The 144,179-nt window shown below is 34.4% G+C and overlaps 10 protein-coding genes and 2 long non-coding RNA genes across 15 annotated transcripts; 7 read left to right on the forward strand and 5 right to left on the reverse strand.

Annotated features, from left to right (window-relative positions):
• Positions 1-15,250: 15,250 nt before the first annotated feature.
• On the forward strand, positions 15,251-19,974 carry LOC141692872 (pumilio homolog 12-like). The gene is made up of 5 exons (XM_074497819.1): positions 15,251-16,206; positions 16,324-16,486; positions 17,476-17,639; positions 17,732-17,987; positions 19,539-19,974. The coding sequence occupies exons 1-5, from the start codon at positions 15,374-15,376 to the stop codon at positions 19,656-19,658; spliced, it is 1,536 nt and encodes a 511-aa protein (XP_074353920.1). The 5' UTR covers positions 15,251-15,373; the 3' UTR covers positions 19,659-19,974.
• Positions 19,975-22,572: 2,598 nt separating this feature from the next.
• Positions 22,573-25,116, forward strand: LOC141693648 (uncharacterized). Its single transcript, XM_074498801.1, has 3 exons — positions 22,573-23,183; positions 23,676-24,023; positions 24,118-25,116. Exons 1-3 carry the CDS (start codon positions 22,764-22,766, stop codon positions 24,760-24,762), a joined length of 1,413 nt encoding a protein of 470 aa, XP_074354902.1. The 5' UTR covers positions 22,573-22,763; the 3' UTR covers positions 24,763-25,116.
• A 1,761-nt stretch (positions 25,117-26,877) lies between these two features.
• Positions 26,878-30,090, forward strand: LOC141689456 (protein arginine N-methyltransferase 2). The gene is made up of 3 exons (XM_074493746.1): positions 26,878-27,203; positions 28,744-29,139; positions 29,612-30,090. Exons 1-3 carry the CDS (start codon positions 26,930-26,932, stop codon positions 29,923-29,925), a joined length of 984 nt encoding a protein of 327 aa, XP_074349847.1. The 5' UTR covers positions 26,878-26,929; the 3' UTR covers positions 29,926-30,090.
• Positions 30,091-30,260: 170 nt separating this feature from the next.
• LOC141689454 (subtilisin-like protease SBT1.7) lies at positions 30,261-32,857 on the reverse strand. Its single transcript, XM_074493742.1, has one exon. It carries the CDS (start codon positions 32,770-32,772, stop codon positions 30,481-30,483), a length of 2,292 nt encoding a protein of 763 aa, XP_074349843.1. The 5' UTR covers positions 32,773-32,857; the 3' UTR covers positions 30,261-30,480.
• A 5,340-nt stretch (positions 32,858-38,197) lies between these two features.
• Positions 38,198-43,548, reverse strand: LOC141689455 (uncharacterized). 3 transcript variants are annotated; one of them, XM_074493744.1, is made up of 6 exons: positions 41,736-43,540; positions 40,905-41,010; positions 40,721-40,790; positions 40,517-40,576; positions 39,052-39,158; positions 38,198-38,443 (listed from the first exon to the last, which is right to left on the reverse strand). In XM_074493744.1, the coding sequence occupies exons 1-3, from the start codon at positions 43,394-43,396 to the stop codon at positions 40,722-40,724; spliced, it is 1,836 nt and encodes a 611-aa protein (XP_074349845.1). In that variant the 5' UTR covers positions 43,397-43,540; the 3' UTR covers positions 38,198-38,443; positions 39,052-39,158; positions 40,517-40,576; position 40,721. The 3 variants fall into 3 exon arrangements, with proteins under 3 accessions (XP_074349845.1, XP_074349844.1, XP_074349846.1); XM_074493743.1 differs by lacking the exon at positions 39,052-39,158 and having other exon boundaries at positions 41,736-43,538; XM_074493745.1 differs by lacking the exons at positions 38,198-38,443; positions 39,052-39,158; positions 40,517-40,576 and having other exon boundaries at positions 40,746-40,790; positions 40,905-41,063; positions 41,736-43,548.
• Positions 43,549-49,301: 5,753 nt separating this feature from the next.
• Positions 49,302-50,867, reverse strand: LOC141692081 (uncharacterized). The gene has a single exon (XM_074496821.1). It carries the CDS (start codon positions 50,865-50,867, stop codon positions 49,302-49,304), a length of 1,566 nt encoding a protein of 521 aa, XP_074352922.1.
• Positions 50,868-51,578: 711 nt separating this feature from the next.
• LOC141692082 (uncharacterized) lies at positions 51,579-54,492 on the reverse strand. Its single transcript, XM_074496822.1, has 5 exons — positions 54,484-54,492; positions 53,350-54,160; positions 52,800-53,198; positions 52,482-52,692; positions 51,579-52,131 (listed from the first exon to the last, which is right to left on the reverse strand). Exons 1-5 carry the CDS (start codon positions 54,490-54,492, stop codon positions 51,579-51,581), a joined length of 1,983 nt encoding a protein of 660 aa, XP_074352923.1.
• A 2,740-nt stretch (positions 54,493-57,232) lies between these two features.
• On the reverse strand, positions 57,233-60,060 carry LOC141692524 (beta-galactosidase-like). 2 transcript variants are annotated; one of them, XM_074497394.1, is made up of 2 exons: positions 58,096-60,042; positions 57,233-58,035 (listed from the first exon to the last, which is right to left on the reverse strand). In XM_074497394.1, the coding sequence occupies exons 1-2, from the start codon at positions 60,040-60,042 to the stop codon at positions 57,550-57,552; spliced, it is 2,433 nt and encodes an 810-aa protein (XP_074353495.1). In that variant the 3' UTR covers positions 57,233-57,549. The 2 variants fall into 2 exon arrangements, with proteins under 2 accessions (XP_074353495.1, XP_074353494.1); XM_074497393.1 differs by having other exon boundaries at positions 57,233-60,060.
• Positions 60,061-61,384: 1,324 nt separating this feature from the next.
• Positions 61,385-70,327, forward strand: LOC141692525 (uncharacterized). Its single transcript, XM_074497395.1, has 4 exons — positions 61,385-61,475; positions 61,552-61,668; positions 69,764-69,825; positions 69,966-70,327. The coding sequence occupies exons 2-4, from the start codon at positions 61,554-61,556 to the stop codon at positions 70,143-70,145; spliced, it is 357 nt and encodes a 118-aa protein (XP_074353496.1). The 5' UTR covers positions 61,385-61,475; positions 61,552-61,553; the 3' UTR covers positions 70,146-70,327.
• Positions 70,328-88,119: 17,792 nt separating this feature from the next.
• Positions 88,120-90,813, forward strand: LOC141689192 (uncharacterized). The gene is made up of 3 exons (XM_074493379.1): positions 88,120-88,232; positions 90,206-90,267; positions 90,410-90,813. The coding sequence occupies exons 1-3, from the start codon at positions 88,136-88,138 to the stop codon at positions 90,587-90,589; spliced, it is 339 nt and encodes a 112-aa protein (XP_074349480.1). The 5' UTR covers positions 88,120-88,135; the 3' UTR covers positions 90,590-90,813.
• A 17,146-nt stretch (positions 90,814-107,959) lies between these two features.
• Positions 107,960-108,416, forward strand: LOC141690264 (uncharacterized). The gene is made up of 2 exons (XR_012562701.1): positions 107,960-108,068; positions 108,157-108,416. It is a non-coding gene; the product is annotated as an uncharacterized LOC141690264 (long non-coding RNA).
• Positions 108,417-142,814: 34,398 nt separating this feature from the next.
• Positions 142,815-143,275, forward strand: LOC141690085 (uncharacterized). Its single transcript, XR_012562655.1, has 2 exons — positions 142,815-142,936; positions 143,023-143,275. It is a non-coding gene; the product is annotated as an uncharacterized LOC141690085 (long non-coding RNA).
• Positions 143,276-144,179: the final 904 nt, after the last annotated feature.

Raw genomic sequence — 144,179 nt, forward strand, 5'->3', positions numbered from 1 at the left:
CGAGTAAAGCTATTTATCTTTACTTCCCCATCATATCTCCAGAGAAGCGCCAACCCACCACTTCTCCCCACAATATCCACTGTAAAAGAACCTTCAAAACCAATCTTCCGTCTAAACCTTTCAACTTTATCTTGGGTACACAAAGTTTCACGTAGAAAAATAAATTTAGGTTTCTTTTGGATAACAAAATCCATTAGGAACTGAATAACCCGTGGGTTCCCAAGCCCACGGCAGTTCCAAGACAAAACACTCATTGGTCTTGGCAAACCCCTCAATGGAGGCCTGCCACTTGCAAGTTTTTTGGAAGCCCACTTTTGTCTCCATTTGGGCTTATAATAATATCATTTTCATTGGGCCTTCTACGTTTCGGATCATTAAACACATATCCAGAGTCTTCATCCATTCTGTTAGCTATAATCATGCTATTTAAATTATCATTATCCTCCAAGATCCCCTCCTCTGTAACTTCTCTATCCTGATTTCCGGATCGCGTTCCATCCTTCGCGGGTCCACTACCCTTAGATTTAGGATCCTGATTTGCAGTTTCTAATTTTCCGTTGTCATTCTCATCCAAGTCTGTCTCCTTCCTGTAGAGGTTACCATCAGGGATCGGAGATTTGGACGATGAACCTGACCTTAGCCACTTTGAACCAGTGAGATATGGTTGTCGTCTTGGAGCAGCTTTCATCCAAGGCCCGTAGGGCTTCTCTATCTCAGTCTTAGGCATTTCAAATATCTTGGAGCAAAATTTCTCAGCATGTCCAAGCAAACCGCAGATGAAACAAAATATGGATACATGCTCATATTTAAAATTTACCCAGAACCAATCTCCAACTGCTTTCTTAATCTTCATCCTTCTCTTTAAAGGTTTATCAATCTGCAATCTAACTCTGGCACGCAAAAAATCTCGCCATACACCAATAAAATTGTTCTTGTCTGCTTCAAGAAACTCCCCAATGTAATTACCAATATCTCTGTATACTCTCTCAGACATAAAACATGCCTGAAGATTATGTAACTGCACCCAAAAATCCAATCTATTAATAGCAACAGTACGAGGATTAGCTCCCCCCCTTAGACGTTCAAAAACAAACTGCATCATATCGTATGTCCAGGGACTCCCTTCAATGACTCTAGTTATATCAACCTCATGATAGAATTGAAAAAGGAAGAGATTTGGCTCCAAACTTCTGATATAAACTCCTTTCCCTGGTTTCCATAACATCGCCATCGCATGCTGCATCTTCTCAAAATCAATGGATCTTTCTGATAAGAAACGACCCACCAAGCACCATTATGTCTCAACAGTTCCTTCTAGTTTTTCCTCTGCCTCATAAACAATTCCACCTGACTCCTCCTCCTCTAGGCTAATAGTAGCATATTGATCTGTTAACTCATCCATACTACGATCCATTGTCGCCATAGAAAACAAGAAATAAAGACTATGACTTAATAACATAGAGAACAAACCATGTCAGGACATGAACGTATACTTGTTGAATAAGTTAAAAAATAAACTTATATTAATTGTAGTGTAAATTCTACTTTGTTGAATATTACGATTGTAGGTCTTGGCCACTTTAATTATGCATTACTAATCCTTTTAAATTAAGCAGGGTAATTGTAAATTATTAATCACTTTAGTAATAAAATATCTCATTACTCCGGGTTTATTTGACCAAAGTCGAGTAATAAAAAATTTATTCGACTGTGCAATATACATATATTTTAATTTTTAGTTTCTTTTTATTAACGTATTGACAATATTTGATAAATTAACTTCAATATTTTCCTTTTACCTATAGTGACTATCCTGCTTGTATTCATTTACTAAATACAAATTACACGACACAAACAAGAAAATATGTATTACGATTAATGAGATATATTAAAAATATTATGAACGTTATTAATGTTTTACATGAAAATCATACATATTGATTGATACTCAACTTGTATTTGATATGTTTTAGACGTTATACAATATTTATCAATAAAAAAATGATGAAGAATTTTACTAATATAATTGTATGGTGTATACAAAAAATCTAGAAAATGACTCGTGTCTCGCACGGGTTATTATGCTAGTTTTTAAGATAATACATCTTTTTTGATAATTTCCCCTCTAATAAATTTGATTTAATGAAAATAGTTATAATGCATTTTCATCTACCGATAATCGCATACTATACAATTCTAAGAATCATCAAAATGCCTATATAACATCTATTATAGAATTGAGGAATAAGTTTCAAAAAAAAAGAATTCAGGAATATAAAAAATTATTTGATGATTAAAACAACAATTTTAGAAACGTGATTATCTAAATATTTCCTTACATTGAATAATATTTTAAATATATCATCTAAACAATTATTAAAAATACATGTCACTTCTCTACTATAGGATCAAAATGGATATGAATATGTTTTATAATAGACTTAATATTAATATGTATTTGGTAGTGGTCGAATCCTAAATGCTCTTGTTATATCCTTTTTTTGTGTACACTTGCTTTAGTACATCATTGATGAGTAAACTTAACTAGTTTTGTGTGTTCACTAAATACACTTAACATTATTATATCCCAAAAATTATTGAACTTCCAGTACTCCTTTATCTAGTCTCCTTTATCTAGTCTCATTCAATTTTATAATGTTTCATTTAATTCTATATATTTTAAAAGTTATCAGTAAAATTTTATAATATAAAAATTAAATATACCCACAAATATCCAATACTTCCTTTCACTACACTCATTTTGTACATTAAATGTATATTAAATATATATTGGGTTCCACCGCTTTAACCATTTTTCTTACTTTTTACGCTAAAATACAAATTTTCTTAATTTTTATGTCAAAATCATTCGTATAGATGATGGAATAGTTTTTATATAGGATTATATTGAATAAACATATTTGATCATTGTGAATTGAACCCTGTTAGATATATTTGTGATGTCATGTGTAATATGATTTGTGTTTAGTTTTTAGATCTTCTTTAACAGGACAATTCAGTACTTAACTGGAAATCAGCACTTATACCGAAGCCAGAACTTAAGATATCAGAACTTAAGTTATCAGAAGATATTTATCAGGACTTAATATGACTTTCAGATAAGGCAGGCGGCTGATTGAAAGGAAAGAAGATCGAGACTAAGATAGAAAGAAATATGCATGAAGAAGGAATTCTATGAAAAATAGAATATTTGGAAGAAAAGATAACTAGTTGATATATTTTAGGAAGCAGAATTATATTTCATATCAATTAGAACATTATCTTGTAACTGTGTAGTATATAAACAGAGACATAGGTTTTACACTATATGTGTTATCATTATCGAAGTTATTATTCATTGTAACCCTAACAGCTCTCGTGATATTTGTTCATCACTGAGAGAGGACAGTTTCATATTGTAACAGAGTTTATTTTGTTGAATAAAATCTGTGTTCTGTTACTTGAGTTCTTATATTCGATTTGATTGTAGTAAACACTGTATTCAACCCCTTTCTACAGTGTGTGTGACCTAACAAGTGGTATCAAAGCAAATCTGTTAACACATATACAGCTTAAGATCCAAAAACAATCATGTTTGAAGAAGAAACTCCAACCAAGCCAATCAAAAATGAAGAACCTCCAAAAACCATAACTCATAGTCGAGATGAGACTATAAGAGTTCCCATGTTGAGACATTCTGAGTATTCCATATGGAAAGTGAAGATGGCTATGTTTCTGGAAGCTACAGATCCAGAATATCTCGAAGGATTAATGAAGGACCACATATGCCAACCAAACTCTCTATGGAAGTTGCAGGTCAGCCAACAAAGTCTGCACCAAAGGAGAAAAGTGATTACACTGCTGAAGATATCTCGTCGATTACAAATGATGCAAAGGTAAGACACTTGCTGCATAGTGCCCTTGATAATGTCATATCAAATAGGGTAATTCAATGCAAGACTGCAAAAGAGATATGGGATGCTTTGGAAACAAGGTGTCAGGGAACTTAATCAATCAAGAAGAACATGAAGACTATACTCACTCAAGAGTATGAACACTTTGACTCAAAGCCTGATGAGTCATTAACTGATTTATATGACAGATTTGTCAACCTCTTGAATGATTTGTCACTAGTTGACAAAGAGTATGATATTGAAGATTCAAATCTTAAATTCCTGTTAGCTCTTCCTGAAAGATGGGATTTGAAGGCCACAATAATAAGAGACAACTATAATCTTGATGAAACAACTCTTGATGAAATTTATGGAATGCTCAAGACTCATGAACTTGAGATGGAACAAAGAAGCAAGAGGAATGGAAGAAAGTCAAGGACAGTTGCCTTTGTGGCTGAGGAGGAAAGTCCCAAAGTTGCTGCCTCAAAGAAAGGCAAAGGAAAGGCTCTCATCACAAAGTTTGATACTGAGTCATCAAAATCTGATAGTGATGATGACACAGAAACTGAAAGTATACCTGAGATCGACGTTGATGAAGAGATGATGAAGTTGTGTGCTCTTATGGTGAAATGGATCACAAAGATTGCATACAGGAAATTCAGGAGAGGAAAGAAATTTTTCAGGAAAGGTGCAAGTTCTGATAAGAAAGGTTTCAGAAAATATGAAGGCAAAGGAGGAAAGTCTGAAAGAGGAGATTACTCAAATGTTAAATGCTACAACTATGGTGAGAAAGGCCACATATCTCCTGATTGCAGAAAAAGGAAAAGTGACAAAGGCAAGGCTCTTGTCACAAAGAAGAAAAGTTGGTCAGATGCTTCAGATTCTGAGGATGAGGAAAACTATGCCTTGATGGTAAATGTTGATAGCAGTTCTGATACTGTTGACTTAAAGGTCCCTCAAACTACTTATGTCTTTCATACTGATGATATTACTGAGTTGAGAAGATATCTTAAAACCATGTTCATTAGTTATAAAGATCAAACTTTAACATGTGAAAGATTAACTTCTGAAAATCTTGCTTATAAAAAGAGGAATGATTATTTGGAAAAAGAGTTAGTCATGTTCCATCAAACTCAGAAAGATAGAGATGATGCCTTATATGTTAGGGATGAAGTGCTAAAAATGAATGAATCTCTAAAAACTGAGTTAGAAAAGGAAAGAGAGATTATCAGGACTTGGACTAACTCTGCTAGAGCAACTCAGGATATTCTTAGTAGTGGAAACTGGAAAGAGGGCTTAGGTTATGGAGATGATAAGAACAGTAAGGGAACTGTAGAAACCGAGCCTATAGTTGTTAAACAAAAACCAAAAGCAAATCCTGTTAAGTTTGTAACTGCAAAGACTGAAATTGAGAAGTCAGAAGTTAAGGATAAATTAACTTCTGACAAACCTAAACAGGATAAGCCAACTGAAGTTAATATAGGCTTAATGACTAAGAAGCAGCTTAAGTATAAGCTGAAAGATGTTAAAAATGTAAACAAGGTAAAGCCATCTAGGAAAAATAGGAATGGAAAGGAAGGTGTGAACAAAAGTAACAATTATAAGCTTGTTCCTAATGCTCCTAGAAAAACATGTCATTACTTTGGAAATTCTAACCATCTTGCTTCTTTTTGCAGGAAGAATAAGAACATAAACTCCTTACCTTCAAAATCAGGAGTTAGGAGTTAGTCTGTTAGATATAGGCCACAAAATCCTTGTTTTTATTGTGATAGTTTATGGCATTCCATTTATACTTGTAAGGAATATCATAGTCTATACTATGATTATTATCGAATAAAACCTTCTTTAAAGAAGTTAACATTATTTCTTCTAGTGTAAGTTCTGGTGCAAAGTCTGATATTGTAAATTCTGATAAGAAAACTGTTAACATAAACTCTGATCCCTGCAAATGTTAACAAACTTAATAAGGCCAAAGGATCCAAGCAAGTCTGGGTTCTTAAAACTAATCATTAGCGGTCTTTGTGATTGCAGGGCAACAGGAAGAACATCCTAGTTCGGGACAGTGGATGTTCAGGCCATATGACTGGAAATAAAGCCCTACTATCAGACTTTGTGGAGAAAGCTGGCCCAGGTGTTTCTTATGGAGATGACAATATGGGAAAAACTCTGGGATATGACAATATCAATCTTGGGAATGTCATCATTGAAAAAGTAGCCCTGGTCTCAGGACTTAAACACAATCTGCTGAGTGTGAGTCAAATCTGTGACAGAGGTTATCATGTGGATTTCTTTGAAGAACACTGTGAAGTTGCAAGCAAATCTACAGACAAAGTTGTTCTGAAGGGATACAAACATGGTAACATTTATGAAGCCAAGCTTTCAACAAGTACTGATGGTTCTGCAATCTGTCTGTTGAGTAGAACATCAATTGAAGAAAGCTAGGATTGCCACAAGAAACTCTCTCATTTAATTTTAACAATATAAATGAAATAGTCAAGAAAGATCTTGTGAGAGGACTGCCAAAATCAGTATTTGCTCCTGATGGCCTTTGTGATTCATGTCAGAAGGTAAAATAAAGAAAATATTCATTCAAGAGCAAGACTGAATCATCAATTCTTGAGCCTTATCACCTACTACATGTTGATCTATTTGGTCCAGTGAATGTCATGTCTATTGCAAAGAAGAAATATGCTATGGTCATAGTGGATGAGTTCACCAGATACACATGGGTGTATTTCTTGCACACAAAAAGTGAAACTGCATCTATCTTGATTGATCATGTCAAGCAACTGGATAAACTGGTCAAAGACTCTATGAAAATAATAAGGAGTGATAATGGCACTGAGTTCAAGAATTTGATTATGAAAGAGTTCTGCAAAGACCAAGGAATCAAGCAGGAATTTTCTGCTCCTGGAACTCCACAACAAAATGGAGTTGTTCAAAGAAAGGATAGAACTCTTCTTGAAGCTGCACGAACTATGCTTGATGAAGCAAAGTTACCTACCTATTTCTGGGCTGAAGCTGTGCAGACTGCTTGTTAGTCCCTTAACAATATAGCAAGAATTACAGAAGGGGGGTTGAATGGAATTCTTGAACCTTTTTCTCGAAATAAAAATGTTCAACTCGAATATAGATATAAGTGTTTTGATTAGCACAATGCGGAATATAAACTTAATTGAATCAAAACATAAGTAATTAAAAACAAGAGTCTTTAAAAACTTTCTGGTGGATTTAAACAATTCCACCAGAGATATATATTATATATCGAGGGGACTCTGTGTGCAAGAATGCTCACAGCTGCTTACAAATTGAACTACTGAGAATACAGGGAAATGCTAATAATTCTGCTTACAAAGATTTCTCTGTTTTAGTGTATCTTAGCTGTCTATTTCTATTTGCTACATTCTTGGTTTATATATCACCAAGATTACAAAGTCAAAAAGACTGAACAAATATAAAAACTATCAGTCTTAAGCTTTGCTGCTTTTCGTCCTCTATTACCCGGTTAATGGGCTTCCACAGTAGATTTGTATACATCTCGACGGCTGTGCTCAGCTTTTACTGTTCAACTACTGTTTGAATTCTTTATTAATTGAGTACATGATCATCCGTCGGGTTGTTGATCATTCGTCGGGTTGTTGATCATCTGTCGGTTGCTTTGTAGGTTATCCGTCGGGTAGCGATCAAGCATATGACTTCATTTCACTTATACAGAATTACAAGACATCATTTATGTACAATTAATCAACCTATTCTGCATATCTAGTTAAAGTCAACATGACTTATATGCTACTACAAATTCTATACAAAGGTGTATACATAACTGTGCTACAGACTTATTATTCCATAAGCTACTCACTCGATGGATAATTAGTTAACATCCGTCGGGACTATAATGAGTTATCCGTCGGGACTATAATTCTTATCCGTCGAGTGCTACATTATTTCACTAAGTAAAATCCACTTAGATGTTTTGTTTATGAAATCATCAAGTACACAACAAATGCACAAAACTGCTTGTTTTACTCAGAATGCAACACTTATCAACAAGCATGGAAAAATACCGTATGAGATGGTGAAGAAAAAGAATCCAAATCTGAAGTATTTTCATATATTTGGATGCAAGTGTTTTGTTCTTAAGACTCATCCTGAACAGCTATCCAAATTTGATCTAAAAGCTGATGAAGGAATTTTTGTTGAATATCCACTTTCCACAAAAGCCTTCAGAGTCTACAATTTAAGAACAAGGGTTGTCATGGAATCTATCAATGTCTCTTTTTATGATAAGAAGATTACTGAACTTGAAGATTTCAATGATCATGATCAGCTGAGATTCGAAAATGAAGTTTTAAATTCTGATTCTGTAAATCCTGACAGTCTAAATCCTGATACTGCAAACTCTGATGGATTAAACTCTGATGTTATTGAAACTGTGGTGACTACGCCAAAGCAATATGCACCTGTGCAGGGGGAGCATACTGAAGATTCAACCACATCTCAAGAAGCATCATAACCTACAACAGGCTCTTCAAGTTCTGATTCATCAAGTTCTGATGAGCCAAGTTCTGGAAACTCAAATTTTGAAGGATCCAACTCAGAGAGCATAATTTCAGGAGGAGCATCAAAAAATATTGATGGAGACAGCATGAATCATGGGGAAGAATCAAGTTCTAGAGATAACCTTCCATCTGTAAGGAAGTGGACTAAAGCACATACACCTAACTTAATTATTGGAAATCCTGATGCAGGTGTCAGAACTAGAATAGCTACATCAAATGAATGTCTCTATCATTCTTTTCTTTCTCAGACTGAACCAAAGAAAGTGGAAGAAGCTCTTCAAGATGCTGATTGGTTACAAGCAATGCAGGAAGAGTTAAATGAATTTGAAAGAAATAAAGTCTGGACCCTAGTGCCAAGACCAAAGAACAGATCTGTTGTTGGTGCAAAGTGGGTTTTCAGAAACAAAACTGATAGTGATGGCATAATTAGAAGGAATAAAGCAAGGCTGGTTGCAAAAGGATACTCTCAACATGAGGGAATTTATTATGATGAAACATTTGCACCAGTTGCTAGATTGGAAGTCATAAGGATATTTTTGGCTTATACTGCTCACAAGAAGTTTAAAGTCTTTCAAATGGATGCGAAAAGTGATTTTCTCAATGGAGAATTGGAAGAAGAGGTATATGTTGAACAACCTCCAGGCTTTGTAGATCCCAAATTTCCCAATCAGGTCTACAGGCTTGATAAAGCATTTTATGGCCTTAAGCAAGCTCCAAGAGCATGGTATGAGTCTTTAGTTCAGTTTCTTCTGGAAAGTGGATTTAACAGAGGGACTATTGAAAAAATATTGTTCTACTCAACCATGGAAAGGACTTACTTTTGGTACAAATATATGTTGATGATATCATTTTTGGTTCTACAAATGACAGACTTTGTAAGAAGTTTGCCAAGCTGATGCAGTCAAGATATCAAATGAGTATGATTGGAGAACTTAACTATTTTCTGGGCCTCCAGGTCAAGAAGAATGAAGAAGGAACTTTTATTTGTCAATCTAAATACACCAGAAATTTGTTGAAGAAGTTTGGAATGCAAGATTGTTCAAATGCATCCACTCCTATGGCCACTGCAATAAAGTTGGATAAGGAAAATGGTAAATCAGTAGATATTACTGATTACAGAGGTATGATTGGCTCTCTACTATATCTAACTGCAAGTAGACCTGATATCATGTATGCAACCTGTCTTTGTGCAAGATTTCAAGCAGATCCAAGAGAACCTCACTTGATAGCTGTGAAAAGAATTTTCAAGTACCTTAAGGGTACAGCTGATCTGGGATTGTGGTATTCTAGAGAATCAGACTTTAAGCTAATAGGTTACTCAGATGCAGATTTTGCAGGATGCAAAATTGACAAGTGCTGAAATTGATATTCATAACTTGATTGTGCTTGAGGTTTTGTACTTGGAAGCTCCAGCAATTCAATTCAATCCACCAACAACACCAATTTTGGATGTTGATCAGAACTTGGCTGTAGATCAGAATTTAGAGGATGATGTTGAAGACTCTATAGCCTCATATACTGCTATTCTATCAGAGGATGCTGATGCTGAAGAATCTACACGTTATGATGCTGCCAATGAGGAAACTACTGGTGAAGCTGCTACCAATCTAAATGCTGATATAGCTGGTCCATCAGGACATGCACCTCAACAAACAGTTAATAAAGCTGATCTAATCAAGAAGTTTGTTAAGGAAGCACCGGTACCTTGGAGTGTAACTCATAGAGGACAGGAGTGGACTAAAGAATGGAACTCAGTTAGTTTCATTCCTTCTGAAAAGATTCTTGTTGAGCATTTGACAAAAGCTGATGAAATGCTGTTAAATGATGATTTCAAGGCACAACTGAGAGTTACTGCATTGAGTACTAGGCACCTTCAAGGTCAATACTCAACAACTCATGCCAAGGTGAATAAAATTCAAGAAACCTTGATGCAGCAAGATATGAATCCCAAACTTGAAAAGAACAGATTTTTCGAGCCAGCCTTTGACATAATTGCCTACATTGAGAAAACTCAGGAGAAGCAACAAACTCAGATTGATGAACTTTTAAAGAATCAAGCTTCTCAACAAACTCAACTCAATGAGATCCAATCCTCAGTGGAATTGCTTGTCTCTCTTCGATTACCTGCTGATGCCAAAAAGGGGGAGAAAGTGATTAAGTCCAAATACAAATCTATACAGATACTGAAGGGAAAGGATGATGGAAATGATGACCAGGGAAACTCTGATAAGGGTAGAGGTCAAGGTCAAGGCAAAGGACTTTCATCAAGTAAATCCAGAATTACAAGTCAAGGAACAAGTTCTGATACTGGGAGAAGAATAAGTTCTGATACTGGTAAAAGGATAAGTTCTGGTGAACATCTGGAGCTTGATGAAGAAATTTCAAAGTAATTATTTCTTAAAGAAAATACAGGAATGGACTTTGAGAGTCTAAAGGAAGAGGTAGCTAGACTCAAAGCAGAAGGTGTCAAGACAAAATCTAAAGCTTCTGTTGTTGAAAAGAAATTTCCAAAGCCTAAGGGTATTGTGATAAAGGAAAGAACCAATTCTGAGGCAACCAAAGCCAAATCAGAAGTGGAAATTGATCTAAGGTCCAAGGGCAAAGAAAAAGTTGATGAACCTGTAAAGGTTTATATGCCAGTCATGGATGAAGAAATAATTGATGAAGAATATGCTAGTCTTACTCTGGTGCAAAAGAAGATTTTTCAAACCACCTCTGACATGGCTCATGTTGTTCAGAGTCAAGGCTTAGTAAACTCTGATATGACAGTGAAGCAAGCAACCTATGACATAGCTCAAGTTGGCTTGATATCAGAACATAAGGAAAAGGAAATCTCTGACATTGCTCATGTTAAACCTTCAAAGATACTCCTACCAGGATTCACCAAAGCTAAACAGACTCAACCTTTGAAGACTGCAATAAGTGGTTTTGAAGCAAGAGTTGTTACAGGAAAGGAAGCAAGAGATAAATCTGGATTGGGTAGTTCTGATGAAAGAAGAGTACACAACACTAACAATGATCCAACTTTCTTAAGTGAACCAGGTGTTGGAGCAACTCCTGAAAGATTGAATCGACTTGAATCTGTACAAATGGTTTCCCATACCTTTTTAAAAGAACATTTCTTGTTATATTTTATGACAGATGGGAGGGTATACCATATCAGGCAGAATGCTATACCACTGAAGTATTTTGAGAAACTGGAACATGTTCTATTCCTACTTCAAGTGAAAGACAGATTAACAGATAGTGCTGCTGGTTATTTAAAGTCACAAATTCAAAGACAGAAGAAGTTTTATTTTGTAAAGTCTGACAGCACATACTGTCCCAAGTACAGAGATCACAAAGGTGATATTGTCGAAATGAAGTCTAACTCTGCTAAGATTATAACTACTTTTCTGGTAGGGCTGTCAAAAATATTCGAAAAATCCGATATTCGTCCGAAAAATCCGCATTCATATCCGAAATAAAGCGGATATTATCTGTATCCGACACAAAGCGGATATTATCCGTATTCGAATCCGACGATTGCGGATACGGATACGGATATGGGCATATTCGTATCCGATAATATCCGAATCTGAATAAATATATTTTGTATTTAAATAATTTAAAAATATATTATATTAAATTTATAGTGTGTTTATACACACACATACATATATATATTAAATATTATGTTTATACAAATTTTATAGACATATAGGAAAAAAATATTTGAGTTCAACAATTTGAAGATAACGATTATATTGAAAAGAAAAATAAAATTAATTTTTGAAAAATTAAAATATAATTAAATCACTTTATCACTTATTTTATTTTTTAAAAATGATTTTTTATTTTTAACTATATTTTTTTCATTTTTTTTCATTTTTAATATAAAATAAAAAAATCTAATTGAAAATCGGATTCGGATCTGGATATTATCCGTATCCGGATAGTATCCGTCGGATTCAGATTCAGATATTATTCTTTAAATATTTCCGGATTCGGATACGGATACGGATACGGATTTTCGGATTCGGATCCGGATCCGGATATAGGCAGATCCGTATCCGAATTATCCGTTTGACAACCCTATTTTCTGGGTTATAAGGCCGTGGGATTCAATCTAGAGTCTGACAAGGCATATCTAATCATACTAGATCAGGAGATAAGAAAAGTTAAGATAAATGATCTCAGAGCAACTATTTTTCAAACTGGTGAAGATATAGCTAAATTGATAAATGCTAAAAGGAGGATGGTCAATGAACTTGAATATGCTGAGAGATGTTTGTTGAAGAACTATCTCAGAACAACTTCTGATATCAAAGAGATCAGAAACTGAAGCCAAGTCAAAGATCTACAACTGCTTAAATTCTGAAAGTGTATACAGACTGAAGCTGTTATCAGACCTTAAGATGGTAAAGCTATAAGGACTGTAAGTTGTAGTCAAATTCTCATGCATTTGTACTTAATGTTTTTGACATCATCAAATATCTGTTGAACTTGTATATTATGCTAATTCACAAGTTGGGGGAGATTGTTAGATATATTTGTGATGTCATGTGTAATATGATTTGTGTTTAGTTTTTAGATCTTACTTAAGAGGACAATTCAGTACTTAACTGGAAATCAGCACTTATACTAAAGACAGAACTTAAGTTATCAGAACTTAAGTTATCAGAAGATATTTATCAGGAGATAATACTTAAGATGACTTTCAGATAAGGCAGGCGACTGATTGAAAGGAAAAAAGATCGAGACTAAGAAAGAAAAAATTATGCATGAAGAAGGAATTCTATGAAAAATAGAATACTTGGAAGAAAAGATAACTAGTTGATATATTTTAGGAAGCAGAATTATATTCCATATCAATTAGAACATTATCTTGTAACTGTGTAGTATATAAATACAGGCATAGAGTTTACACTATATGTGTTATCATTATCGAAGTTATTATTCATTGTAACCCTAACAGCTCTCCTGATATTTGTTAATCACTGAGAGAGAACAGTTTCATATTGTAACAGAGTTTATTGTGTTGAATAAAATCTGTGTCATGTTAAGTTATTATATTCGATTTGATTATAGTAAACACTATATTTAACCCCTTTCTACAGTGTGTGACCTAACAAACCCTCATCAACTTAAGATAACAGTAGTGGTCAGATAGAAAAAGAAATATACTCGAGTCGTTGTGAAATGAAGACTAATAGTAGTCATTTTTAAATACATAAACCTATGATGAATTATCAAATGTGTTCTCTAATTTCTTTTAAAAGAAAATGAATCAAAATCCTAGCTAATTATTATGTGGGTTGTAAAATACTTAGAACCGTACACTTCTATGTATGGAAAATTTTGTCATATTGAATAAACTTTTTTATATGAGTACGTTGTGAAGTTTATCAAGTATTGCCCATCTTTGTGCAGAAGATGATTTTAATATGTAATTGATTTTATAATTCAATTTTAAGAATGAAATGTATTTTTTTTCTTTTATTTGAAAATCAATTTTCAAACAACTAAGACATTGTTTAACACAACATTTTAACAACCAATGCACTGACGAAAAAATAAAAAAAATATGTGTAAATAGTAAAATAAGTATATTAAAACAATGAAACATTCTTTTTCGAACATGATAAAAAGAAAAGTTTTATGAATATCACATTTTTATCTAAAATTTTGTAGATCACCTATGTTTTACAATCAAAACATTGTAAAATATATAATTTTGTGAATTATATTTAGGAATATCATTAATTCATCAATATTGTTAAAAGTCATTTAAGTTTAACAAGTATAATGTGTATTTTCTGCAATTTAAACAAATATTCTACAAATTAAACATGTTTTGTAAAATAAAATATTTTATAATGTTTTAAATGCAGTACATTATAATGTTCAAGATTTTGAATAAAATAATGATATTTGTAGAACATAATTCGCAAAATAATATATTTTGTAATGTTTTTATGTAGTTGCAACAGGTCGAACTTGACTCACATGCTAAAACATATTAATTAAATGGATGTCATTTGTTAAAAATATTAATTATTTGAATACGTAATTTAAAGAATTAGAAGCATACCACTATTATTTACCCTAAATATTATATCTAGAACATAATGTTAAGCATCAATATTCAACAAAAAAAAGAGAGTAAAAAAGTGTAAAATACTCATGACATATTTTACTTTTTGTCACTCTAAACAATATAAGTATCAATTTCTTCCAAATATGATCAAAACAAAATGGAATCATAGAAAAAATGTTTAGCAAAAATTAGTAATATTCCGCTAAAGTGCGAGGCCACGGAAACTTTCCTAATATTGCATGGCTCTTTGTTTGCTCAATGCTCTGTCTCCATCCCTCTTCTCTACACAATCATATCTTACTTTTTTAGCTAGCAAGCTCAAATTAAATTTCAATAAAAATCTCACATTACTCTTCACCTTCCCCTTATTATCCCTTTCTTCAGTAGTATTATTGTTAGTTTTCCATCCAATTTCCCTGCATATCTATCTCTCTACACACTCAAATATCTTTGTATTAAAGTATCTTTTTCTTTTTATTTATATTAGATTTTTGTTTAGCTCTTTTTTTCCGGAGCCTTCAGATCAAATCGACGAGAACTGTTAGATTTAATATTATTTATGAGGTATAAGATTCGAATACTTTTAACAACATAGTACAATATACAATGATAAAAATAATCGTGCATTTATACTAGTATTAATAATATCCATTTGTGAGGAAAATTAAAATGTTATAAATTTAATCAAATCTCTCACACACATTAGACTCCTAGACATTCCCCAACTCTTAAACCCCTAGCGCACACACTCTAATCTCTCTCCATTTACGTCTCTCTCTCTCTCTCTCCATCTCTCTGTCTCTCTCTCTCCATCTCTCTCCATCTCTCTCGATTTAGACCACATGGCCAACACTCGGCAAAACCAAACCAATGGCCTCCACCACTCCCCGGAGTTCCAGCCCTCCGGTCATCTTCCGGCGGCTGATCAGGCCTTAAACACCGCCTTTTCATCACTCACTCTCTCCCCACCACCGGCGCCGACTTTCTCTCCGATAAACAGTACCGGTTACCTTCCACATGGTCGTCGTCAAGGTACCACTAACATTCTTAACGACACAAGTTTACAGAATTTAAGGTTTCAGCTTGGTCAGATGGGCTCTGGTGTGGGCCCACGTAATCCAGTTGTGGGCCCGGATATTTTTCCAATGTATGCACCGCCGCCGGCCCTTTATAACAGTTATCTAAATTACCCATCTGGACTTTTGTATAATGATGCTTTGAATTCTCAGTATTCAAGAATGTTGTATGATTTTAATAATAACTTGATTCGCAAGAAACAGATGGACTTGTATCGAGTTCATAATGCTCAGATTATTCAGCCTCAAAATGGTGGTAGTGGTAGTAGTAATGTGTATCGTAGACCGAATAATCGAGTGGTTCAGCCGTATGATTTTGTGAGTTTAAGTGATATGAAAGGTGGGATTGTAGGGTATGCTATGGATCAACACTGGTGTAGAGTTTTGCAGGCTAAGTTTGCTGATCCAAGTCAAGAAGAGATCGAAATGGTGTTATTGGAAATTATTGACTGCGTTGATCAGTTGATGAAAAATCCGTTTGGTAATTATCTTGTACAAAGCCTCATTGTTGTTTGTAATGAGGAACAAAAGAACAGGATGATTTTGTCTGTCACAAAGAACACGTTCCAGTTTGTTGATATTTGTTGTAATCCCCACGGGTACGTGTTTGTTAAAATACAGATTAATTATGCCTTGGATTAGCCTGAATCGTGATTTGCAATACTGTGATCTTATCTTATTATTTTCTTATCAAGATGTTTTTACTTATGTTACAGGACTAGAGTGGTTCAGAAACTTATGGAGAACCTTAGTTCTCCTCATCAACTTTCGGTGTTGATGGCAGTGATAGGATCTGGTGCTGCAATTTTGGCCATTGACCAGAATGGCCATCATGTCATCCAGTATTGCTTGACTCATTTTACAACTGAAGACAACATGGTAATTTCTGAAAGCTCGTTTTATGTACAAATTGATTTGTTGAAAATATCTAGCCAACCATGTTTATAGAAGTGTAGAATCTTGATTGATGAGTGTTAGGTACACAAAATAAGTATTGGTGCAGCATTGCACATGCCTGGTATTTTTTCAGTTTTCCATTTGTATGTGCACTTCCTCTTTGGTTTCTTTATTAGCTTTTGAAGAAAATTTAGCTACTTAGGGCTTGTTTGTTAACCTATGGGGTGCGTTGCTCAGTTTTGCAGTTTTTAATTTTTGTTAATACAATGCATCATTGTTGTCTTTTGGTTCGATTGAATTATTTGCGACTCGTGTGTTGAATTATTTTGTGGGACTTTCGAAATGTGATTTCTGTCCACTTCTAAAGTGAAATATATAGCTTCAGCATTTCAACTGAATTGAATTATACATTTTTTAATTTGATTAGATTATCCATCTGTTTTTGAGGTTTCTGTCCAGTTTAAAGGTTTTAACATTTACCAAAACGAGTTATTGCTAGCATAGTGTAGATTAAATTCTTTAATTTTGAAGAATGAATTGGAACAGCTCAATACGGGTCCTTGGATACCTCCAAACATAATGTTGTAATTATTTACATCAACTCACAGCTAAACAATTAAAGCCTAATTTTTTCAGTCTCTACCTTTTACTGTAGCTTTATGAAACCTGGTATGGACCTATAAACACATTCAGAGGCTCATAGAAAGCTATCGCTTCCTAGTACCTGTTACAGATTTTTTTGTTACGGTTGAATTAGTCTGATTAGCGCATACCAAAACAGTTATCAGTATCTATATCTTACTAGTCACAATATTTTATTAACTAAACACTTTCACATTATTTCACTATACAGCTGTTGGTCGTGTTCTCTGTAGTAATCTGTATCGTTTCTAGGATATAGTATCAAACGTTATTATTGGTATAATATGTCTGCTTCAATGAGTTATCTAATTTTGAGGTGTCAATAACAGCTTCTCATCAATAACCTAGCGGATAACTGTTATAAAGTTGCCGTAGACAGAAGTGGCTGCTGTGTTCTGCAGATCTGTGTGGAAAAATCTAAGGGGCAACCTAGACAACGGGTAGTTTCTGAGATCTTAGCTAATGCAGTTCATCTCTCCAGGGATCCTTATGGGTTTGTTCTTTCTGCTACTTTGGTGTATTTTTCTTTTCGCTATATCTGATGTTTTAAACTAACATATTCAAACATTGTATTTGTACATCTAGCAATTATGTGCTACAGCATATGCTGGGACTGAGAGAACCAGATATCAAAGCAAATCTCATGAAACAACTGGAAGGAGAATTCATGCACATCGCGTGCAATAAATATGGGAGTAATGTTGTAGAAAAGTTTCTTGAGTCGGGTGAAGATCATTCTTCACAAATTATAATGGAGATTGTCGGAGATTCCAATGCATCGATGATCCTGTTGGACCCCTTCGGAAACTATGTGATTCAGTCTGCATTAGCTGTTTCTAAGGTTAGTTCATTGCTCAAATTCTCATATTCTCAGATGTTATCAATGCACTTCTGTTTCTCTATCAATCAATGTGAAGTTGTGAACTAGTATTAGGTGGACAAATCCCATGTCAAGATTTGCACCAAATGTTTGTTGCATTTGAATTCATTTTCTTTACTCTGTGTATTTAGAAAACACAAGAAAATTGTATGGAAAGGAAATGGCAGTGAAATGTAATAAAGTTATGACTCAGGAGACACTTGAATAGATTCTGCTACTAGTAATTTTTATGGTTTATCAATAGGTAACAGTCTAAATAATTATCTATAGCATTTTGTCTTCATGTATTTTACACTTCTGCATAAGCCATAAAGCCCTTGGTGTTTGGCAAGCCCTCTGTGTCTGGTGGTGTGGCAAATCTTTAAATTATTTACCCAATTTTTTGTAAGAAACTAAAAATGGTCTGGTATTTTTTCTGAATCTGTTTCACTTCCTTATCCAAAAAAGTGAACTGTTCCACTACCGGTCCCAACTAATTATACCCTTACTTTCTTTCTAACAACTTATTAATGCCCTCTAAGAAATTTACCCTCTTTTTATCTGTAGTTAGTTATGCACATCCTTTAGATATCTATTAGTTCTCTTCAAAAATTTCACAACTTCCTCTCTAGAAAAGATTTTGCAGTGTGCACTGCACGTCTGCACCTAAAGTTTGAATCGTACTTCTACTTTTATGAGTTTCATAAACTTTCCACTTTCTCGAAATATGCACTTCTCTAAAATTTAAGCTGTGTCTAAATGTGCATTGTGCTTTTTCCATCGAATATTTTTCAAACTTATTCTCCATGGAACTTTATAAAGTTTCCTGACATTGGCTATATGCTAAATCGACTCAATTTTCTGGAATTGGATATTTGCTTATGATGGAACAAGAAACTCTCACCAAACAAGTTTTCAAATCAAACAGAGAAAATGAAGCAAAATGTTGCTGAACAAAAAGCCAGATTTCTTGATAATTCAGAAGTATCATGTTTATCTGATCTTCTTCTCTCCCTTCCTCATTTGACTTTCTTTTCTTTGCCTTGTGCTATAATTCAAGCTCAATTTTTGGACGTCAAAGGTTAATCCTATCATTAGTTTTAAAAAGTTTAGACAAATAAGAGAAACTATAGACGGTTACTCTAGTGACCAAGACTTGGCTAGCTGTATATATGTTTTAGATTGCCTATTTTTATTAAAAGGTAAGCAATGTTTTCCTAGTGTGCATATGCAGCATTTGGTCAATGTGAATTATAAGGTAAGTAATGTGAAACAATCTAAACTTTTCGCTTGTTGACCTACTTTCAGTTAGATATCTTTTATCCCACCTGTTAATAATGTCTGTTTTGACTTCTCATTGGAGATTGATAAAACACAGTATTGTCAACAATTGATTGCATAAGAACAAAGCCTTGTTGAAATGTAAATATAACATTTTTCAGGTTTTCAACCAGACTTTAGATGCTTCTCTTTGTTCTCAAGCCTTTACTCAGGGATGCTATGTAGTGATAATATTTGTTTATTTTAATACAGGGGGCTGCGCGGAATGCACTTCTTCAGTTAATCCAAGACAATGCCTCTTCCATGCGAAGCAATCTCTATGGAAGAAAGATTATAGCGTGTCTGGAGAAGAGAAAGAATAACTTGATGTAGGAGTCTCCTGTCGAGTGATTGCTGTTGTGGTGTTCCAGATCTCTGGAAATAACTGATGTTGTTCTGTTGTTCTTGGTCAGGTAGCGAAACTTTCGTATTTGTAGGTCGTTGAAATAGTTGAATATGCATTGTATTGGTATCATGAAATGTCTGTAGTCTGTTTACAGCATTGTTACTTATACTTAAAAGACAGGGAATCAGAAGATAGGGGAATAATCAGGGAAATTGAGTCTTGAGATTGTTGTTTTTTTAATACAGGAATGCCTATGGGCTATGGACAAAGATGACAGTTATGAAATTTTTATTGTTGTCTTTTTACTTTTCACCCCCATCTTCTTTTGCTTGTTACCTGTTATAAAAGAAGTGGTGAATGGTGTGTTGAAGCTATTCTGGCAATCATATTAACGTCCTTGAAGCAATTGCAATAAATTTACTCCCTCTATTTCATTTTAACTGTCGCTTGACTTTTCTGCACGTATTTCAAGATGTTTTGACCGCATAGTAAAAATTATTATTTTTTAAATTTTCTTTATGTATATAAGAATTTTAAAATCATTATTTTAACTATACGGTCAAATCACTTCGAAATGAGTGTAAAAAAGTTAAATTACTATTAAAATGAAAAAGATGGAGTAGTTGATGAATAGAGTCACCGACCATATGTTGGGATTTTGGGCCTGGATACATGAAAGAGTAATGCGAGATTATTATCTACGAGAAGATTGAATCAAATTAGAAGTTTGAATAAATTTGACTGCATCAATTTATAATATTGGTGTTTGTTAATGGATTAAATTAATTGTTAGTTCCAAATTGCTAATTTTTAAAAAAAATGCGTAAATTTTTTTTCGAGTTAAAATATAAATAACCAATTATACTCCTATTTACCAAATAGTTTCATTCAAATAGCTACATTCAATTTATCGGTCAAAATTGTTAACTCAATTTTAAGAATGTACGCAATTCGGATCAAATCGATTTTAATATAAAAGTCGGAACCAAATTAGTTAAGTTCAACACCATATAACTGTTAATTCAAATATAGTGCGTTCATGCATGCATTTTTGAAACCTGATATACATCCGTTGCGAATGATCAAGAATGGAGACATGGGAGCATGCTAAGCGGATAAACGATTAAACAAATATGCAAAGGTGATGAATGATCAGAGGTTCCCATGCGCACACCGCCCACATGAAGCAGGGCCGTTTTGCACATACGCTAATCATTTTAAGGTTATTATTATTATTATGTGCAAGAATTCACGAGTTATAGTCGTCTGATCTCATTCTACAACCCCCCCGGCTACCTCGTCAACTCAAATGCTACCGGTCCCCACTCTTGACTATTGCCCCTGCCCGTTCGTTCTCCCTCCTTCGTCATTATTTTGGTTTTTCTCGCCTCATCTCAATCAATCCTCATCTATCGCCGCTGGAGGTGACACATGATTGTTAATGGGGCGGGTTCGGGGCGAGAATTGACATTTTAATACACGTCCCGTGTAAAAGAAATTTGTCCCGAACCTGTCCCGTTCCTTGCAAAAATTTATAATGTATCCTCATTTCTGTTTTACGGGGCAAATCTTAATCCCCGTTCCCTCCTATGACCATTTTCAATACATATTTTTTCTAAATAAAATTATTTTTTATAACATATTATTCAAAAGAAATATATAGATGATTTAAAATTTGCTATACAATATATTTATTTTATTAGGTATATATGAAATAAATAAATTATAATTTATTCTATATTATAAATATATTTTACCACAAAATATAATATATATACTATATTCGGGGCGGGGCGGATTTTACCCGTGGAGATTATAAAAATATCGTACTCGCCCCATATTTAAACGGGATAAATTTTGTTCGTTTGCCTCTTCAAAATTCAAATCACCAATCTTTTGAACATATTTATCTACAAAACATCTATTTCATTTGTAAAAAAACAGTAAAGCACCGTGACAATTTAACATTTGAGAACAAATTGTGAAAAATAAAATTTTAAATTCTAATATTTCTTGTTAAAAAATTATCTTTTGCTGTCATGTACTCTGTCCCAATTTATTTGTTTAATTTGATTTTTTTATAATTAAATTGACTCAACTTTCATTATTAATAAAAATTTATTTTTTATTATTTTTAAAAATTAAAAAACATATGTTAAAATAGATTAAATATATTTTTAATGGTATATTTTTTATAAATATTTTCAGTTATTTATTATATGAAATTTTTTGTTAAAGTTGGATCGATCTAACTTAAAAAAATTAAACGAAAGGGATAGATTGGGAAGGAAAGATAATTTCTTGCCATAAAATTGTTCTTTGCTGTCGTATACTATCCTATCTAATTTTGCAATCCACTACTATAATAGATTAATAGTCAGCTCTTTATATAGCAATCAACTAAAATAATACTCCCGGTTCCATGTTACCAAACATACCTAGTATATGTTGCTTATCGCAGAGTCTGGATAGGGTAAGATATACGCAGTATTCCCCTCATTCAAAAGAATGATGAGACTGTCTCCCAAAAGACTACCAGCTTATATGTGTGCATGTGCACAATATGTAAAAGATCCCGGGCTTATTCATGCTAAACGATTTATTATTAATTTACGTCTAATCTATAATATTATACATGAGTGATCTTGTTGAATTCGTATTTATGAGTACTTTAATAAAATGAAGTTTTAATATTTAATACTAATACGAAATTAAAGATATTAACAATCAAAAGTGTGCATTGATAAACGTGTACAACAAAAATAGGAAACGTTTTTAAGGACGGAGGGAATATCTCATCACAATAATTTCCAACCAATATTATTAGAATTAATTAGGAATGATATAAAACAACAAACCAAATCAATAAATATCAACACTATAATCACACTTAACACTCCTAATCAGAAAGTTCAAACATTACGTTACGTTTTTCCAACTCGCAACAAACACTTCATCCATCGTATCTACTTACACATTACACACACAGAACAAAAACACAAACACAAACTCTATCTCCTTTCTTAAAAAAACACACACTGACACACACACATTCTTACAACAAAAGTCCAAGAAAACAAAATCAAAAACAAATGGACAGAAAACCAGGTTTTTTCACTTCCTTAAAACAAGAAGTAACCCGAAGCTTATCTCCGGCGAGGTCACGCAGCCGGAGAAGCCGGAGCAACTCGCCGCATTCCGGCTTACTCCGGCGCCGGAAAACAAAAAACCAAACTGACCATTTTATGTTTAGATCAGGCAGTTTAAGACCAAGTGAAGCATTGTCTCCGTTAAGAGAAGGTCCTGATCCCAATGAAGTAATGGACGGTGGAGATTCAAAGAAGAAGAGTCATTGGATGAAAGGTCGTGATCATGGGAATAATAGTAGTAGTAGTAGTAATCAACGGTCGGATCTGAGTTTGATGCTTGGTGTTCTTGGTGCACCGTTAGCTCCTGTGCACGTTAGTTGTAGTCAACTTTTTGCTCATCTTAGTATCAAAGATACTCCCATTGTAATAACCTCTCACTTCCCTCTTCTTGTCTTTTTCTTAAATTATTTTTTATTTATTTTGAAGATTTAATTTAATTTTTATGGTACTTGTTTTGTTTGCTTATGAATTGATTTATTTTTATTTTTTTAAATGTTTGTGAAGTTGCCTATGTGTATGTATGTGTGCTAATTTGCTGTTTTCTGAAGTTTTGTGTTTTAGTGGGCCAGGGAAGAATAGAAAACAAAAACATGAAGTTTTGATTTTTGTTGCTTTGGTGTAATTTCTAGATTTTGTTGTGTAATTTTTATATTTATGGTGTTACTATGTTTGCTTATGTCAGTGTGGATAATTTTTTTTTTTGATAGGGATGGTTGAGTTTTTTTAGTGTTGTTTTGTTGATGTTATAATCAAATGAATGGATAAGGAATGAAGTTGTGGTTAGGGGTGTTTTGCAGTTTAAGATGTTGCAAGTATGGATAATGTGTTAGTTGACTCGGTGGATTATTGTTGCAGGAAACCTCATCTGCTCAGTACATTTTGCAACAATTTACTGCGGCGTCCGGAGGACAGAAGCTTCAGAATTCTACTCGAAATGCATATGCAATGGGGAAGGTGCGTATGCTGTCTTTTGATATTGAAACAGCTACGAAAGTGATAAAGAGCAGGAATTCGTCAAAAACAGCAGAATCGGGAGGTTTTGTGTTGTGGCAGATGCATCCAGATATGTGGTATGTTGAGCTTGCGCTTGGTGGCAGCAAGGTACATGCTGGTTGTAATGGTAGCCTTGTGTGGCGGCACACACCTTGGCATGGTGCACATGCTGCGAAAGGGCCTGTTAGACCCTTGCGACGTGCTCTTCAGGTATAGTGTTCTCTGATCATTCGTTTGGTTTTTCTTTTATGTTTTAAATTTTGGTATTAGTGTTTGAATTGATCTGACGTATTTTGGGGTTCAGGGTCTTGACCCGAGAACCACTGCAAGCATTTTTGCTGAGGCGAGATGTATTGGTGAAAAAAAGATCAGTGGAGAGGAATGTTTTATTCTCAAACTTTGCGCTGATCCACATACATTGAAAGCCAGGAGTGAGGGGCCAGCAGAGATCATAAGACACGTTTTGTTTGGGTATTTCAGCCAAAGAACAGGACTTCTGGTGCACTTGGAGGACTCTCACTTGACTCGTATCCAATCCAATGGTGGTGATGCTGTTTACTGGGAGACCACAATCAATTCATTTCTAGACGATTATAGGCCCGTCGAGGGGATTATGGTTGCTCACTCGGGCCGATCAGTAGCTACTCTTTTTAAGTTCGGAGAAACAGCGATGAGTCACACCAAGACAAGGATGGAAGAAGTATGGACAATCGAAGAAGTGGCATTCAATGTCCCAGGTCTGTCAGAAGACTGTTTCATTCCCCCAGCTGAACTAAGATGTGAATCTATTAGTGAAACACGTGAGCGCCCCAAGGAGGGTAGAGGAAAGACTGTTGTGGCTTCTGCAGCAGCAACATCATATCAAACCAAAGTTGCAACACTGGAAAGATCACACAGCGGCCGTGCCAGCAACAAATTCTACTTTGAAGATGAATACAAACAAAAGTGACATTGTTCGTTGATCAAACTGGATATAAAGGTAGCATTTAGTTTAGTAATGTAGGATCTCTGTTAACCGAGGTGTCTTGAAATTGATAGCCAAGTCTCCTACAATCTGTAAATATTATTAAAATGTAGTTGGAGTCAGGTGATTCAATCAACACTCAGTCAGGAGTTCCATGATAAATATGCATACCTTTCGGAAAGGAGGTTTGTTATCCTCACTTTGCTCATACATTAAACCATGTAAATTCTCTCATTATTGTGCAGCAGTCTTCGAGCTGTTTTGCTTGATAATAAACTTGTTAGCAAGTCATTGTTTATCATAATTCTCATAGGAATCAAAGTTTTCTGATTTTAGTTACTGGAAAATACACAAAGCAATCTTTATTCTGTGAAAGGAAGATAGTTGTATCATCTGTACAAGTCCGAAAAACTAGAAACTGAGTTCATCATTTGACTGCATTTTTGCATATGGATCATAACTTCTCATATGAACTCTATGTGACTAACGAAAACTGTCTCTCTACTTCTCGGATCAAAGGCAAGGTCGGATCAAGGATAAATCTCCCTACAACCTGATAGACGGTAAGGTTTTCGATGTCATAATTCTTGGTATGGTATGAAGTGTGAACTATATGTTTGTAATGTTAGGAATAAAAGCAAAAGGTGTGAGCATATCATGATGTTCCCAAAAGATTGTACCCACCATGATAAATCTTTGCTTCATTTGTTATCTTGTATCTAATATCAATCATCATCATAGCTTTTGTAAAGGAATGCAAGAATTCTGTGGCTGCAATGTACATCAACTTTCTTGCATTTGAGTTGCTGATTATGTTTTGTTTTTGTCAAAATATAGATGTACTTATAACCTACAAAATTATGACATGCGAATCAAAATGAGTGTTAAGATACTAAAGATAGGTTACTTGAGAAAGCATGCGTCTAAAGGCTGAAGCCCAATCTGTACGTTTTCTTAGTTTACACCTCCAGCTTCAAGCCCAACTTTATTACAGACAACTCCTAATTTTATTGTGCATACAATTTTGTCATATTGCAACTCCGAATTTTATATCTACAATTTTGTCATAGCAACTCCGAATTTATGTAGCCTAAAATTTTATTCTATTTTCCAAAATTTTGTTAAAGTACGATCAAAATAAAAAAATTTGGCCCAACTACATAAAATGTGCCCGCAAGGGTTGCTCAGTTGGTTAAAGAGAGAATAATTATTCTCTTAGCCACATGCTCGAATCCCACGGTTGAACAATTTATGATTATGCGTCATGAATCACAGACAATTGTATTGTATTGATACGTAGTTTGTAGGGTATTGCGTGAACCCGTGAGTTTTACGCAAGAAGCACCCGAAAGATAGACACTGCAGGGCTATTCATATTTTTCCAAATTTTATACAAAACAAGGATGTGCCAAATACACGTTTCTTTTATTATTATTATTATTATTTAGAAGAAACACTTTTTTTATTTAAAAGAAACACGCCTTACAAACATGCGTATATAGATGAATACATGTAAAATATGCATGAATATAATGCACATTTTTTTTTATAAATTTTAATATATTGAATACCAACTTATTTTTTGGGGATTTAAGACCAAAACTCCCGTCTACAGATAGTTTGAACATTTGAAACTCAAATGTAAGATTTTGATAAAATACCCAAATTTTATTGGATAGTTTTTGTAAAATATAAACAAAATTAGGTGGATGGACAACATTTTTATCGTTATCGTTGGAGTATGATTGCAAATTGTTTCCACAATAATCAATTAACTGATATTAAATATTCAGTTGATTAATTTTGAAATTAATAAATTTTACATATTTAATTTTGGATAAGAAATTGAAATTTCTAAACGATGAAAACATTAATTAAATATTCACATTCACAATTATACAACTACCGCTATATTAAATTTGTTAGTTAAAATTAAATAAATAATGAACAAATTAAAATAATAAAACTACCTAAATTCATAGATGACAATTGGCAATAAAAATTTAGTAAATTATAAAGTGATAATAAATAATCCGTAATAAATAAAAATAAACAAAATTTAAAAATTGAAAAATATTTCCATAAACCCTAAACCTACAAAATGTATGTATGATGTATAACTGAAACACACAGTCACACACACAGTAAAGCAATGGCGGAACAGAACGAACTATGCTCGGCAGCTAAAAACGGCGACGTATCGAAAGTGAAAGCTCTAATTGCTTCAGGAGCTGACGTCACTTACTTCGATGCTAACGGATTAACTCCATTAATGCACGCCGCTAAACAAGGTCACGCTGACGTTGTTAAGATCCTTCTAGAAGCCGGAGCTCCGTGGAACGCTCTGTCACCGTCTAACCTCTCCGCCGGTGACTTCGCCATGGATTCCGGTCACCAGGACGCCTTTGACCTCCTCCTTAACGCCGGTAATTTAATTAATTTTAATAATTAATTAATTTTATTCAAATTCAGTATTATATTGAGTATTAAATTGCTCGTGTTGTTAGTTATATGTATATGTTGATTTTGAGTTGCGGCGAATAGAGTTTGACTTCGAGAACGAAATGATGCGGTAATTGAATGTTGCGGTAATTATGATTTATGTAGTGATTGGGGTTTTGGTAGATAATTGATGTTGCGGTGATTACTTGAACATTCCATCACTACAGTAATAGAAAAGTAATAGAATGTTGATGCTGTTAAAATAAGTAATTATAATATTCAAGTAATTTTAATTGAACATTATATTGAGTGTTTATTTGCTCCTGTTTTCAGTTATATGTATATATTGATTTTGAGTTGAGGGATTGAGTTTTGAGTTCGAGAATGAAATGGTGTAGTAATTGAGTGTTGCGGTAATTATGATTAATATAGTGATTGAGTTACGGTTGCTAATTGATGTGAGAGTTTTTGTTTACTATTGTTATTAGTTCTATGTGTGTCTACGTATTATTTTTATGATTTTTACTTGTGGATGATAGAGTTTGTAAGTTTGAGATGTAATTTAGTAGTTGGATGGTAGTAATTTGATGCACAGAGGGATTGAATTACTGTACCTGATTGATTAGATGTTTCTGTTTCAATTAATGGAGGATAGAGTTTAAGATTGAGGTTGGTTTCATTTGTTTCCTGGGAAGTGTCTTTCTTGTTTTGCTGCACTTGTTTAGCTTCATGAAAATGTTTACGTGATTTTTTCGAAGATTCCTTTGAAAAATGTTGAAATTTATTCGGAAATTGACTTCCTCTTTTTTAAAGAAGTAAACAGTATCCTAATTGGAAATTTTCTAACTCTTCACAGTGGAAGCTGATGTAAAAAAAGTAAATGAAGATACAAAAGATGAGGCAAATTTAGCTCTCTGACGAGCTAGGATCCCCATTATTTTAATTTGTTTTCTTAATTTGCATTTTATTTTAAGGACTTATAATGAAGTTTAGGAATCGTAGGTTTCAAATGGACCTAGTTTTTGTCTTGGTGGAATTACTGGAATATGTGGTCTAGCAGACATGCCATAGCTTTAAACATTTTTTTATACACAATGCCATTTATGACAAGGCCTTTGATCTTAGTTAAAAGTGGTTAAAATATAGTTGATAAATTCCGCATTTCTGCACATGGGACCTGCTCTCCTTCCGTTTAGTGATCTTAGATTATTTTTGCATTCTCACTAAATAGATCATTATCTTTTCTCATTAATCTTGGATAATTTTTTGCATTCCCACAAAATAAATCTGTATTTTTTCTTATTTAAAGAATCTTCACAATTTCACAAAAAATTATTAGATCATTGAAAAATAATAAACAATTTTGTGGTGGTGTATGTCAAGCAGAATGCCCTTTCTTTACGGTTCACCTTCGAATTATTTTGACTTCGTTGTACCAAGTTTTACTGTTTAAAAAGAAAATAACGGTTTGTAATTTTCGATTTGCTTATTGTTTTCCTATTCTACAATTCTGTACTTTGATAGGGATACAGGCTGAATTGATTCTTGGAACTATTGCTAGGAGAGCTTATGGAAATGAAGATTCCAACAAGAACTACTTGGAAGACAGAGTCAGTTTTAGTGAGGATAAATTGATGGAATCTAATAGTAAAGCTATTATGATGGCTTGGGAGAAGCCACTAATGGAAGCTCATGCAAAAGCGATTTGCTCAAGGGGTGGTCACATACTAAACATTGGATTTGGTATGGGACTTGTGGATGCTGCTATACAGCAATATGGACCTGTTACACACACTATTGTCGAGGCTCACCCAGAAGTCTATAATCGTATGATAAGTTCTGGATGGGGTGAGAAAGAGAATGTCAAAATAATATTTGGTCGTTGGCAGGATGTCTTGTCTCAGCTTGAATCTTATGATGGTAAGTTGGTAACCAATCTAGTAGCGTTTTCTACATTAACTATATGCATTAAAGTATCATCATTTACACTTCAAAAATGCAGTTGTTTCTCTTTTTCTTTCTTCAATAGAACTTCATTTATAAATTACTAAAGTTCATCCAAGTGGATCTGAATATTGAGTATGGAAGAGGCTCTTAGTTATTCCTTAGGCCAACAAAAGATTAATGTCTGCTTGTCATCTTCCTAGTATATTAAGCAAGGACAACGGCATTGTTTTGTGGTAAAAAATGTAAGACTAAAGCTGATAATCCTGCTAGCTATGCTAGACGTACTTGTATAAACTCAAGCGAGTAATTGTGTTAAAAGATGATTGCTTATTTTCTTGAAATAAACATTTAGGAGTATTATGAAGATATGAGAGAGTTCCATCAGCATCTTCCTGTTTTAGAAACCTCAAATTGTTTCTGATATAATTATGGCCATCTTCTGCAGGAATATTCTTTGACACTTACGGAGAGTATTATGAAGATATGAGAGAGTTCCATCAGCATCTTCCTGTTTTATTAAAGCCTGAAGGACTCTACTCATTTTTCAATGGACTTTGTGGAGGTAATGCCTTTTTTCATGTAGTTTACTGTCAAATAGTTTCTTTAGAACTTCAAAGTTTGGGTTACTCTACACAGTTGATACCCTTGCCTGTTAAGGATTGTTTGGGTGAAGAGGTATGGGAGGGTGTGAAACACAAATATTGGCAGTTAGATACATATTACCTTCCTGTTTGTGAGGTTCTTCAGGATTCTGAATGATTTAAGCTTAGAGTACTTTTTGAGAGAACATTTTTTTTATGAAATGTGTTGGCATAAATATTCATCCGGCGGTTATCTTTTATTCAGAGTATGGATGGTGAAAAAACTGTATGAGTGCTTCTAATCTTCAAAGTATTTCTGTTTTAGTATTAATATTTCTGTAAATGTAATTGCATACCGTTTCCTCCGAATTAGATATTTGTGAAGGGAGACTTTTTTTTTTGCCTAGTAGATGCAGAATAACTGCCTATTATTAGACATTAAAAGATGCCCTGTGATTTTTTACTGCAAATTTTCTGCTTCTAGATCTACAGGTTTACAACTAAAGCTAATAGTAAATCAGAAACTTGTAGCATTTTCTTAAATAATTAATAATTTGATCCAACACAAATAATTAAAACTAGATCCAACATAAATAACTAACATTTAGATCCTGTACTCGGCGAACAAGATAGTTGGATTGAGTATTATACATCAATACTTTGAAAGGGCAATAACAATTTGGCCCTGTTCGGTCATTTACATTGTTTATTAGTGATGATATAGTTACTGCGATCATATCCAGCTGAATGCAATTGGACTACCAACAGTATATTTTCCTCCCGACCATTCTAAACGTGCAAACTTCGTTGTGTCGGATGGCATGGAAGTTGCACTGAACGTCACTGTGTAGTTCTTTTTTTCATTTGGTTTGCTGAAAAGTAGTGCTTCTGGCTCCACAACTATTTTCACATTCGATAGTTCTGAAGACACTGAAACTTTGTATGTGGAGGGCTCGCCCACATTAGTTAGAGTTCGTGTATACTTGACTATGGTTGGTTGACTATCGTCATTATCTTTTCGTAATGCTGTCTGCAGAGCAACGGCAAAGGAGGGGTAGTTAAGATCTCCCACAGTATATTTTTTATCTGCCTGACATGTGTCATTTCTTTTTGTAATTGCCTTGATTTGACTTGAAGTGTAGTTTAAGGCACAAAGGAACCCTAGGTAGTCCTCTACTGTGGCATCGTAGACAAGTCCCGGATCAAGGGCTGATATGGGATCAACATGTCCAGATCCAATATCAAACGGCGTCGAGGGCTTTCCAGTAGCAGTATCCTGTATGGTTTCACCGTTCTTGTATCTGTTGTAGGCTGTTGTCATAAGAGCTGATCTAATAGCTGCAGGGCTCCATTCAGGATGGGCAGCTTTGACTAGTGCTGCTAATCCGCTTATATGAGGACATGACATGGATGTGCCAGATACTATATTGAACTCTACATGCCGAGAATCATTTGCTAAACCACTTGGTCCAACTTTTCCTGGCCATCCAGCTATAATGTTTACACCTGGTGCTATTAAATCAGGTTTTAGTAGATCCGGTGTGATTGGATTAGGACCTCTTGAACTGAATGCTGCCACAAGTGGTGATGGTTCGATGCCCAGGTGCGTACCTCCAGATGCAATTGTGGCCATTGGGTCTGAATCCGAAGATATATACTTCTTTATTGCATCACCAGCAATCTGACCCACAGCTACTGATGGTATAAGATGAGCATCAGCAACAATTTCTTCACCAAAAGAGTTGGTGTTTGCTAATATCATACCTACACCACCAGCATCTCTTACAACCACACCCTTTTGAACTCTAGAGCTCATCCCTCGATCACACACCACAATTTTCCCTGCAACGTCTTTAGGATGTAAATTACCAGCTAGACATAGATTGCCACTTGTGTTACTGGTTTTAATTTCGTAGACCAGTGGAACTAGCACACCTGACAGAGACTTGCCACTATAAAGTGATGAACCGGAAAAATTCTTCCCACTACCAATGCTAGCATAAGCCGGAAAGTCACGGTCCAACGTCCCGGCACCAACAGTAGTAATCCATGGTGCCACATTTGATATGCTCTCAGAACTTGGGCCACCATTTCCTGCTGCGCATGAAACAAAAATTCCATTCAACATTGCAGTGAATGCCCCCACTGCAATAATGTCTCTATAGTAATCAGAAACTGAACCACCTAATGATAGAGATAGTACATTTACACCATCTGCAACTGCTTTTTCCATTCCAGCTAGTATGTCGCTGCTAAAACATCCACCAAGCCAGCATACTTTGTAAATAGCCACTCTGGCCTGTGCTGCCATCCCTCTTGCTGTTCCTGCAGCATAACCAAAGAGACTAGCTCCACTAACAGCTGAACCAGCGGCTGTAGTTGAGGTGTGTGTTCCATGCCCCTCATCATCTCTTGGCGAGTTTGATTCCATAGTTTCGTCAATTGGGCCATAAGTTGCTTCATAACCTTTTGAGAAGGACCTTGCCCCAATGAGTTTCCGGTTGCAACTAGACGAATTAAAGCCTTTGGCAATCTCACACTCACCTTTCCAGGTGCTGGGGACTGGACCTAATCCACTGTCGTCGAAACTTTGGCTTTCTGGCCAGACACCTGTGTCCAGCACTCCTACTACTACATCACTAATTGCATTCGCCTCGGGATAAACTGCTCCACCCTTGTCGAGTCCTAGAAATCCCGGAGTCCGAGTTGTGTAAAGCTCATATCTCATTTCTTCTTGGACTAGTAGGATACCTGGCTGCTGTTCGAGGGATTGAGCTTCCTCAGTAGTCAGTCTCGTGGAGAATCCATGAATTATATCAGTGTATGTATAAATCATGTTAGCAGAATGTGATACTGATTTTATGGACGAATCATACCACTGGAGGTGATCATTAAAACTCAATGGCATTGAGTGCTTGTCCATATGAACTATATAAGTCTTCTCTTTCTTGCCCTTATCTGCAGTGGTAGCATATGCATTGCAGCATAATAGTAGCATAACCACCGGAACAAGTATGAGCTTCATTTATGTTCCAACCTTTTGGTTGTAGGGATTAAACGTCTTGAAGAAGGTTTTAGGCGATGCCTAGGCAATAAGAGAAAAAAAATATAGTAGTGAGAATCTCACTTAGAGTTGCTTTTGTAGACCTATTTCTACGAAGCCATAGTGAGGGATTGGACCCACTGCCACTGCCTAAAGTAACATGAAATTGAACCATCTAACCATTTTCCAATAAAAAATCGTCAGAATTTCCATCTTTTTCTTTATTTCATCATAGCTTTTGTGAAATACACAACTGTTGGACAAAAAAAAGTCTTGTCTAGTTTATCATGTGGTGTCTGCCTATACGACAAGCAATGAGCTTCATTTTTTATTTTTGTATAAGCTGAACATTGCTTCATTTTTTATTTTTCTATAAGCTGAACAACCCTGCTTTGTTCAGTGACTTCAGTCATTAGTAAGATCAATATACGAACGTTGTACTGAGAATGCTATGCCGACAAACTATACTGGTAGAAAGGTATTTCATGTCATTGTTTGAGGTATAAGCATATAAGGTGCAGCTTACCAGATTTCGTTTTAAGTTATTGTCCACGATAGTTAGCGCTGGGGAGTTTATGTAACATGTGTCACTGGAGCAAGAACACCTTAATTATTTACCTTCGAGTATGTGAAGCACTGAAATTATAACTTCCGGTATTCAGAGTTATAAAAGTGCGTGAGAAGTAGCAACAGGGACTTGTAATGATATCTAAATTACAAACTAATCGAGTGGTAGACAAGGATCAGTAGACACGGACCTGAATACAAGAAACTTGCTTTAATTCTCCACCATCTTAACATTCTTATTTACTTTACATAATACGCCATTTTTTAGTCTAGCTAAACCTGTAAAGTCCTACCAACACTTTTTGGTCATACAACACTTTCTTCTTGGACTGTGCTTTGAGCAAGGTATCTTCGTTCATTCACCTTGTTAATGTAATGAAAAAAATATGATGATGTTTGAAAAAATTGTAAATATGTATGGGTACTATGCACTACAGGTTAAGGCTTTTTTTTTCAAAATGATTGGAAATATGATTACTTTACTTTTTTGCTTTTCTGGAAAGCTAATTAATAATTCATGGTATTAGAACCCCACTAGAAGAGTACTTAGCTTTGTATGATTTGATTCATGGTAAGGACCACCAATGTTAAGATTCAGTGTAGAAATTTACAAACAGGAGTATACAATTATGTGATGAAATTAGGTCAGCTAACCATTGAAATTTTGGACCTGAGAATAATACTCAGACACCTTTGTGTTTTCAAATCTTTCGTCCACTACAAATATTGTATTTAAAATTGATCAGAAAGACATAGAAACGTGTAAAGTGGATGGAGTTAGATCAAGGTTATCTAATCAGGTCTAGATTTTGATTAGATGAAATGAACTTTGGAGTTCATTGCTGCCTATTTTATAAAACAAACATTTTTTTTATTGTTTGAAACTACTATGCATTCTTTAATACTTCTTACGTCTCATTTTGTGATCGCATTTTCTAATTTGTTCGTCTCAGTAAAATTGTTTATATTCGGTTAATACGAGTATATGTTTTAACAAATTTTGGAGATGATCGAGAATCGTAACCAGAATCGAGACGACACGAGACGAGTATTTATCACTTGAGTTATATCATCACCACGCTCAACCATTATAGCACTTTTTACCAGTATCTATCAGTTTGTTACTGTGATTGATTATGTTCAATATTTAAATGATCCCTTGTTAAAGAAAGAGCGATGTACAGTAGTGATAGGAAGAAAGATGTTAGGAGTAGTTAGAACCTGAGTAGCGAGGCATGATAATAATTATAAAGACCGGTTTAATTAGTCAGGTGTGATGACCCCATAAGGCCATAGTTGTTGCCTAATAATTGTTACTCCCTCCGTCCCATTAAACATTTCCTCTTTTGACTTTCGGTACTGTTTACGGTAAGCGATTGACTATTAATTTACGTCTAATCTATAATATCAAATATAGTCATGAGTGATCTCGTTGGATTCGTATTTATCAGTACTTTAGTACTTTAATACAGTGAAATTTTTATATTTAATACTAATACGAATTTAAAGATATTAACAATCAAAAGTGTGCATTGGCAAACGTGTACAACACAAATAGGAAACGTTTTTAGGGACGGAGGGAGTATCGATTATGCGTGTACTCATTATTCAACCATTACTGTATATTTTTATACAGAAAGATGAACCTGGGAAAACAAGTATGCATATTTCATCACGCTTTGCTAACCGTTGTGTGTTGCGATTTGTATGCTTACAGGATACGATAAGTCAGAACATTTCAAACATACATAAATTTGAAATACGTCTTTTATATGTATTGTGCGGTTGTGTTATCAAATTAATCTAAATTTTAGAGTTTTTCTAGGTATGCCCATTTGCACACGAGCACAAGCTCTTTTATCTCATTTTTATTGGTGGAATTTGTGTGAATGCAGCGTCCATAAATCCATTAACATTAACACCAGTTTCACTATGAAAATAATAATGGCCCGTTTAGGAAATTGGATTTAAATTCTGGATTTGTTCAAATAAGCTGTTTGAGAATTTGAATCCATGACATTCAAATATTAGTATAAATATGAGAATTTGAAATGACAATTCAAATTCTGTCATTTAAAATCTCTCATTTAAAATGAAATGTAAGTTTCTAAACGCCCTCAGTGTTCATAGAAAACCGTTTAAGTAATTTTTTCCTCGAAATGTAGGGTGTGTGGATTACGTTGCTACTCCTGTAAAATATTAGTGTTCGCTGAAAGCTAAGCATTCTTTTACATTGCAAAATGAATCTTTTTTTATAACCTAGTGCAAGGAAATGTTGGGTGGTGGTTATAAATGTCACTTGGAGGTTAAAAATGACCCTAAATGTCACTTCAAAACGGTATATCGTGTATTGTTTATGCAAAACACCTAAAACGGAACTCCGTGTAACGTTTTGACATTTTGAATTTTTTTATGCGCAAAACGGTAGATAAAGTTCCGTTTTGGTACAAAATGCTATATGATGTACCGTTTTGAGCCAAAACGCTACTTCAACCACCGTTTTGCACATTATAAAAAAATTAAAAAAAAATTTAAAGTACCAAAACGGAAGCCGAAGTTCCGTTTTGCATTAAAAATACAAAACGGAAGACGAAGTACCATTATGAAATGACATTTTGGGCCATTATTTTTAAAATTGACATTTTGAACCATTTAACACTCAAAATTGACATTTTGATCTATTGTTCGGAAATGTTTGTATTCACCTAGAAATTGAAATGTCACCAGACAGATCGTTTTTTCAGTAAAAATATGAACCAAACAGCAGATGAGTTTTGTATTGCTTTTACAATCTTCGGTTCTAGATAATTTAATTTTGAGAGTCAGTGTAGCAGCCTGACAGCTCCAGGCCTCGGCCGAAGCCCAGTTTTGCAATTTAAATAAGCCTAAGTTTTATAAGGACAAGTTTAGATTTAGCCTCAGCTACAAAAAAGTAAAAAAAAAAGATTATAAAATGATTTGTCAAATAAGGTGGGATGCTTTAATTGGTATGTAATAATATAGGGGCTGATTGCGATCAAAATTTATCGTGAAAAATTTTGTACTCAATTTAGTAACTCTGACATTTTTCTTAAAAAAACTGAAGTAAATTACAAAAAAAGTTCTTACTCTGAAGTAAATGAAAAAATAAATGGCAGACATCAACAACAGCAAAATCAGCTAAAAAACAGTTTGGTAAAATTAAAAAACTGCTTTTCGGAAAAGTATTTTTGACATAAAAGTTTCTGTTAGAATTTTAGCTTTTACGGGAAGCAAGATGCTGATTTTCACATCAAACCTCATCAAAAATATTATTTTTTATATTAAAACGATAAACAAATTAAAAATATTTCCAAACAGTCATTTGATTTTATTAAAACGATAAACAAATTAAAAATATTTCCAAACAGTCATTTGATTTTTTAACAGCATTTTTTTCATCAGCATTTTTTTTAACACTTTTTCATCACTACTTTTTTCTAACAACAGATCAATTTTTAACAGCAACCCGAAACAGAGCGCAATCATCAGCTACATGAATATGCATATACTGCAGTTTTGCATTCATGCATGTACTACAGTGTTGCACGAGTTCATGTTAAAAGGATGATGCCCAAAAACTTGCTCTTAGCCTCTCACCATATAAGCACCTTCAGTTCTATCATGTTGAATGTCCTTCCTACCAACTGCCATCCATGACTAGCACGCTCTGGCGCCTCGAATAGGCTTTCTGTTGCAGGCTCCCCATTCTTTTTGTCTGTTCCACCTTCTCTACAAACTGCGATCCTTAACAATGACCTCCGCTATATATATGAGATGAAAGAATCATGAATAACATCCGAGATTTCCTGTGCGCTTCACAAGAACTGTTGCAAACTTTTAAAGAAGTGTAATGGGAAGATACAAACTATTTTCTGAAAGTTCGTTTGACGTTCTATTCTTGTGTTTAGGGTTCTACAGCTATGTTGCTGTTGGAGGTAGTGGAGAAGGAAAGGGTTGGAGTTATGGGACTCAGGGAAAGGAAAAATGGTACAGAAAACAGCTTGTAGATGGTGGAAGTACCGGATCGGGATTAGGTCCTATTTTGGGGAAAACAGGTAGTGTAACTCAGGGAGGACTGAACGAAAATGGTGATGCTGCCTTTGGTACTGTTGTTGGACCTGGAGGATCTGTTGGTCCAGGAGGACCTGCCCTACCTGGAGGAGCTGTTGGTAATAATGGCGCTGCTGGTGCTGGTAGTGGTACCGGCACTGGCATTGGTGCTGGAATTGGTCAGTGTGGGAAAGATTATAGAGGCAACAAACATTGTATTCCTAGTGTTGGTGGAGGCGGGGTAGGAGGGGAAACTGGAGGTTACGCTTCAGGTGTTGGAGGGGCTGGAGGCTTTGGGAACAGTGGTGTCTACGGTTCAGGGGGTGGAGGCACTGGTGTTTCCTATGGTTCAGGGGGTGGAAGTAGAGGAGTTTCATACGGTTCAGGGGGTGGAGGGGGACTCGGGTATGGTTTCAGTGCTAACAAGGGCGGAAACTTCGGGAACATTGGTGGGTATGGAAGTGGTATCAGATATGGGGGAGGTTATGGTAGTGGTGGTAGGGGAGGATATGGTGGAAGTCATGGCAAAGCTCGTGAAACAAACTACCTAGATCATTCTACAAAGAGTTAACTTCAGTAAGAAGTGCCATTACTTGATAGGAGTAGGACAGTGATGAGTAAAATCTATTTCTCTGTTGTGTACTAAAAGTTTACGTGTTTTCTGGTTCTATGAATCAGAAAAACGCAGACCCCCTAAATAGCTGAACAAATAAATATACTAGTTGTGGTATGAAGAGATATATTAACCAGATAGAACTGAACAACAAAATACAAAGAGAGAACATTTTAATCTTATTACTGCCTCCGAGATATACGGAGACTTCATGCATACATAGAACATACAAATTACTGGAATCAACAAACCTAGAATTTGCAACATCAGGGATCATTAAATAATGATGATGATCACGATGAGAAATAAATAATAATATATGAACAGCACAAGCACACCCCCTATACACTTGGCAACAAGAACTGGCCTTGATTTAGGTAAGCAAGTCCAGAAGAACGTCATCTGTCACATTTATAAACCAAGTGTAATAAGCATCAGCAGCAGCAGTATAATGTATCTAGTCAATACTGAATAAATTGAATCCAGTCAGAAAGAAAAGAAACAGAAGCTGACAAATTCAACGTTAGTTGGATGTGAAATATTCAGGTGATGCAATGTGAGCAAAAACGTAAAAGATAATTATATGACTACAACTTTAACTTTAGAAACTACTAAAAATTTAGATTCCTGCAAAACATTTTTTTAAACGAGTACAGCAGTAATATTACAACATTTAAATAAACAACCCGGAACATGCAATTTGTTTTGAAAAAATTCAGCTTGAAGTACTCTTTAAACAAAATAGAATGAACTACTGAAGACTAGGGGATTGTTCATGCTTATTGAAGGTGCTCGCTTCCAGTACTAGAATATTATATTTTGAGCAAGTACAGAGTTCAATGATTGTATTACTTTTATTCAACTTTCATCTAGACTTCAACCTCAATGTCGAATCTGTAAAATAGCGCCCAGAACTGCAATTTTATTGCTGGGGTTTGTTAAAATGAGGAAGGCTAAGTAATGTTACACATGCAGCATTTGCTCAAGCCTGACAAGTCCAGTACACTTACTGGCATTGCAAGAAGTACAGATTCGCCCACATGATCCTGATTCATGCACTAAATTGGGGAAAGTTGCCATATCAAGGACCTCTTTTACTTGTGTACTATTGGTGTGCCTACAGATTTTGAAGCCAAAAGAGCTTTACATATCATCTGAATGACTCTTAACAAGTAGAATCTAACTTTGTGCTGTAATTTTTCATTCTTTAACATGATGCAGGTCTTAGCAAAATAACCATTGGGTTTTTCCCAGAAATGCACTGTGGCTGGAGCTGAGGTCTGCAGAAATGACCAACAGCTATTGTAAACACTAGGCCTATGGAGACATCATTAATTAGTTCACAGTAATATGTACTGATAATCATGCCTAGGAGTATTTCCTAATAGGCCACTACAGTAACCAAAAACACCTCTGTTGGAGAGACTTGTTTATTAGACCAAGAAAGTACTAACCCAGAAGCCAGAATACTTGAGTCTATCTAAAGCTAATTGAGTCTATCTTAAGGCCGTGGACAGACACGCCATTAATAAAGCCATCCAGAAAATGACTCGTCACTTAGATACACTCAGTTAATTTTTTGAGTAATACTCATAAAACATGAAATGTTTGTGTATGCATGCTCATGTATCTTGAAGTGATAATAAGATTACTGTTGCTCCAAAGAACAACAAACTGAAAGCAAAAGAATGGGGTCTTCCATAATCTAATGTTTCTACGAAACTGTAGGATTCCGGCAAAAGTGAATTATACTGTAGTATAGACAAGCTCCAAAAAAATATAAATAATTTAATATTGTATAAAGGATTAGGTCAATAGAGATCAATTCTTATTTCTTAATTCATAAGCATGTCCATCTCATTCTCTAGAAGCAGTTTTTTCCTAAAAGTTGTAATTGAGGCTGAGTTCGTTTGGTACATACACTTGAGAAAATTAGGTTGAATGTGGAGAGTAAAACAATAAAATAAATATTGTCCACTGGTTTATCTAAATCAGAATTACAAGTAAAACAATTGTTTTGGTGAAGAATTGGAAAATAAATTAGGGAACTATAGGAGAAGCAAAGTTGTCACTTTAGCATTGCAGCTGAAATGACTCTCCACCTTCAATAAAATAGTGTTCAAGGGAACATAAGATGTGAAGATAGAGTATAAGTAACTCCTACTTACCTATTTTTTGGCATTACTACTTTCTTATTATTCAATTTAGTTAACATGTGATTTTTTTTATAAATCCTTTTCAAGACATAATCCATTCTCAAAGATCAACGCAAGAAAATCAAGCGTTCTTTAAGGTAAAAGAAGAAGATAGTCCCATAATGATCTGGCATGAAAGATATGCAGAGGACTCTTTGCACAACTTCAATAGAAGATGAAAGGTGAAGAAAATATCAACCCAATAAAAAAAATAATAATGACTGCTAAAAACCATGCCACAATAAGGAAACAGGATATTAATCAGTTATACAAGTCATACCATAGAATCTGAGCAGCCAGTCGGACTCCTTCCATAGTTATTGAACTTCAGTTAATGATTCTTGAAAGAATAGAAGTACAAATTTTATCATTTCAGACATTTGCACTAAAAAATGATTAGTGAGAATGAGGATAATTAACAAAGCATACATCTTTTTGAAATATATAAAATCTAAAGAACAAATAACTTAAACACATTACTTACATTAAATTTGTTTGTTTATTGGTTCTGGGGTTTCAGGATTCGCAAATTCAAGAAGATCTAGTTTGTCAACCTGAGCAAAAATCGATGATTGAAAGAAAAAAAAACATAATTATAGCATGACTCACATCTGTGACATAAACCAGTAAAGGATCAGCATGTATTCTTATAAAGAAAAAGTACTTACAGAAGTTTGACCCTCCTTCCAACCAGGATCCTTATCTGAAAGCAGGTTGATGTATTGCTCCATAGCCACCTCCGGACTCATGTTCCCCAGCCTTTGCCACGCATTCCTTGCACAACGTAATCAGTTTGCCCCATCACTCACACATAGCAGCTGTCAACCCTGTTATATAACTAGCAATCAAACTATACCCTGAAATTTGTTCAAGGGTAGGTCCTAATGTGCATTTCCCACTTTACGGTTATCTCACACATCCAAAATTATCTCCCCTAGTTATCTTATATAACTTTTCTTATATGTTATCTTACATGTTATATGTTATAAATATAATGTGAAGATTGTAAAGGAGAATCGCAGGACAGTGTGATGGCAGAAATATAGTAATATATTATAGTTAATATAGTGATCAACAACACGTTCTACATAGACAAACCCGAACTAGACAGAGACATGACTAAATTAACCCCAATTTAACCTGAAATAATTGTTTGATACAATTGAGTTTTATCAACATTAGGTAAGTTACAAAGCGAGATTACATTGACACCAGTTTTTTTATACTCTGGATTTATTAAATACTAGAGTCTATCTGATGTACATTTGGTGTATCATTGATATGTTCATAAATAGAGCTAACTGCTAAGAGCCTGAGTCTATCTTTTTTTCACAATAGTGTGGTCAGGTAGCTTCTTAGTTAATCAAATATTACCCAAATTCTACATTAAGCGCTTTTTACTTGCTAATGAATGGCTTGAGACTATGAATCAAGTTTAACATTATTGGTTTGGCAGGAACTCCACAAAAAAGAAGAGCATGCATAATAAAATTCAATACCATTTAGCCCGGGCATTAATTTTGAGCGCCATAGGTTGCCCCTCGTAACAAGGTCCTTCCATAGCAACCTTATGAAGGCCATACAATTGCATCTGCTCATCATTCCCCAAATTCAACAATTTATCAGCCTTCCCCCCATTATCAACATAATTTGCAGCGGCAGCAAAAACCTTCTCCAAGTCACTCCTCTCAATGCCCTCCCAATCATCATCCTCGTCACTCGCCAATCCTTTTTGTACACTATTCCCTTCATCCATTTCCTTTTCAACTCCACTTCCTTGACTCACTTTAACAACCCTATCTTCTTCATTATGATCCATAACAACATCCCCTCTGGCCAGGGTCACACTCGCATAATCTCCGACCACTTCACCTTCCGTCATTTTATTAGTAACTGCATTATCAATGGCAGTATTCATAACATTTTCTTCCTTTACTACCCCATCTACAACGCTTTCCGTAGAAACCAAGTCCTTCAAAACTCTTACCTCTCCCGTCTGATCCTCAAGAACATCATCATTTCCCAAACCTGCCTTTTTCTCATTATCAGCCTCTTCAATACAAATTCCTCCATCAAATGAAGCACTCATTGCATCCCTTTCTTTTGAATCACCCTCACTCCTCTCCTTCTGTAACTCAAATTCTCCACTCTGATCATAAACACCAGCTCCACCTACACATTCATCAACAACAACCTCCTCACAGCCACCCTTCCCAACACTCGCATCACTTGAATCTCGATCCCCCAAACTCCTCTCATTTCCATCACTCTCAACCACCATCTCCACCAATCCACTTCTCCCGCCACCAACACCACCCTCATCACTAACCAACTTCGCACTTTTTTCCAAACTTTTCTCGAAACCAAAATCAACAATTCCCCCCTCAACCTCACACCCGCCCTCAACACCCAATTCCTCCACAACCCCAACACCCTCTCCACTCCCCACATCCCTCTCAACCAACCCATCAAACACCTCACCTCCATCTCTCAACCCCTCAAAACCACTAAACTCACCAACACCATGATCACTTCTTTTATCATCAGGCCCTTCAATACTACTAAACTTTTCAACTTTATCACCACCATGATCACTACTACCCTCATTACACCTTTCACAACCACTAAAGTCTCCAACTTTACCAATTTCTTGATCACCACTACCCTCATCACATCCTTCAAAACCACTAAAGTTTCCAACTTTATCACCACCATGATCCTCAGACCCTTCAAAACCACTAAAGTTTCCAACTTTATCACCACCAAGATCACTAATACCCTCATCACACCCTTCAAAACCTCTAAAGTTTTCAACTTTATCATCACTAACACCATCATTAGACCCTTCAAAACCACTAAAGTTTTCAACTTTATCATCACTAACACCATCACCACACCCTTCAAAACCACTAAAGTTTTCAACTTTACCAAATTCTTGAACACCACCCTGATCAACAAACCTAACTCTCTTCCTCTTACTCTTAGTCCCAGAAACTTTAAGCACTTTATTCAATCTCCTACTTTCTTGATCACCCTTTTGACCTCTCTCACCACTCTCACCATTACCAGAACTCACAAACAACCTAGTCAACAAAAAAGAAACAACAAGAGTCACAAAAGCTGTCACAAACAGTTGTTGTAATAAAAGAAACAGCTCCATAACCTTAATAAAATTGTACTATGTGATCAAGAATTGAGGAATAGATATAAAGAAAAAAAGGGTAGAAGGGGAATAGACAAATAGACACGCATAGAATAAATGTATACATACAATAATTTGTGTGTATAGAAGATGAAGAAAATGGGATATTCGGTTATTCCATAGAAGTTAATTGGTTTTTTTGCTATAATTTGGCTGCTGTCTACTTTAATTTTTGGCGGTTGGACCCAACTGCTATCACTGCGTTTTTTTCATTTTATACATTTTTTGTTTCGAAATTAATTTTTGTTGAATTGAATTTTTTGTTTTTATATATCATATATATGTGTATATGCGTCAGCCATTTCAGCTCTATCCGGTGGGAGAGGATATCATTGTACAGCTCCATTTTTCTATATTGAGATAATCTTATGAGATTCGAGAATTGGAAGAGATCGGTCCGAATATTAATTTAGGATTAATTGAAAAATTTTATTTATTGGAAAAAAAATTGAATGTCTTTTATATTTAAATTATATTTAATTTTATTATTCTTATTTTAGTAGTAATTTATAAGTTAATATATATTTATTATATTATATAATTTTTATTTGTTTAAATTTAAATGAAATTCTATATTATATATAATAATTTATTTACAATATACCTATTAATAAAAATACATAAAGATTAATCGGATTTTAAAAATCGAATCGATCACATTACTTGTTGAAAATTTATTGTTAAAATCAGGAATCTTTTAAATCATGACTCTGACATGTTATTAATAGATATATTTTCACATTTAAATATCAAATTATCAAAAAGCTCTTATATTTGTGGTGAAATATAGGATAAATAAGGCACGGAAAAATGACACGATAATTAGACCAGAATTTAGTGTTGTTTTTATATTTTGATTACGTGGCACGGAAATATATTAATATAAAAATACAAGATCCGATTTAGTGTCATGTTTGAATTGAATTTTTGAATATACAACACATGAAAGTATATGATTATATTATCTTCATAGTTTTTTTTTTAAAATGAAAATAATTCAATAATGAAAAATCATACGGCATCTATACATATGATTGAAATTGAACAAACGGATATAATTAATTATATCATTGTTGAATCCTTCCTTCTTAGATAGATAACCAAACGATTTTTTGAAGTGATATCTACATGATGTAATCCTCCAATTATTATTTTGAGCAATCGACCACAAATGTAACACCATAAAAACTTTTATCACCAAAATAACACCATAAAAAATCCGTAGATATGTAATATCGGGCAGATGAACCGCAAACAAATCAAATAAAACCAAATTTCTCACAAGGTTCGTGTTTGAATTTAAAACAAGACACACAATTTGTCAAGCCCGGTAAAAAAATTATTCAAATTAGCAATCGAAACTGATCAAATTCAAAGTTTATCGAATATTTTATTTCAAACAAACAATCGATCGTTAAAAATGAGCATTCGAAAATTAGGCTTAGAATATTTAAAATCAGCAGCAGGGCTAAGTAGTGACTATTTTCGATTTGTTCAGTATTTGCAAAGAAATTTAGCGGAAAGTGTGGTGTGACTTCATAAATTTAAATTTTCAAAGCACCTCTGGCATATGCTTTCCCGGTGTATAACGTACGTTCTTATGTGCTTTACGTGTTTGAAGTTATGAAAGATTTTGATGTGCAAGTATCATAACTGTATTGATGTACAAGTTTCTTATTGTTTTATCGCTCTAAAAAACGGAATTTGATATTATTCGGTAGAGCAATATTCTCGTGATTAATCGGTTAATTGGAGATTAATCGGAACATTAATCGGACGTGTTAAATAAAATATAAAAATAATTAATTTATTAAACTAAATATATTAATTAAAAAATATAATAAATAATCGGATTATAAAATCGAATCAATATAATATATTTAAATAATTAAGCGAATCAATATAGTATATTTAGAACAGAGATTACGAGTTACAACTTGCTATGGGTGAAATTTGTAGTTTAAAGAGTTAAAAAAGATGTCCAAGTTTTAAGTTACACGTAATGACAATAAACGACAGCAAAGATCGTGTTGAAAGGCTGGCTGGTCAGCATAAATATACGAGGCAAGGAGATTTGTAAGCTGAAGTGTCACACATATCCGTTAGGTGTGGGGTAAGATATACGCCCTCCGTACCATAATATGTTTCTCATTTTGAGTTTTGTTACTGTTCACGTTAAGCGATTGATTATTAATTTACGGTTAATTTATAAGATCAAACATGGTCATGAGTGATCTTGTTGTATTCATGTTTACGAGTACTTTAATATAATGAAGTTTTTATATTTAATATTAATACGAAATTAAAGATATTAATAATAAAAAATGTGTATTGGCAAACGTGTCCGACACAAATGAGAAAAGTATTTAAGGACATAGGGAGTAATGTTTTTTCATTACCATAAATCTAGTACGATATCCAAAAAATTTGGATCCGAAAATTTGATCCGATCTAACTTATTTAAGATTTGATAAAAAGCCTGACATAATCCATCTCTGAGAGTATATACAATTATACATGAATATATAAAGAGTCCTATTCCCAATCATAATTGGTTTGAGATTTATTTCAGAGTCAATCAAGTCTTCGACAATGAATCATTGCGGATTATTTGTAAATTTCACAATCGGAGCCAATTATGTTTGGGAAACCTTTTCAATATATAAAACCTTGACATTGAAATGATGCACCAAGATTTAAATTTAAGAAAAGTACTAAACAACATCAAGACGTTAATGATTTCGAACACTAGAGGGGAAGATGCATGTACTGTTAATTAAGCATAATTAGACAAAAGTTAAGAAAGATTAACACGAAATTACACTGTATGATGATGGAAGATTCCTGTCAATTACTATGAAACTAATATTTTGCCAAACACAGAACTTACGTTAAGAGTTCTACTAATAGCATTATAGTTAAAAAAAAAGAATTAACAAGTGGCAATATAAAAATGCATAGGGGACACAAAGAAAGAATACAAATTTCTCAAAGTTAGATACGGATGTATACACAGAATATCCTACCCAATTATCAAGAGATAGAGAAGGTTTATCCAATTAGTCTAGATTATCTAATGTATTAGAGCAAGTCCAACAGCTCCCTTCTCTTAAGTTCAATTATAAGTATTTTGACAAAAAATGATACTCCAACAGTTTCTTAGTACTTTGTTAAATCACTAAGACATGAGCTTCATTCTTTATCTTTAAGGAACTTCTAGTGTTCCCTTATAACACTTTTATTAATAAAAATTTCATTTCTCTCTCTACTTTTTACTTCTCTCTCTCTTTCTTCCATTTTTGTCCATTTCTTTTCAAATTTATTATATAATAATAATAAGGAAGGAGTATAGGGATTATTGTTGGAGTTAAAATATAAAATCATATCCTAAAATTACTAAGAGCCAATATTTTATATTATTTATAAAGAAGTTACTAGAATACTGTTGGACTTGCTCTTACTCCCTCTACCCTAGAAACGTTTCCTATTTGTGTTGGACACGTTTGTCAATGCACACTTTTGATTGTTAACTAGTTTAATGCCCGTGCTACGCACACGGAGTTCATATTTCAAAAAAATAATTAAATATTTTTTATGAAAATCTTATATTTTAGAAATGAAAAATTATGATTGCAATATAATTACCACTAAAATTAACTTAAAATTTATTTATTTTAAAAATTATAGTTGTGTGGCATCTTAAAAAGTTACTATTAGTGGAAAAATTAAAAAGTGCACCCATAACCATCATTTTTCATTTTGGTAACTTCAATTTTTTCAATTTTTATAATATTATATATATGTATATTAAGATATTAAATAGTAATTTATCTGTTCAAAAGAACAAAAAATATTTTATGTTAGAAAAAATTAGATTAATATGTTCTTAAAAATTCAAAAGTTTTATCATTTTGTATAAAATTATATATAAAAAATATAATTAAATTCTAAATTATGAAAATTTATTTTAAGGATGTTGGAAGAAGTTACTATGTACTATATGTTTACGGTTGAGGTAAATCAGTTAACAATCAATCCAAAAGACAATCGGGACAACAACAAAGACACATGTTCATTTTCTAAGATATCATTATCTAACTTTGAAAAACTTTTCTTTTTCCTCCTTAATTTCTCAATTCCTACGTCCCCAAATGATTGGATTTTCTTTTGGTAGCTGTTGACTTGATGGAGGTATGAGGAAGTATTGTGATTGCAATGGTGAGAGTTCTCTTTGTTATATTTGTACTGTTATTTTTTTCTTTAAAGTAGTTTGTATTGTTAAATCTTGTATTGTTGTAATTTTTGATGCCGTTAATTATTAATTGAATGCATGATGTTTTCAAATTAAAAAGAATGGTTATGGGAAAATAACTTTTATCTTGCATATTCTTTATTTAGTGGATCAATTGCTCATTCACAATACCAAGCTGATTAGAAAATATATTAAATTACAGGTACCCGTTCTGTTTGGGAAAATAAGCATTGAACGGGTAGTAGACATGACATAACTTGAGGATCTATGACAGAGTTAATTTTTTCAGTTCTCTTTGCTAATCCCATCTTACTCTCAAGACTGTTGCTAACTTCCAGAAGCAAATATAGGCTAATTAGTGTTACTTAATAAAGGACATAAGTTTATTAAATAAATGTCTTTAGAACGGTAGCGTCTTTTATATTTCTAAAAGCTCCATTTTCACAAGTCTTCAGTGTAAGCTGTTACTCAAAATTTGGGAAACTGATTTGCAGATATGTAAATGACAGGAGACTATTCTGACAATATATAGTTAGGTTATAAACTTTTGGAAAATCATCTTGATTAAATGTTGTCTAAATTGTTGATGTCCTATTTCACTGACATAATTTTTTTTGTTATTTCCTCTTTAAATCTGCAGGCATGGCATCTCTGTGACCCGTGTGATGACAATCGGAGTCCTGAAATCGATATGCTTTGGTATAATATCTCAATGACCATCATTACAGGTTGCGTAGATAAAGGTTTACCAAAATAATAGTCATTATAACATGTTTATATTATTCATTAATTTTGATATTGTTATTGACGGGGAAGGGATAATAGCGAGAGCTTGATCTTGTTTGCATAAACTATGCCTTGGACGTGGGATTAAAGTGGGATTAAGAGCTTAGTCCTTTGGAAATCTGATTCATTCATATGGGGATCTAGGACACATTCTAGTTAGCTTAGTTAAATATGTAGCTTCAAATATTTTTATTAATTCTCTTGCTAGTAGTGAGTACAGTTATAGCTTGAGTATCTTATAAATTAGCCCTGAGATAGTAAGAAAGCAGGTTTCTCACATTTTTTAATATGTGCAGGTGTTCAGATAGCTAGTGATGTCAAACATTCAGCCATTTCTATTCAAACATTAAATGTGATGGCCGCAAAATAATTTTCCTGTCTCGATTTGTTAATCAACAGAAATTTGGCAAAGACACATTACTTAAAGGTTTGTTATCTATTCAGTTTTTAAACTTTGTTAATGAATGTTTTACTTTCTATATAACTTAAATTAGCTTACTCTCATGGACTTGTAGGATGATTTTTATACCTCTAAATTCTGAGCTGAGCTATGTTACTTAAAAAATCTACTTAATATTCTATTTTTTCTATAATATAAACTTAAAAATGTAGTATCTAAGAAAGATAAACAATATAGATACAGATTAGTAAATATTAAATATTAAATTTTTTTATAGATGTGTTTGTATTCCCATAATACTATATAAATTTAGTGACATGATTTTGTCAATTAGTTTCTTAAGTTATAGGTGATTTACAACAATAAAATTTGCAATAAAAAACTTTACACAGATTGACAAAAAAGTTAACTACAATGATAGCGAGTCAACCTATTAAAACGTTAACATATTGAAGATTATAAAGAACTTCCTCATACACAATATTCTTGGTAATATTTGTAGTACCTCCTCTTTCCGAACATATAAGAATGTGCAAGCCTTTGTTGGAAGTGACTCTAGAAACGACAACATACAATTGGCCATGCGTAAAAATTGAAGTGGGAAGATACAAACCAACTGTTTCGAGAGATTGCCCCTGACTTTTATTAATTGTCATAGCAAAGCAAATTTGTAATGGGAGTTGTCTCCTTGTAAACTGAACGGGCCATTTTTTATCCGAAGGAACCATATATATTCTTGGAATGAGATGAGTCGTTCCAACATGACCGCCACACAGAATCTGACATTCAACGGTATTCTTATTACACTTTTTAACTATCATCCTGGTACCGTTAGACAATCCATTTATTTGGCTGAGATTTCTAAGTAGCATGACAACAGACCCTTCCTTTAATACCAGATTATGTTTTGGAATGCCAGACATATTAAGAGAATTTAAATACTCAACTGGAATAGAGGCTTCCACGTCATCATCTCCGGAAGGAGGGTCGATTATGACATCTGTGCTAATATAAGTATAGGTTTTACCTGGAAGTTTGTCCAACACCCTCGTATTAATATCATCAACAACAACATTGGTTGGAGTGAGGATAGCTTTTTCCTTGAGATACTGTGAAGATCTAAAATTTTCTAACAGATTAGGATAGGTCACCTTAATAATTTCATCTATTGGATCAGTGTCAGCATGAACCAAAAACTCTTCTGGTATCTCAATATCGGCATCACATTCTGGGCTATCAGAGTTTAAGTTCGGCAACTTTCCATTACCAATATCAAGTACCCAATTGCTGAACTTTTCAATTTCCTTGTTCTCAGCTTCAGAATTTCCCGCATGAAGTCGCATGTTCTGCTTCAAAATATGAAGCTCGCAAAAAATCCATAACTTTGATCGGTTGAATGCAATATTAACAATATCTGCTCTCGTGCCTTTAGGTACAACATGCAAGATTTGGCGAAAATCGCCTCCAAAAACCATAGTTATACCACCAAATGGTTTGTAACAGTTTGATGAATCAATTGCAGACATAATATCACGAAAGCAACGATCAATGCTTTCAAAAGCATATCGATTTTGCATGGGAGCTTCATCCCAGATGATTAAACTGGTATATTGTAACAACTCAGCAATATCGGTTCCATGACAAATACCCGCAATTGTGTACTCATCAGAATCTAGAGGAATGAGAAATCTAGAATGTGTTGTTCTACCTCCAGGCAAGAGTACAGCAGCAATACCGGATGAGGCAACATGAAGGACTATTTTTTTCTCAGACCTCAAATGAAAAATTAAGGTTTTCCAGAGAAAGGTTTTGCCGCATCCACCACTTCTGTGAACAAAGAAAATTCCACCTTTTTTAGAGTTAACATTGTTGATAACTGAATCATAGACTCTTTGTTGCTCCACATTTAAGTTTGAATACAATTTATCATGTTCAACCTTCATCTCTTTTACATTATAACTCACTTCTTCAGCAATTAGACGATTTTGCATATTCCCCAAGTATGAAGCTTATGGAAATGGCATTGTGGGGAAATTGTGAAGAGTTTTACCAATCTCATTTAGTAATCTCTCGATCTCTGCATAAGTTTGGATAAATATAAATTTACTATACACACAAAAATAAATTCAACTAAGAAGAATTAAGCATATTAAAATATGACAGACATAAAAACTTTTGAATATACCTCCAAGTGCAAAATTTTTAATTTCATCATCAGACATCTGAAAGTTTGGGTCATTCAAGAGCTTTCTACGATGATACAGTATATCATCAGACAAACAACGCCAATTCTCGGACCATAATTTCAGCGGATCAGAGACCTGGCAGTTTGTAATAATGTATACAAATAGTTGTCTTAATTGAAAAGGCATAGCAGACATGGCGTTCTCTCTAATTGCATCTTTCCATTCATTATCATTAGTTAAAAGGCCCAAGGCTGAACCTGTTTCCATGTAACTCCCATATTTAATTCCATCTACTATTTTTAGATCATCCCATGATCGGCAATCTTTGAGCTTAGTAAAAAGTTTTCGAAGATAAAAAGTTTCGCCGGATTGTGCTGGAATTTGAGGCAATCTTCCATACATAGTACCCCTGGATCTCACTTTCCAAGCCGTGTTACGATTATCCCATACAAAGTGTCGGGGAAATTCCTCATACGTAAACTTCCGAGCTACTTCAAATTTATTATTCGCCTCAAACTAAGCCTCCAGCTTACTCTTCCGTGAAACAACTTTACATTCGATATCATCCAGAGACATGTTTACATCAAAACTTACATGCTGGTGATCTTTCAAGTGCACAGGAAGCCTTTCGATCGCAGGAAATCTGTAATGAATATCAAAACCAAAAGTTCTCCATGCTTCTTCAGAAGCACATATGTATCTCTCATCAAGATATTCATTTATTTCGTCCTTCTTTTTTACCTTGGCAGACCCATTGGATTTAGTTGAAATACTATTAGCACCGAATCCATCTGGTGTAGAATTTTTCTTCTTATTCTTTATTCTTTTTAACATCATGGTTGCCGTATCTTGACCTTTCAAACAGTATTTGAATAAATACTTAATGGCGCGTGAATTGTTGCAAAATTCAAGATTAATATGACATTGGAATCGTACCAAAAGATCTCTATTGCAAGGAACCACATATTTATTGTCAACGTAACCTGTATTTTCCTTTGTTGTTGGATTAACTCGTCGCCTACGATAGATAGGAAACCCGCAATCATCAAACGTCGTAGAGGAACTATACCTGAATATTTTGAACATTTTTATATATAATCAGAGATTTTTTTAATAATGTAAATCATCACATTGTACTTAAAGCAAGTGTGCACATATGATAGAAGTTTGTAAAAAAAATTGTACAAATCATCGTTTGTGCATGTACTAAAGTTTGTACAAAGTATAGTTTGGCATTTGCATATACAAATCTTATATTATTATTTTAATTTTAACATGAAGCGTATTTTATTTTATTTAACTCGCTAGATGTAACTAAGTCATTAATAATATATGATAACATGGGAAAATGTCGTTGAAACTTTATTTTTTTTTTACCTTTTAAGAAAATGTCATATACATTTACCACGATCCATACACGGGGATGTTGGACGATCGCTGCCACATGGGCCATGCACCATGAATTGACTTACTGCTTGGTATCCAATTGGATCAGTTCTCTGGTCAGGCATTTCCGCAGATATAATCTTATCAATTTCAGCAACTGTTCGTGGCTTCGTTTTAGAATCAATCCAAATTAACATATGCACGTGCGAAAGACCACGTTTTTGAAATTCAATGACATACATAACTGTAGAAGATATTTTAATAATGTGAGAAACCAATAAGTATAACTGAGATAATGGAATGTTTGAAAATTTTGATACTATAGTAATATATATGCTGAAGAAAACTCACGTCCTATACAGCTGCCGAAATAGTTTTCTTTTTTGATAAGATTAACTAACTGATCAAGCTTTAATTTGAAAACTCTTGCAACAACGTCAGGTGCATCTTCAACTTTAACTCCAGGCATCATGTCAAACATTCTTTGTATTTCTGGCCATTTAGAATTGCAAGTCATCGTTAAAAAGAAAGTGGGATGGCCGATCTTTTTGCAAATGGCCAGCGAGTCTTGAAAGTATTGAGTCATGTAGCGCTTTGATCCCGTAAAGCTGGCGGGAAGTATCACACCCTTTCCAATATGTGCAGGATCAACATCACCTTTACTTAATGCTTCTCGAACCAAACTATACTGATCTGAACGCAAAACTTGTTGATGATCTCTCACCCAATTTAATCTGTATTGCTCAATAGCTGTATATGCGTCAACAACAAACTACTGAAATAATCTTCCACCTTGTCGTAGGGTTGAAACTGAAATATAAAATATTCATAATGTAAAACCCTTGTAGTTCAAAAAGTGAAATTAAGTAGTCATGTAATAGAGAAAAATACTAAGAAATACATGGATTGCTGCGTATCATAAGTTGATATGCATAATACTCTCGCATAGTGATGTAAACTTTTTTCTTTGAACATTTTCCAACACTTGTTTTGTAGGGTATTTCCAGATGATATCCATCATCACCGTAAGGGAATAGTAAAGGGTATTGCAAGGCCATAAATTTATGAAATGTTTCATAAACTCTTTTCAGAAAACCTTGTTTGGTTTGTACAATAACATCACGATATTTTTTTGTATCTTCATCAGCCCCAACAATAAATCCAGCAACCTCATTGGTGGGAGAGATATGATTTGGCCTTCCAGATTGTGATCTAGACGATATAAGGACCAGCTTGAAATCATCACTTTCATCATTGTTAACATGATCTCTGCCCAGGCGAAAAGTTTTAACTAATTTATTGTGCCTATCAAGCATTTTTAACAAACCTTCAACAATTTCTTTATCTACCTGCTCATCATCATGATCTCCACATATAGCACTTATTCTATTTTCAACCTTATTTTCTGTATCATAAATATAGAGCTGACAGAATCTTGGCGACTGACCATCCCTAGGTTGCAAGCAACCTAAATTGTGATGGTTTTGACCATATATTCTATAACAATGTGAACCATAACCATTATTGATTTCACGATCCACAATACCACCTGTAGAGGTCATTGCAAACATTGCATTATATCTTTTAATATTCTTCTTGTAATGCAGGGATTTCTGAGGATCAGATAGCAGAACTGCAAGAAAATGAGGAGGTGGCTTTTCACGGGGTAACTGTACTGTACCAACATTGCAACACAAAGACACAAAGAAAGCCTACAAATTTCTCAAAGTTAGATACGGATGTATACACAGAATATCCTACCCAATTATCAAGAGATAGAGAAGGTTTATCCAATTAGACAGACCCAACTAGATTATCTAATGTATTACTCCCTCTGTCCCTAAAAATATTTCCTATTTGTGTTGTACACGTTTGCCAATGCACACTTTTGATTGTTAATATCTTTAATTTCGTATTAGTATTAAATATTAAAACTTCATTGTATTAAAGTACTCATAAATACGAATTCAACAAAATCACTCATGATTATGTTTGATCTTATAGATTAGACGTAAATTAGTAGTCAATCGCTTACCATGAACATGAACAGTACAAAAAATCAAAATAGGAAACACATTTTGGGACGGAGGGAGTAGTGCTTAAGTTGTTATTTCCTTCGTTCCATTTTACTTGTCACATTTCTTTTTATAGAAGTCAAATTGACCATATTACCAAAGATTAAATATTACTCTTATATTATTTCCAAAAAACTAAAAATTAAATATTAAACTAGATTAAATCTATTTTCTGATGATGTAATTTTTTTTATTTTGTTCAATTATAAAATATTTAATAAACTCCGGTCAAATTTTAGTCAATTTGACTGGGTCAAAGTCAAATCTGACAATTAAAATGAGATGGAGAGAGTACTAATCATTTGATTGAGCATGATTTTAAAATTACCGATTTTACCTATTAATGAGTCGATTAATCGTAAAATTATGTTATACTAATTCAATAGCTAACATATTTTGGTTAAGAAATTAAATATTAATATATTTTTGTAATAATATCCGATTATCCAGTTAATCACTTATTTAACTTATTTCGAGTTAATCACTTATTTCGATTCTGATCCTTGTTGTGTGAAGTATTAAACTCATTTTATGGAGTGGATATATTATTGGAAAATGTACAAAATTTTGTAAAAAATGACATGGTGGGTTTTAATTAAAATGAACCCCTATATTAACATCAACAAGTTTAATTATAACATACTACATCAATTTTCGTATAATTATATATAATTTTTTTATACACAATTCTAACTGGACCTTAGAGCATACGCAGCGGTGGGGTTACTTCCCCTGCCCACTAGTGACATAAATTGCCACCTCACCACGAGGTGGGTTTGTGAAAATAATGACCCCGATCCATACAAATCAAAACCCACTTTTCACATTTTGTAGGGTCTCTAATATTATTATTAAAAAATATATATTTAGTAGAATAATTTTATAATTTAATTTATTCATGTAAAAATTGTTATGATTAAATTAAAGTGACTGAGAATTTTAGAATTATTATTAAATTAAAAAACACGTCTCAGTAATTAAAATGCATCATATTATTAAAAAACCATGAAATAAAAAACAACATACAAGAAAATATTAAATTTTACACAGAAATTTATGCAAGCTGTAACCCACTTTTAATATTTTTAAAGTGTATTTTAAGAATTATTTTTTAATTTAATATAATTATATAATTATATCATATTAAAAAAAATAAGATATAAAGTGAAGAATTTAGTAACACTAAGTTTTAAAAAAAAGATAGAGTAAAAATGCTATGTGTGGCCAGCTGTGTGCTAGAGAGAGAAAGAAACAATAAAAAAAAGGTTTTCTAACGTGTGTCCAAGAACATACAATAAGCACTAACTACCATGAGTTTGGTGCATTTTGATCGATCCTCTAATCATAAATATTAATGGACCCCTCAGTATTATAACAACTCCACGAATAAAAATGCACCAAACTCATGGGAGTTGGTGCTTATTGTGTGTCGTTGAACACATATTAGAAAGACAATAAAAAAAATGAAAAAGCGGTAAGTAGTCTAGATCCGGCATAGCGGGACGGGATCGGTTTTTTCCAACCTCACCGACGCGCCAGCTCTCTTATTTTATGAATCCATGCCACCTAGGCGGTAACCAGGCCCCCGCTGCGGGTGCTCTTACTAGCTCTCGTGTAGTCCATTCCAGGGCAGGAGCTTTGTTGTACAGTAAAAGAGCCATGCATTTTTCAAGAGACAACACAGAGCTCAACTGTATACTTTCTTCATAATGAAGTGGGGTTCAAGCATGTGATATATTCTTCACTTTTATTTTCTTTTCTAAATTGCGCTTCATTTTTATTTAACTATATGCCCCTTGTCCCCCCTTGCCTTTGTCATAATTACAAGCCCCTTTTCTTAGATAATGCAAATGAGTTTATCCGAAAAAAAGAGGATCAGAGTCGAAATAGGTAATTATGATTTTATGTTACTTTCATGCTTTCAGGTCTGCAGGACATATACATTGCTAAGCTCAAGTGTAATGCTGCTTGTTATTTGCTAACAAGTACTCAAACGCCTTATATAATGGATCATGGTCCGAGTAATATCGAACTAGAGAATGCTAGACAGAGGAGGTGCTCGGGAATTGGGGGTGAGTCATTGTATTGGGCCACCGAAAGTATAGGATTCCAAAATATTTAACACTTTACATATAATTATAAATGATAATATCGTAATAAAGGCTAAATAGTCTTGATCGAGAATTTTTGAATAAAGTGGACATTCAAAGTGTTCAAGAAGAATTTAATATAAAATATAGAAAAGGAATCTAAGTGAATTGTCGGAATATATTTTTTATTTATAACGTATTTTTGATAATTCCTTTTATTTGTTGGAATGTAGTTCTTTTAAATATAAATTAAGGGCCCAATTTTCAGATTTCACAAGGACCCGATTATTTTGCCCCTACGCTAGACAGTTAATTAAAGTATCTGCCCCGGTCTGATAATCTTTTTAAGAATATTCAGTTTCTTTTGTTCTGTGGATGCAACACATTTGTAGAGATTTTAGTTTCTTATACGAGTATTCGTGTATATGTAAATGACAGGCACTTCTTTCCACCTGACAATGCTCTTGAGTCCCTGTAATATTCTCCAAAAGATTGTTTAATTTATCTATGGTAGATTTCTGTCAATTGTATCTCGTTTTTACCAGTAATTGTACAATCTTGAGGTTAATCATCATTTGATCTTCTAGTATTACATACTCTGTCCGTTGCATTACTATGTTCAAAAAGGTACACTGTTGCATTGAATCATTGAAATGTAAAGAACAAGTAGCACAATATTTCAGTTTTCTGTAAATATACACCAGAACTAATTATTTTCTAAATTTACAAAACTGATGGATAATTTGTCCATGACTCTTCAGAAAGCTAGTAATTGAAGTCCTCTTCTGATCACTGCCTCTGCTTGATCTCACATGTGGCTGCTAAGTTCTACAGAAGACGAGAAAGATACGACGGTTGCTGTTACAAGCAGGTCACTGAAGGTTTCTAAGAATTAGTATGGTAGTTACTATTACTTGCTTTGAAATGTTAGTTATGTTAGCTGCAGATCACTTCCACAGAAAGTTTCTTCGTAATTTTAGGACATGGATCTCCTCCAAACATCCCAGGTGCTACTATGACTGAGCAAGCATTTTTACCAATGCAATTCCTCTCAAAAACATCTCCTGATTTCTGTGCATGACAGCTACCCTGGACAAAGCTTCCGCAAGTACCTCCGGGTGTTCCAAAACTGGCAAACTTAATCGACGCGATGTTCTGACCAGGCATGCACCTGAGGTGGGCTTTTGGCCTAAAGGGTTGATTAACTTTACCTGAGTGCTGCATTTGCAAATTCATTAGGGTTGGTTGCCACTCGTTAATATCAGCACATACACTAGCTAATTTTCTCTGCATTAAAGATATCCCAAATGGAATGCCTCCTAATTCTTCAAATATAACTAACAAATTTCCTCTTGGCTTCAACCAAGAACGTGGTATGTGATACCATTTTTGGGAAGCCTCGCCACAATTACTTAGGCACTTCTTCTCGTCATACCAACCAGCATAGCTGCAACCACCGCAAGTACCAGAAGCTTTGTGTGCAGGCCAGTGACGCCCAATGCTTCGACCATTTATCCAAATTTGGCCTTTACCCATCGTGTTCATATCTAAAGCAATTGGTTGGTCTCCATCTGGAGCATCAAATGTCGTCTTGTACCATGTTAGCGGTTGGTCTTGAGCTACCAAAGAGCCTCCAGCCCACTCTGTAGTTGAATTTCCACCTTGTGAGTGAAGACTTAGGGCTTCTCCATTTAGACCTACCTTGTAAGACCAGTTCTGCAATGTTAAGTCTCTTATGCCTTCATTCAGCCCATCGAGTGTAACTGGTCCTAAAACTCCAGCATTCCATGCCCCGAAATGTGGACCAATGTTAGGAAGTCCAACAACAGTGCTCAACAACGAGATCTTATTGACCCCAGCTCTCAGATTTACACCATTGCTAAAATTTATTTTCGTGTTTTCTAGGCTTCCATAGACAGTCCCTGATAGTTGATTGTTGATGAAAACATGCAAAGCATGCCCAGAAGAAGCGACTTTTAAAACAGGGAACTCGCCACTACTCAAAAATCCTTCATTAGAGTCAATGTTGACATCTGTCATGTACCACAAGTAATCAGAAACATCTCTAGTGGTATTTATTTGTTCCAGCAACCCAACTGCTGTAAATGTTTTGTCTTCGTAAGATGTTGCCTCATCGTTGTATGACTGCCAAACCAATGGCCTGCCAACAGGAGTCATATTCATTTGTGCACTTTGTGCACTTACCATTGCTGTGTTAAAAACAACGTTCTTGCAGTCTGGGAGGATGCTGATAGACCAAGGAGGTAAGTCGTAATGCATACTATTAAAAACCGCTTTAGCAGAAGAGTTTTTGTCGTAATTTACAAGGAATGCAGCACAAGCTCCTGATGTTGAGTTGAAGACACTGGCCTCCTGATTGTTTCCCAGTGGTGTTCTAACGGGATCTCCAGACACTAAAGCTGGCTCACACAACTTTATTACTCTATGCAGATGTGTTAAGTGACCCCATTTAGGTTGCCTTAGTAAGCCAAATTCATCAAGAGGAGCATCATAGTCATAACTAGTAGCAATTAGACTCCCAGCAGTCCTGCCAAAGTTCGTTCCTCCATGGTACATGTAATAATTAATAAAGGATCCACCCTTCAGTATAAACCTTGCAACTGAAAAGGCCACGTCTTCAGCTGGACGATAAGGAACTGTGCCTCCAAAACTAGTAAACCAGCCGGTCCAATTTTCAGTCCACATCTTTGGCTTATAATCCTTGTTAGGAGAGAAGTAGTCACAGTAGAAACCATTACAGGCATTGATAATAGGATCAGGAGCATCGTCTTGCTTGCACATAATCCACGGTACTCCTGTATCCAGACCAACTGCCATCCGCGCTGTCCAATTAGTATAAGTTCTAGCAGGAGCACCAAGTTCATATTCCATAGGTCCATATTCATTCTCAATCTGAGACATTATTATCGGACCCCCTTGAGCCTCATACAGCCTCTCTGCTTTCATCATATTCACTATCTTTGTAGTAAAATTCTGCATTGCATCCTTAAAAGGGCCATTATCTGTTCTGAAACTGATCCCCGGAACAAACTTCAACCAAACAGGAAAGCCTCCAAAATTCCACTCAGCGCAAGCATAAGGGCCAATCCTGAGATGAACATAAAGACCTGCTTGCTGCACTATCTTTATAAACTTTACCAAATCATACCTCCCCTCAAAATAAAATTTGCCAGGTTCGCGCTCATGCCCGTTCCAGAAAACATAAGTCTGGATCACATCAAGGCCTCCTGCTTTCGCCTTTGCGATAAGATCTGGCCACATCTCTGGAGTGCTTCTCGGGTAATGAATGGATCCTGAGATAAGAATTCTTCTAGTGCCATTAAGAACAATAGCTTTATGGTCATATGAAACAGAAGCTGTACTAAAACAGAACCATAAGCTCAGTATCACCACCAACAAGTTCCACATTACAATCTTCAATCCCATTACTATAATTTTCTAGATTTTTGCTTTCTCCAAATTAAAAGGAGCAGCAAATATAAGTGTTTTTCTAGCAGCCTTTAGATAGTTGAATACAAAAATTGGTGCGGTGATGATCAGGGAGGCAAAAGCTATATTTATAGGTTCATAAATATTCGAATCATAATTGAAAACAAAAAAAATTACTATTGGAATCATAATTTAAAATGAAATATAGCTATTATCTCAAATATTCGAATCATATTCTAGTTTGAATATTGTTATCGTATTTCTTAGATAAAAAAAATTCCTTTTGCAATTAGTATTTTGCGACAATTAGATGACAATACACTAGGATTTAAGAAAAGTAAAGTACTGAACAAGATACATAGATGATTATTCTTTATAAATTACGATTCCACCTGCCCACAATTTTTCTTTATTTTTTAATACAGTAATTTTGTTCGAGATGTTTGACAAATTAACCATATTTGACAATTAGCTGTTGATTATAACGCTTTTAAATATTTCACCCCGTTTTCAAATAATTGACGTTTTGATTTTTGACACATATTTTTAGGTACGTTAACCGTATATTAAAAATTAATATTTTTAATTTTTTTTGTAAATTAAAATTTTAATTATATATTTTTATTCGCAAAAAAAATTAAAAATAATAATTACAACTATCCGGTCAAAACATTTAAAAATGTGTGTCAAATTAAAGTATCAATTATTTGAAAACATAACTGTTTTGACTAGATAATCTATACACATTTATTTATTTATGCCCTCTTAAAATCTATTTTGTTAAGCAAGTATAGCAGTGCGTGAGCAAGCTTCACATGCAAAATGTTTTACGCCGGATGATTTGTGTCTGAAATTCGATGCAAAAATTCAGTAATTCACCTCAATGCAAACAAGGAAGACGTGTTGGAATATGCGTTCATATTATTTATAATTAACTACTCTTGCACCATAATCCGGTTTGGAGTCCCGTACTTGTTTATACTCTATGCTCCGGTACCTGTATTGTTTCGACAAGATCCGAATTTTCGACATCTATAAAGAAAAAGAGTGAAATAACGCTCTGACTAACTTCTTCGATTTTAACTGTACTGTGACATTGTCGTATCCTTTACCAAGTGAATAATGTTTGAAGAGTATAACATGACCTATTATGCTCAATTCATAATTAATTATCAGATTCCCGATGTTTGCAGCATTCAATAGTGCTTCATTTGCCACTGACACCTATGCAGTGAGTATTCTTAAAGAAACCACTACAAACAAACAGCCATAAATTTGTGATTTATTGCAAACAGGGCCTAACATACATGAACTTATTTATTACACCACTTCAAGACATGGGCTTTTACCCATTCTTTCTCTGATTGCCACATCTTTTCTACTTGATTCTCTCTGCAATAGCATTCTTGAAGGTATTACTTTCCAGTGACTTTAGATTGTACATGCACATCATTATTCAAGTGTTTTTCTTTATTTTGTTTGAATCAGTTATGAAGATATCTGGCATGATGAAGCCTTCTGGGTTGTTGGTTTTGTTACTTCTGCTTGGAGCAGCTTTGATATGCATTTCTTTTACTGGCAAAACATGTGCTCCCAAGTCTACTGGTACAATCTTGTGTTTGTCTATGTTCAGTTTCATAAACAAATATGTTATATTTTGTTGCACCATTTTGAATCATGACTTTGACTACTATATGTTTCATGGTATGTTCATGAATCATGAGTACATATTGATAGCCCAAGCTTCGATTTATGACATGGTGTTTGATATTTTGATTGTTTGAAAGGTTTCATGCTATGGTCCTCTTGTTGATATAAACTAATTTCCCTTTAACACCCCGCAATGGTTGACTGAGTTGGTTAAAGAGAGGATAAATATCCTCTTGCTCACAGATTTCTTGGTTCACGTGTTTTGCAGGCTATCCAGTGCGCACCCGAAGGGTAGCGGCTGCAGGTTCTCTACGATAAAAAAAATCCCCTTTAACAGTCATGCAACACATGAGTTTATATTGAGTCTAGTGATCATGTATTACTATTCAATTCATGTTTACATTATTTCACTACCGATTAGAATACTTTTGTGTTTTGAACTTGACACCTCTGCGGTACCATGTTGTACCCAGTTCTCCTAAAATCTCAGGGCAAAGGACTTACCTCGATCTTATATTGTATTCTAATAGTTAGTCTTATCAAAATTTTAAAGAAATTATTGATATTGCTAAAATTGAAGTTGAATTGCATTATATTGTTTCTGTACCTTTGAATAAAATGTTACGTTAGAGGATATTTAATGGAGGAGGTTACATTTTTGTAATGTTGTGGCTTCACAAGAATGCTAGACAGTTGATTAAAGTATTAAGTATCTACCCCAGTCTGATAGTTCTCTGAAGAATGGCTTAGTGCTGAACCTCTTCATATAATCGAGGATGGGGATGTCCATTCTTTATCTTAAATTTGTTTCCTTGAGTTCATGGTAGGCTGCTCATCGGTGGTTTAGGTGTCCTGTGTACAGGACATGGGTGTTGTAGCTAGAATTAAACTCCGTGATAACCGTGTGAAAACAATCTGCGATTAATACAAATAATCAAACAAGTGTGTGCGTGAGTAAACGAAATCAAACGGAGGAAGAAAAGATATAAACAGAAGAGAGATCCTCGAGTCCAGTTGAAACTGTCTCCTTAAAGCTATTTCGCCTCTCACCGTATGTGCGAGTCGATAGCCTCCCAGGATAAAACGAGGTAGCGGCGGCGTTACGGATAACGAGCACCTTCAGCGAGCTTGAACGGGCACGAAACTATCACCGAGAGAGAGAGATTTGTGTTTAGAGACGAATATGTTTTTTGGTGTGTCTAACCCTAACGCCTTAGAGGTGTTTATATAGGTGTAGATAGACTTGTGCGCTACTCTTTTCCATAATTAAATATCATTAATTATGGAATCGGTGTAATACTTGCAAGCTACTCTATTCCATAAATAATCTGAAACAGAATCAGATTGAATATATCAAGACATACACCATATCAATTAATCTGAAACAAAATCAAATTAATTTATGCCATAATATTTGAGCCAAATTCTAATGGAAAATAATAATTTCCATTATTAAGAGAATATCATCATATCTCACACATCTTTTAGTCATAATGCTCAAAAATATGACTTACCAATATGGGACTTATACCCATATTTTCCAACAATCCCCCACATGGGTGAGATTGGTAATCTTAGTAGCACACACCAGACAGACAGACAGACAGACACGGAGTTTGACTTGGTGATAGTTTCTTCGATCAGATATAGCATACGATAGGTAGAGAATGCTCCTTGAACCTTCGCTCGAGTAAGCATACCGACTTTACTGGTAGACAGTAGACGTGCTTGTCCTTGAACTGTTCGACCGTTTATGTAAACGATGATATACTTATCACTATATCGTTTCTGACTCGTTCAGCTCTCATGAGTATGTCCATTTTGGCCATGGAACATCGTCCTGGTTCTGCAGAAGTTTCTAAAGAATTGTGCCTCGCAATTCTCCTTTGAAGCGGCCCCACTTCTCTCCCACATAGGTGATCTTTATCTTATAGAGTAACCCGCGTTTACTCAACTGAATTCCATGCGTTCACTCCTGAGCTCCACGTATTCATCAAAGATCATTAAAGGCTCAAAGCTTAACCTCGTACCTTACGGGTCTCACTGTTTCCTCATCATAGGAACAGGCCAGGGGTTACCCCCACAGTGATTTGGTCATCATGATTTAGTTGTCCCATTGAACCAAGTTCTTGGGATCTCCAGTCAGCAATGGTTGGGTGTCCACCATGATGCCGTTAAGCAATAGGCTTAAGGCCCATCCCTCTCGATGATTTCTCAACCACTTCTCTTGATAACCCTTTGGTTAGTGGATCCGCGATATTATCCTTTGACGGTATATAGTCAATAGTGATAATTCCGGTTGAGATCAATTGTCTAATGGAACTGTGTCGTCGTCGTATATGACGAGACTTTCCATTATACATCGTGCTCTGTGCTCTGCCAATAGCGGATTGACTATCACAGTGAATCCCTATTGCAGTTACAGGCTTTGGCCATCTTGGAATATCCTCCAGAAACTGACGTAGATATTCAGCCTCTTCGGCGCATTTATCTAGTGCCACAAACTCAGCTTCCATCGTGGAATGAGTTATCACCGTTTGTTTTGAGGATTTCCATGATATTGCCGCTCCAGCTAATGTAAACACATAGCCACTCGTAGACTTAAGTGCTTTCTTGCTAGATATCCAATTTGCGTCAGTATATCCTTCTAATACTGCTGGGTATCTGCCATAGTGCAGTCCATAGTCTCGAGTTCCCCTCAAGTACCTTAGTACCCTTATAATCGCTTTCCAGTAATCAGCTCCCGGATTACTCGTAAACCTACTCAACTTGCTAATTGAGTATGCAATGTCTGGTCTTGTACAACTCATGAGGTACATCAGACTACCAATTATCCTCGAGTATTCCAATTGGGAAACAGCTACACCTTTGTTCTTGGATAGGTGCAAAGTCATATCTACAGGTGTCCTAGCTTTCTCAAAGTCATCCTTAAGAAACTTCTCAAGGATCTTGTCAACATAATGTGGTTGACTTAATGCGAGACCCTCTGATGTTCTAGAAATTTGAATTCCCAGAATTACATTTGCTAGTCCCATATCTTTCATGTCGAACCTTGATTTCAACATGTCCTTTGTAGATTTGATAACTTTATCATTGCTTCCAGCAATAAGTAGATCATCTACATATAGTGTCATCATGACATAGCCATTGTCATTCTCCTTGACATAGCTGTTCTCGTTATCCTTGTAATAGGCACAGCTATCACATTCATTGATTTTAAAACCATTGGCCAGCACGACCTCATCAAATTTTTCATGCCATTTCATAGGCGCTTGTTTCAAACCATACAATGATTTCACCAATCTACACACTTTCCTTTCTTGTCCTGGGACAACAAACCCTTCAGGTTGTTCCATATAGATTTCTTCATCTATGTCTCCATTTAAGAAAGCTGTTTTCACATCCATTTGATGTACAGTTAGATTACGCATTGCAGCAATAGCAAACATCATCCTTATGGACGTTATTCTCGTTACAGGAGAATATGTATCAAAGTAATCAAGGCCTTTTTGTTGCTTGTATCCTTTAATTACAAGTCTGGCCTTATACTTATCAATAGTGCCATCAGTTTTCAACTTCTTCTTGAAAACCCACTTGCTACCTAATGGTTTGCAACCAGTTGGCAAGTCCACTAATTCCCAAGTATGATTTTGCATAATTGAATCAACTTCATTCTTGATGGCCTCTTTCCACATAGGTCCATCAGGTGAGGTAACCGCCTCCTTATAAGTTTTTGGGTCACCTTCTTCGAGCAAATAGGTCATAAAATCAGACCCATAGGATTTCTCCGTTCGTTGTCTTTTGCTCCTTCTCACTACCCCCACATTTTCGTCTTCACTTTCGTCACTCTCATTATCGTCATCTACAGACTCATGAGATCGTTTAGACGTCGTAGGTTGTTGGTTTCCTGGATTACAGGGAAACATCGTCTCAAAAAATGAGGCATTTCTTGATTCCATAATGGTATTCTTTTGAATATCAGGAATCTTGGATTCATGAACAAGAAACCGATATGCAGTGCTGTGTGGAGGATATCCGATGAAGACACAATTCACAGTCTTAGGACCTATCTTCACCTTCTTCGGTGTAGGGATCAGTACCTTTGCAAGGCACCCCCACACTTTCAGGTGTTGGTAACTTGGTTTCTTTTTCTTCCACATTTCATAAGGACTTACATCCTTATTCTTGCGCATCGTAATATTTAAAATATTATTTGCGCTTAAGATGGCTTCTCCCCACATCGATTGTGGGAGCCCAGAGCTTAACAACATCGCATTCATCATCTCTTTCAGAGTGCGATTCTTCCTTTCAGCCACACCATTTGACTGAGGGGAGTATGGTGCAGTGACCTCATGGATTATACCATGTTGTGAACAGAATTCCCCAAACGGTTCAACATATTCACCTCCACGATCACTTCGTATCGTTTTGATTTTCTCAGTTTGTTGTGTCTCAACTTCTTCCTTATAGATTTTAAATTTATCTATAGCTTCGTCTTTGCTTTTCAACAAATATACATAGCAGTATTTTGTACAATCATCAATGAATGTAATAAAATACTTGTTTCCTCCTCTTGTTGGAGCGAATTTTAAATCACATATGTCGCTATGTATTAGGTCTAGCACTTTGGTGTTCCTTTCCACACGTTTAAATGATGATCTCGTTAATTTTGCCTCAACACAAGTCTCACACTTATGTTTTGGATCGATAGTAAGTTTAGGTATGTATTCTTTTGCACTTAAACGTCGTAAAGTGTCATAATTTACATGTCCTAATCTAGCATGCCATAAATTAGGAGACTCAAGCGAGTAAGCAGAAGAATTCTTCATTTCATTATCGTCCTTAACGGACATTACATTGAGCTTAAAAAGCCCATCAGTTAAATAACCCTTGCCTACAAACATACCACTCTTAGACAAAATAACTTTATCTGACTCTATTACAATGCGAAAGCCATGCTTATTCAACAGAGAACCAGACACAAGGTTCTTGCGAATATCAGGCACATAAAGTACATTCTTCAAAGTCAGATTCTTCCCAGAGGTCATCTTCAGGATCACCATGCCTTCACCCTCAATGGTAGAAGTTGCTGAATTCCCCATGTAGAGTTTCTCACCAGCATCGGAAGCTTTGAGGCTAGAGAAAACCGCCTTGTCTGAGCAAACATGCCTAGTAGCACCAGTATCAATCCACCATTCACGTGGATTAGAACCGACCAGGTTCACTTCAGAGACCGTAGCACAGAGGTCTATGTCACCCATCTCCTTGGAGATATTCTCTACCATGTTTGCTTCTTTCTTCTTGTTGGGCTTCTTGGGCTTCTTGCAGTCAGAAGACCTATGACCAACTTTATCACAGTTGTAGCACTTCCCTTGAAATTTCGACTTCGAAATCCCTCCCTTGGGTGCCAGCTTTGCCCCTTTACCAGAATTAGCCTTCTTGGGCTTGGAGCTTTGAGCATGCTCCACCATGTTTGCCTTCTCAGTGGCAACGTTAACTTTCTTCTCGGACCCTCTGTTGTCTTCTTCAATACGAAGTCTAACAATAAGATCCTCCATAGACATCTCCTTTCGCTTGTGCTTAAGGTAGTTCTTGAAATCTTTCCATCCAAGTGGAAGCTTTTCAATAACAGCAGCAACTTGGAAAGACTCACTTATGACCATTCCCTCAGCATGAATGTCATGAATGATCACCTGCAGTTCCTGCACCTGACTGACCACCGTCTTAGAGTCTGCCATCTTATAATCAAGAAAGCGGCCAACAATCCACTTCTTTGCCCCAGCGTCCTCGGTTTTATACTTATGGTCAAGTGACTCCCATAAGACCTTAGCTGTTGGCTTTGCGCTGTATACGTTATACAACGAGTTAGACAAACAATTTAACACATAGTTCCGACAGATGTAGTCGGAGTGCTTCCAAGCATCAGCAGCATACACAGTCTGCATGTTACTCTCAGCAGTGAGCAACGGTGGTTCTTCCTTAAGGAAGCGATCCATATGCAACGTGGTCAGATAAAAGTGCATCTTTTGTTGCCAACGTTTGAAGTTCGTTCCGTTGAACTTCTCAGGTTTTTCAGCATGTGCAGCAGGCACAGTTGGCATAACAGGTGCAGCAGGCACCACGGGTGGAACAGATGGTACGTGCGTCTGTACTACAGGTGTATGCACACCAGTAGGCACCGCAGGTATGATCGGAGGAGTGAATCCTGCCGATATCTGTCCAAGAGGAACACTAAACTGTCCAATGACAGTGTGTCCCACAGGCACATGTCCCGAAGGCACATGTCCAACAGGCGTTTGACCCCCATCAGATCGTACGATCCGTGCATTAGGGTTAATCGGCTGCTGGTGAACCCCATCGGATCCAGTGATCTGTGCGTTGGGATCAGCCGTCATGTTCATCGAATCGTTCACAGTTTGGTTCTCCATCGATCTGTTACTCAACAAAACAAGCAGATACAGATGTATCAGTCACAGATGTATATAAAATAAATAGCTTTAAGATTGTGAAAACAATCTGCGATTAATACAAATAATCAAACAAGTGCGTGCGTGAGTAAACGAAATCAAACGGAGGAAGAAAAGATATAAACAGAAGAGAGATCCTCGAGTCCAGTTGAAACTGTCTCCTTAAAGCTATTTCGCCTCTCACCGTATGTGCGAGTCGATAGCCTCCCAGGATAAAACGAGGTAGCGGCGGCGTTACGGATAACGAGCACCTTCAGCGAGCTTGAACGGGCACGAAACTATCACCGAGAGAGAGAGATTTGTGTTTAGAGACGAATATGTTTTTTGGTGTGTCTAACCCTAACGCCTTAGAGGTGTTTATATAGGTGTAGATAGACTTGTGCGCTACTCTTTTCCATAATTAAATATCATTAATTATGGAATCGGTGTAATACTTGCAAGCTACTCTATTCCATAAATAATCTGAAACAGAATCAGATTGAATATATCAAGACATACACCATATCAATTAATCTGAAACAAAATCAAATTAATTTATGCCATAATATTTGAGCCAAATTCTAATGGAAAATAATAATTTCCATTATTAAGAGAATATCATCATATCTCACACATCTTTTAGTCATAATGCTCAAAAATATGACTTACCAATATGGGACTTATACCCATATTTTCCAACAAACCGCACATACTGAAAGAGCATTAATGCCAGACACTTATGTCCACCTGACAAGGCTCTCGAGTCCTTGTAATGTTCTCCAAAAGATTGTTTATATATACTAGTATAATGGTTCAAGTCTGACTATTATTTTCAAAATTGATGAACTTGGTCGCGGAACTGCTGTCCATTTTCCGGAAAGGGTAATAAAAAGAAAAAACTCTCCAGTATTCAGAAAGTGAACAATTTAATAACTTGTTTCAAAATTATACTATCAATTATGTCGTGTTAGGGAAAGGACTTACAGTTACAGGATTAAACATTGGTGCTATGATCTTTTGTGGTGAATTAGTATGACAGTAACACAAGCATATATGTATTTTATTTTAGAAGCATTATTAAAACACCGTGCTATGTTGATGTCATTAGGTTGCCCCGTCAAGGTTTAGGTCCTGTTTAGCCGATCAATAACTCTGTTTATGGTTTGCAGATCTTTCTATTTCACGTAACTGAAAAAATTATTACAAAGCATTCCTTATAGAGTACACTGTAAAGACGCCAATAATATGTATTCAGACCTTCTTTTCTCCCTTCATCTATTACTTCCAGTAGCTATACTAATCTACTGGTAGCTGTAATTTGTATCTCTTTTTTCCGGTATATACCATCTTGAGGGTGATCATCAATTGATTATCAGTTGATCTTCTAGTATTAAATACTCGTCCATTAAATTACTATGTTAAAAAAATATACTCCAGTTACATTTAAATGTAAAAAACTAGTAGCAGAAGATTTCAATTTATCGTAGATTCCCCAGACCTATTTATTTCTATATTTTTAGAAAAGTGATAGATAATTTTCCAAGAATCTTCCAAAAGCTAGTAATTAAAGTCCTCTTCTGATCACTGTATCTGCTTGATCTCAGATGTGGCTTCTACAGAAGATCAGAAAGATGCGACAGTCGCTGTAACAAGCAGGAAACCGAAGGTACACTAATTATATGAACAGCTCTTTTAACTCATTTTAACGTTTTCCGGTTATTGGTTTTACTTTTACCAAGCTAATCAGTTCTTGATTTCCACAACTTAATTTTGAAATTTGATGTTTAAAATTTCCCTCACTTATAGTATCTCGACGACAATCAAGTGAGTGGGAATAGTAATGCAGGTTCCATCAGTCCACAAGATTATGGTCCTGTAGACCCTGTCCCGAGTTCAAAGGCTTCCATACAAGCTGGACCAATTCAGCATGACACTCCTCTTATGCCTTATATTCCACCTTCCCCGCCTGCTCCGTCCACCCCATAGCCGTATAAGGTTTCTGTAACTCTGCCTTTTTTATATGCGAGAAGGGCTAATTCCTGTAAGACCATCTCCTAAAATGGCACTTGTCGACTTCTTGAGCAATGTTTTGCATGTATGTACATAGTTCCCTTTATGCAGCCGTATGTTAATTTTGGTGCCTAAAATGCTCTAGTTTTTCTTTCTCATGCTTGGTTAACGTTATCCTTCTCGTGAGTTTCTTTCTCATGTTCTGTATAAATTATGACATGGCCTCACTGTTACGTTTGTTTTCATAGTTCAGACATTTTTACATTGTATATTTTTAATCTTATAAAAACCTCTCTAAAAATTCATAAGATTTTGAAGAATTTATTAGAAAAAAGTCTAGTATATTTCAGATCTTTGCACTTTTTTTTCTTCAATGATTTTTAAGATAGAGATAGAAGAAATATATATGTTTCTTTAAAAGTTGTTGACACTATCCAAATATCAATACTCCTTCCAAATAAACAGTGTAGCTCATGGAAGTTAATCCATCAAATCTTATACTACTATATCGAGAGACAGCGTAATAAATAGCTGGAACAATATAAATTTATCTTTCAAGTAAAAAAATGAAACAATGTATTTTTCACCAAATTCTCATCCTCATTTTCATAGATCATCATAAAGTTTTTTAACATAGCCACCTTTAAGTTTTTATCCACGCTCATATTCACTACAATTCTTATCATGTCCAATTCATTTTTTTGCCAAAGTAAGTCTAATTCGCATTACATTTTTTGTTATATATATTATACTTTTATTTTGTGTTAAAATAATCATAATTTGTTTGATAAGCAGGTGACCTGGTGAACAAACGCTCAGAAAAGGCGTCTGGAAATGGGTTTTGTATGCCTTGGATTTGCGGGGATAAGAGTAAGATTACAACAAATCCGAGTTTCATTCACGGTTGTTGGTGTTGCTTTACTACTGGACAACATACAGGTTGTGATGAATTAAAAAGTGATTGTGAATCAACTTGTCACTGATCAAATGCATACTACTTGAATTGTATTACATAACTACTTGAAAATCTGAATTCAAATTTTTTATATTTTGTATTCCTGTGTAATGTGTTATCTTCTTCAATTTCTCGAACTATCAAGATTTTAAATTTTACTGAAACAAGAAATATGGTATCGATAATTGAACCAAAATTGGACCGAGGGGCAATTGGAAGGTGATTAGGAATATTAATCTGTAATAGAAATGAAATGGATTGAAGGGGTTAAATGAGGATAATATTTATTATATATGTGTTGAATATTAGTGAATTACAAATTATCCCTGATAAATCAAAGGCGTTAGTACAAATTTGACGATATTTGATAAACGGAAAGAAATTTCAGTCACCTTTCTTTAGATTTAAAAATCCGGTTATTTTTTTTTAAAATGAGTTCAGATCATAGCCGTACCCATGTAATTTACTAATATGCTACGACCAACTTTGACAAAAAAAAAAGAAACTGCTTCGAGTGTATGACCAACAATTAAGCACTTATTTTTTGGTCGTGTAAAAAAGTCAAACAATTCGTGAACTACTCGAGCGCGACTCATAAAATATTTGCATTCGGTTCAGTAACAATCAAGCCGAGTTTTTCAAATTTTTTACCGAGCTGAGTTCAAATCTCAAATTACTCGGCTCGTAAGGTTCGCAAGTCTTATCAAACCTCTATTATTTTTTTATTTTTTTATTATAAATATATTTGTATACAAATATTAAGTATTTTTATTATTTTTTATATATTCAATCAAATCGAACTCGAGTCGTACATTTGATATTTAGATTTCTTGTTAATATTTGATGAAATCTATTCGAGTTTTCGAGTTAAACTCGAACCTATAGAATTTTTAACGAGTCAAGATTGAGTTTGAAATTAAAGATTCAGCCAAATATGAGCTCGAGCACGAGCCCAAACTTTTTTAATCAAGCTCACACTTCTGGTGTTTGAAACTTTGGTTGGGCTGGAAGTTTTGCTTGGATTGGATTTGTAGCCGGGCTTACAAGATAATTTTGATTTTGGGTTTCTGGGAGAGGGACATTAATTATTGGGATTTTTTTTATTATTTGGTTACCGATATGGATCAAGTTGCATTTTATATAATGGCCTTTGTACCTTTCGTTGCAAATAATATGTTTCCTTTTTTCAAAAAATGAATAAATAAACTAAATAAAGCATCAATCTAATCATAAAATCCAAATATATTATTTTAAATACATATATAATATTCCTTTGTTTAAAAAAACTATTTAATATCTGAGATAAATATTCAGATTTTTTGGAATCTATATTAAATATCAAAAATTCTAAAAAGTAAATAATATCCAAGATTTAATTTTATTTGTTACCTTTACCCGTCAAAAAGTAAATAATATTGTATCCTTTTTCCTTCAAAGATATTAACCCTTGCTAAAAATCATCTTTTTCAATAATATACCTCACATTGTACAATCTTAAATATTCATAATTTTTTTTTTATTTTGGGGTTTGTTTTCTATAAGATTTTCTTAAAAAATAGATTCTACTTTTATATCGCTTGAACCAAAAACTTGTATAAATAACCAAAGTGCTACGGATGATCAATCCATAGCATTCTCCCCATTCATTTTATTTAATTTAATTATATATACATACGCTACTTTTGTAACATGACCACCTCTAAACTTGTATCCATGCTCATGGTCAACATCATTCTTCTTCTCTCTAGCTCTTTTGGTGAATGTAAGTCCAATTTACACTACAAATATATTCGGGGAAGGTTCTAAAATTCACATGTTCTTAGTTAAAATTAGTTTATGGGTTGTAAAATGCATATATCATGTAATTTTATATATTAAAGTTAAATTTTTTTAAGACATTTGAGTGTAAAACTTTATCCAAAAATCTTGCTCGCCTGTGGGTACAACTAAGCTAACCCTGATTTTTGTTAATTATTAGTATTATTGTTATTTTTTTATTGTGTTAATGTCATAAGCTCATAGTGATTTTATAATTTATTTGTTATTTTTTATTAGTATTATTAGTGTTTGTAACATATTATGCAATCTGAACTAACCTGTATAATCATAAACAAATTCCAGCAATTGCTCAGTAATTGAAAAATATCAACTGCTACTCCAAACTATACCAAGATATTTTAGGTTACAATTATAGAAACAAGAATTCCAAATTTTCACACAAATATATTTTCCTTTCTTTTAAAACTCTTTTCAAAAATTTCCAAACTCAAAACTTAACCTGCTAGTATAACTTCGAAAGGAAGTATACTAGGTCCAATTACACGATACATAACTAGTATACATACAAACAACTTTACATAATAAAACTTACACTAGTTCCGTAAACTCTGGATCAACCATCTATATCTATATTATCTTAAAGGCTACTATTGCCCATATAATATTTACCCACTAATTTACCCATGACCCATGATCCATTTTATTTTTTTACACATAAAACTTTATATTATACACATATCCATAAATCTTTCACATTTAAATCCATTATAACCTATATAGAAACTACCCTAATATATCAATCTATATACCTAAACCGCTCCCTGATTATAGTAACTGAATAGTACATTTGATTTTTTTTTGAATTGTACTCTATCAAAATATGGTAATGTTGTATAACTCTACCTCCTCCATCGATCGTCTCTTTAGTTTCATGCTCCGTCGACTATGTCTACAATCACGATATCATTATCCATACACATCTCTGTGAATCTGTAATATGTACACACATATATGCTTATCCATGTATTTGATTCTTTATTTCTATGATTCTCATAATTTTGAATTGTATTTTTGCAGATGATTACTGATGGCTGCTTCTGAAAAGCGGGTAATCATTGTATTTCATTAATGATTCAAAAGTATGCCTCTATTTTCATTAATGTTTTGATTATGTGAAAACTTAAGTTTGGCACTCCAACTGTTTGATTTTGGTTCTAAATAACCCTGTTTTGTTTTTTTGTTGTTTTCTTGAAAAATGGTTTTAAAATGAAGGATGGGGAAGTGTAAATTAATTTATCTTATGTATGTTTGCATTTTTCATCTATCTAGAGATATTTACTAGATGTTTTTTTTATTATTTCAACTAATTTGTTCTCAATGTTGTTGTGGATTATTAGTCGAACCAAAGATGATTTTTCGTGTTTTTTAGAAGCAGGTGATTATTAGAGTTTATCGAAATGAAGTTGAGTTTAATTATTTGATCATTGATTGTGTATATTTAAATGTTGTCTTACGATGTTGCCTCATTTTCATAATTTGATTTTAGGAACAACTATATTTTCGTATTCGTAGGTTTTAGCTAAAAGTTAAAGTTAAATGAAACTGAATGATTTTTTTATTTTATTGTGGACCTCAATTGTTGTTTTTGATAATGTACTTTTGTAAGAATCCACTGAGGTTGCATCTGCGAAGAAGAAATAGTTGACGCTTATTGACCTTGACATTAGGAAGCCTTTTGGAAGAGGAAAGTTCGGGCATATGTATCTACTAGAGGGAAAAGAGGGTCAGCCCTTTTTTTCAATCTTTAGATGCTTGAACTTATGTTATTTTCGTATAAGCATTTGGAATCATATACATGATCTCCATCTACTTTCCCACCATATGTTATCTTTTTGTTTTTTAAAGAACTAAATATCAATTTTTTAATGATTATGTGGTGATTGGAAAGTATATGCACAGTGAGTTGGCCTTGATGGAGCATTAGCTATGCCACAAAGAAGGTATCCAAAATTATCACGACACCATAATCTGCTTATAGAAACCGAATCAAGTTTTCTCACCCTTCTAGAGGACAGGTTACCAGCAGTTGTTAAAGAACTATTGTGGACATATTCCATGTTGAATTGGAGGTTCCAGATCAGTACTTTGTTAATCTAGTACATTACAAAACTTGACCCGGTGAAGAATCTTGAAAGTCCCCTAACTTCGGAATTTTTTATGTATTTTTTTCTGGTATTTTTTAATGCCTTTTGACTCTAAATTCTTATTATTTAAGAGGGATTAAAGTTTTGTGAGACATATATCTTTAATTTTTAGCTCCATTACTACGTGATATTTTATTATTATTATTGTGTAGAATGGACACTATGAATATGCATCTCCCCTTATGTGGACAATATGGATTGCAAGAGCTCGAGAAAATTGATGTGAGATTTGAAAAGAAAATTTATAATGCTGCAACCATCCAGGTTATTTACCCGCCAATTGTGTGTATTATTTGAATGGTACAATTCGTTAACTCTATTTTGTCATATTTTCTTCAGAATATTTAAATTTTAAGAAAGTTGATTATTGAATGCAATGGAACTTTGTCATGATATTTTTATTAAAATCTTGTAATTATTCAATTTCATAATGATTTTCAAAGAAAAATATTATTATATATGCTGACTATGGAAACAAAGTATCTGATGCCTAATTCTATGTGGTCTAACTCCTCTAATAAATGCAGAATCCCTCAGATCCAGGTAAATGTGCTTCTGTACTATCAACTATGTTAAGTAGCACATGTTTTCTTAGCTTCCGTCTTAGTCTGATTTTGAAGATAATATGTAAAATACATTTTGATGTTAGAATATGTGCATGTGAAAATGAGAACAACCTAACACCTTCAGCCTCTTCCTACTCAGGTTTGTATTACACGTGCACCGTTATATCGACAAATTCCAAGATGGACGATGGACAATTTGTTGATGTTGTATCAATTGAAAATTATAAAGTTTGTACACAATCACTCAGGTACATAGAAAGAACAAAGCAATATTACATGAGATGTTTCACAAATAATAATTTCTTCCACTATTTGACATGTCGGATAGATGCAATTCATGCATGAACATGAGCATTGTTACAGGGAATACATTTTAAATTTGGACCCCAGAACAGGAGATGTGATTGCTCACATTACTAAAGGTGATAAAGAAGATGTTGGCAGAGCAATAGTTGCTGCTCGAAAGAACTACTTCAGAAAAAGTATATTCTTTCCAATAAACATTTTCTAATACTAATTTTAAGTTGTATCATTCATAACATTTTTCTTTTCATTATTATAGATGGCAATGTATAGCTCTTTTAGAGGAGTTTTACCTTTTAGAGGAATTAAAAGTAAAAAAATATACCCGATGAACCTTTATCGAAAGGGGTTTCCACAGAGAGCATTAAAGTTGCTGAATCAAAGAAAAATCTAGCTATTAGTGTGCAAACTACAAAGACTCTTCTGTTAGTCAACTCATATATTAACACTTAAAGTAAGATCAAGTGATAAATATGGACTTAATGCACCTTCTCAGCTTACCTGTATAATTAATGATTGTTTACAGTCATCGTTGGATCATAATTCTTAGTGTTTTCATAGAAAAACTAAAGTATAATTAAGGTCCGTTTGGGAGTGCTGTTGAAAACTGATGTGCTGTGAGAAAAAGTGCTGGTGGAATAAGTGTTGTGAGGAAAATTAGATGACAGTTTGGTAATTTTTTCTAATTTATGCATATTTAAGATATAATATATAAAAACAATATTTTTGAGAAGGTTTGATGGTGAAACTGATACCTAATTCTTGCAAAAGCTGAAAACAGCTTTTTTCAAAAGCATGGGGGACATGCTTTTGCTAACAGTAGCTTTTAGACCAAAAACGCTTTTCCAGACAACAACTTTTAGAATTTACCAAACTCCTTTCTGACAGCTTTTCAGCAAAAAACTGTTGTAGCTGTCTGGAACAGCAATACCAAACGGAGCTTAATTTTGTTATAAAATTTAATGTTTCATGTCTTTAACAATAATAACTTAGTCATGTTTATCTTATTGATTACATATGTTGATCTTATCAATTTTAAAGGTAAAAGAATTTCTTTTCATAATTATTTTTCATTTGTTGGTAAGAAATTTAGAAATCAGAAACTTTGGAGGAATCGAGGAGACACTTAGGAGGTTGTATATGGGTTTATTTATTTTAATTCAGAAGTATGAGGTTTTGTAACCAAGTCCAAATGAACTGCCTGGTGATCTAAATTCTTACATGCCTGACTTGATTTTTTTATTGTATTTTAATGTAGGCTGAGATAGGGGTACTAGGATTAAAAAGCAGTGTTCTGATATTGTCGTGATGTGCTGGTTTGAAGCATTCTATAATTCAAATGCTACTAATGGTTTAAGGTAATTCATTTTGCATAGGGTCTTAACTATTTTGTTTTTGATTTTATGGATTCTAAGTGAACATAATACAATCATGTGAAATTCGATGGCTCAATAGATAATATTATATTCTAACTGCCAAGGCAATTGGGATAGTCTCTTATGCAAATGGGACAGTCCCTTTACAAATGAGACAATGAATGTGACAGTCTCAATTAACCACATAAAGTAAATAACAGTAATGATAATGCAGAATGCTGAAAACTTGATAAGTAAGAACACCAGGAGTTTTCACTTGGTTCGGCCCCTACACCTAGTCTATGACCTACATCCAAGTCCCTATGCCAACTAGCATAGAGAATGTATTATATCCACTTAAAACAAAGTACTTACAAACTTTCCTTGATTACAAACTTGGCCCACTTAAAAGAAACCTTTCCCTAGCACACAGCTACCTAGCATAAAGCTACTTGGCCTTCCACTTGTAATCAAACTCCCACAACCCGGGACAAGTGATATAATACACCTTTCAGATACAATAATATAATGTGAAAGTTTACAACTCAAACTAGGCTTCTTGTTTACTGGATATGTATCTCGGGTATAGAATAAGAAGGTATTTTTCAGATGATAAGAATTGTCGTGAAAAGCATTAGCTAAAATCTGAAAAAGTGAGTTGTATTTATGAGTAAAGTTCTAACAGATTTATTTTCAAACAAAGGATAAGATAGATAAGATTTGAAAGCAAGTTTGTTTGAAAATATTTGAATGAAACTTGAGAAAACTAATATGTTAGTAGTTTGAAAAAGATAAACTAAGTAAAAGATAAGTCTTGAAAGATTCAAACTTAGTTTATAAGATAGGGTGGGTTTGTTTGAGATAAGGTTTATCCAGATAAATAAGATTTACACAAACCCTAACAACCTAAACTAAAACTGCGGGATAGACTCCTGGAAGAGCTGAACAAGCTACAATCTGATAAGCATTGCTATGATCTCGGATGTTTCCAATCTGTTGTCTTCATTCTGTTGCTGAGAACTCTTATCATCATAAACACGTGAATTAACATTCTTCCCCTTTTATGATGATGACAAAGAAAGCATAAATGTTCCCCCTATCAAAAACACTAAAGGCCTGTAAAACAGAGTTAGATACAACATAATATATTGTAGTTTATAATATATGCAACAAATATATGAATGAGACAACTAAAGAATGAACGAGACACTAGATAAATATGCATAAAAAGAGACAGTCTCAAACAAACAATTCATCCAGTCTTAAACAAACAACCCATCCATAAACCAGTTTAAAAATATCCATCCAAAAACCCAAAACCCAAAGTCAAAATCAGCAGCATAAAAAAACAAAGTCTTAAAACACAGTCTTTAAACCATCATAAAACTTAAGAACTTCTTCCCCTTCATCATAAAAGGGGCTCTTAATCTGAATCATCATCAATGTTGACTGGAGCCTTGCCTTTCCCTTTGCCTGAACCAGAAGCCTTGTTCTGAGATGATGGGAACACAGGAGCTGAACCATACTCTGAAAAGAGCTTATCAAAAGCGTCTTGAGCTGGTGCTTTTCCATCCCGTTCTCGAAGCCACTCAAATATCTTTGTCTTATATTCTTTCCTTGTCATGCCGAAGACCGAAGGTGGAGGGATGGCAGGAAGTGGCAGAGGAGCTGTGATTTCTTCTAAAGTACAATCGCCAATCCAGTCTCGTTTCTTGTGCCAGTACATCTTGATTTTATCTTGCATGGCTGACAACTGCTGAGACACAAACTTTGTCTCTGAACCTAGCTTGAAAAACAACTTTACAAACTGTTTTTCCCAGGCCTTAGCCGAGGAAACCATTCCTTCTTGCAGAGTCCCAAACTCAAAATCTATTGTCTTGGCCAACTTAACATCAGAAGCATGCAATACAGAAAGCTTTGCATTGATAACATCCAAAGACGAACAAACATACTTCCTAAACAACTCAAACGAAGCACTCAAAATACTAACTTCAGAAGTCAGTGACCCAAGAGATTTGACAGAAGTAAAATGTTGATTAATCGAAGCTAAAGCAGCAGAATTTTCTTCTAACTTAGCAAACAAAGAATTGAGGACAGTATTGGTGTTTTGGTCATTTGGTTCTGATGCATAATGGGGGGATTTAGGCAAACCACCAAAAGAGCGGTGGGTATCATCAAAAAACAGATTATTTGACTCAGACACTACGAGACCATTCACAGTCAAAACAAACAAGTCAAAAACAACATTCAATTTCTCTGACTTAGCAGACTAAAAAGGAACACGAAAATACTGAAAAATCTTTGTCAATAAAGCAGGATATGGAAGATGCATTGACTCATGTTTAGCACAATGATTCATGTTAGAAATTATCAACGAAGCCAGATCACAAGGGGTTTTCTTGACAAACACAGACAAAAGAATAGAATCCTGAAATGTGACTCTATCACGACCAGACTTGTGAGGAAGTACATTCGAGTGAAATAGTTTAAAGAACAATAAACACATAGGAGTTAAATCAGTTACCAATGGTTTGACAGACACAGAAACAAAGTTGTCACCGAGAATAGCTTTGAGTTGTTCCTCATATTGCAATCCTGGAATCTCGTCAAAGGCCTGGTGGGTAGTAAACGGGCAGAGGCCTTGATCGGATACGCCTGTGAGTCTAGCCAGTAAATCCGCCTTAAAGCATACCGGACTTCCTTTCACCGAAGAGAACACAACATTGTCGGTCAAAATTAAAAAATTCGCATAGAACTCCTTCACTAAATCTGGATAAATCACATCTGAAGGCGACAATAACCCAGCACAGCCAACGACTTCAAATAACGCTGATACTCCGACCCTAGTAAGAAGATCAATATCACACAATCTTTCTTTCAAAATAGACTTGTGCCACGCCTTTGTACTTCTGTCCTTTGCATGACGTTTAAAAGAATCAGGAGATGCTTCGCTTGATGCTTCGGAAACAACAGCAGTAACACGACGTCGCTTCGAAGCAGATGGACCGGCGGTCGGGGTTTGGTTAGCAGTGGATCTCGAACGGCGAGCCATGGAAGAGAGAAGTTTTAGGGTTAAGAGAGAAAAAGAGAGGATTTTGAGAGATAATGAGAGAGTAGAATGAAGAAAATGAAAAGATTGAGAACAAGTGTTTAAATAAGAGAGAGAACTGAAGAGTTAGAGATAGAAGAGAACACGAACAAATGAAAAGAAGAAGTGATGTATTGAAAAGAAAATACATGCACGAAGTACAAGGAGATGAAGAGTCTAATCAAAAGATTTCCTAAATCTATTGGCAATTAAACATGCAACAACACACAGACTAAATATAAAATAAAATAATGCTAATACAAACAGATAAACACATGTAACAAACAGATAAGCACATATAACAGTTAATGACACGAAAATAAACAAATAATTACATAAAAATTACACAAAATCACGTAACAAATTAGCGAGAACACATACCTAATTCACGACACATTATACAAAATCTATCTTCAGCTAAAGGCTTAGTGAAGATATCTGCACACTGTTTCTCAGTAGATATATAAATAAGTTCAATATTACCTTTAGAAACATTATCTCGTAGAAAATGGTGACGAACATCAATATGCTTAGTACGAGAATGCATGAAAGGATTTTTAGAGATATTAATTGCAGAGGTATTATCACAATAAATAGGAATATTTGAATAAGAAATACCAAAATCCTGCAATGTTTGTTGCATCCACAAAATTTGAGCACAGCAACTTCCAGCTGCAATGTTCTCTCCTTCAGCTGTAGAAAGAGCTACTGAAGTTTGCTTTTTACTATGCCATGCAACTAAACAATCTCCTAAAAATTCACAAGCACCACTTGTGCTTTTTCTATCAACCTGTGACCCTGCAAAGTCAGCATCTGAAAAACCGATTACGTCAAAGAAAGAGGAGATTTGATAAAACAATCTCAAGTCACTCGTACCTTTTAAATATTTAAAAATACATTTAACGGCATTCAAATGAGATTCTTTAGGTTGAGATTGAAAACGAGCACACAAGCATACACTATACATAATGTCAGGTCGTGAGGCAGTTAAATATAACAATGAACCAATCATACCTTGAAATTTAGTGACATCTACAGGTGTACCTTGTTCATCCTTTGTAAGCTTAACTGAAGTACTCAAGGGAGTTGATTTAGGTGTGACATGATTAAGTGCAAATCTTTTGAGTAGATTTTTAATGTACTTGTCTTGGTGAATAAATATTCCTGCATTAGACTGATTAATTTGCAAACCTAGGAAGAACTGCAATTCACCCACCAGACTCATATTGAATTCCTTATGCATGCAATCAGAAAACCACTTACACAAAGATTCGTTAGAAGATCCAAATACTATATCATCAACATAAACTTGAACTAAAAGAAAGTTATCACGTTTATGAAAAATAAAGAGAGTTGGATCGAGTGTACCACGAATGAAACCATTGTTTATAAGAAACTGACTGAGACGCTCGTACCAACAACGAGGGGACTGTCTCAATCCATAGACAGACTTCTTGAGCTTGTAAACATAGTTAGGGTATTTCTCATGAATAAAACCCGGAGGCTGCTTCACGTAGACTTCTTCCTTAAGATAGCCATTTAGAAATGCGCTTTGGACGTCCATCTGGTAGAGCTTGAACTTTTTATGAGCTGTAAAAGCCATTAAGATTCGAATAGCTTCTAATTGAGCTACTGGAGCATATGTCTCGTCATAATCGATTCCTTTCTGTTGGTTATATCCCTGAGCAACCAAACGAGCTTTATTTCGAATGATATTTTCATCTTCATCTTTCTTATTCTTGAAAACCCAACGAGTACCAATGATCTTGGCATCCTGAGGAGGTGGGACGAGTTCCCAAACATCACAACGCTCGAACTGGTTCAATTCCTCCTGCATTACAACAAACCAGTGTTCATCCGCAACTGCTTCTTGAGAATTCTTTGGTTCGAATTCAGCAACAAAAGCACAAAATGCACACATATTGTGAAATCTGCTTCAAGTAGTAATCCCTTGATCTAAATCAGTAAGAAGATTATCTGGTGGATGATTCTTCACAGTCCTAGAAGATTTAGGAAGTTGAATATTACTCATCTCTTCCTCATTAGAATTATCTGCCTGGAAATGAATAGGAGTTGTCTCATTCAAAAGAGACTGCCTCATTTCCGCTTGTGAAGATTTATCCGGGGAGTAACATAAATCACATTTGAAACACTATCGGGAGTCTTTGGAGAGCCAGAAGATTCATCTAAAGCTTGAGTAGATCCTGTAGAATTATCAGAAGACTGAGATGGACCTGGAGAGTCTTGACTGCTTGATTTGTCAGAATGAGACTGACTCTTTTCAGAATGAGACTGTCTCATTTGGGAATGAGACGATAGATCCACAGTGTATTCATCAATTTGAGATATATTCCTTGAGGATTCATTGAACACAATATTGATGGATTCTTCTACTTTGTTCTTGACATAATTATAAACACGATAAGCTTTGCTTGCTGTAGAATAACCCAAGAAAATTCCTTCCGTAGATTTTGCATCGAACTTGCCTAGATTATTCTGAGTATCTAAAATAAAACACTTGGAACCAAATACTCGAAAATAACTAATGTTAGGAGTCCTTTTCTTAAGCAATTCATACGGAGTTTTAAGCAAAATAGGATGAATAAGTACTCTATTTAAAACATAACAGGAAGTGTGTACCGCTTCAGCCCAAAATTTTCTTGGAAGCTTACTCTCATGTAGTAGAGTTCTGGCAGTTTCCTGTAAAGTCCCGTTCTTGCGTTCTACTACTCCGTTCTGCTGAGGAGTTCAAGGAGCTGAGAATTCATGAGTGATTCCTCTCGATTTGCAGAAGGTTATGAAATTCTTCTCGAATTCACCTCCATGGTCACTACGGATAGTCTTGAGCTTATATGAATACTTAGTCTCAAGGTTAGTAATAAGATCCTCAAACTCAACAAAAGCTTCATCCTTAGTTCGTAAAAATAATACCCAAGTAAAACGAGAATAATCATCAACTATAACAAAAGCATAATTCTTACCTCCCAAACTTACATACCTCTCTGGACCAAAAAGATCTAAATGAAGAAGCTGCAAAGGAACATAAGTTGATACTTTATTCTTAGCAGTAAAGGAAGTTTTCACTTGTTTTCCAAGTTGGCAAGCTGTACAAGGTTCCGTTTTCTTATACTTCAGCTTTGGTAGACCTCGTACCAGATCATGAGAAGATATCTTCCGAAGAAGATCCATGTGAACATGACCTAAACGTCGATGCCAAAGATTCTGCTGATCTTGAACAGTAGCAAGACAGATTTCCTCCTGTTGTTCATCAAAATCTAACACGAAAATATTCTCTTTTCTGTTGGCAACTAAAGCAAACTCGTTAGTCTTAGTACCGATATAGCATACATCTTTATCAAACTTAACCTTATGACCAGCATCAGTAAGTTGACTTACACTAATAAGATTATATTTCAAACCATCAACTAAACGAATGTTAGAAATAGCAAACCTGTCATTACCAATGGTGCCTTTTCCAATAATTCTGACGGTGTTTGAATCTCCAAGAGTAACTAAGCCACCTTCCTTGGCAACTAGAGATAGAAACTTGGATTTATCACCTGCCATGTGACGTGAATAACCACTGTCGATGATCCATTTATTTCACGGAACATGAACCTTCAAACAAACCTGCAAAAATTGCTTTATCTCTTAGGTACCCACTTAACCTTGGGTCCTGATTGGTTCGTATCACAAGTCTTATATAAATGTCTATCTGATTTCTTAATCCACATCTGAACAATATTAACAGAAGTATTAAAAGATTTATATCTAGCAGACGATTTATAAGATGAGTTAGAAGAGTGGCCCTTGATACCACATAATCTGGATTCAGATGTAGGGTGACCAGCTTTGCCGCAATCTCGACATTTTTCATAAGGCATCTTATATTTCATAGGAGCTCGTTTGTAACCTCCTTGAAATGCACGTTTCTTGATTGATTCACATCCTAAACCTCCTTTATCAAGAGAAGATTTTTGTTCACCAAGAAGAGCATTCAAAGTTCCTTCTCCATGGAAGCATTTAGTTAGATCCTTTTCAAGCTGTTCAACTTTCTGCTTTAATTCAGGAACCAGGGGATCAAGAGCACTGTATTATTTAATGGTTTCTGGATCAACAGAGATTAACTCTTTCTTCAAGGCTTCAAGGCATACATCTTTCATCTCAATCTCATTTTTGAGATATTGATTTTCTTCAGTAAGTTTTGAAACCCTTTCAAGCAAGGATTTGTTCTCAGCAACTAAGGCTTCTTCCTTCAAGGGGTCATCCATTTCACTAAGAACTTCACTTAATGCTTGTTTTAGATAAGCATTCTTTTCTTTTAACTTCTTAACCTAGACCTGCAAATTCAACATGGATGAAGATATACTTGAATTATACTTAATATTCTGTACCTCATCATTATCACTAGAGTTGTCCTCGAGTCCTGCAAAGCAAAGTTGAGCAACTTCATCGTTTGAATCAATCTCCACATCTGATTCATCATCACTCCATGTAATTAATGCCTTCTTTTTGTTCTTCAGCTTGTAGCAGTCCTTTTTGAAATGTCCTTTCTTTCCACACTCAAAACAGGTGTCCTTGCTTTGATTTGTTTTACTCTCCTTGCTCGGATTAGATTTGAAGTCCTTCTTTGGAAACTGTGAATTCATAGGTCGTTTGGAGGCATTCCGTTTGGCAAGAAATTTATGAAACTTCTTTGTTAGAAGAGCAATCTCTTCATCAGAATCATCAGGAGACTCGTCTGCATCTGTATTAAGTGCAAGAGTTTTCTTATGAGGAGCTTCATCTTCTTCATCATATCTGCGTAGCTGATTTTCGAATTCTTCCAATTCACTGAACAGTGTTAGAGTGTCCATAGTCGAAAGTAGTGTCGAATCCTGCAGAATGCTAACCTTTGGAGCAAATTTCTTTGGCATTGCTCTGAGGATTTTCCTATTGATCTCGGATTGAGGAATGATCCTTTCCAGAAGTGAGATAGAGTTCATCAATGTCAGGAATCTCCCTTGAGCATCTCGCACGCTTTCATCTCTTTCCAACCTGAAACCTTCATAGTCACTCATGAGCATACTTAATTTTACTTCACGTACCTTAGACGTGCCTTCGTGGCTGACTTTGATCGTATCCCAGATCTGTTTGGCAGTAGTACATGCTGATACTTTTCTTAATTCTGTAGCTATCATGCCATTGAGAAGTGAGTTCATAGCTTTAGCATTGGAGTTCATTGCATTCACTTCTTTAGGAGAGAGATCCTTGAGAGATTTTGGCTTCCCTTCTTTCATGAGAATTGTAAAACCATTTTCTACAGCATCCCATTCGAATGCATAACGCTGTAGAAAGATTTTCATCCGAAACTTCTAGTCATTGTAGTTTTCAGCACCATGAAGCACTGGTGGATAATTGTTTGAATACCTATCTGGTTGAGCCGTGGATCGCTAGCAAAATAAACACTAAAAAGAGAATTAAATGCACATGCTCTGATACCAATTGAAATTCGATGGCTCAATAGATAATATTATATTCTAACTGCCAAGGCAATTGGGACAGTCTCTTATGCAAATGGGACAGTCCCTTTACAAATGAGACAATGAATGGGACAGTCTCAATTAACTGCAGAAAGTAAATAACAGTAATGATAATGCAGAATGCTGAAAACTTAATAAGTAAGAACACCAGAAGTTTTCACTTGGTTCGACCCCTACACCTAGTCTATGGCCTACATCCAAGTCCCTATGCCAACTAACATAGAGAATGTATTATATCCACTTAAAACAAAGTACTTACAAACTTTTCTTGATTACAAACTTGGCCCACTTGAAAGAAACCTTTCCCTAACACACAACTACCTAGCACAAAGTTACTTGGCCTTCCACTTGTAATCAAACTCCCACAACCCGGGATAAGTGATATAATACACCTTTCAGATACAATAATATAATGTGAAAGTTTACAACTCAAACTAGGCTTCTTTTTTACTGGATATGTATCTCGGGTATAGAACAAGAAGTTATTTTTCAGATGATAAGAATTGACGTAAAAAGCATTAGCTGAAGCCAATTATTATGTAAGCATGGTGGACCCGATTGCCCTAGGTTTTAATATTCCCTAGTTAGTGTCTTGTTAAGTAGTGTTAATTTAGTTTTAGTTCTTAGCTAGTAAAATATTACTCACACAATCGTTTTGCTCTTGAAAATCTATAGTAATTGAGTCAAAATTGATAGACCCTGTCTCCTTGTGGATTCGACTCGTACTTGCTAGTATCTGCTAACAACAGACACCGTGCGCTTGCAGTTAGATATAAAATAATACATCAATTATTTATATAAGCGGTTTTATTTTTAATATTTTCTTTAAAAATTATATAAGTAAATTTTAATTACTTTTATAATAAAAAAAATATGTTAAAAAAATATGAGATATATTTTCAAACTAAAAAATTATTAATAAATAAGATAATAATCCATTTATGTATTATGCCTAACTTTATATCTAGAATTCAATTTTTTAAAATTAACCGTACAAATATTCAAGTAATTATCTAATTTTTTATTTGCGGAATTCAAGTAACTATCTTTAAAGTTAAATAAATTATTTATTTAGCACACTTACATATTATGTGTATGATAAAAAAACATGTAACAATATGATGTTGTGGTATAAGGTTGTATATGTGGATGTAATATCTCTAGTCTGATTGCCACAAATCACATCTTTTCTATAAATATTAAAAATATGAGTAGTTTAGTCTTTTCAATAAGACTTTTTAATCTCGTGAATATTTTCACCATGTTCTTCTATTATATATAGAAGAGATATAGAATACAAACCGAAATAAATCCTACAATAGTTGTACAATTCAAACTAAATGTAACATATTATGCAATATCGTATGTAACGCCACCAAATTAGGCCCAATTACACATTTTCACCATGTTCTTCCATTATATATAGAAGAAATATAGAATACAAACCGAAATAAATCCTACAAAAGTTGCACAATTCAAACTAAATGTAACATATTATGCAATATCGTATGTAACGCCGCCAAATTAACCCCAATTACACAATAACATAACTAGTATACACACAACCAACTTTACATAATAGAACTTACACTAATTCCGCAAATCCTGGACCAAACATCTTTATATTAGCCACCTTCTTTGCTTTCCTCGAATTACGCGGCTAAACAGTGCAAGTTATTCCCCATTGAAAAGTTAAATTTAAAACAGACAAGTATAAGCGAAATAATTGCTCGACAAGTTTAATAACCGATATTAGTACTGGAGCAGAACATTTATAATCAAAATTGCTAAACCAGAAAATTAGTTAAGAAATCCAATAATTGTTTTCTCAACCGTATTCAAAATCCTTTTAATATATTTGAGCAAAATTCTTCAGCAATAACTTGAATCCCACTGAAAATCAGAAATTGTAAAATAGGGTTTACAAGATACCACTACAAACAAACAAAAGGCCATAAATTTGTGATTTATTGCAAACAGGGCCTAACATACGTGAACTTACATTTATTACTCCCCTTCAAGAATTTGGCTTTTAAGCCATTCTTTCTCTATTTGCCACATCTTTTCTACTTGATTCTCTCTGCAATAGCATTCTTGAAGGTATTATTTTCCAGTGACTTTAGATTGTACATGCACATCATTATTAAGTGTTTTTCTTATTCTGTTTGAATCAGTTATGCAGATATCTGGCCTGATGAAGCCTTCTGGGTTCTTGCTTTTGTTACTTCTGCTTGGAGCAGCTTTGATATGCATTTCTTTTACTGGCAAAACATGTGCTCCCAAGTCTACTGGTACAGTCTTGTGTACTTGTCTATATTTAGTTTCATAAACAAATATGTTATATTTTGTTGCACCATTTTGAATCATGACTTTGACTACTATATGTTTCATGGTATGTTCATGAATCCCCTCTTCCATAAAGGGGTGCATTTTGAGTACGAATTGAAAGTTAAGGGTAGCAAATTGCAATTTCTGAAAATAGGTATACAATATTGATTTTGGGTATAAACTGAGGATGCAAAATGTAATTCTCTCCTATTTTATTCATGTTCACATTATTAATTATTTCACTCCCGGTGAGAATACTTTGGTGTTTCGAACTTGAGACCTTTGCCATACCATTTTGTAAACTGTTTTCCCAAAATCTCAAGGTGTTGGGGAAATGACTTACCATGATCTTAAATTATATTCTAATAATTAGTCGTATTAAAATTTTTAAGAAAATAATTGCTATTGCTAAAACTGAAGTTGAATTGCCTGATATTGTTTTTGTACCTTTGAACTGTGTACAATGTTAAGTTATAGGATATTCCTGGACATGAATGGATGAGGTTGCATTTTTGTAATTCCGTGGCTTCACAAGAATGCTTGACAGTTTAGTAAAGTATGAAGTATCTAGCCCAGTCTGATAGTTCTCTGAAGAATGGTTTAGTGCTGAACCTCTTCATATAATAGAGGATGGGGATGTCCTTTCTTTATCATGTATTTTACCTTGAGTTCACGGTAGGCGGTAAGGATGTGCAACATTAACTTGGGTAGTTTAGGTGTCCTGTGTCCAGGACATGGGTGTTGTTGCTAGCATAGAACTCCACAATCACCGCACACATACTAAAAGAGCATTTAACCATAAAGTATGTATTGCCAGGCACTTCCTTCCATTTGACAAGGCTTGAGTCCCTGTAATGTTCTTTTGTTCTGTGGTCAAAGTTTCACTTGGTGAATCAGTCCGAATCAGTCTGACATGAACACAAGCATATGGGGATGTCCTTTTTTTATCATATATTTTTTACCTTGAGTTCAAGGTAGGCTGTAAGTATGTGCAACATCAACTTGGGTAGTTTAGGTGTCCTGTGTCCAGGACATGGGTGTTGTAGCTAGAATTAAACGCCACAATCACCCCTCACATACTAAAAGAGCACATAACCATAGAGTATGTATTGCCAGACACTTCCTTCCATTTGACAAAGCGCTTGAGTCCCTGTAATGTTCTCCAAAGATTGTTTATCTATAGTGGACCAGTGGTTTAGGTCTGACTATTATTTTCAAAAATGATAAGAAGGAAACAACTCTCCAGTTTTCAGAAAGTGGCTTTTTTTTGACATTTTATACAACAGAAGGTTCAGTTATATTACGTTTGGGGAAGGGCTAATAGGAATAAACATTTGTGGTATGATTTTTTGTTCTGTGGTCAAAGTTTCACTCTGTGAATCAGTACGACAGTAACACAAGCATATGTGGGTTTATATTTTAGGAGCATTATTGCAACACCGTGCTATGTTAATGTCAGTTGCTAATCCCCTTCCAGGTTTAGGTTTTGTTTAGCTGATCAATGACTCTGTATATGGTTTGCAGATCTTTCTATTTCTCGTAATTGAAAAACATATTACAATGCATTCCATATAGAGTAAACTGAAAATATTAAGTATTAACGCCTTCTTTTCTACTTTCATCTATTTCTTCCGGTAGCTATACTAATTTACTGGTAGCTGTAATTTTGTCTCTTTTTTTTTACGTTAACTATAAAATGTTGAGGTTGATCTTCTAGTATTAAATACGCGTCCATTACAATGCTTTGTTGTAATAGATACTCCAGTTTTGTTACATTGGAATGTAAAAAAACGGTATCACAATGTTTCAGTTTATTGTAAATACCCCATACATATTTACTTATATATATTTAGATAACTCATGGATAATTTTCATGAATCTTCCATAAGCTAGTAATCAAAGTCCTCTTCTGATCACTGTATCTGCTTGATCTCAGATGTGGCTTCAACAGAAGATCAGAAAGATGCGACAGTCGCTGTAACAAGCAGGAAACTGAAGGTACACTAATTATATGAACAGCTCTTTTATTCTCATTTAACTGGTTTTCCGATTATTGGTTTTACTTTTACCAAGCTAATCAGTTCTTGATTTCCACAACTTAATTTTGAAATTTGATGTTTAAAATTTCCCTCACTTATAGTATCTCGACGACAATCAAGTGAGTGGGAATAGTAATGCAGGTTCCATCAGTCCACAAGATTATGGTCCTGTAGACCCTGTCCCGAGTTCAAAGGCTTCCATACAAGCTGGACCAATTCAGCATGACACTCCTCTTATGCCTTATCTTCCACCTTCCCCGCCTGCTCCGTCCACCCCATAGCCCTATTAGATTTCTGTAACTCTGCCTTCTTTATATGCGCGAAGGGCTAATTCCTGTAAGACCATCTCCTAAAATTGGCACTTGTCGACTTCTTGAGCAATTTTTTGCATGTATGTACATAGTTCCCTTTATGCAGTCAGTAAATGCTCTAGTTTTTCTTTCTCATGCTTGGTTAACGTTATCCTTCTCGTAAGTTTTTCTTTCTCATTTTCCTCTGTATAAATTATGACATGGCCTCATTGTTCTTTTGTTTTAATAGTTCAGACATTTTAACACTGTAATACCAGATTCATCAAATAAACTGTTTGAACTCAATTGCTGGACACGCCTGGACAGGCACTACTTCTTGTTTCTCAGCTAACTGGATAAATTAGAATTCAGATTTTAAAAATAGATCTGGTCTCGTCACAGTTAGTATTCAACTAATATTGTAAAAAATCTTTTAAAATCTGAATATGTACAATTTAGATTTGATTTTAAAAAGCTTATTAAAAATTGATGGTATTCAAATTTGAATTTTAAATATATTAATAAAATTTGGGGTATTCAAATGTTAATGAATTGAGTTTTTTATTTGAAAAATTAGTGGAGGTTGATGTATTTGCTAGTATATTTTTAATCTTATAAAAACCTCTCTAAAAATTCAAAAGATTTTAAAAAATATATTTAAAGAAGGCTAGTATATTTCAGATTTTTGCTTTTTTATCTTCGATGATTTTTAAGATAAAGATAGAAGAAATAAATTTGTTCCTTTAAAAGTTGTTGAGACTATCCAAATTTTCAATACTCCAAATTCTTATACTATACTTAAAGATAGAGTAATAAATTGCGGGAACAATATAAACTTATCTTTCAAGTAAAAAAATAAAATAAAGTAAAAAAATGAAATAATGTATGTTTTCACCAAATTCTCATCCTCATTTTCATAGATCATCACAATATAAAGTTTTTAACATGAACATCTCTAAACTTCTATCCATGTTCATGTTCACCGCAATTCTTATTGTGTCCAACTCATTTTTTGGCCAAAGTAAGTCTAATTCACATTACATTTTTTGTTATATATATTATACTTTTGTTTTGTGTCAAAATGACCATAATTTATTTGAAAAGCATGTGACCTGGTGAACAAAAACTCAGAAAAGGCACCCGAAAATGGGTTTTGTGTGCCTTGGATTTACGGGAATAAGAGTAAGATTATAACATATCCGAGTCTCATTCACAATTGTTGGTGTTGCTTTACTAGTAGACAACATACGGGTTGTGATGAATCAAAAAGTGATTGTGAATCAATTTGTTACTGATCAAATGCATACTACTTGAATTGTATAATTACTTAAATTCTGAATTTAAAATTTTATGTTTTATATTCCCTATGCAATGTGTTATCGTCTTCAATTTCTTGAGCTATTGGGATTTTAAATTTTATTGAAGTACGAAATATGGTATCAATAATTGAACTGAAATCAGACGGAGGCATTTGGATGGTGATTAAGAATATGAAAATGTAATAGAAATAAAATGAATTGAAGAGTGCAAATGAGGATAATATTTACTATATAGGTGGTGAATATTAATGAATTACAAATTATCCTTGATAAATTAAAGGCGTTAGTACAAATTTGACGATATTTGATAAATATAAAAAAAATACAGTCACCTTTCTTTGGATTTAAAAATTCGGTTAATTTTTTGAAAATGAGTGCAAATCATAGCCATACTCATGTAATTTACTTATATGCTACAACCAACTTTGACAAAAAAAAGGAACTGCTTGGAGTCTACGACCTACAAGTTGGCACTGATCTTTTGGTTTGGAATATAGGTGTAAATGAGTCAAATTGTTCGTGAGCTACTCGAGCGCGGATCGTAAAATATTTGAATTCGGCTGGATAACAATCGAGCCGAGCTCAAACTTTTCAAATTATTTAGCAAGCCGAGTTCGAGCCTAAAATTACTGTGCCCGTAAGATTCACGAGTCTTATCGAATCTCTATTATTTTCAATTTTTTATTATAAATATATTTGTATACAAATATTAAGTATTTTACTTATATTTTATATATTCAATCGAATCGAACTCGAGCCATACACATGATATTTTAGTTTTTATTAATATTTGGTGAAATCTATTCGAATTTTCGAGCAAAACTCGAACCTATCAAATTTTTAACGAGCCGAGATTCGAGCTTTAAATTAAAGAATCAGTCAAATTTGAGAGCCCGAACTTTTTAAATCGAACTCGCGCTCGTAGTCTCTAGAAGTTTGGTTGGGTTGGAAGTTTTGGTTGGATTGGATTTGTAGCTGGGCTTACAAGATAGTATTGATTTTAGGTTTCTGGGAGGGAGATATTAATTATTGGGCTTTTTTTTATTATTTTGTTACTGACATGGATCAAGTTACATTTTGTATAATGATCTTTTACCTTTGGTTGAAAATAATATGTTTCTTTTTTTTAAAAAAGTGAATAAATAAATTAAATAAAGCATCAATATAATCATAAAATTCAAATATATTGTTCTAAATACACATTTAATATTCCTTTATTTAAAGAAAAAACTATTTAAAATCTGAGATAAATATTCAGATTTTATGAAATCTATATTAAATATCACAAATTCTAAAAAGTAAATAATATCCACGATTCAGTTTTATATATTATCTTTTCCATGTCAAAAAGTAAATAATACTGTATCCCTTTTTATTTTTCCTTCAAAGATATTAACCCTTGTTAAAATTCATCTTTTTTAATAATATCCACGACAATGTACAATCTTAAATATTCATATATCTTTTTGAATATTTATTTTGGGATTTATTTTCTATAAGATTTTCTTAAAAAATAGATTGTACTTTAATTTTCCTTGAACCAAAAACTTGTATAAATAACCAAGCGGGGATGATTAATCCATAGCATTCTCCCCATTCATTTTATTTAATTGTATATACATACGCTACTTTTATAACATGGCCATCTCTAAACTTGTAGTCATGTTCATGTTCAACATGATTCTTCTTTTCTCTAGCGAATGTAAGTCCAGTTTACATTACAAATATATTCCGGGCAGACTCTAAATTCACCTGTTTTTAGTGTAAATTAGTTTATGGGTTGTAACATGCATATATCATGTTATTTTATATATTAAAGTTAAATTTTTTGAGATGTTTGAGTGTAAGATTTTAGCCGAAAGTCTTACTTGGCACACGCAAGCTAACCCATCTTTTTGTTAATTGTTAGTATTATTGTTATTTTTTGATTGTGTTAATGTCATAATCTCATAGTGATTTGTTTGATAAGCAGGCCACATGGTGAATGAAAGCTCAGGAAAGATGGCTCATGACAATGATGTGGACGGTGTCTGTCTTCCTAATCTTTGTCGAATGGAAGTGTCACCCGATATTCATAGTTGCTGGTGTTGTGTTGGTAAAGGTTGTGTTAGTTCAAAATCAGTATGTCAAAGCATTTGTAAATGATGATCAAATTCGGTCACAATAATTTATTACTACTTTAAATTTCTTTCGCAATTTGTACGGTTTCTTCACAACTTTCTGAAATTGACAAATATTAAAAGTTTTAAATTCTTAATTTTGTGATAATGTAGTGTATGTCTACATCTATTTACTGAGAATCAGATCCATTTTTTTCGCAACATAACAAAAAAAAAAGTTTTGCTTCAAAAATATTCAAGTTTTAATTTTTTTTTTGCAAAAATATTTTCAATTTTTAAAATATTTGTAAAAATATGTGTTGCATCTTTGAAATCATTTTGCAACTTAAATTTTAAAAAATATTTGCGTAGATACGTTCTGCACAATTTTATTCACATTTGAAAACATAATTTGTAACGTAAAATATAATATAGAATGCAAACCAAAATAAAACCTACAACAGTTGCACAATTCAAACTAAATATAACCTGTTATACAATATCGTATATTTACAAATATTTTTAGAATAAAAAAATAATTTTGCAAATATTCTGAGAAATTGGTATAATGGCAAAATATCTTACAAAAAAGTTATATTTTTCATAATTACAATTAAAAAATTGAATGAAGAATCAATTTTCGCAAAGTTAAGAATTAATGAATTACAGTTTAAAAGAATTTTCTATACATTTTACTAGTTTGTGTGTGTAAAATCTTTACAATTTCGATAACAAAATCGAGTGTTAAAGTCGAAGGCCCCAAAGAGAAAGAACTAGAATATACATTTAGGCCCTAGAAGATATATTGAGTAGCCTATTAGAATGTATGTATTTAGGGGAAGGCCCAAAAGGCCCACATTGTTAACCAATATTATTTGTTGGTGATGTGTTGGGATATTGCTAAAATCGATTAAAATGCAAGATGTGTACTAGAGATTTGCACATTATGCAACTTGCGTACATGTAATTGATAATTGCAAAATATGTATATAAAACTAATAAAAGACATGTATTTTGTGCGCAACCGTTAAATTCTTGTAATATCGTTAGTGGATGATTTTCTTTTTGAATGCAAAATGTGTACCTGAGTATTCGAAATGGTGCAACTTGTGTAACTGAAGTTTGAATAAATAAAAAATTTTATAACTTCAAAATGCACTGTTTTAAAAAAATTATTAGTTTGAAATGATATAAAAAATCAATTTAAAGTTGAAACAAAAAAAATAACGGGTTTCGTTTCATTTTATTTCGGCTCTAACTTAAATATTATGTAATTCATTGATGGTTTACAAAGTGTTATACGACTAAAATTATTGAGAAATTGGGAAAAGAGGCTGTTAAGAATTATGTATTTTGTATTTTATATCATCTATTTATTTCAATTACTAATGTTCCTTATTATAATGGTTGTGAGTAGCTTAACTACAAAAAATTAGGATAATATTTCACTTCCATACTATTATATAATAAACGAAAGAGAGAATTGCATTTTGCACCCTTTATATTTGACCAAAAATCAATTTTGTATATCTATTTTCATAAATTGCAGTTTGCATCGCCCTACTTTAAATTTCGCTTCAAGTTGCACCCTTTTTGCTAATTTTTGTCAATTGTTTTGCCCAAATTATTGTCTTCAACAACATATATAATCTATTATTGAAGAGAAAAGATGAGATATATTGTTAGGGACAACAACTGGGGCTAAAAAATAAAGAAAAAGGGGTACATGTTGAAGCGGATTTCAAATTATGGGGATGCAAACTGCAATTTATGAAAATAAGTATGCAAAAATGAGTTTTGGCTAAATATAAGGGGTGCAAAATGCAATTATCTCTAAACGAAATATTAAAAATTTGGTTGGTATGGTCCTAAAGATACTACATCTAAAGATAGAGTAATAAATAGCTGGAACGACATAAATTTATTTTTCAAGTAAAAAAATGAAATAATGTGTGTTTTAGAACACCGAGTGCGCATTCTATAAATTGAGCTTTCACTATCATTTTTCATTAAACTATAACATATTACATATTAATTGACCTATTGTTTTAACACGACCACTTTTAAGCTTCTATCCATGCTCATGTTCACTACAATTCTTTTTTTGTCCAACTCAATTTTTGGCCAAAGTAAGTCTAATTCACATTACATTTTTTGTTTATTATTTTATATTTTTGTTTTTTGTGAAAATAACAGTATAATTTGTTTGATAAGCAGGCGACTTGGTGAACACAAGCTCAAAAAGAAGTTTAAAAATAGGTTTTGTGTGCCTTGGGTTTGCGTGGATAAGAATAAGATATCAACATATTCGAGTCTCGTTTACAATTGTTGATGTTGCATTAGACATCCTAAAGGTTGTGATGCGAAACAAGGTTGCCAATTACTTTGTAGCTGATCAATTGCATACTATTTGAACTGTATCACATAAATGTTATCATCGTCAATTTTTTCGAGCTATCGAGATTTTAAATTTCACATGAAAAATTGAGATTTTTAAATGCAAGATGTGTACTAGTTTGCAAATTGTATAACTTTTATACATGTAATCTGATAATAGCAAAATGTGTACATAAAACTAACAAAAGACGTGCATTTTGTGTGCAACCGTTAAATTTTTGTAACACCGTTAATTGATGATCTCTTTTTGAATGTAAAAAGCAAAATGTGTACATGGGGATTCGAAATCGTGCAATTTGCATACCTGAAGTTTGAAGTAAAAATAAAAAATTTGTAACTTCAAAATGCACTTTTTAAAAAAAATTATTAATTTGAAATGATATAAAAAATCAATTTGAAGTTGAAACAAAAAATAAAAAAATTAACGATTTTCGTTTGATTTTATTTTGGCTCTAACTTAAATACTGTGTAATTTATCGATGGTTTAAAAAGTGTTATACGACTAAAATTATCGAGAAACCGGGAAAAGAAGCGGTTAAGAAATATGTACTTTGTTTCATCTATTTATTTCAAGCTCTAATGTTCTTTATTATATTGGTCGTGAGTTAGCTTGACTATAAAAAAATTAGGATAAGATTTCTCTTATGTCAATTATATATAAAAATATATGAAAAATTGCCCAGAATACACAATATTTCACATAGCCCAGTCCATAATACCTTTTGGCGGTAGTGACAACCCAAAATACCTACAGATTTCACAACCCAGCAATGCGTATTCTGTTAAAAAGCCCCGACCTGATATACAACTGAATTGGAGCACATCTGAAGATCACCAAATCACAACCCTCACCTGTTTAACCCTCGAGCGATAAAGAACAGTAAAGAACGTTAGCACAAAAATTTAGTCTCCTCTTAAATTCAACAGTCTAAACATTGAATTTGTAAGTTCTTTGTCATACACCAATATGTTTTTTAATATTTTTATGTATTGTGTGTTGTTTTTGTGTGCGGATTTTGGGTATTAGATAATTCGTTGAAGATTAATTAAGTTGTGTTGAAGATTAGAGTATATGATTTGCCTAACGAGAATTATTTACTCGATAATTTTTAGCCTGAGTTCTTAGCTGCAAATAATATTGAATGAGGTCTGAAGATTAGAGTAAACCTTTTGATGTTAAATCATTGATCATAGACTGTGTAATGTCCATATTCTCTCTTAATTTCACATTATTTTCAAAAAAAACTTGAAGTTGCTTTTGGATTTCAGTTAGACTTACGTCAGAACCAGCTTTATATTCTGCTAAAATAAAGCAACAATAATATTTAGAAAAGAGTTGAGAAAAAAGAAATATGTGGCAAGTAGCAAACTTGAGAGCTATTAGTTACCTAATGAAGGTGGTGGAGGAAGAGGAAGAGTACTACCACTAGCTGTACGAATTTTATTAGCTCTGACATTCTGATGCAGCTCCCTCCTCTCAACCTGAAGGTCACGAGAATGTAATATTAATCATGCACGTAAAAGTTAAAAAATCCATTTTTTATACATTTGTTCTAATACGTCTCGATATACTACGTGACTGCACTTCTGTTGTAAATTCTAGGATCTCATATGAAATATGTTGTGAACCTCAGGCAGTTATATAGTTTTAATTGTTGTCAGCAATTTTCACTTCTAGAGATTCTAAGTGTAACCTATCAGCTCAAATTTATTTGAGATTATCAACCATGACGATATACTGAAAATTAAGTAATTTTTAGGAAAATAGATAGAGATAAAATAAGGTTGAAAAATTAAGATACAAAAAATTAAACAGAAACATAGTGTTCACTAGAAACACAATGAAGGACCAAGAAAATTACCTGGGTTAAACACAATGAAGGACCAAGAATATTTTATGAATTTTTCTAACATTTTGTTTCAGGATTGAGTGTGTTCCTCCTTTAGATAAACTATTGTATATGAGGTATTGATATGTAATAATTTGCTTTATTCATATCTATAATAGTATAACTTGATTTTGCAAAGTGTTCTAAAATAGTATAACTTGATTTTGCAAAGTATTCTACTGTTTGTCATAGTCTATCTCACTGTGTGTGTATATGTACCTAGGGTTTTCAAACCTGATGAAATGCTTGTGCATGATTATATCCCTGAGAATAGATATCAGTGTACTACTCCAGCTATTATATTAGTTTTGTGAAATGTATGTGTTAAATTAAAATAATTAACATTGTAGTTATATATATGCTAATTAAAATTTGAGAAAAATTTCTTATATTTTAGTTTAACGTGTATGTACATAAATTTGTTAAAAAATTTGACAAAGAACGGAAGAACCTACCAATATTTGCTACATATATTTGTGTATGGATTTTGTATCGAGAATGTGCTTATTTTATGTGTATTAGAGAATATGTTGAGGATTAAGTTATGCAAAGCTTATAGCACCAAATATATTATGTTAAATATTAATTTATGCAATGCTTCTTGATGTTTATCAATTGATTGATTATGTTTTTTGTTTATATGTAATGGATTTAGATAATGAGATGTCCATGCACCCTAGACCTAGGGATTCTTCTGTATTACATTTACAGTCCACACATAGATCTGATCTCATTTGGAAGGCTGGTGGTGGAGATTCTCATAGATCGTGAAAGCGTGATCCTAATCAGTCTAGATTCCCATGCCAACATGAGAGGATGCTACCTATTCTTTCTGATTTGAGCTTTGATGGTGTTACTAGGCTGTCATCCATTGATTTGGATTGGGGTTTATTTTTGGCTTTAGTAGAGTGTTGGAGGCCTGAAACACACACGTTTCACCTGCCTGTTGGAGAGTGTAACATCATACTATAAGATGTGAATGTGCTTCTTGGTCTAAGAATTGATGGTGATGTTGTGAGTGGTTTTACAGAAGTTAATGGTGGGTGGGCCAATCTAGTTAGTCGTGTATTTGGAATTCAGCCACTTTCATGTTTGAAAGGTGCTAGGTTGAAATTGAGTTGGTTGACTGCAAATTTCTCGTCACTTCGCGATGATGCTTCAAACGTTGAGGTTGTGCGCTACACTAAGTCATATTTATTACAGTTGTTTGCGGGGATACTATTTACTGATAAATCAGGTGGCCAGATACATTGCATGTATCTTCCTTTGATTGAAGATTCACTACTAGAAAAAGTAGAATAGACATCGGCTAAAAACCGATGTCTATGAACAAAAAAATCCGATGTCTTCGTGGGTGATGTTAAAGACCCCCCATTTAACATCGGTTTTAAAATGATATTAAATAAGACGTATAACATCAGTTTTTAAAGATGTTAAATTTCTAATACATATCTAATCTTCATATATTATCATAATATGAAATTTTTATCAATTTAAACATATGTGAGATAAGCAAAATATTTCAATTTACCCATTAAACTTATGTTAGTAATACGAGTAACAACGGTTTTTAAGATAAACCGATGTAAACATAACTTTTGACATCGGTTCTTTATTTCTAACCGATATCTATTGGTGACAAACCGATGTCTATAAAGCTTAATAACATCGGTTTTCTATTTTAAGATTTTTGTTGTTGTAGTATTTAACATCGGTTTTTATCGGTATTACATCAGTTTTGTATTTTATAAAAAATTCTATAGTTTTAAATTAACATCATTTTTAATTGAAATAAACGGTGTGAAAAAACTTTGTTTAAACATAGTATAATCAAAACCAACACTAAACTTCAACACCAATATATCCAAACATAGTATTAGCTACTACACAGTTTCATCTAAACCAAACATCAACTACTAGTAAACATTCATCCATAATTTTTTATAATTATACAGAAGATTTGCTTCAAGAAGAAAATCTCTCAGCTGCTTTGTTGTTTGAGAAACATCCTGGAAATTGACCAAGCTGTTCATAGTCTCGCTTAAGTTGGAACTGATGTTCAACCCCCTGTCTCGAGTTCTTCGAGAGCCTCTTCACAACCACATCCTGCCCTTCTTCCAAAATAACCTGCAAACCAATGTCTGTTATATACACTATTCTGATTAAAGGAATTTGAGATTGCTTTTATTTTTTTATGTAAAGTTAGTAGGAGTAGTCATGTTTGATGTTTCTGGTGCGACACTGCAGATTATTACATCCCTGGATAATGTATACTCACCTTGTATACAGTACCAAAACCGCCTTTGCCAAGCTTGTTGGAGAAATTACCAGTTGACTTTGCAATTTGTATGAAATCAAGTAAAGGTAACTCCAAATATTGCCTCATATTTCTGCTAGCGGTATCACTCGTTACATTTGATTCTGGTATTTCTGCATAAGTGAGAAGGCAATGCTAACAGTGAGCCAACTTTACAGTTACGTTTAAATAAGTGAGAAGGCAATTAGTTTTCCAGAAACCAATCTTTTCATGTTCACGGTCATATGACACAAAAGTATTGCGGACAACTATTCCTGTATAAATGCTGAAATACAAAAAAAAAAGTTAAAAGGACAAATAATAGTTTAAGATATAGTGGAACACAATTCATCTTTTATCCTTGAAAACAAAACCGGGAATAAAAAGAGTGGTAGGGTGAGAATTAATGTGTATGTAACACAAAGAAAGGCAGGGTAAGAATCAATGTATATTTTACACTAGATATCATATATACCTCCTAAGAGAGTGCTTTGATCCTTATTCTGAAATATTCCAAGACAATATCCACCCTGCATCTTGACATGCTTAACATAACATGAATAAGCATAAAGCATGTAAGTCACTCACTACATTTTAAATAACCAGATTAGTGAAATCGCATAGAAGTAACTGAAAAAAGAGATGAATGTCATTAAATTGGTGCAGACTCTTACTCGAAACAAGTAGTTTTCTAGGGATAGAGATAAATTTTGTCCATTTTCAAATACCATATCAACAGTTGGAAAGAATTTTGGCAATTTGTACTTACAACAAAGGATTATATGCTTCTAAATATAAAGAGACAAACCTATGACCGTCACCATCACTGTGCAAGTCAAAACCAAATAAACAATCATCCTCAATAGCACAAGCCTGCAAAGTACTTCTAACATCAGTATAAATGCAAGCATTATTTACACGATATTGTATAATCAACAAAAGCATTACTTATAGAGTTATATCTGAAGCAAGCTGGAGTTTGGTAATTGATCAGCATACAAAAGATGACATGTATGAATCTGACAGGCTAACATAAAAAAAACTATTATGACATTCCAGTGTTCTTGACCAAATAATTATTCGGATTATCATTTAACTTGATTTTAAAGAGTCGTCCTTTTAGATAAAGATGATGTTATTCCGCACAGGTGGATCTAAATGGAGGACCGTGGGGGATGCGCTTGTTGGTGCTGCTTAGTCTCAGCAGCTTCCTTAAAGGGTGAGAACTTCCTTCACACCTATTAAATGAGCATCATTCCCCTACAATCTCCCTTTTAACACGTCCGACCTATACCGTGTGACTCACACATTGGGGCTCAGCAGCCACTCCCCTTGCGATATGATCGTACTCCCCCTTAGGCCTACTGGAGAATGTTGAATACTGTCTCTCACACCACTGTTATAGTGTTATTGCTGTTTGGTCTATCTCAACCTTAAAACTAGCTTGTAGGGTGAAAACTTCCCTCACACTTGTTAATCCCGTTTCACAGATAGAATTCAATAACATAATATACCAAGTATGTTGTAAATCTTATATTCATACATTTATAATCTAAATTTATGAAAGATATAATGTAATTTATACTTTCTCAAGAAAATATATTCATTTACACTCCTAAATCTTCAATAAGAGTGAGACTTAGTTCTGGAATTATTGTATTTCAAGGGTCCAAAATTTCTGATTCCCCTTCTGACTAGACGCCATAATCAACTGACATTATTGGAAATCAGATAAGAAGCTATCACATAGATCGTAGAAACAACATTAACATAGTACCTGAATCAACACAGCACCAACAGCATCTCCAAAGAGGATACAGGTCCCTCTATCAGTCCAGTCAGTATAACGGGAAAGCGCTTCAGCCCCAATCACAAGAACATTTTTAAAGCCAGAACCTGCAATACATTGCCAAATTATGCTTTTATAAAACGGACATGAGGAAAACTTTAGGCCATTACTAAAGTTTTACACGCCTATTAAAATTGTGTTTACCTCGGATATGACTAGACCCTGAAACAAGACCTAAAATAAATCCGCTACAAGCAGCTGTTATATCATAAGCCAGTGGAGTCTTTTTGCAGCCAAGTGCTTTTGGGATCTAATAGCCAATACAAAAAGAAACATAATGAAGCATTATCAAGCTAAAATTATATGAATCAGGAAAAGTTTATAAACACGAGAGTCATTTATTTATCTTTTTTAAAAATATCCTTGGCTAAAAACTTGTGTCATTCTGAGCTAAAACAATTTGTTTACTATATAAGGTTCATAAGTTCCCTGACTTGTGCCCAAACTGATCTAAATCTGCAAATAATACCTGAGTAGCACTTCCAAACAGATTCTCAGGTATCGACGAACATAATAAGACTAGGTCTACGTCATCAGGATTAACTTCTGGCATCTCAAGAGCTTTCCTTGCTGCTTCCGCAGCTAGACCAACTAAGCTTTCTTTTCCTGAGAGGTGTACATATCCGATTAAGAGAATTATGTGCTTGTGGTTAGTGTATAATTTTCTTGTGAAATATGGTTTTGTGAAGCTAAAAGATCAATCAATGCACAAATAGCAATAAACATCCACAAAGTTAGCTGACCTAAAATTACATGCTTGGGCATCTTATCACCTTGTACACAGTTTTACATAAAAATTGGTCAAATAGTTTCGTTACCAACTATTTTACTTCTATAAGCAACTTCTGGTCATTTTAAAGATGATCACCAAACATATGGAGAAATGGTAGCAAGATACCCTCATAATAAGCTAGCGAAGAAGAAAGAAACTACATTTTGATCATGTCCTTCAACATGAAAAATTTAGAAATGAACCAAATTCAAGATAATAATATGTAATGGAAGCCTAAAATCCTCGTAGATGCAGCATCACTTGGAAACATAAACCCTCCATTAATAGACTTGATATCATAAACAGATACAACAAGACCCAAATTAGCAACAACCTGTCAGAAACACATTCATCACTCATTGAGGCATTTACTCAAACATGTAGACTATATATATATACACACATATATACTCAAACATGTAGACTACAGGTTTGTTAGCTTCGAATATAAATCATTTGCGCCTGGTAGTTTTCAGGCTTCTTAACCTGTTATCTTGCTGATAATACAAACCTGAACACTGGCTTCCGAAACTGAAGGAGTGTTAGGGGTATCAGAGCTGGCACTCTTGTACCTCTATAAGAAACACAATAGTAAACTCATGCAAATATACTCAATAAGGCATTAATTGGGAGGCTAGGAAGCATATTGAGGTAGTATATTTCTATTAAGGACCTCCTTCTGTCGGAATCACAAGCGAGGTGTATCTGTAGATAAATTAACAGCCTGGAATTCCATAACAAGAAACGAATTCATAACAATGCTCAAGAATATTAAAAACAATTAAAATATTGAAAAATTACCCAATGTAGAACACTACTGAAAACGATTAAAAACATGAAAAATTGCACAACTTATATTAACATGCTCAATGTATTATGCACAATAAGAACAATCACTCGACTAATTAAAATTAAAAAATTAGGTTTTCAAATTGAAACCCCCAATTCTAAATTAGGGTTTAAAACTTACTTAATTCAAGCTTTAACCTCCAACTCAGACTTGAACCCCGACTTAAACTTGAACTCCGACTTATCTTTAAACAGATAACACAGAGAGATATGAGAGCAGAGAGAGAGAGATAAGAGCCCACAGAGAGAGAGAAGACAACACAAGGGAGAGACAACATTCCACACAGAGAGATAGCATATTGAGAGAGTGGTGGGTGTTCTTGGATGAGATCACAGAAGAGTGAGAGACGAGAGAGAGGGGACTTTTTATTTTAATGTTACGATCTGTGTTTTATGTTTTATGATTTTGATTTTGATTTTTAATTTTTTTTAACTAAAAAGAGGGGAACATTTGGTTGAAAAGAGGGGGGGAATTTTTCTAAGGCAAATAATAAGGGGGAAATCTTTAAGAGGGAATGAATTATTTGGTTAAGGGGGGAAATGGGGAAGGCGCACTGATTAAATTTTTTAAAACAGACTTTTAACATCGGTTGGGCTAAAACACCGATGTTTATAAACACAAAAGACATCGCTTGCTCAAAACTGATGTCTAAAACACCTTTTACATCGGTGCAATAAGCAACCGATGTCTTTGAAGCGATGTCTATTCTACTTTTTCTAGTAGTGATTTTGGCCAGTGTCGCAAGTTATCATGGGGATCAGGTGTGCTAGCTTTTCTATATAGGTAATTGTGTAAGTCTTGTATGGTAGGGGTCAAAGAGATTTCTGGATGCCTTCTCTTGCTGCAGTTGTGGGCTTGGACTAGATTGCCTACCTTGGCTCCTGTTCCTCGTGGTACATCATTGGACGATCCAATATGGGGTAACCGACTAGGTCCTTTTGGGATGAGGTACTTATTATTATTAATTGTCTGTTTACTTGTCTTTTATTGCTTGTCTGTTTGATTTAATGTCTTTCATATGTGTAATTGTTTAGAATTGGTAATGATTTGTTTTTTATGTGTTATACAGGTGGTGTTCACATTTATCATTTGTTGATACTAGTTTAGGTGTTCTGGCCACTCATCGTTTATCTTTAGATGGTCTTGCTCCTTCTCATTTTATATGGCAATCCAATACGAGTGAGATTTTTGCATCTCTACCTCCTTCTTGTATAGATGATAGTTCTATTTGGTTCTATAAGGGTCCTCTTATTTGTTTCTTCATTGTTGAGCCACACGCCCCGAATAGATGTTTGCGTCAGTTTGGTTTTATTCAGGAGATACCCCCAAATGAATCTTATTCAAAAGAGCTTCATAAGATTAAGTTACAGGGTAAACAAGATTCTGACTGGACATTTGTACATCATGATCATGTATCTCATTGGGTTGATCGTGCACTCCACGTAGTTACCGGTATTAGTGGTTCTGGTGTTATTGATGGTTATGCTGAGTGGTATTCTCGCATTACTCGCTTGTTTCATACACGTCTAGGTGGCTCCCACCTTTTGCGGTAATTTCCAATTATTATCATTGCACAATTGTGTTGTTTCCGAGTTCTTTTTGTTATGTTATCACGTGTTTAGGGTGTTTTTGTTTTTTTACAGGTTAATTTGTTGGAGCATATATCTTTAGTTGCTAAAGGAGTCATTGTCAGAGATATGAGTTATATTGAATCCATTGCCAATAATTTTGTAAATTTGTTACAAGAGCAATTCAATCATGGAGTCTTTCAAGATTTCCCCCTCGAAGCTAGGCGAGAAAAAGAAATTGAGATACAAAAGAAACCTGAAAGAGGTGGTCATAAAGGTGGTTGTGGAGGTGTCAATGCTCCACGTAAAGGGGGGGGTTCATTTTGATGATGATGTAGCTGATTTATTTGGAGATGATATTGGTGTTGAAAAAGGTGGATCAACTTAGGCGATGAGGGAGAGATTCTTGGGGACACATCTACTCAAGTACATGAAAATGAAGTAGATGAGAGGGGGGAGACTGTTTTGTCACATCTACATGAGGAGATGACTGATAATGTTCCTCAATTTAATTTAGGAATTCCTCAGACCCCTCCTCCATATCAGTCATCACAAGTACCTGTTATAATATGTGGATAAATTAATGATTAAAGTTTGATCCATAGCTAAAATAGTGTAATAGTGTAAGTTTTGATGTAAAACCAACTCCAGCACAACCCAAGACTATAAGATCATCTCCAACTTAATTCTAAATATGCACTTTTACACCATTTTGATGTAAATCTACTCTCCAACCCAACTCTAAAACTTACACCATTTTGGTGTCACATCAAAAGTTACTCCAAATTTAGTGTCACACTAAATTTTTAGAGTTTTTGTATATTCACATATTGTCCTTAGACCATCTCCAACCCAACTTTAAATTTGTACTTTAACACCATTTTAGTGTAAAATTTTTCTCCAATCCAACTCTAAATCTTATACAATTTTGGTGTTGCACCAAATTTGGTGTCACACCAAATTTTTAGAGTTTTTGTTAATGTCAACATTACCCTTGGTCTTCTTATCTAAAACAAAATTATTAATTTTGTATCGTACTACCTTTATTACTTTTATACTTTATTTTGTACTCTAGTAAAATAACATGTATAGTACAAAAATGGTGTAATATTTGGTGTATGTGGGTTGAAGATGAATATCAAAATAGTGTAACTCTTACACCATTTTGGTGTAGATTTCACACCAAAATAGTGTGATGCATTGAAGATGCTCTTACACTACTTTGCTGAAATAAATTTATTCTATTTGTATCCATTAACCTTATTACCTTTAACTTTATTTTTGTACTTTAGTAATTAAATAATCAATAAATGACAAGAATGGTGTAAAATTTAGTGTTACTAGTCAGAGTTGAATTTGAAAATAGCGTAGTTTCTACACTATCTTTGTGTAAAATTACATCAAAATAATGTAATGAGTTGGAGATTATTTGGTATAACTTTGACACCAAATTTGGTTTAATTTGTAATTTATGTAACTCTGCCTTCTTTATATGCGCGAAGGGCTAATTCATGTAAGGCCATCTCCTAAAATTGGCACTTGTCGACTTCTTGAGCAATGTTTTGCATGTAAGTATATAGTTCCCTTTATGCAGTCGTATGTTAACTTTGGTGCCTAAAATGCTCTAGTTTTTCTTTCTCATGCTTGGTTAACGTTATCCTTCTCGTGAGTTTCTTTCTCATGTTCCTCTAAATTATGACATGGCCTCACTGTTACTTTTGTTTTCATAGTTCAGACAATTTTTACATTGTATATTACAAGATTCATCAAATTGTTTAAACTCAATTGTGGACAGGCACTACTTCTTGTGGTATTCAACTAGTATTGTAAAAAATCTTTTAAAATCTGAGTGTGTACAATTTAGATTTGATTTTAAAAAGTTTATTAAAATTTGTGGTATTCAAATTTGAATTTTATAGATCAATAAAATTTGGGATATTCAAATGTTAATGAATTGGGTTTTTTATTTGAAAAATTAGTGGAGCTTGATGTATTTGCTAGTATATTTTTAATCTTATAAACACCTCTCTAAAAACTCATAAGATTTTGAAGAATTTATTAAAAAAAGGCTAGTATATTTAAGATCTTTGCTTTTTTTTCTTCGATAATTTTTAAGATGGTGATAGAAAAATAGATATGTTCCTTTAAAAGTTGTTGGCACTATTAAAATATTTAATACTCCATCCAAATAAATAGCGTAGCTCAAGTTGGAAGTCAACCCATCAAATCTTATACTACTATATCTAGAGATAGAGTAATAAATAACTGGAACAATATAAATTTATCTTTCAAGTAAAAAAATGTATCACCAAATTCTCATCCTCATTTTCATAGATCATCATAAAGTTTTTTAACATGGCCACCTCTAAACTTTTATCCACGCTCATATTCACTACAATTCTTATTATGTCCAACTCATTTTTTTGCCAAAGTAAGTCTAATTCACATTATATTTTTTGTTATATATATATTATACTTTTGTTTTCTATTAAAATGACCATAATTCTTTTGAGAAGCAGGTGACCTGGTGAACAAACGCTCAGAAAAGGCGCCTTAAAATGGGTTTTGTGTGCCTTGGATTTGCGGGGAAAAGAGTAAGATTACAACAGATCCGAGTTTCATTCACGGTTGTTGGTGTTGCTTTACTACTGGACAACATACAGGTTGTGATGAATCAAAAAGTGATTGTGAATCAACTTGTCACTGATCAAATGCATACTACTTGAATTGTATTACATAACTACTTGAAATTCTGAATTCAAAATTTTTATATTTTGTATTCCTGTGCAATGTGTTATCTTCTTCAATTCCTCGAGCTATCAAGATTTTAAATTTTACTGAAACACGAAATATAGTATCGATAATTGAACCGAAATTGGACCGAGGGGCAATTAGAAGGTGATTAGGAATATGAATCTGTAATAGAAATGAAATGGATTGAAGGGGTTAAATGAGGATAATATTTACTATATATGTGTTGAATATTAGTGAATTACAAATTATCCCTGATAAATCAAAGGCGTAGTACAAATTTGACGATATTTGATAAACGGAAAGAAATTTCAGTCACCTTTCTTTGGATTTAAAAATCCGGTCAATTTTTTTAAAATGAGTGCAGATCATAGCCGTACCCATGCAATTTACTAATATGTTACGACCAACTTTGACAAAAAAAAGAAACTACTTCGAGTGTATGACCAACAAGTCAGCACTTATTTTTTGGTCTGGAATAGAGGTGTAAAAGAGTTAAACAATTCGTGAACTACTCGAGCGCAACTCGTAAAATATTTGCATTCGATTCGGTAACAGTCAAGCCGAGCTCGAGCCTTTTAAATTATTTGCTGAGTCGGGTTCGAGACTCAAATTACTCGGCTCGTAAGGTTCGCAAGTCTTATCAAGCCTCTATTATTTTTAATTTTTTTATTATACATATATTTGTATGTTAGGTCACACAATACTATAGAAGGGGGTTGAATATAGTGTTTATACAATCAAATCGATTTAGAACACAAATATGTAATAGTAATCAAGTTTATTCAATATAGTAAGCTCTGTTACAAAGTAGGTTAAACTACTCTCTCAGTGATGAACAATATCACTAAAAGCTGCTAAGGTTACAAAAATAAAATTCTCGAGAATGATAACACATATAGTGTAAACCCTAAGCTGTGTTTATATATTACATAGTTACAAGATATCTTCTAATTGATATGGAATATAATTTTGTCTCCTAAAATATATCAATCAGATATTATCTTCTACAAGTCTTCTAGTCTTCCAACTCTAAAGCATATCTTCCAGTGTTTTAGTCATGATCCTCTCCTGTAAATCAGCTGCATTCCTTATCTGAAGTACCCGCACTTAAGTCCTGATATAAATCATGACGGCCTTAAGTTCTGATATAAGTTCTGACTTCAGTAAGTTCTGATTTCCAGTAAGTCCTGATAAGTCCTGATATTAAGTTCTGAAACTAAACACATCAGATTAGACATGACATCACAAATATATCTAACAATCTCCCCCAACTTGTAAATTGTTATTTCTAGAGAACTAACAATGAGATTTACAGAAGGGGGGTTGAATGTAAATCTCAAAACTTTTTCAAGTTTTGAGCAGTTTATAAAGACTGTGTGTTCAAGATGAACAAGTGTGTGAATTGCTTTAAGCTGATACAGACAGATATATATTCAAACACAAATGTAAAGAACACAATAAACCTTTAAAAACTTTTCTGGTGGATTTGTTGTTCCACCAGAGATGGTATTTCAGAAATTCTGTGATCTAAGAATTTGATCACAGCTGCATCCTAGTACAAACTAGATAATTTTTCTCTCAAGATTTTTCTAAACAGCTCTGGAAAAATTCTTATCTAATTACTAGCTACTACTTGGTTTATATATTACCAAGTTTACAAGTGAAGACAAGGATATATAAAATAATAAAGTAAGATCTCCACTTGTTTCTTCTCCAGTTCACTCCAGTACTTTGTTGACTTAATGTCTCTTTATACTAGAGTAGAACGGCTGCTTTTTCTGATGTTCCTGAAATTAGGCTGCCACATTTCAGTTATCTCTGTTCACCCACGTGCCTCTGTTTGTAGGTACAACTACCACTTATCAACGGTTAATCAACAGAACATCCGTTGAAGCTTTCATCCGTTGATGCACTCATCCGTTGAAGGATGTTATCCGTTGAAGCTTTAGAGACATCCGTTGAAGCTTAGCTTCTCATCCGTTGAAGGTCTTTAAGTCATCCGTTGATACCACTTCATTTATACAAAATTACAAGGCATGAAATATTTACAATTGGCCTTCCTATCTGCATATCTTCTAGTAGTCAACATGACTCATAGTTTCTCTCAACTTCTAAGAATTACATCTTAAATACAGAGACTGAAATATGCTACAACACTAGACTTATTTCTAAGTAAAGCTACACCATCAACGAATAGCCAAAGTGGTCTTATCCGTTGAGGCTACAGACACTGAATTTCTACTTAAGTGTTTTGTTAAACATATCATCAAACTAATGCACATATATTCCTAACAATCTCCCCCTATTTATGTCTATAAGAATTGTAGGCATAAATTCAGGGTTAACTTGATGATAACAAAACACTTAACAGATATATGAATTGAAACTAAGTAGAAATTTGAAAATGCTGCAAAAATGTATGTACTAGGAGGAAATTAAAGATTTACAGTATTTCCAAGGATACTCCTTTAGTTTGAGCAAATCATCTTTTTCTTCTTTGTTCCCTGGTTTTCTTTCCTAGCCCTTTGTCATTTTCCTCAATTTGGAGTTGGAGTTGTCTGAAGAATTCAGCTTCATCTTCAACACTGATATCCAACTTAGATTGCATTTCCTTGAGAGTTTCATTGCTGGCAATCTTGAGTTGGTCTTCAAGTCTGAAAAATCTTCTGACTCCTTTATCATCTCTAAATTCCATCAACCAATGAGGTGATTTGTGAATTGTAATTCCCCTTTCTTGAATGAGTAAAGTCCTGGGTAAAGCATTGGGCTCCCACCAAGTTTTCCTTATATTGGCAATCTTGTTGAGAATTTCAGTCTTGGCAGTTCTGGTAAAGCCAGAATCCTTTTGTATAGCTGAAAAGACTCTAATCAAGGTAGAGTAGCCTTCATTCAGAATCCTGTGGAGAGGCCATGTTCTTTCCCCAGCTCCTTTGTATCTGAACACTAATCTCTCTGGTAGCTGTCTGTAAGCAGCTATTCCTCTTACATCCTCCAGCTCATCCAGATAGAGTTCAATGTCTGAAATTTCTTTTATGTCACAGATGTGAACATAATCATCTTTAGAAATGGATGGCTTAGGCTTAGGCTTTTGTTTTTGAGTGAATTTCTTAGAGGTTATAGGAGGTGTAGATTTGGGTTTTCTTTTCTGTTTCTTTGGTAGTGGAAGAGTGGTTAGAAAGGTAGGCAATTTGATGGTGTCCCAATCAATAGGTTCCTCTTTTGGAATGATTGGTTCACCATGGATGTTTATAGTGGGATTAGCAACAAGAGGTTCAGGTATGGAAGGTAGTGGTTTAGATATAGATTTGGTTACTTCAGTATTATCTTCACTCCTTCTATGTGCCTTGGCCTTTCTTCTGTTTCCCTTCTGCCATTCCTCTCTTTCTTCCATACTCTCACCAAATATACTCCCAAAAACCTCATCTAGGTTTGTAATCTTGTCTTCACCCCTGACTTCAATTCCTTTCTCTTCTTCAACTTGACTTGACTTTAGCTGTTGTTCAAGCTTTGCTTGTGCTCTTTTATCAGCCTTTAGTTGCTTGACTTCTTCCTTCTTGGCTATTGAGAATTTGGGATGTCCTTGCATCACACATATGCTCTTTCCCTCTCTAGAGATAATAGCCCTATTTCTCCTTACAGCCTCATCCATGGTCTCTTTGAGATAAGCAATACTCCTACCTAAAAGCTTGTTCTCATCAGCTTTTGGAGGAGGAAAGTCCACTTCTTTTAAAGGATTCTTTGTAGAGTCCTTATTGGATCTTTTATTGGGCTTGAGAATTATAGCTTGTAGTTCTTTGGAAGAAGCTTCTCCATCCTTATGTCTCCCTACTGGCTTGAGCTCCATGTTGATTGGTTCAATCTTTGTGCTATATTTCACAGATGTTGATTTATCTTGTGTAGAGCCAAACAACAGTTGCAACCTTTCATCAATTCTCCTCCTTTGCTCTTTCACTTGAATTTCAGCTGCTGCTAGCTGAATCAAATCAATTCCATCAGGCTTTCCTTTGATTTGAATGATTGGAGAAGTAGTGATGGCAGGAACTAGCACTTTAGATATTTTGATTTTTGTAGATGGCTCTCCTTCCCCTTCCCTTTTACTCTCCCCCTTTTTGTTATCATCAAGGAGAGGGGTCAAGCCTTGTGCTTTTGCCAGCTGCATTAGGAGACTGGTTTGAGATTGTTGGTTGTGAAGAATGGTGGCCACAGAATCTTCAATAACTTGAACTCTGTCTTCCAACTTGGCCAGCCTTTTCTCAGTAACTGATTCCTTTTTCAATCTCAAAACCAAGTCCTGCAATGTACCATAGGGCATGACTGAATCCAATTTTTCAGAACTGTAGGATTTCAAGTCAGCAATATCCTTCCTGAGATCATCCATACTCATTTTCTGCTTTACTTGCTGCAACTTCATGAGATGCAGTGAGTCCAGGTGAGCTTGAAGGATAGCCTTGATACTTGCATATGAAGTGTTCTGAATGGCCTGTTGAATAGTGTTGATTTGTTTGACTAAGGAGACATTGAATTCCCCTGATCTATACTCCTTTGTCAAAGCCCATTCAGGTAGATTTGGAATTGAACTAGGGCCTTCATCTCCCCCTAAGTTCATGCTTCCATCAAAAGAAACAGAGTCATCATCATCAAAATTTACTCCAAATTCCTCAGATGGCTCACCAGCTGTAGAAGGCATCTTGTTAATAGCAGCTTTATCCCTTTGAAGAGATTCTGTTGTGTGTACTAGATGTAGTGTCTTTTCTGCCTCCTCATTGCCCTGAGCAGCCAACATTTGATAGGCTGACACAGGATGAGTAAAAGTGTCAGCATCCAAGGAAATGTTATCAATTACAGCTTTGTAATGTTGCTGAAATTGTCTTTCCTTTTCAGCATCATCCACAATCATTGACTCACTAGCAATGGCTGGTTCCACCCTTATATCTACTGAACCTGCCTTTCTCTCTTTTTCTCTATTTTCTTGCATCAGGGGCTCCCCCTGGCTCACACAACTCACTCCCTCACCTTCACCTACTAAGGTGGTACTCCTCTCACTTACTTTTGCCATGCTGGAAGAAATAGCATGCATTTTTGAGCTCTCAATCTCTCCTTTTGCCTGGGAGCAACCCAGCCTCTCACTCAAATTTTCACTCCCTTCCCTCAATCCTAAGAGTGATTGCACAGTATTCATGTCTTCTACACTTGGAATTGATTCAGTTATGTGTGGAGAGACTATCAACGGATGTGGAATATCCGTTGAAGGTGAAACTGATGTTATCAACGGATAACTGCTGTTAAGCTTATCCGTTGAAGAGCAACCACTTGTCAACGGATGAGTGATATCCGTTGAAGAAGGAAAAGAAGTTGAAATTGAAAGTGATATAACTGTTGAATCTGTGTAGATTGATTTGAGATGTGGTGACACAGATCCTTCAATTATATCTGAAAGAATTTGCGGGTGATCCAACAAATCATCTAAGAGATGATGATCACCTGTATTTGAGTGGGGCTCCTCCCTAAGTTGTAAAGAGGGAGAATCAGGAATTGATGGGAATAACATATCCACATCCAGAGATGGTGATGAAGTGTTTGGTGATTGATGTGTGATTATTGTGAGAGAATGGGGCTGTGACTCCACATTTATTGGAGCTACATCAAACTGAGTTTGAGAAGGCATAGATACAGATGGATGTATCTGTGCAGTGTGTGCACCCTGTGTAGAAGATTGGGTTCTAGCCTTCTTTCTTCTAATAAAAGCTTTTGTTGGTGAGTGTTTGGCTTCAGTGTCCCTCCCTCGTTTGTTCAGTGTTCCTGGTTGGGAACTATTTTCAATAGTAACATCCTTTTGGGAGGATGCAACTAGGGATGTGCTAGATACCTTTTCATCCACCACAGCTTTTTGAGAAACTGTGGCTTGGCTAGCTTGGGAAGCACTTAACTCTCCTTCCTTATCCTGGGGGTTTCTTTGATGTTCACCCCTCCCCTCACCACTCACACCCTGTTCACTCCCCTCAGGGTTAATGGTTGGTGTTACAACTGTTGTCTTTTGAGAAACAACAGAGGTGGTTTTCTTTGTCTTTGATTTTGAAAGTTTAATTTTGGTGACCTTGGTAGAAATCTGTTGGGGCATTGTCACAGATTTCATGGCCACACTAGAAGATAAAGAAATAGAGGGGTTGGAAGAAGTAGGAGTTGTAGAAGCAATTACCTCACCTACCTGAGGTGCATTCATGATTGGTAAATATACCAATGGCACACTGCTGTTGAGATCCATTCTCAATAAATCTGCAAGAACTCTTTTCTCTTGTGCCCAGCACTTGAGTTTATTATTCTCATTGATTATGACCAAACCTTCAGCAACATGGTTAGCCAATAACATAAAGAATCTAGCATAATAGATGTTATTAGGTCTATTAGCTTTGTTACCTAATCTAGTACCCAATTCTAGCATCACATAGTTGCTAAGGTTAAAATACCTATCAGAAACAAGCATATAGAGCATATTAACAAGAGATGAAGTTATGGCATCAAAATTACTAATTTTCCCAGAGAAAACCTTTATAAAGGCATCCCCAAGAAAACTCCATTCTTTCCTAAGGCCTTTTCTTCTAATACTCCCTAAACTAGCAGAGTTAAGAGAATAACCTATGGAATCTAACATGCTGGATACATCATTATCAGTGTGTGGTGTCATGGCATTGTTCTCAGGTAATTTAAAACATGCTTGTAAATCATCACAGTTAATACAGTGATTTTTACCTTTGAGAGTGAAGGAGATAGTCATATCTATGGAGTTGAACTCAGCAGTTGTCCAAATCTCCTCAACTACTTCACAGTAAATCGTTGGGGCTTCCAGCATTGCATAGCTAAGTTTACAGTTTTTGATGAAGTCCATCATTTTGTGATAGTCTGAATGGGCTTCATTCTTTTCTACCAAAGCTATGAAATTGTTCTTCTCATAGATGAACCCAGATTGAGACATAATTTTCACGACTGGTGCCATTGTTGTGAGTAGAAATTTCAGAGAATAACTTGAAGGTTTTGCAGAGAGAAAATGGTAAATGCTTGAAATTTTAAGAAAGCGTAAAGTAAAAATGAAAAATCAGAAGGGCTTATATGCTTTCAAAAACAATACATACAGATGTATGTATGAGTATCAACGGTTAAGAAAATAGAATCAACGGCTGTGAAACACCTGAATCGACTGATGTGACATTTCAACGGATAAGGCAAATTGTCATCCGTTGAAAGGTACTTCAGTTTTATCCGTTGACGGATAAAAATTCCAGAAATGTATTTGTCTTTCAACGGATAATGAATATCCGTTGATAGAGCAATTTTGACTTTCAACAGATAGGAAACATCCGTTGATGGTATAAACTTTGTTAAAAGTCAAATTTGTTCTAGCAACTAATATATTTCAGGCTTCAATTCAAATTGCAATAAGGACATGAATTTTAAGAGTAATTAAGCATACCTAGCTCACTTACTAATCTTGTGAATGTTGATTCATCAAGTGGCTTGGTAAATATGTCTGCAATTTGTTGTTCACTTGGAACAAAATATAGTTCCACTGTACCATTCATGACATGCTCCCTAATGAAGTGGTACTTGATATCAATGTGCTTGGTTCTTGAGTGCTGTACAGGATTCTCTGTTATGGCTATGGCACTTGTGTTGTCACAAAAGATAGGAATTCTATCAACATGAAGTCCATAGTCAAGGAGTTGATTTCTCATCCATAACACTTGAGAGCAGCAACTTCCAGCAGCAATGTATTCAGCCTCAGCTGTAGAAGTAGAGACTGAATTTTGCTTTTTGCTAAACCATGATACAAGCTTGTTTCCCAGGAATTGGCAGGAGCCTGTTGTACTTTTCCTGTCTATTTTGCAACCTGCATAGTCTGCATCTGAATAACCAATTAGATCAAAGCCAGATTCTCTAGGATACCAAATACCTTAATTTGGTGTACCCTTGAGATATCTGAAAATCCTTTTGATAGCTATTAAGTGAGACTCCCTAGGATCAGCTTGAAATCTAGCACACAGACATGTAGCAAACATTATATCTGGTCTGCTAGCAGTTAAATATAAAAGTGAACCAACCATGCCTCTATAACTTGTAATGTCCACAGACCTTTCAGTCTTATTTAATTCAAGTTTGGTGGCAGTGGCCATGGGAGTTTTTGCAGATGAACATTCCATTAAGTCAAACTTCTTTAAAAGATCATGAATATATTTAGTTTGACTAATGAAAATTCCATTACTAACTTGTTTAATTTGTAAACCAAGAAAATAGGTTAGTTCTCCCATAAGGCTCATTTCATAATTACTTTGCATTAGCTTAGCAAACTTTTTACAAAGTTTATCATCTTTAGAACCAAATATTATGTCGTCTACATAAATTTGAACAAGTATACTAGAGCCATTAACATTCCTAAAGAAGAGAGTTTTATCAACAGTACCTCTAGTGAAGTGATTCTCCAAAAGAAATTTTGATAAGGTTTCATACCAGGCTCTAGGTGCTTGCTTCAGTCCATAGAGTGCTTTCAACAGATAATATACATAGTCTGGAAAATTTGGATCTTCAAATCCTGGAGGTTGACTTACATAGACTTCTTCCTCTAATTTCCCATTTAGAAATGCACTCTTGACATCCATTTGATAGACTTTGAAATTGGCATAAGCTGCATAGGCTAGAAAAATTCTGATGGCTTCAAGTCTTGCAACAGGAGCATATGTCTCATCAAAATCTATTCCCTCTTGCTGAGAATAGCCTTTAGCAACCAATCTGGCTTTATTCCTTATGATAATGCCATTTTCATCCATCTTGTTTCTGAATACCCATTTTGTGTCAATAGGACTCTTGTTCTTTGGTTTGGGTACCAGCTTCCAAACTTGGTTTCTCTCAAATTGGTTTAGCTCTTCCTGCATAGCTAATATCCAATCTGGATCCAATAAGGCTTCTTCCACTTTCTTAGGTTCCTCCTGAGATAGAAAACTACTATACAGACATTCATCTTGAGTAGCTCTTCTTGTTTGTACTTTAGATGATGCATCACCAATGATCAGTTCAAAGGGATGATTCTTGGTCCATTTCCTTTGAAGTGGAAGATGTGCTCTAGATGAGGTGGCCTCAGTATTGTCATGATGTGAGACAGAGTGTTGACTAGTTGAAACTCCCCCTGAGTTGTTGGTCCTTTGCAGGGAACTTGGAGTTCTATCAACTGATGATGTAAATCGATTATCCGTTGATAAACTATGATCAACGGATGCTTCATTTAGTACTTCAACGGATGATACACCATGTCTTTCAACGGATACTGCATTGCCTCTATCAACGGATGCAGAATTATGACTTTCAACGGATGCAGTATTTTGTGCATTATCCAAGGGCATGTTTTGAATCCCTTTTGAAGTGTTATCTCCATCAGTCTCCTCTTCACTATCATCACAATATATCTCAATGTTGTCAAATTTGAGTCTCTCATATTGTCCCTCATCTGTTAGTCCATCAATCTTTTTATCATCAAACACAACATGCACAGATTCCATAACAATGTTGGTTCTTAGATTGTAGACCCTATAAGATTTTCCAGCTGAATAACCAACAAATATCCCTTCATCAGCCTTTGCATCAAACTTCCCTTTATGGTCAGATTGATTCCTTAGTATAAAGCATTTACATCCAAAGACATGAAGAAAGTTTAGAGTTGGTTTTCTTCTCTTGAACAACTGATAAGGAGTCATGCCTTTAGCTTGATTGATCAAAGAGATATTTTGAGTGAAACAGGCACAATTAACAGCTTCAGCCCAGAAATATGTTGGTAACTTTGATTCTTCAAGCATTGTTCTTGCAGCCTCAATTAAAGATCTGTTCTTTCTTTCAACTACCCCATTTTGCTGAGGTGTTCTTGGAGCTGAGAACTCATGCATGATTCCATTTTCTTCACAGAACAGCCTCATTGATAAATTCTTGAACTCAGTTCCATTGTCACTCCTGATATTCCTAACCTTCAGGTCAGGATGATTATTGACTTGCCTGATGTGATTGATAATGATTTCATTTGCTTCATTCTTTGATCCAAGAAAATAGACCCATGAAAACTTTGAGAAATCATCTACAATCACTAAGCAATATCTTTTTCTTGCAATTGACAATACATTGACTGGTCCAAACAAATCCATATGTAGCAGCTGTAATGGTTCATCAATTGTTGTTTCAAGCTTCTTTTTGAATGATGCTTTCCTTTGTTTGCCTTTCTGACAAGCATCACACAAACCATCCCTTGAGAATTCAACAAGAGGAATTCCTCTTACTAGGTCCTTTTTGACTAGATCATTCATTGTCTTGAAATTCAAATGGGATAGCTTCTTGTGCCATAGCCAACTCTCAACTGAACTTGCTTTGCTGAAGAGACAAGTAATAGATTCTGTATTTGCAGAGTTGAAGTCAGCTAAGTACACATTTCCTTTTCTAACTCCAGTTAGAACCACTTTGTTGTCTTTCTTACTAGTGACAACACAGGCTTCATAATTGAAGGAAACTGTATTCCCTTTATCACATAGTTGACTGATGCTCAGTAAGTTATGTTTGAGACCATCAACTAATGCAACTTCATCAATGATGACATTCCTTGTTGAAATCAAGCCATATCCCATAGTAAACCCTTTGCTGTCATCTCCAAAGGTTATGCTAGGGCCAGCTCTTTCCTTAAACTCTGTGAGCAGGGAGAAATCTCCTGTCATGTGTCTTGAACAGCCACTGTCCAAGTACCATAGATTTCTTCTATTTTCCTGCACACCATAAAATCAATCAATTTGATTTTGGTACCCAAGTTTCCTTGGGTCCATTCTTGTTAGCCTTTCTCCTAGACTTCATTCCTCCTGCATCTCTAGACTTAGGTAACTTTGAGTCAACCTTGGTCTTGGATGTAGTTGGTTGAGGTGTAGGGTTAGTCACAGAATCATTTAGCACATTTGGAATATGATAAGGCATGGATTGTGCATACATGTTATTCCACATAGGCATATTGTATGGCATTTGAGGCATACTAAATGCAGCAAGATAAGGATTGTTAAAATATGGCATGTTTGCAAAATGTGCATAAGGATTCTGTTGAGACATAGTAGGCATAGCATATAGAGATGATGCAGACATGTTAGGCATGGAAGAGGGTACAGTTATGGGGGTTTTCTTAATAGATTTGCAATTAGCAGATAGATGATTAACACTACTACAATGCACACAGCTTTTTCTAGGAGCATACCTATCAGGTGTGTAATTGTTATGTTTGTTAACACCTACCTTCCCATTTCTGTTAGATTTTCTTTTAGTTTCCTTTTTATCCTCAACCATCTTGAGCCTATTATTTAACTGTTCTAAGGTCATGTGCCCTATATTCACCTTACTGACATCTTTGGATGTGCTTGCTTCTTCTTTAACAAAGTTCTTGGAAGTTGAACCAAACTTTTTGTTGAGTTTCTTTAGATTTTCACTATTAGAAACATCTGCCTGTTTTAATTGAGGAACCTTCAACGGATGCTCATTTTCTTCCTTCAACGGATAACCTTCATCATCCGTTGATTCCACATCCGTTGACAGCCCATCAATTAATTCCAGTTTCTTTTTGTTTTTATCCCAGGCAGTTTCACAGAATGATTCAATTCCTTGGACCTTGGCAATTTGAGCACTAACATCCCTAGATGTTTTCCAGGCTTTAATCACCTTTTGCTCTCTCTTTAATTGATTAGAAAGTATTTCTACTTTCTTAATAGATTCAGCTAGTTCATTCTCAACAGATATACAATGCAGCTTGGTTTTCTCTAGGTCAATCAACTTATCTTCTAACATAGCATTTCTATTACTTAAAAACAGATTGTTCTCTTTAATCCTACTATTTTCTTTAGCAAGAGATTTAAGAGACACACGCAAATGATACAATTCAGTAGACATGTCATTAAAAGCATCATTGCACTCTTCTTTAGTAAGTTATGTTACATCAGTAGTGATTACCTGAGTTGTTACCTGATTGCTTGATGAACTAACTTCATTTTCCTCAGAATCAGCCATGAGAGCTAAGTTGACATACTCCACATCTTCATTCTCTTCCTCTCCATCAGCTGCCCAATCTTTTTCTTGAGTAATGAAAGCCCTTTCCTTTTGCTTGAGCAGATCAAAATATTTCTTCTTGTAATCTACTTGGTCAAATTTCTTCTTTTCAGAAGTTGGCTTTCTGCACTCACTTGCAAAGTGTCCACTTATACCACAATTGAAACACTTGAACTTTGATTTGTCCACCATGTTCTTATGAGGTTTAGTGGCTCTAGTGTTTTTCTTAAACTTCATCTTTGCAAATCTCCTGGACAGAAATGCAAGATGCTCATCAACACTATCAGAGTCATCTTGACTGGAGTTGTCTTCATTTTCAGCAACTTGCTCTTTTCCTTTGCTTGATTCCTGATATCTTGTACCATCTTTGGAGTTTGATGTAGATCTCACAGTTTCTTGTCTGCATTCCCTCTCATTTTCAGCTACCAATGCAACTGAACTTCCTTTCTTTCTCCCCTTCTCCAATACCTCATCATGTTCCAACTCTAGTTCATAAGTCTTCAAGATTCCATATAATCTTTCAAGAGTGAAGTCCTTATAATCCTGAGAGTTTCTTAAGGAGACAGTCATGGGTTTCCATTCCTTTGGCAAGGATCTTAAGAATTTAAGATTTGAATCCTTCACCTGGTACACTCTACCATACAGCTTCAATCCATTCAACAGCTTTTGGAATCTGTTAAATGTGTCATTTAAAGATTCATTTTCTTCAAAATGAAAATACTCATACTGTTGAATGAGAAGCTGCATCTTGTTCTCTTTTACTTGTTCTGTACCTTCACACAGCAGCTGAACTGTGTCCCAAACCTCTTTGGCAGTTGAGCAATTTATCACATTATCAAACATATCCTTGTCAAGACCATTAAACAAAATGTTCATAGCCTTCTTATCCTTGTGGACTTCTTCTGTGTCTTCCATTGTCCATTCTGCTCTAGGTTTTGGAATGGATTGACCAACAGCAATTGTGGCCGTAGCAACTGTGGCTACTTTGTGGGGAATGTGAGGACCATTCTCAATACAGTTTACATAACCTTCATCTTGGGAGAGTAGATGAAGGTGCATTTTCACCTTCCAGTGGTGATAACTGTCTCTGTCAAGAACTGGGATTTTTACTCCAATATCCTTCTTACTCATCTTTGTTAGATTCCAAGATCTTTAAACTCTTTGTTTATCAAGAGCCTGCTCTGATACCAATTGTTATTTCTAGAGAACTAACAATGAGATTTACAGAAGGGGGGTTGAATGTAAATCTCAAAACTTTTTCAAGTTTTGAGCAGTTTATAAAGACTGTGTGTTCAAGATGAACAAGTGTGTGAATTGCTTTAAGCTGATACAGACAGATATATATTCAAACACAAATGTAAAGAACACAATAAACCTTTAAAAACTTTTCTGGTGGATTTGTTATTCCACCAGAGATGGTATTTCAGAAATTCTGTGATCTAAGAATTTGATCACAGCTGCATCCTAGTACAAACTAGATAATTTTTCTCTCAAGATTTTTCTAAACAGCTCTGGAAAAATTCTTATCTAATTACTAGCTACTACTTGGTTTATATATTACCAAGTTTACAAGTGAAGACAAGGATATATAAAATAATAAAGTAAGATCTCCACTTGTTTCTTCTCCAGTTCACTCCAGTACTTTGTTGACTTAATGTCTCTTTATACTAGAGTAGAACGGCTGCTTTTTCTGATGTTCCTGAAATTAGGCTGCCACATTTCAGTTATCTCTGTTCACCCACGTGCCTCTGTTTGTAGGTACAACTACCACTTATCAACGGTTAATCAACAGAACATCCGTTGAAGCTTTCATCCGTTGATGCACTCATCCGTTGAAGGATGTTATCCGTTGAAGCTTTAGAGACATCCGTTGAAGCTTAGCTTCTCATCCGTTGAAGGTCTTTAAGTCATCCGTTGATACCACTTCATTTATACAAAATTACAAGGCATGAAATATTTACAATTGGCCTTCCTATCTGCATATCTTCTAGTAGTCAACATGACTCATAGTTTCTCTCAACTTCTAAGAATTACATCTTAAATACAGAGACTGAAATATGCTACAACACTAGACTTATTTCTAAGTAAAGCTACACCATCAACGGATAGCCAAAGTGGTCTTATCCGTTGAGGCTACAGACACTGAATTTCTACTTAAGTGTTTTGTTAAACATATCATCAAACTAATGCACATATATTCCTAACATAAATTATGAAAAATATACAAGTTAATAGATTTGATGATGTCAAAAACATTTAAGTACAAATGCAATGAGAGTTTATTTAGACAACTAACTACAACTTACAGTCCTTGCAGCTTTTACCAATCTTACTGAATCAATCTAAATCCAAATTAATTTCTGACAAAGTTTGATATCAGCTTCTCTTCTACATTTCTCAGGTTTTGAGCAAATGTAGCCTTGACTTGCTTTGTTTCTTCATCTTGACTTCCAATCTGGTAGATGGCAGTCTTAAGTGATGAAATGTGATTTCTTTCCAATCCATCACCAAGTCTGATTAGCCTTGGATGAGATGAGTCTTCATTATAGCACAGACATTTCTCTTTCACAATAACTTCTAGCTTAGCAGAATTTTACTTCATTGGAATTTTACTTCCATCATCTTTAACTATATTTGGAACAAATTCTGCAACCCTTAATCCAGAGATTCTGGCTTTATCCCTTATGGTCTTCATTATGAAATTTGACCATCTTCTAGTAATCTCAGACTTTATCTCCAAAAGATAATGAAAGAATTGAAGTTCTTTCAGAGATTTGTTTAGCACATCTGATTCTGACTTTCTGTATGTTCTTCCATCTTCAAGAAATAGAATCAGATTTTCTTTGACATTACTCTTATCATGAGCATCCGGTACCACTTGCATAGATATAACCTTGTCAAGGTGTTTCTGTGTAACTTCCTCAAGTGGTTTGTCAGTTAATAAGAATGGATCTTTGATAGTTACTTCAATTCATGTTTTGAGCTTGGCTTCGCTTGATCCTAACCCTGATCTGTCTCTTGCTTCTCTGGAATTTAATCCAACAGTCAAGAAATCAGATAGTAGTTGATTTTTCTTAGGATCTGATGGTTTAACATTTTTCCATAGGAGTTTCTTCTTATCAGCAACTGTCATCTTGTTCAAATCAACATGAGCTCTGTCATAGGTTGATGTCTTGATGACTTGTTCAGGATTTGCAGATTCTTCTGTAACTTGCTGTTCTGAAATTTCTTCACTCTAAACAACTTGAGCTATGTTAGAGGTTGTCTTAGATTCTTCCGTCACCTTTCTTCTTTTCATAATTTCAACAGTTTCAGCTTCAGGAGCAGCATCATCAAAAACCTGAACCATCTTGCACACAGGATCCATCAGTATTTGAGGAATCTTCATCTTCTGTTTGTTGACTATCTCCCCAACTTTTCCTTTTCCCTTATCTTTGGGATCAGTAGTGGTTTGAGATCTAGTGATTGATCTTGGAATCTCTGTGGCAGATTTTTCTTTTATCACAATGCCTTTATTCTTAGGCCTTGGAGGTTTCTTTGTATTAGAAGCTTTAGACTTAGGATTTGTCTTCTCAGCTGCAAATCTAGCTTCTTCCTCCTTTAGAGTCTCTAAATCCATTCCAGGATTATCCTTGAGAAACAATCTTTTAGCAATTTCTTCATCAAGTGTCTGAATTTTGGGATCCTTATAGTAGACAGTAGTCTCCCTTCCCTTAAGCTTCAAAGTTTGTAAAAACTTCTGAGAGTTTTGACTTCCAGACTGAATCAGAACATCAGACTTTGTCATCAGAACTTCATTATCAGAACTTGCTATCAGAGTTTGAGCATTCACAGCTTCAGAACTTGAATTCTTCTGTGTAGAAGATTTGCTAGAATCATAAATTAGTTTCTGTGAAGAAACTTTGCTGCTTTGCTTGCTTTGACCTTGACCTTTGCCCTTGCTAGGGTTTCCCTGGTCATCTTTTTTATCATCCTTTTTCTTCATTGTTTGGATAGTTGAGCATTTGGATTTAACTACCTTCTCCCCCTTTTTGGCATCATCTGATAGGAGTAGAGAAAGAAGTAGTTTCACTGAAGATTGGATTTCATTGAGCTGTGTTTGTTGAGAGGCTTGATTCTGCAGGACCTCATCCAGATGGGCCTGCTTCCTGATTTGAACTTGCTCAATAGCTTCCACTTTCTCTTGAATGGGTCTGATAAACCTCTTTTTGTCTAGTTTAATCTCCATGTCCAGCTTATCAGCTGTTTCTTGAAGTTTATCAACCTTTGCTTGAGTTGTGGAGTGTAGACCTTGAAGTGTTTTAGTACTAAGAGCTGTGACTTTAAGTTGTGTCTTGAAATCAAGGTTTGTCAGCAACTCATCAGCTTTTGCAACATGATCTTTCAGAACATTTGAGCTGGGAATAAAGTCAGATTCATTCCACTTCTTGGTCCATTCAACTCCTCTGTGAGTTTCTTCCCAAGGAACAGGAGCTTCCTCTTCAACAAATTTAAGCACTGCCTCCTTTCCAAAAATTGAAGCATTTACTCGAGCACTTGCAGGAGCACTATCTCCAGAATTGGATAAAAGCTCATCATTTTCTGACAACACAAGAGTGTGTGTAAGTGAAGGAGATTCTGGAACAACTTCATCTATTTCTGGTTCCAAATTCAGAATTGGAGTAGTAGGAATATCAACATTTATTGGAGAAACAGGTGGAGTTGACACTTGTGCTTGTGGTGCTTCTAGAAACAACACAGTTGGAATGTTCAACCTGTGAATGTCAATTTCAGGACTTAATCCTGAATCTTCAACTGTGTCAGCTTCTTTGAGTGGAGAGATAGGAGGTGTGATCACTGTGTCTGGAATAATGTCTTCAGGTTGAGGTAGAGCTTCAATCACTATTGGTTTTGATGAGATCAGAGATTCCTGATCCCCTTCCTCAGCTTCTTCATATTGAGCTTGTGTTATTCTCACACCTGCTCTCTTCTTCTTTGATCTGGACTTTGGTTGTGAAGGAGTTGCTTGAGCAGCATCAGAACTTGAAGTTCTTTTCCTTTTCAAAATCCCAGAAGCCTCAGCTTCATACTTTTTCTGAGGAGATACCTCTTCAGCTTCTATCTCCTTCTAAAGAATTGATTTTTTAGCTGCTAGTGTCACAGGTTCTGATGCAGGTACCTGGACTTGTTCATCCTCATCTGATTCATCTCTCAGAATCAGTCTTCTCTTTCTCCCTGGTGGAGATTGAGGAACAAATTTGGCTCTTGAAGATTTGGGTCTGGATGTTGTAGCAGATTTTACAATTGGCTCCTTTTGGGAGGTACCAGAGGTTGGTTTGGTTTTGGATTTGAGAGGTGAGGTTCTGATAGTAGGTGCTGATGGTTATGGTTGTGAGGATTGTGTTGTTTGAGTAGTGGAAGGCTGTGTAGGTGCAACATCAGGATATATGGTTGAGTATGTGTGAGGATCAGAATTTACTAAGAATTGTTTAACATATTGTGGAATTTGGAGGGGTCTTAGTATATTCTTCTTATTATCAGTAGATAATAAGTCTGTGAAAGCCCTTTTGTGAAGTTTAAAGGGTTCAATTATCTCACTAAAGTTTTGAGGTGCATCAGAATAACAGAAATTGTATATAAGTTGACAGAATCTAGCAAAATATACTATGTTGCTATCTTCTTTCATCCTATCACCTATAAAACCTAGCACAACACTAACATAATCAAAATGGGTTTGATAAAGAAGAGCATACCTAATTTGCTGACTCATGATTGGTATAGCATCAAAGTTTGAGCATTTGTTGGCAAAGGCCTTGTTAATACAGTCGAAAAAGAAGCTCCACTCCCTCCTGATGTAGGACCTCTTCAGTTGTCCCAGCTTGGACAAAGATTTTTCATACCCAAGATTTGCCATCATGTTTTGAAGTACTGGCTCTCCAACTTGTGAACTGTAAGAACAGTTTTCTGGTAGATGCAATGCTTTTCGAACAGTGGACAAGGTTACCAAGTGCTCATCTTCCCCTGTTGTAAATATGATGCTTGGGGACCCACTTTCACCACCATCATCATATACTCCTGACCTCCAAAACTCCAGAATTTGCTTGCCTGAAAGAATCTGTGGTTTAGTCAGAGCATACCCAATTTCACTTCGAGATAGAAAATCTTGAATGAAGTGAAGTTCTAAAGGAGCCTCGTCCTTGTTGAGAATAGCCATGTAGTTGTTGGGGACGAATTTGGCTCCATTAAAGATAACGTCCTTAGGTGCCATATCTGTAAGAAATTAAGTGAAAAGTTGTGTGTTTGCAAGGTGTTTGATAAAATGCCTGTAAGAAATAGCTTCAGAGAATATTAGAGAGTGAGAGAGAATAAGAGAGATTAGGAAATAAGAAAAGTAGGTAAAATATTATAAAATCTTTTAACTCTCTTATTTATACACTCCACGTGACAACGACTATTATTGTGAAGCAGAACAGACTTTTTACACCTGGCAGCATGGAAATAGTCAAAACAGTAATGAGTGAGCACGGTAAACGTGCAGTAATTATTGCTCACATGCTGTTACCAAAACAAACACACATCCCATTAACCAAATGATCATCACTGTTTTTATCTCACTTAATTATTTTCTGACAAAATATAACCGTTACAGTAAATACTAAAATAAGTCAAGTAAATAAATAATACCACGTAAGCATCAGAGTTTCCATCAGGATTTGTATCAGAACTTGACTATTATCAGAATTAACGGTCATCAGAACATGGCTTCTGTACTCAAAAAAATGAATGACTGTTTCCGTGTTTCTTCACACAAAATACTGACTGGTTTCTTCAGAGTTTAATCATCAGAACATAATCAGAACTTGTCCTCGGAATTTATGCAAATAATGCTTAACTATTTATCAGAAACAACTTAATCACCACAGTAATTTTCATCATTCATATGGAGTGATAGTGTGTGTATGTGCAAATGATCAGATAAAGATTAAAGTCTGATAAACTTCAGTATATCTTAGAAATAAGGCATAACTAAGAAAAGTGCTTAAAATCTGTCTTTAATTTTGAAGTCTACTATAGAATAAATTTAGGCAAGAATCCACCTCAACTGTTTGTGCTCATTTTATGCATCTTTTGAAATTCTTAAGACAAGGGCTTCTCAGTGTAAATGAGTTACACCTGCCATCAGAATTTATGCTGTTATCAGAATATTTCTCCAGTAATCAGAGAATGTGAAAAGTCACCAAGAAAAATTTGCTTTTCTAATGCATATCACTTAATACCAGCAATGCACTTGGGTCTTCCCTTCCACATATTTACTCTTGATCTCAAAGGAGTACCTGATTTCAATTTTTCTTTGCACTATTTTTTTATTTTCTTCAGATAAGTGAGGCTTATTAAGCATGTAGTTCATCCTTAAGATTTACTGACATCAGAATTTGACAGATAAGAAGCAATAATCTAGTTTGTGACTTAGTAATAAGATACACAAAGTAAATTTGACTAAGATCAAAATCAGAATTTGCTTATGTTAATGATTTCCACATAAATAACTAATTCAAACATGGGATACATAGTTTGTTAAAGACTACTAAGTCAACATCTAACAAAATAATCCTCATTGAATTGAATAGTCACAGAACTTTCAAAACACTTTCAAAGTTTATAGAATCACATCAGATAACAAGCAGTGTTTAATATATATCAATTCTAAGCACAGATTACATAGAGATAGGAAAATATGTAAACACTGATCATAAAGTCTGATGCATGAGAACAAAAACTAAACAGATTTTGAGAAAGAACCTGAAACCATTCCAAGTTCATTTACCAGTCTTGTAAAGGTAGCTTCATATAGTGGTTTTGTGAAGATATTTGCTAGTTGTTGATCTGTTGGAACAAAATGCAATTCCATTGTACCTTCCATCACATGTTCCCTTATGAAATGGTACCTAATACTGATGTGCTTTGTCATTGAGTGTTGAACTGGATTTCCTGTCATAGCAATAGCACTTTGATTATCACAATAAATAGGTATTTTAGAAAATTCTAACCCATAGTCCATTAGTTGATTCTTCATCCAAAGAATCTGTGCACAACAGCTTCCTACAACAATATATTCTGCGCAGTTGATGTGGAAATTGATTTATGTTTCTTGCTAAACCAAGAAACCAATCTGCCTCCAAGAAATTGGCAGCTTCCACTTTCTTTGGTTCAGTCTGAGCTAGAAAGGAATGATAGAGACATTCATTTGATGTTGTTGTTCTAGTTCTGACACCTGCTTCAGGACCTCCAATTATTAAGTCAGGTGTGTGCGATTTAGTCCACTTCCTTGCAGATGGAAGTTGATATCTAGAACTGGATCCTCCCTCATGATCCATGCTGTCTCCGTCAGCATTTTCTGATGCTCCCCCTAAATTTATGTTCTCTCAGATTCCAAAATTTGAGTTGGATCCTTCAGGAATTGAAGAATCAGAGTTTCCAGAATTATCAGAATTTGGCTCATCAGCACTTGATGAATCTCAACTTGAAGAGCCAGTGGCTGGTTCTGATGCTTCATGAGAGTCTTGAGATGTGGTATGATCATCAGCTTGTTCCCCCTGAACAGGTGCATTTTCCTTTGGAGCAGTTACCACAATTTCAATCACATCAGAATTTAACCCGTCAGAACTTGCAGGATCAGGATTTAGGTCATCAGAATTTACAGAATCGGAATTTACATCTTCATTTTTAAATCTCAGCGGATCATGATCTTTGAAATCTTCAAGTCCAGTAATCTTTTTATCATCAAAAGATATATTGATAGATTCCATGATAACCCTTGTTCTTAAATTGTAGACTCTGAAGGCTTTTGTGGAAAGTGGATATCCAACAAAAATTCCTTCATCAGCTTTTAGATCAAATTTTGACAGCTGTTCAGGATGAGTCTTAAGAACAAAACACTTGCATCCAAATACATGAAAGTATTTCAGATTTGGCTTCTTTTTCTTCACCATCTCATATGGTGTTTTTCCAGTCTTGTTTATGAGTGTAGCATTCTGTGTAAAACAAGCAGTCTGCACAGCTTCAGCCCAAAAGTAGGTTGGTAACTTTGCTTCATCAAGCATAGTTCGTGCAACTTCAATAGGAGTCCTGTTCTTTCTTTCTACAACTCCATTCTGTTGTGGAGTTCCAGGTGCAGAAAATTCCTGCTTTATTCCATGCTCTTTGCAGAACTCTTTCATGATTGAATTCTTGAACTTAGTGTCATTATCACTTCTTATTATTTTAACAGAATCTTTGACTAACTTATCCAGCTTTCTGACATGATCAGTTACAGTAGATGCAGTTTCAATCTTCTTGTGCAAGAAATACACCCAAGTGTATCTTGTGAACTCATCCACTATAACCATAGCATATTTCTTCCTTGCAATAGATATGACATTGACTGGACCAAATAGATCAACATACAGTAAGGGATAAGACTCAAAAATTGAGGATTCAGTTTTGCTCTTGAATGAAGATTTCATTTGTTTTGCCTTTTGACATGAGTCACAAAGACCATCAAGAGGCAAATATTGATTTTGGCAGTCCTCTCACAAGATCTTTCTTTACTAGCTCATTTATGTTGTTGAAATTTAAATGAGAGAGTCTCTTGTGCCAATTCCAACTTTCTTCAATTGATGCTCTGCTTAACAAACAGATTGCAGAACCATCAAATTTTTTTGAAAGTCTGGCTTCAGGCTTCATATATGTTACCATGTCTGTAACCTTTCAGAACCACTTTGCATGTAGAATTACTTACAACTTCACAGTGTTCTTCAAATAAATCCACATGATAACCTCTGTCACAGATTTGACTCACACTTAGCGGATTGTATTTAAGTCCTGAGACAAGAGCTACTGATTCAATTATGACATTCCCAAGATTGATATTGCCATATCCCATAGTCTTTCCCATGTAGCCATCTCCATAAGAAACTCATGGGCTAGCTTTCTCCACAAAGTCTGATAGCAGGGCTTTATTTCCAGTCATATGTCCTGAACATCCATTGTCCAGAACCAGGATGTTTTTCCTGTTGCCCTGCAATCACAAAGACCACTATTGGTTAGTTTTAAGGACCCAGACTTGCTTGGATCCTTTGGCCTTTTTAAGTTTGTTAGCATTTGCAGCGGATTTAGTTTCAGAGTTTATGCTAACATGTTTTTTATCAGACTTTATATCAGACTTTGCATCAGAGTTTATACTAGAAGGAATTACACTAACTTTCTTTAGATTAGGTTTTATTTAATAATAATCATAGCAAAAACTATGATATTCCTTACAAGTATAAATAGAATGCCATAAACTACCACAATGAAAACAAGGATTTTATGGTTTAAACCTAACAGACTGACTCTTAACTCCTGATCTAGGAGGTAAAGAGTTTATATCTTTATTTTTCCTGCAATTTATGAAAATAAGCATACAAAAATGAGTTTTGGCCAAATATAAGGGGTGCAAAATGCAATTATCTCTAAACGAAATATTAAAAATTTGGTTGGTATGGTCCTAAAGATACTACATCTAAAGATAGAGTAATAAATAGCTGGAATAATATAAATTTATTTTTCAAGTAAAAAAATGAAATAATGTGTGTTTTAGAACACCGAGTGCTCATTCAATAAATTGAGCTTTCACTATCATTTTTCATTAAACTATAATATATTACATATTAATTGACCTATTGTTTTAACACGGCCACTTTTAAGCTTCTATCCATGCTCATGTTCACTACAATTCTTTTTTTGTCCAACTCATTTTTTGGCCAAAGTAAGTCTAATTCACATTACATTTTTTGTTTATTATTTTATATTTTTGTTTTTTGTGAAAATCACAGTATAATTTGTTTGATAAGCAGGCGACTTGGTGAACACAAGCTCAAAAAGAATTTAAAAATAGGTTTTGTGTGCCTTGGGTTTGCGTGGATAAGAATAAGATATCAACATATTCGAGTCTCGTTTACGATTGTTGATGTTGCATTAGACATCCTAAAGGTTCTGATGCGAAACAAGGTTGCCAATTACTTTGTAGCTGATAAAATGCATACTATTTGAACTGTATCACATAAATGTTATCATCCTCAATTTTTTCGAGCTATCGAGATTTTAAATTTCACATGAAAAATTGAGATTTTTAAATGCAAGATGTGTACTAGAGGTTTGCAAATTGTATAACTTTTATACATGTAATATGATAATAGCAAAATGTGTACATAAAACTAACAAAAGACGTGTATTTTGTGTGTAACCGTTAAATTTTTGTAACACCGTTAGTGGATGATCTCTTTTTGAATGCAAAAAGCAAAATGTGTACATGGGGATTCGAAATCGTGCAATTTGCATACCTGAAGTTTGAAGTAAAAATAAAAAATTTGTAACTTCAAAATGCACTTTTAAAAAAAATTATTAATTTGAAATGATATAAAAAATCAATTTGAAGTTGAAACAAAAAATAAAAAAATTAACGATTTTCGTTTGATTTTATTTTGGCTCTAACTTAAATACTGTGTAATTTATCGATGGTTTAAAAAGTGTTATACGACTAAAATTATCGAGAAACTGGGAAAAGAAGCGGTTAAGAAATATGTACTTTGTTTCATATATATATTTCAAGCTCTAATGTTCTTTATTATATTGGTCGTGAGGTAGCTTGACTATAAAAAAATTAGGATAAGATTTCACTTATGTCAATTATATATAAAAATATAAGAAAAATTGCCCAAAATACACAATATTTCACATAGCCCAGCCCATAATACCTTTTGGCGGTAGTGACAGCCCAAAATACCTACAGATTTCACAACCCAGCAATGTGTATTCTGTTAAAAAGCCCTGGCCCGATATACAACTGAATTGGAGCACAGCTGAAGATCACCGAATCACAACCCTCACCTGTTTAACCCTCGAGCGATAAAGAACAGTAAAGAACGTTAGCACAAAAATTTAGTCTCCTCTTAAATTCAACAGTCTAAACATTGAATTTGTAAGTTCTTTGTCATACACCAATCTGTTTTTTAATATTTTTATGTATTGTGTGTTGTTTTTGTGTGCGGATTTTGGGTATTAGATAATTCGTTGAAGATTAATTAAGCTGTGTTGAAAATTAGAGTATATGATTTGCCTAACGAGAATTATTTACTCGATAATTTTTAGCCTGAGTTCTTAGCTGCACATAATATTGAATGAGGTCTGAAGATTAGAGTAAACCTTTTGATGTTAAATCATTGATCATAGACTGTATAATGTCCATATTCTCTCTTAATTTCACATTATTTTCAAAAAAAACTTGAAGTTGCTTTTGGATTTCAGTTAGACTTACGTCAGAACCAGCTTTATATTCTGCTAAAATAAAGCAACAATAATATTTAGAAAAGAGTTGAGAAAAAAGAAATATGTGGCAAGTAGCAAACTTGAGAGCTATTAGATACCTAATGAAGGTGGTGGAGGAAGAGGAAGGGTACTACCACCAGCTGTACGAATTTTATCAGCTCTGACATTCTGATGCAGCTCCCTCCTCTCAACCTGAAGGTCACGAGAATGTAATATTAATCATGCACGTAAAAGTTAAAAAAATTATTTTTTATACCTTTGTTCTAATACGTCTCGATATACTACGTGACTGCACTTCTGTTGTAAATTCTAGGTGCTCATATGAAATATGTTGTGAACCTCAGGCAGTTATATAGTTTTAGTTGTTGTCAGCAATTTTCACTTCTAGAGATTCTAAGTGTAACCTATCAGCTCAAATTTATTTGAGATTATCCACCATGACGATATACTGAAAATTAAGTAATTTTTAGGAAAATAGATAGAGATAATATAGGGTTGAAAAATTAAGATACAAAAAAATAAACAGAAACATAGTGTTCACTAGAAACACAATGAAGGACCAAGAAAATTACCTGGGTTAAACACAATGAAGGACCAAGAATATTTTATGAAATTTTCTAACATTTTGTTTCAGGAATGAGTGTATTCCTCCTTTAGATAAACTATTGTATATGAGGTATTGATATGTAATAATTTGCTTTATTCACATCTATAATAGTATAACTTGATTTTGCAAAGTGTTCTAAAATAGTATAACTTGATTTTGCAAAGTATTCTACTGTTTGTCATAGTCTATCTAACTGTGTGTGTATATGTACCTAGGGTTTTCAAACCTGATGAAATGCTTGTGCATGATTATATCCCTGAGAATAGATATCAGTGTACTACTCCAGCTATTATATTAGTTTTGTGTAATGTATGTGTTAAATTAAAATAATTAACATTGTAGTTATATATATGCTAATTAATATTTGAGAAAAATTTCTTATATTTTAGTTTAACGTGTATGTACATAAATTTGTTAAAAAGTTTGACAAAGAACGGAAGAACCTACCAATAGTTGCTACATATATTTGTGTGTGGATTTTGTGTCGAGAATGTGCTTCTTTTATGTGTATTAGAGAATATGTTGAGGATTAAGTTATGCAAAGCTTATAGCACCAAATATATTATGTTGAAGATTAATTTATGCAATGCTTCTTGATGTTTATCAATTGATTGATTATGTTTTTTGTTTATAGGTAATGGATTTAGATAATGAGATGTCCATGCACCCTGGACCTAGGGATTCTTCTGTATTACATTTACAGTCCACACATAGATCTGATCTCATTTGGAAGGCTGGTGGTGGAGATTCTCATAGATCGCGAAAGCGTGATCCTAATCAGTTTAGATTCCCACGCCTACATGAGAGGATGCTACCTATTCTTTCTGATTTGAGCTTTGATGGTGTTACTAGGCTGTCATCCATAGATTTGGATTGGGGTTTACTCTTGGCTTTAGTAGAGTGTTGGAGGCCTGAAACACACACGTTTCACCTGCCTGTTGGAGAGTGTAGCATCATACTATAAGATGTGAATGTGCTTCTTGGTCTAAGAATTGATGGTGATGTTGTGAGTGGTCTTACAGAAGTTAATGGTGGGTGGGCCAATCTAGTTAGTCGTGTATTTGGAATTCAGCCACTTTCATGTTTGAAAGGTGCTAGGTTGAAATTGAGTAGGTTGACTGCAAATTTCTCCTCACTTCGCGATGATGCTTCAGACGTTGAGGTTGTGCGCTACACTAAGTCATATTTATTACAGTTGTTTGCGGGGATACTATTTACTGATAAATCAGGTGGCCAGATACATTGCATGTATCTTCCTTTGATTGAAGATTCACTACTAGAAAAAGTAGAATAGACATCGGCTAAAAACCGATGTCTATGAACAAAAAAATCCGATGTCTTCGTGGCTGATGTTAAACACCCCCCATTTAACATCGGTTTTAAATCGATATTAAATAAGACGTATACCATCAGTTTTTAAAGATGTTAAATTTCTAATGCATATCTAATCTTCATATATTATTATAATATGATATTTTTATCAATTTAAACATATGTGAGATAAGCAAAATATTTCAATTTACCCATTAAACTGATGTTAGTAATACCAGTAACAACAGTTTTCAAGATAAACCGATGTAAACATAACTTTTGACATCGGTTCTTTATTTCTAACCGATATCTATTGCTGACAAACCGATGTCTATAAAGCTTAATAACATCGGTTTTCTATTTTAAGATTTTTTTTGTTGTAGTATTTAACATCGGTTTTAATCGGTATTACATCAGTTTTATATTTTATAAAAAATTCTATAGTTTTAAATTAACATCATTTTTAATTAAAATAAACGGTGTGAAAAAACTTTGTTTAAACATAGTATAATCAAAACCAACACTAAACTTCAACACCAATATATCCAAACATAGTATTAGCTACTACACAGTTTCATCTAAACCAAACATCAACTACTAGTAAACATTCATCCATAATTTTTTATAATTATACAGAAGATTTGCTTCAAGAAGAAAATCTCTCAGCTGCTTTGTTGTTTGAGAAGCATCCTGGAAATTGACCAAGCTGTTCATAGTCTCTCTTAAGTTGGAACTGATATTCAACCCCCTGTCTCGAGTTCTTCGAGAGCCTCTTCACAACCACATCCTGCCCTTCTTCCAAAATAACCTGCAAACCAATGTCTGTTATATACACTATTCTGATTAAAGGAATTTAAGATTGCTTTTATTTTTTTATGTAAAGTTAGTATGAGTAGTCATGTTTGATGTTTCAGGTGCGACACTGCAGATTATTACATCCCTGGATAATGTATACTCACCTTGTATACAGTACCAAAACCGCCTTTGCCAAGCTTGTTGGAGAAATTACCAGTTGCCTTTGCAATTTGTATGAAATCAAGTAAAGGTAACTCCAAATATTGCCTCATATTTCTGCTAGCGGTATCACTCGTTACATTTGATTATGGTATTTCTGCATAAGTGAGAAGGCAATGCTAATAGTGAGCCAACTTTACAGTTACGTTTAAATAAGTGAGAAGGCAATTAGTTTTCCAGAAACCAATCTTTTCATGTTCACGGTCATATGACACAAAAGTATTGCGGACAACTATTCCTGTATAAATGTTGAAATACAAAAAAAAAGTTAAAAGGACAAATAATAGTTTAAGATATAGTGGAACACAATTCATCTTTTATCTTTGAAAACAAAACCGGGAATAAAAAGAGTGGTAGGTAGAGAATTAATGTGTATGTAACACAAAGAAAGGCAGGGTAAGAATCAATGTATATTTTATACTAGATATCATATATACCTCCTAAGAGAGTGCTTTGATCCTTATTCTGAAATATTCCAAGACAATATCCACCATGCATCTTGACATGCTTAACATAACATGAATAAGAATAAAGCATGTAAGTCACTCACTACATTTTAAATAACCAGATTAGTGAAATCGCATAGAAGTAACTGAAAAAAGAGATGAATGTCATTAAATAGGTGCAGACTCTTACTCGAAACAAGTAGTTTTCTAGGGATAGAGATAAATTTTGTCCATTTTCAAATACCATATCAACAGTTGGAAAGAATTTTGGCAATTTGTACTTACAGCAAAGGTTTATATGCTTCTAAATGTAAAGAGACAAACCTATGACCGTCACCATCACTGTGCAAGTCAAAACCAAATAAACAATCATCCTCAATAGCACAAGCCTGCAAAGTACTTCTAAAATCAGTATAAATGCAAGCATTATTTACACGATAATGTATAATCAACAAAAGTATTACTTATAGAGTTATATCTGAAGCAAGCTGGAGTTTGGTAATTGATCAGCATACAAAAGATGACATGTATGAATCTGACAGGCTAACATAAAAAAAACTATTATGACATTCCAGTGTTCTTGACCAAATAATTATTCGGATTATCATTTAACTTGATTTAAAAGAGTAGTCCTTTTAGATAAAGATGTTGCTATTCCGCACAGGTGGATCTAAATGGAGGACCGTGGGGGATGCGCTTGTTGGTGCTGCTTAGTCTCAGCAGCTTCCTTAAAGGGTGAGAACTTCCTTCACACCTATTAAATGAGCATCATTCCCCTATAATCTCCCTTTTAACACGTCCGACCTATACCGTGTGACTCACACATTGGGGCTCAGCAGCCACTCCCCTTGCGATGTGATAGTGCTCCCCCTTAGGCCTACTGGAGAATGTTGAATACTGTCTCTCACACCACTGTTATAGTGTTATTGCTGTTTGGTCTATCTCAACCTTAAAAACTAGCTTGTAGGGTGAAAACTTTCCTCACACTTGTTAATCCCGTTTCACAAATAGAATTCAATAACATAATATACCAAGTATGTTGTAAATCTTATATTCATACATTTATAATCTAAATTTATGAAAGATATAATGTAATTTATACTTTCTCAAGAAAATATATTCATTTACACTCCCAAATCTTCAATAAGAGCGAGACTTAGTTCTGGAATTATTGTATTTCAAGGGTCCAAATTTTCTGATTCCCGTTCTGACTAGACGCCACAATCAACTGACATTATTGGAAATCAGATAAGAAGTTATCACATAGATCGTAGAAACAACATTAACATAGTAACTGAAGCAACACAGCACCCGCAGCATCTCCAAAGAGGATACAGGTCCCTCTATATAACGGGAAAGCGCTTCAGCCCCAATCACAAGAACATTTTTAAAGCCAGAACCTGCAATACATTGCCATGTTATGCTTTTATAAAACGGACATGAGGAAAACTTTAGGCCATTACTAAAGTTCTACACGCCTATTAAAATTGTGTTTACCTCAGATATGACTAGACCCTGAAACAAGACCTAAAATAAATCCGCTACAAGCAGCTGTTATATCATAAGCCAGTGGAGTCTTTTTGCAGCCAAGTGCTTTTGGGATCTAATAGTCAATACAAAAAGAAACATAATGAAACATTAGCAAGCTATAATTATATGAATCAGGAAAAGTTTATAAACACAAGAGTCATTTATTTATCTTTTTTAAAAAAAATCCTTGGCTAAAAACTTGTGTCATTCTGAGCTAAAACAATTTGTTTACTATATAAGGTTCATAAGTTCCCTGACTTGTGCCCAAACTGATCTAAATCTGCAAATAATACCTGAGTAGCACTTCCAAACAGATTCTCAGGTGTCGACGAACATAATAAGACTAGGTCTACGTCATCAGGATTAACTTATGTCATCTCAAGAGCTTTCCTTGCTGCTTCCGCAGCTAGACCAACTAAGCTTTCTTTTCCTGAGAGGTGTACATATCAGATTAAGAGAATTTTGTGCTTGTGGTTAGTGTATAATTTTCTTGTGAAATATTGTTTTGTGAAGCTAAAAGATCAATCAATGCACAAATAACAATAAACATCCACAAAGTTAGCTGACCTAAAATTACATGCTTGGGCATCTTATCACCTTGTACACAGTTTTACATAAAAATTGGTCAAATAGTTTCGTTACCAACTATTTTACTTCTATAAGCAACTTCTGGTCATTTTTAAGATGATCACCAAACATATGGAGAAATGGTAGCAATATACCCTCATAGTAAGCTAGCGAGGAAGAAAGAAACTACATTTTGATCATGTCCTTCAACATGAAAAATTTAGAAATGAACCAAATTCAAGATAATAATATGTAATGGAAGCCTAAAATCCTCTTAGATGCACCATCACTTGGAAACACAAACCCTCCATTAATAGACTTGATATCATAAATAGATACAACAAGACCCAAATTAGCAACAACCTGTTAGAAACATATCCATCACTCATTGAGGCATTTAATAAAACATGTAGACTATATATATATATACACACATATATATAGTCAAACATGTAGACTACAGGTTTGTTAGCTTCGAATATAAATCATTTGCGTCTGGTAGTTTTCAGGCTTCTTAACCTGTTATCTTGCTGATAATACAAACCTGAACACTGGCTTCCAAAACTGAAGGAGTGTTAGGGGTATCAGAGATGGCACTCTTGTACCTCTCTAAGAAACACAATAGTAAACTCATTCAAATATACTCAATAAGGCATTAGTTGGGAGGCTAGGAAGCATATTGAGGTAGTATATTCCTATTAAGGACCTCCATCTGTCGGAATCACAAGCGAGGTGTATCTGTAGATAAATTAACAGCCTGGAAATCCATAACAAGAAACGAATTCATAACAATGCTCAAGAATATTAAAAATAATTAAAATATTGAAAAATTACCCAATGTAGAACACTACTGAAAACAATTAAAAAGAAGAAAAATTGCACAACTTATATTAACATGCTTAATGTATTATGCACAATAAGAACAATCACTCGACTAATTAAAAATTAAAAAAAAAGGTTTTCAAATTGAAACCCCCAATTCTAAATTAGGGTTTAAAACTTACTAAATTCAAGCTTTAACCTCCAACTCAGACTTGAACCCCGACTTAAACTTGAACTCCGACTTAAACTTCGACTTATCTTTAAACAGACAACACAGAGAGATATGAGAGCAGAGAGAGAGAGATAAGAGCCCACAGCGAGAGAGAAGACAACAAAAGGGAGAGACAACATTCCACACAGAGACATAGCATATTGAGAGAGTGGTGGGTGTTCTTGGATGAGAGCACAGAAGAGTGAGAGACGAGAGAGAGGGGACTTTTTGTTTTAATGTTACGATCTGTGTTTTATGTTTTATGATTTTGATTTTGATTTTTAATTTTTTTTAACTAAAAAGAGGGGGGAATTTTTCTAAGGCAAAAAATAAGGGGGAAATCTTTATGAGGGAATGAATGATTTGGTTAAGGGGGGGAAATGGGGAAGACGCGCTGATTAAATTTTTTAAAACAGACTTTTAACATCGGTTGGGCTAAAACACCGATGTTTATAAACACAAAAGACATCGCCTGCTCAAAACTGATGTCTAAAACATATTTTACATCAGTGCAATAAGCAACCGATGTCTTTGAAGCGATGTCTATTCTACTTTTTCTAGTAGTGATTTAGGCCAGTGTCGCAAGTTATCATGGGGATCAGCTGTGCTAGCTTTTCTATATAGGGAATTGTGTAAGTCTTGTACGGTAGGGGTCAAAGAGATTTCCGGATGCCTTCTCTTGCTGCAGTTGTCGGCCTGGACTAGATTGCCTACCTTGGCTCCTGTTCCTCATGGTACATCATTGGACGATCCAATACGGGGTAACCGACTAGGTCCTTTTGGGATGAGGTACTTATTATTATTAATTATTTGTTTACTTATTTTTTATTGCTTGTCTGTTTTATTTAATGTCTTTCATATGTGTAATTGTTTAGAATTGGTAATGATTTATTTTTATGTGTTATACAGGTGGTGTTCACATTTATCATTTGTTGATACTAGTTTAGGTATTCTGGCCACTCATCGTTTGTCTTTAGATGGTCTTGCTCCTTCTCATTTTATATGGCAGTCCTATATGAGTGAGATTCTTGCATCTCTACCTCCTTCTTGTGTAGATGATAGTTCTATTTGGTTCTATAAGGGTCCTCTTATTTGTTTCTTCATTGTTGAGCCACACGCCCCGAATAGATGTTTGCGTCAGTTTGGTTTTATTCAGGATATACCCCCAAATGACTCTTATTCAAAAGAGCTTCATAAGATTAAGTTACAGGGTAAACAAGATTCTGACTGGACATTTGTACATCGTGATCATGTATCTCATTGGGTTGATCGTGCACTCCACGTAGTTACTGGTATTAGTGGTTCTGGTGTTATTGATGGTTATGCTGAGTGGTATTCTCGCATTACTCGATTGTTTCATACACGTCTAGGTGGCTCCCACCTTTTTGCGGTAATTTCCAATTATAATCATTGCACAATTGTGTTGTTTCCGAGTTCTTTTTGTAATGTTATCATGTGTTTAGGGTGTTCTTGTTTTTTTACAGGTTAATTTGTTGGAGCATATATCTTTAGTTGCTTAAAGAGTCATTGTCGGAGATATGAGTTATATTGAATCCATTGCCAATAATGGTGTAAATTTGTTACAAGAGCAATTCAATCATGGAGTCTTTCAAGATTTCCACCTTGAAGCTAGGCGAGAAAAAGAAATTGAGATACAAAAGAAACCTAAAAGAGGTGGTCATAAAGGTGGCTGTGGAGGTGTCAATGCTCCACGTAAAGGGGGGTTAATGTTGATGATGATGTAGCTGATTTATTTGGAGATGATATTGGTGTTGAAAAAGGTGGATCAACTTAGGCGATGAGGGAGAGATTCTTGGGGACACATCTACTCAAGTACATGAAAATGAAATAGATGAGAGGGGGAGACTGTTTTGTCACATCTACATGAGGAGATGATTGATAATGTTCCTCAATTTAATTTAGGAATTCCTCAGACCCCTCCTACATATCAGTCATCACAAGTACCTGTTATAATATGTGGATAAATTAATGATTAAAGTTTGATCCATAGCTAAAATAGTGTAATAGTGTAAGTTTTGATGTAAAACCAACTCCAACACAACCCAAGACTATAAGATCATCTCCAACTTAACTCTAAATATGCACTTTTACACCATTTTGGTGTAAATCTACTCTCCAACCCAACTCTAAAACTTACACCATTTTGGTGTCACATCAAAAGTTACTCCAAATTTAGTGTCACGCTAAATTTTTAGAGTTTTTGTATATTCACATATTGTCCTTAGACCATCTCCAGCCTAACTTCAAATTTGTACTTTAACACCATTTTAGTGTAAATTTTTTCTCCAATCCAACTCTAAATCTTATACAATTTTGGTGTTGCACCAAAACTTGCACCAAATTTGGTGTCACACCAAATTTTTAGAGTTTTTGTTAATGTCAACATTACCCTTGGTCTCCTTATCTAAAACAAAATTATTAATTTTGTATCGTACTACCTTTATTACTTTTATACTTTATTTTTTACTCTAGTAAAATAACATGTATAGTACAAAAATGGTGTAAGATTTAGTGTATGTGGGTTGAAGATGAATATCAAAATAGTGTAACTCTTACACCATTTTGGTGTAGATTTCACACCAAAATAGTGTGATGCATTGAAGATGCTCTTACACTACTTTGCTGAAATAAATTTATTCTATTTGTATCCATTAACCTTATTACCTTTAACTTTATTTTTGTACTTTAGTAATTAAATAATCAATAAATGACAAGAATGGTGTAAAATTTAATGTTACTAGTCGAAGTTGAATTTGAAAATAGTGTTGTTTCTACACTATCTTTGTGTAAAATTACATCAAAATAATGTAATGAGTTCGAGATTATTTGGTGTAACTTTGACACCAAATTTGGTTTAATTTGTAATTTATGTAACTCTGCCTTCTTTATATGCGCGAAGGGCTAATTCCTGTAAGACCATCTCCTAAAATTGGCACTTGTCGACTTCTTGAGCAATGTTTTGCATGTATGTACATAGTTCCCTTTATGCAGCCGTATGTTAACTTTGGTGCCTAAAATGCTCTAGTTTTTCTTTCTCATGCTTGGTTAACGTTATCCTTCTCGTGAGTTTCTTTCTCATTTTCCTCTGTATAAATTATGACATGGCCTCACTGTTACTTTTGTTTTCATAGTTCAGACATTTTTACATTGTATATTTTTAATCTTATAAAAACTTCTCTAAAAATTCATAAGATTTTAAAGAATTTATTAAAAAAAAGTCTAGTATATTTCAGATCTTTGCACTTTTTTTTCTTCAATGATTTTTAAGATTGAGATAGAAGAAATAGATATGTTTCTTTAAAAGTTGTTGACACTATCAAAATATCAATACTCCTTCCAAATAAATAGTGTAGCTCATGGAAGTTAATCCATCAAATCTTATACTACTATATCGAGAGATAGCGTAATAAATAGCTGGAACAATATAAATTTATCTTTCGAGTAAAAAAATGAAACAATGTATGTTTTCACCAAATTCTCATCCTCATTTTCATAGATCATCATAAAGTTTTTTAACATGGCCACCTGTAAGCTTTTATCCACGCTCATATTCACTACAATTCTTATTATGTCCAACTCATTTTTTTGCCAAAGTAAGTCTAATTCACATTATATTTTTTGTTATATATATTATACTTTTGTTTTCTATTAAAATGATCATAATTTTTTTGATAAGCAGGTGACCTGGTGAACAAACGCTCAAAAAAGGTGCCTGAAAATGGGTTTTGTGTGCCTTGGATTTGCGGGGAAAAGAGTAAGATTACAACAGATCCGAGTTTCATTCACGGTTGTTGGTGTTGCTTTACTACTGGACAACATACAGGTTGTGATGAATCAAAAAGTGATTGTGAATCAACTTGTCACTGATCAAATGCATACTACTTGAATTGTATTACATAACTACTTGAAATTCTGAATTTAAATTTTTTATATTTTGTATTCTTGTGCAATGTGTTATCTTTTTCAATTTCTCGAGCTATCAAGATTTTAAATTTTACTGAAACACGAAATATAGTATCGATAATTGAACCGAAATTGGACCGAGAGGCAATTAGAAGGTGATTACAAATATGAATCTGAATAAAAATGAAGTGGATTGGAGGGTGTAAATGTGGTGAATATAAGCGAATTACAAATTATCCCTGATAAATTAAAGGCATTAGTACAAAGATATTTGATAAACATAAAGAAACTTCAGTCACCTTTCTTTAAATTTAAAAATCCGGCTAATTTTTTAAAAATGAATGCAAATCATAGCCGTACCCATGTAATCTATATCTATATATCTATATAAAGTAAAATCCTGTGTGGGTGACGTGGCGGGTCTCACCTTCCTCTAACCTAATTTCTCTCATTTCAAGGTTTCTTGTACTTTGGCCAAATTTTTAATTAAAATCTTATCTATATTAGGCCTTTTCATCTCTATGATCCAATCAGCCACCGACTTTTGACTTTCCATCTCCTAACTCAATCAGTTTAAACTTTCCCTCCTGCCAATATATCTAATTAAGTATGCTCGTGTAGCTACAAAAGCTATGCTGGGTGAAGAGGGAGAATTCACCAGCTGCATATTTTTTGCCCAATCAGGTTTGTTTTTACTCAATTTCTGATTCATGTTCAATATATCGTGTTATAGTATGTATCAATTTTCAGTTGAATTTAAGGCAGAGAGAATTCATGCTGGCAGAAAAATTTTTGTTCACTAAGGTTTGTTTTTACTCGATACCATTATTTTATCTTATATATGTGGTACAACTATGATACCGAGGTTGGGATGGTAATAGAATTGCAACTATGTCCGGGTTAATTTTTTTGGTGCTGAGTACTGAGATGGTG

This window comes from Apium graveolens, chromosome 10, assembly GCF_009905375.1.
Source record: "Apium graveolens cultivar Ventura chromosome 10, ASM990537v1, whole genome shotgun sequence".
Lineage (NCBI taxonomy): Eukaryota > Viridiplantae > Streptophyta > Magnoliopsida > Apiales > Apiaceae > Apium > Apium graveolens.

Bases quoted from the DNA above. Each gene is read 5' to 3' on its own strand.
- LOC141692524 (XM_074497393.1), bottom strand. From the start codon at position 60,060: ATGGGATTGAAGATTGTAATGTGGAACTTGTTGGTGGTGATACTGAGC.
- LOC141692082 (XM_074496822.1), bottom strand. The intron at 53,199-53,349 runs GTATTTCTTAGT...ACGCATATACAG, and splicing joins TATGATACGCAGCAATCCAT to CTATTGAGCAATACAGATTA. The intron at 52,132-52,481 runs GTGTATGGATCG...CAAAATATTCAG, and splicing joins AGCGATCGTCCAACATCCCC to GTATAGTTCCTCTACGACGT.
- LOC141689192 (XM_074493379.1), top strand. From the start codon at position 88,136: ATGAAGCCTTCTGGGTTCTTGCTTTTGTTACTTCTGCTTGGAGCAGCT. The intron at 88,233-90,205 runs GTACAGTCTTGT...GCTTGATCTCAG, and splicing joins ATGTGCTCCCAAGTCTACTG to ATGTGGCTTCAACAGAAGAT. The intron at 90,268-90,409 runs GTACACTAATTA...CCTCACTTATAG, and splicing joins TAACAAGCAGGAAACTGAAG to TATCTCGACGACAATCAAGT.
- LOC141692081 (XM_074496821.1), bottom strand. From the start codon at position 50,867: ATGCAAAATCGTCTAATTGCTGAAGAAGTGAGTTATAATGTAAAAGAG.
- LOC141692872 (XM_074497819.1), top strand. From the start codon at position 15,374: ATGGCCAACACTCGGCAAAACCAAACCAATGGCCTCCACCACTCCCCG. The intron at 16,487-17,475 runs GTAATTTCTGAA...TGTCAATAACAG, and splicing joins TTACAACTGAAGACAACATG to CTTCTCATCAATAACCTAGC. The intron at 17,640-17,731 runs GTTTGTTCTTTC...TTGTACATCTAG, and splicing joins CTCTCCAGGGATCCTTATGG to CAATTATGTGCTACAGCATA.
- LOC141693648 (XM_074498801.1), top strand. From the start codon at position 22,764: ATGGACAGAAAACCAGGTTTTTTCACTTCCTTAAAACAAGAAGTAACC. The intron at 23,184-23,675 runs GTAATAACCTCT...TTATTGTTGCAG, and splicing joins GTATCAAAGATACTCCCATT to GAAACCTCATCTGCTCAGTA. The intron at 24,024-24,117 runs GTATAGTGTTCT...TTTGGGGTTCAG, and splicing joins CCTTGCGACGTGCTCTTCAG to GGTCTTGACCCGAGAACCAC.
- LOC141689454 (XM_074493742.1), bottom strand. From the start codon at position 32,772: ATGAAGCTCATACTTGTTCCGGTGGTTATGCTACTATTATGCTGCAAT.
- LOC141689456 (XM_074493746.1), top strand. From the start codon at position 26,930: ATGGCGGAACAGAACGAACTATGCTCGGCAGCTAAAAACGGCGACGTA. The intron at 27,204-28,743 runs GTAATTTAATTA...GTACTTTGATAG, and splicing joins TGACCTCCTCCTTAACGCCG to GGATACAGGCTGAATTGATT. The intron at 29,140-29,611 runs GTAAGTTGGTAA...CATCTTCTGCAG, and splicing joins TCAGCTTGAATCTTATGATG to GAATATTCTTTGACACTTAC.
- LOC141692525 (XM_074497395.1), top strand. From the start codon at position 61,554: ATGAAGATATCTGGCATGATGAAGCCTTCTGGGTTGTTGGTTTTGTTA. The intron at 61,669-69,763 runs GTACAATCTTGT...GCTTGATCTCAG, and splicing joins ATGTGCTCCCAAGTCTACTG to ATGTGGCTTCTACAGAAGAT. The intron at 69,826-69,965 runs GTACACTAATTA...CCTCACTTATAG, and splicing joins TAACAAGCAGGAAACCGAAG to TATCTCGACGACAATCAAGT.
- LOC141689455 (XM_074493744.1), bottom strand. From the start codon at position 43,396: ATGGAGCTGTTTCTTTTATTACAACAACTGTTTGTGACAGCTTTTGTG. The intron at 41,011-41,735 runs GTATTGAATTTT...ACGTTGTGCAAG, and splicing joins ATTAATGCCCGGGCTAAATG to GAATGCGTGGCAAAGGCTGG. The intron at 40,791-40,904 runs GTAAGTACTTTT...ATTTTTGCTCAG, and splicing joins GGAAGGAGGGTCAAACTTCT to GTTGACAAACTAGATCTTCT.